Source organism: Lissotriton vulgaris, chromosome 1_1, assembly GCF_964263255.1.
Source record: "Lissotriton vulgaris chromosome 1_1, aLisVul1.2, whole genome shotgun sequence".
Classification (NCBI taxonomy): Eukaryota; Metazoa; Chordata; class Amphibia; order Caudata; family Salamandridae; genus Lissotriton; species Lissotriton vulgaris.
In genome coordinates this window covers 49,966,175-50,110,353 of record NC_141685.1, presented here as the reverse complement: position 1 = coordinate 50,110,353, position 144,179 = coordinate 49,966,175, and the positions used below count along the sequence as shown (strand labels likewise).

General features: G+C 48.0%; 1 pseudogene across 1 annotated transcript; it reads right to left on the bottom strand.

Annotated features, from left to right (window-relative positions):
* Positions 1-37,767: 37,767 nt before the first annotated feature.
* Positions 37,768-135,226, bottom strand: LOC147737195 (uncharacterized; annotated as a pseudogene). The gene is made up of 4 exons (XR_015295997.1): positions 134,677-135,226; positions 134,500-134,574; positions 124,788-124,927; positions 37,768-39,907 (listed from the first exon to the last, which is right to left on the bottom strand). The product of XR_015295997.1 is annotated as an uncharacterized LOC147737195 (transcript).
* Between the last annotated feature and the right edge of the window lie 8,953 nt (positions 135,227-144,179).

Genomic DNA, 144,179 nt, shown 5'->3' with positions numbered 1-144,179 from the left:
TCCTTTGCCAATAGTGACTGAGTGTCAAGCTGAGTAAGAATAGAATATATCCTCGGATTCCTTCACCAGCCTGTTGCTATGACCTTATCCTCCCCAGCAAGTGTGTGGAATTATTACTGTCATTTAGTCACACATCAATCAAAACCACACATCCCGGGGGAAGAGGGTTAGGGTTTGGAAAATGGATGGGAATGGGGGATTTTGGGAAAGTTTTGTTGAGAGAAGAAATAAAAGCACAGCATGGACAAACAATAATTGAAGATAAAGAAATCTTTGGGTACAAAGCTAACCATAAATCTTTTAAGTGACATAAAGGAAGTGCATGCACTACTGCATGCATGGTTACTGAAAAGTAAGTAGTACTTTCGACAACCGTGAATGACAGAATGCGACAGTACAGGGCTGCAGCGTTTTCACTTGCCTATCTCTGCACTCAGAGAAACACTTCTTACATTAATTTAGGTTTAAAAAATAGCAGAAGTAAAACCTATAGAATGGCTGTAGGAAAGAATTTAAAAGCAAAGATCCAAGAAATGCAGACTCACACTCATAGAAGTTCACAGCAATAACATTACTTTAAAGATAATTAGAAAAGAACGGATACTGTATCTGTATGTTGTTGTAGTTGTCCTGTAGAATTTGGTAAGTTGCATGCATCAAACCATTCCTCTTATTAGCGGGACTCCTCCATTCCAGCTAACGCTCCGTCTATCAATGTTGGTGACCAGAAGACACCCTGGCTGGGAGGAGTCAAGATGGCGGGCTGAAACCGCCGAGTGAGGACGCTACATGATTCTGCTCTGCTCCGCCGAGATTCTGCTTTGAGGGGTCGGCGTTTTTTTTGAGCAGGGAAATGTGAGCGGAGAGCGGAGCGGAGTTAAGCCACAATTATTTAGGGTCACCGAGATCCTGCCTCGAGCGGTATGTGAGACCGGAATGTAGAGAGCGGAGAGCGGAGCAATTACGGATTTTCAGAGGCACTGAGGGTCAGCTCTGAGCTCTGAGCGGCGTTTGGCGCTGTGTGTCAGAGAGCAGAGGAAATCACAGACACTCAGCGCCAGAGAAGCAGAGAAAATACGGAGCAGTACGGAAAAGCGGAGAGACGCATAATTGTAATGATTACGTGCATTCAGTCATCCGGCTGGAAAGTAAAGAAGATCAATGATAAGGGCACTTTCACAACTCAGTAATACCTCTTGCACCTTTCGCGTTTGGTTTTACGCGGTATCCCGTCCAGTCACTACGCCGGGAGGCAGAGGGAGAGGGAGAGGCGGGGCTGGCTCATCTCAGCAGACTACACACCGGTACCTGGATACAGCCTTCACAGGTGTGCAGCGGCAGCTACATAGAGCGGAGGCAGAGGAGCCGAGGGATTCGATGTCAGGACGGCAGCGGACTACACGGAGCAAGAAGACCGCCCCAGCTGGCAGACAACTAAACGCAAGTACTATGGCTGCAATAGCAGGCACTGCTGGGGCTGTTGCTGGGGGGGGGCTCAACAGCAGTAAAGAGACTCAATCTGCTCAGTCCACTCAGGAAAACAACGTTGTGGATAAAAACGGGGGGTCAAAAGCAAAAGAGAATAACGGCATACCGGCTAATGAGGCTGAGACTGAGACTGAGGTGAATGCACCAGGAGAAGGGAAAGGCACTCTTGTCAGGGATGATTGCATTGTACCTAATTCAGATTTAGTGCAGGTATCGGCGCTTAAAACTCAAAAATTGAACCACACTGAGAAGGAAGCTGAAAAGCTGAAAAAATTAGGAAACAACAGATCCAACTCAATAATGGTGGTTAATTCGGATGCGAAATCGGAGACTGGTAAAGAACTCTCCACCGCTAATCTCCCTTGCACAGATATATCAGAAGCTACTCTTGAGGCACAGGTAGAGAACAGCAGAACAGCTGAATCCACAGAAGTGGTAGAAGACCCTGAGAGCGTAAAAACTAAAACTCAATCCCAAGACAAGCCAAAAAGCAGGGTGGAGCAATCTATTTCCACTACTGAAAACAGTAATAAAGCCCCAGTTGAAATAATTGAATTAAGGGAGAAAGGAGATGGCGAGAGTACAGTGCTGAATAGCACGGCTATGCCTGAAGATGATGACTCGAACTTAGAATACGAGGAGCTGACAGAAGACGAAAGTGCCGAAGGAGCACTTAAGAATCCCGCAACTAAAAAAAACACCGTCAGGAAAATTAAAATGAAAGCTAGAACTAAACAAAAGAATGCTCTACTTAAAACAGTCAACAAAGAAGCTCTTGGAAACAAGAAAAGTCGCTTAATTGACGACAGCCCGCTGAGGAGGTGGATCGAGGCGAAGGGGGGAGTCAAGAGCATGGCTCTAAGATTGTCAGGCGCCAGCCCAGAAGAGGCCCTCAATACTCAGGGGGCTCGCAAAAACAATTCTATAGACATAACTAGCGAACATACTCAAGATGGTGCCTCGATTAACCAAGAATCCCCAGAACAATCTGCCCTAGCCACGTCAGTGCGTGTATTTGGGGCTCTCGCAACCTCAACCACTACAGGTGCAATCCCCCCGCCTACTCTAACTGATTATAATGCTTCATCACCCACCAAACTTAACAATGAGACACTTGAATCAGATGATCAAGACCCGGATCTTGCTACCATTAGCTCAGGTCACCTAAATGAGGTAAATGAGGAGAATCAGACTATAATCTCGAAACTGAAAAAAACACAGATACCGATTACAGAAACCCTTATCGAGAAAATAGCCAATAGTCATGGAGAAAAGATCATAGAGATGAGATCAGATGACTTTCATAGTAAGACCCAAAATATAACAACAGGCTCCGGGGCGCTAGCTGAAACATGCACTCAATTAAAGGCACCACATGAATCTCACGATCCTGTCAACACTAATCCGTCTAGTCTTTCTAGCTTTCTAAATACTCATGAGACTCCAGATCCAACAAGGGTGTTCATGGAATCAATAATGCAGACTCTCCTAGAACAAAGAGCGGAGATTCAACAACAGTATCTGCAACTTAGAGAAGACAATACTAAGATACAAGAAACAATGAGTACCATCTGTCAGGGCCTGGGAGGCGCGACTAAAGAGATTGAGGATATTAAACTACGCATTGCAGAAGTTGAAGGGGATGTTAATAAGACCTCAGCAACCACAAAACAAAATTCTTTAAGAGTCTCTAAATTAGAGGCCAAGGTGGAGGATTTGGAAAATCGCGCTCGAAGGCAAAATCTTCGCCTATTTGGGATTCCGCAAGGAATGGAGGGGTCCGATCCTAGGACATTTGTGGTGAAACTTTTCCAGAGATCCTTTTCTGATCTTGCGGACTGGGACTGGGACTCACAGTTGCAAAGAGTCCATAGACTGCCTCTGATACAAAAGAACACTAATAGTAAATTTCCTCGACCGTTTCTGATTTATTTTGGTAATTTTCTTTTGCGGCAAGCTGTTTCACTGAAAGCAAGACCGAACAATCCTGTGACTGTTGATAACTTAACATTTTTTGTGAAATCGGATCTTAGTAAGGGCACCATGGACAAACGCTGGGAGCTTAGGAAACTGATAGATCCTTTCAAAAATTTGGGGTGCATGGCCTATCTCCAAGAACCTGCTCGTCTCAAAGTTATACGAAATGGCAAGGTGGTTTTCTTCACAGATTTAGAAGATGCCGAACAAGCTCTGGAAAAACTCTCTAGGGAAAATGAAAGAGAAAAAGAAAAACAGAATGAAAATTAAAATGAAAATTAAATAGCTTATTGGCTATATTGCTGTAGACAAAAAGAATGAGTAAACAGGGAGTTATGTAACGGCTAGGTAATTAAGTAATTGTGGCATGAGCATGAGCAGACTATCATGTTAGCTTTCTCTCTCTGCTGCCTTCTCAGCGGCAGCACCAGATAGAGGGGTGCTCCCCCCTAAGGGACGGGTGGGTGCGAGGGCTTCGTTGGGGTCCTGGCAGGGGAGGGTCTGACCTTGTCGGTCAGGGGTGGGGGGGAAAAAATGGGTGTAAAAAATGGATCGCAGGATTCGACCATTGCTTTAAACTTAACAATGAAAATGGAATATATATGAAATGGGAAGAGGTAGTTGGGAGGAATTTGTACTGGATAACCAATAGGATAGTAACATGTCGAAATTAAGAATATTAAGTTGGAATGTGGATGGCCTGAATAGTAAGAATAAGAGAAACTTAGTAAAGGAGGAGATTAAGATGTACAATCCGAATATAGTTCTACTGTCAGAAACACATATTAAATATCAAGAACGTAAGCTGCTATCACAATTGAATTATAATGTGGTGGTATGCTCTACTTTAGATGAGACCATAAGAGGGGTAGCTATTTTAATATAACGAGGTGCTAGATACGTAACAACAAGAACTGCATCAGATGTCCGCGGGAGGTGGGCAATTGCACAGATACAATATGATAACTGCAAGATAGTATTATGTGTAATATACGGACCAAATATTGATGACCCTAGGGTTTACGAAGAACTAAGTTTATACTTACTGGATTGGGATGGAGAATTAGTAATAGCTGGGGATTTTAACTGTACTATCAACTATAAAATAGATTCCACCGGACAAAGTAAACTTAAACGAATGAATAAAGTTAGAACGGCTATTTTGGAATTAGCAAGATTGAATAACGTCAGAGACATATGGAGATCAAAATTTCCTCTTCAGGCAGGATACACATATTATTCTGTACCACATAGATCTTGCTCAAGAATTGACATGATTTGGGCCACAGAACAAATTTTAGATAACTGTTCGATAGATATCTGCCCTAAAATTACTTCCGACCACAACCCACTATTACTTGAGGTTATGTTTCCTGATCAAACTAAAGAACCACGAAAGTTTTCTTTCCCGAGACATTTGTTAACAGATACGAGATTCTTATCTTTACTTAAGCAACATATTCAGGAATTTATCTCAATTAATATTAATACCGCTAATATTAATATGGTATGGGACTCATGTAAATGCAGTATTAGAGGTTTTTCCCAACAGTACATATTTAGACAGAATGCTGAGATTCGCCATGAGAAGAAACAAATAATAGATGAGATACGAAATTTGGAAATCAGCTTGGCAGAAGCAACGAAATATGCAAAGGATAATATTGAGAGTATTAGGCTAAAGCTGGCGAAATCACAAGCAGGTTTATTAAAAACACTGAGAGAAAGATACACTTCACAACTACAAAAATTTAAATTCAGACAATATGAGGGCGGCGATCGTATTGGGAAATTATTGGCCTTTAAAAACGCGGATAGGAAAGCTAAAACAAAAATTAAAGAAATAGTAGGGGATGACTTAAATATATACGACAGAACGGATCAAATATTAAATCAGTTTGTTAAATTTTATCAACAATTGTACACCCCAGAGACATCACATGCGAAATCAGCTATAATACAATATTTAGATAAATACTTAACTACATCTCAAACACTCAGTATGGAAACTATTGAACAACTTAACTCTGTAATAACACTAGACGAAATAAAACGGGCCATAGATAGTTAACCATCAGGGAAAGCGGTCGGGGAAGATAGCCTTCCAGGAGAACTTTACAAACTTTGTGCACAAGAACTACTACCTTTATTAGAGAAAGTGATAAACTCAATCAGTGTATCCAAAAAAGCACCTCCTTCATGGAAAATAGCGAAAATAATATTTTTTTTGAAAAAAGGGAAACCGGAAAAAGAGTGTGGGTCTTACCGACCGATTTCTTTACTTAACACGGATGTTAAAATCTTTTCTAAGATACTGGCAAATCGGCTGGCCCCTAGCATGCCCTCCATGGTTAATCTACAACAACACGGTTTTGTCATGGGAAGGGATACTACCACACATGTTAACACCTCAATAGTTGCTTTTGATGTTGCTGAAGCTACACACACCCCACTCGGTATGATTTTGTTAGACGCAGAAAAAGCTTTTGACCGAGTGGGGTGGGACTATTTGTGGGAAGTATTAAGGAAATTGGGTCTTTCCGGGTCTTATCTGGATTGGGTTATGTCCCTTTATGACGAACCTTTGGCTTTGGTTAGTTATGGAGACAAAGAATCAGCAAACTTTAAAATACTAAGAGGCACGAGACAGGGCTGCCCCCTCTCCCCCTTACTTTTTGCCCTATCCTTAGAACCTTTTCTAAACGCACTAAATGACCAGGTAAACATTATCCCAGTAAGTCATGGAGGAACTGATTTGAAGCTAACGGCTTATGCCGACGACATAGCTATTTATACAAATGACTTTAACGGAGCTATGCCAGAAATTATTAACGAGGCACATATATTTGGTCTAGTTTCAGGTTATAAACTGAACGTGAGTAAAACCCAAATCATAGCTAACTATACTCCCGATATACATGTTTATGACACTTGCAAAGAAGCTACTTATCTAGGTATCAAGTTAATGGCCAAAGTAGGGAAAATACTGGAAACAAACTATGATACCTTCCTAAAAGAAACCTCCACAACCCTTAAAAAATGGCACAAAATCCCTCTTAGTCTGGTAGGTCGGTTAAACCTGATTAAAATGAAAATACTACCCAAGTTACTCTATTTGTTTAGAGCCATACCACTACAACCGAATCAATCTTTTTTTTAAAAACTGGACTCTGTTTGTAGCAGCTTTATTTGGGGATACAAAAAGGCACGCAGGGCTATAAAATTTTTGAAACTACCAATCTCAAAAGGGGGACTTGTTTTTCCAGATTTTAAATTATATTTCCTGGCAACCTTTTTTTTTAGAATTCGGAGCTTACTTAAGAAAGAGTCTTGCATTTTTTTTTATCACTATTTGTTAGGTACTGATTCAAATCAATTTCTGCTCCGCACACACGACCCAAATTACTACAAACGGGTGAGATTTAAGACAGCTAAGCATGTTATAAATATCTGGAAAAAGATTATGCACATTAGTCAGATCTCATTTTATAATACGGAACTCAGGCTATGGGACAACCCGGGTCTTCCAGTAATTTTTTCAGGAGGGACTGGGTATCGGTGGATTAATTGCGGTCTTAACACACTAGGCGACATATTTGGACATAATGGCATGTTAGATTTTGACACCATGAAAATTTTAAATGGGTTGACAAATGATATGCACTACCGATATCGCCAGCTGAGAGACTTTTTTAGTAACAAAATGAAATTAACATCAATTACTCAGTCTGAAATTATAGAGTGCATATATTCTGATAAAACTAAATCACTTATAAAACTGGGATATCAACTTTTAACCAAGGATAAAATTGAAAATACCACCAATTTAGCTACTAAATGGTCCCGCCGGCTAAATCAGGACATAAGTTCAGAACAGATCAGTAAAGCTTTAACTCATATAAATGATGTTGTGCACTCCTCCAACTTAAGACTACAATCATATAGGACTATCACAGAATTGTATTACACTCCAGAAAGAATATCCGCCTGGGCGCAAGGGAACCAAACATCAGAAAAAACAAAATGTGTGAAATGTAACACTTACGCTGCTGACATAGAACATATGCTTTACTCTTGCCCGGCGTATTCTAGCTACTGGACGGGTATTATAAAACATCTTCAAGACAGTCAGATTAAAATACCGGATCTATCACCCCAGCTGGTCTTACTTGATATCTATGAGACTCACTGTCCCAATCAAGATCTTATAACAATCTTATTAGCCTGTGCTAGATTAATTATAGCAAGAGCTTGGATATCTAAGAACACTCCAACTGTAGCTGAGTGGTTAACATTAGTTATAGAAATCAGAACCATGGAACTTACACTCGCTAAACATAGAGGACCAAAAACTTTAGCTAGAAAAGAAAAAATTTGGAAGCAATTTTTTTGAAGCATAACAACTGCGGAACAGAGTTGATATATGAAGATATTTGTGTGATTTAACTGATTCAGTATTAGCTGTTTTTGGGAAATAGCTCCTTCCTTCCTTTTTTTTTTCTTCTAACAGGGCCGTCCCGAAGCCTCATAACTTAATTCTTGCTTTATCTTATCTTTTTTTTCTCTTTTTTCTTTTTTCACCCTTTTTCTTATTATTGCTTTCTCTTGCCAACACCCTAACCCTTTATCATAAGCAATGTAAAATTTATGTTTTTTTTAAAGGGAGAAAAAAAAAAACAAAAAAAAAAAAAAAATCACTTGAGAATGTAAATGTACTTATGTATGATACTTTTGTTTTCTTACCGATTCCTGCGACAATAAAAATACTTAATAAAAATAAAAATAAAAAAAAAAAAAAACATTTCACGTATTTGACCTGCGAAGTACGTGTGTGTTTTAACTAGTGTAAATATTTTAATTGTGCTATTTTATTCTCGTACTTCCTGCACTTCGGCGCGAGATTAGCGTCGCACCGAAGCTGAAATAGACACTCTTCCTGGCACGGCGCAGCCGATTTCGGGGCTGACACCGTGATTCCACCTACCTTAGCCGCCATCTTGCTGGTAGGAATGGGTCGCGGTCCAGTTGTTGGACGCCTCCCGCCCTCCCAGGATACTTAAGGGGCGTAACACATCATTGGGTGACATTTACTTAATTTCTCCCCTGAGGCGGAAGCCGGGGGCGCTTAGCTCAACCTTTGTCAATTGTCAATTGCTACATTTCACGTATTTGACCTGCGAAGTACGTGTGTGTTTTAACTAGTGTAAATATTTTAATTGTGCTATTTTATTCTCATACTTCCCGCACTTCGGCGCAAGATTAGCGTCGCAGAAGCTGAAATAGACACTCTTCCTGGCACGGCGCAGCCGATTTCGGGGTTGACACCGTGATTCCACCCACCTTAGCCGCCATCTTGCTGGGAGGAAAGGGTCGCGCTCCAGTTGTTGGTCGCCTCCCGCCCTCCCAGGATACTTAAGGGGTGTAACACATCATTGGGTGACATTTACTTAATTTCTCCCCTGAGGTGGAAGCCGGGGGCGCTTAGCTCAACCTTTGTCAATTGTCAATTGCTACATTTCACGTATTTGACCTGCGAAGTACGTGTGTGTTTTATCTAGTGTAAATATTTTAATTGTGCTATTTTATTCTCGTACTTCCCGCACTTCGGCGCGAGATTAGCATCGCACCGAAGCTGAAATAGACACTCTTCCTGGCACGGGGCAGCCGATTTCGGGGCTGACACAGTGATTCCACCCACCTTAGCCGCCATCTTGCTGGGAGGTAAGGGTCGTGCTCCAGTTGTTGGACGCGTCCCGCCCTCCCAGGATACTTAAGGGGTGTAACACATCATTGGGTGACATTTACTTAATTTCTCCCCTGAGGCGGAAGCCGGGGGCGCTTAGCTCAACCTTTGTCAATTGTCAATTGCTACATTTCACGTATTTGACCTGCAAAGTAAGTGTGTCTTTTAACTAGTGTAAATATTTTAATTGTGCTATTTTATTCTCGTACTTCCCGCACTTCAGCGCGAGATTAGCGTCGCACCGAAGCTGAAATAGACACTCTTCCTGGCACGGCGCAGCCGATTTCGGGGTTGACCGTGATTCCACCCACCTTAGCCGCCATCTTGCTGGGAGGAAAGGGTCGCTCTCCAGCTGTTGGACGCCTCCCACCCTCCTTTAATCTCCTTGAGACATGTATAAAAACATTAGGCCTTTCCGTCCGCGCAGCGGGCGGGCGCGGCGGGCGCGCCGGCGGCGCGCCAAAGGCAAGCCCGTCTGCGCCCGTCCGCGCCGAGACCGGGCCTAGGGCCATGACCCCTGGCCGGGCCCCATCGGATCACAGGTTGGTCTACTCCCGCACATTTTTGATGGAGCTTCGTTCACTCCCCACTTCCCGCTGTATAATGCTTGATCCAACAAAAATGTTACAAAAACCTATTCTTACATGCCCTGACTGCAACAGTACGATATCTACAAATAATCCCAAGACCCAACCTATGCCACAAGCTCATTTTAAAGAAATCAATATTCTTATGGCCCTCATTAATGCGCGATCGGTGTGTAAACATAGGCAGGAAATAGCAGACCTTATAACCGACAATCATTTAGATGTCCTGTTTATTACTGAAACGTGGATGGATGAGGCGTCAGACCCTGATTTAGTAATTGCCGTACCTCAGGGATATAAAGCTTACCGACAGGATAGGGTACTAAAAAAAAGGAGGTGGGTTGGCCATCATAGCTCGAGAATGGTTTGTCGTTAGAACATCATCCATTCCAGCTACCGCATGCAAAGCCCTGCAGTTCGGTATTAAGCTTACTGCCTTCGTCAATTTCAAGGGCGTACTCTTATACCGACCTCCTGGTACAAGGACCGCGTTCTTAGCCAATCTAAGTACAATATTAGAGTCGATAGCCACGAAGAGTCTTTCACTGTTATGGGTGACATGAATTTTCATCTAGAACAAGATGACGATAAGGATACTTCTGCCCTTATCACAGACCTAGATACACTGGGTCTCAGACAAATGGTTACCTTCCCCACCCATCAGGCTGGACATACCTTAGACGGTATCTTCTCCAATGTGGAGGGCTTACATATATGAAACATCTTACCCATGCCCTGGACTGACCATTATGTTATATTTAGCAGACTGACAATTAATGAAACCTTGAAAAAAAGGTCATTATGCCTGTCCCAGGATCTTTCAAAGTATGGAAAAATATTAACCAGACTGAATTAACAAAGTTACTGGACAGCACATGTCCATCTCTGTCCACTGATCCTAATATCGCTACGCGACAATTTCATGACTGGCTAGACCATGCCACCAATCTCCTAGTACCAATCAAAACTCAATCTAGGAATTGAACCACACCATCCGCCCCATGGTACACAGAGGAACTAAGGAGGCAAAAACAACTGAGTAGGAACAGGGAAAGGCACTGGCGCAAAAACTATGATACAGAAAGTAAGGCCAAATATAAAGAATCATTGACCGTTTATAAAGCTATGATCACAGAGGCAAAAAAAACATTCTTTTCAGAACAAATTGAAAAAGCTAAAAACTCGAGTAGGCAACTATATGACATCACCAGAACTCTGTCAGGTAATGCCCCAGATCTTACCCCGCCCCCTTCACAATCATTTTGTGAGGCACTGGCTAATTTCTTTTTCTCCAAAGTAAATAATATTTGTCAGGCTTTTACCCCGAACCCGATAATAACAGCTCCTGTCTATCTGCCTTCGGATAAGGTTTTGACCAGCTTTAAGGCTCTTACCATCGATCAAATAAAGATCATTGTCTCCACCATCAAAACTGGATCGGCACTAGATCCCTGTCCATTCTCAGTCCTCCCACCGGTCATGAACACACTCATCCCGGTCATCACTTTAGTTTAAATTTTATACTGGCCTCTGGGATATTCCCGGATTCCTTAAAGAACACACTGGTGAAGCCCCTGTTGAAGAAAGCAAGTCTGGATAAGGCAGAATTAAAGAATTATAGGCCCATTGCAAGCCTCCCTTTTTTAGCTAAAGTGATCGAAAAAGCCATGAATCAACAACTAGCTGAGCATGTAGAGAAACACCTTCTACTGGACGATTCACAATTCGGTTTCTGAAGATATCATGGTACTGAAACCGCCTTAATTAAAGCGGCAGACGACATCAGGGCAATTCGCGACCAGGGAGGGACAGCAGTACTTATTTTGTTGGACTTATCGGCGGCCTTTGACACGGTCGACCATAAGATCTTGGTCGACCGTGTCGGAAAGATGGGCATTCACCATACTGCGAGAGCTCTGCTTGCATCCTTCCTGGCCGATAGAACACAGGCTGTCACCCTGGGGCCATACCAATCTGCCAAACTGTCATTACCGTGTGGGGTTCCTCAAGGCTCATCCCTAAGTCCGACACTATTTAATATCTATGTGTCGGACCTTGCTAATATCATCAAAGCATATGGGATGAGCCTAACCTCCTACGCTGATGACACACAATTGGTTCTGGCCATTAAAGGTGACGGACACGAAGTGGCAGAGCGCTTCCAACACGGAATGCTAGCAATCGGAGAGTGGATGGCGTCGAACTGCCTTAAACTCAACTTCGAAAATACGGAGGTGCTCATCTTTGGAACCCTGTTACCAGACTGGTCTGCAACCTGGTGGCCATCAGCCTTTGGAACCCTTCCTAGCCCAGCTCAAAGTTAGGAACCTGGGAGTGACTTTTGATGCGGATCTTAACTTCATGGCACATGCGAATAGAGTAGTGGCAACAGCCCATCACAAATTAAGATTGATCAGAAAAATCATCCCATTCTTGCCAGAGGTAGCTGCTAAAACATTGGTCAGCTCCTTAGTGTTATCATCCCTTGACTATTGTAATGGCCTATTTTTAAATGCCCAGGTTAGGGTAACCAATAAGCTTCAGACAATCCAGAACGCAGCAGCACGCCTGCTTTCTGGAACACCCATGTTTTCGGCCATATCAGACACTATCAAGACATATCACTGGCTGACGATCCGTAATCGGATCAAATTTAAATCACTTTGCATAGTATACAAGACACTTCATGACCGAGGACCACATTATTTTAAGGACCAGCTGATACCCTACAGACCTGCCAGACAGATTCGATCCGCCACTCTCAACCAACTTGTGGTTCCACGGTCAAAAACAGTTTCATGGGGTGATCGCCGCTTTTTAGTCGCGGCACCCAAATTATGGAACACCCTGCCGCAGCATATCAGGACAAGCCCCTCACTTCTGCAGTTTCACAAAAGACTGAAGACCTGGCTTTTTAATCAGTAATATCGACAATTAACCTTCAGGATCCTTTTATATCTGGAGAAAATTAGGTGAATAATCTAGCGCCGAGACGCCTACAGGTATTCGTTCGCTCTTAATAAGTTGCAAAAATAAATAAATAAATAAATAAATAAATAGTGAGCAAAAAGGCAAAAACGTTTTCAAGTCTGATTTTGTCCAAACCAGTATTATCCGGTATTAGACCTTCCCAGCAATGCCCCAAGACCCGACCAACTCACCCTCAAAGAAGTAGAACACCCCCACAAGTGCAGAGTCTTTCTTCATTGGGCGTAATCCAGCCCTCTGCTTTGAGGGAAATAGGAGTCTGGAGGAGGAGGATAGAGGAGCATGTTCTTGTGAACTTGTGAACCTGAGGAATGCAGACTGCGGCACCTTCAAATCAATAAGCAAACAAGTGAAGACAGTTCTGCTGATGGGCTTGTTTTTGTGATTAGGTGATTAAAGTTTTAATTATATTAACTGTGCAAAACAAAGAAAGACAGACACACAGGAATAAAAGTGAATAAGGACGAAAAAGAAAGTTATTGATTCATTGGCTCATTTTCAGGGCTCGGTGTCAGGGAATAAGGGTTCGTCCTCATACTCTGCGAATTCAGGCGGGAGTAGGTCACCTAACAGAGAAGAAATTCCCTCATCGAAGTTGCTGTCCTCCTCGTCTTCTTCCGGCGTGTATTCTCGTACTTTGTAATCTGGTGGTATGAGGTGCTGATTCATCTTTATCATTGTTAACCTCTCCACATTTTTGGGCGAGAGGCGGGTCCTTTTGCAAGTTACAATGCCACCAGCAGCACTGAAAACACGTTCAGAAGAGACGCTTGCGAGTGGGCAAGACAAGTAGTTTATAGCCAGGTTGGAGATCTCTGGCCACAATTCTTTTTTCCCATGCCAATACGCCAATGGGTCAGCATTAACATAGACCTCTGTTGAGTCATTCAGATAGTCCTGCACCATCGACTGAAGGTTGTCCACGGTTCCTCCACTTTGCTTACTTTTTGCTGGGACCTTTTGAGAAGCACACCCAAGCTAGGTTAGCCAATCCTCTTCTTCACCCAATGTTACTGTTGTGTCTGGTGCAGATGATCCAGTTGCCGGTGTCTTTAACGGCTGAGAGGCCACTTCTGCCACAGCCACAGGTGCAGAAGTGGATTCTTTTTACTGGGGATGGCCTGCTGATGCTGATGTACTGCCTTTTCCTTCAATTTTCTGCCGTTCTCTTTCAAACCTCATGGCTGACTCAGCTACCCAATGTTTGTACTTTTTAACATCTGCGTCACCAAAAGCAAAGAATGCTCTGCCTGCCAGTGCCTTTTTGTAGCGTGGATCCAGAATAGTAGCACAAATGTAATGCTGTTCTGAGTGGATTATTTGAAGACGTTCATCTCCAAGTAGGCGCTGTAATAATTTCTCCGCCAAAAAAAAAGCTTCTTGCTTTTCTTTATCTTTTTGAAACATAGAAGACACCGCTTTCAGTTGGTGCTCCAGCATGCGCAACAATGGGATAGCTTTTCCCACATTACAGTCCTCCCTGCTGACTGCACGCGTGAAGACCTCAAAAGGACGAATCATGTCTGTCAGGCTTTTAACTAGCTCCCATTGCGCCGCATCTAGCCTCAGGTCCTTCTGAGCTGTACCCAGTGTTAAGAAATACTGATCGAGTACCGTAAACTGCTCATACAGACGCTCAAGCATGTAGAAGGTTGAGTTCCAACGCGTTGGCACCTCCTGGATGAGTGCTTTCACTGGCATTCGACGTTCATGTAGCAGGCCCCTCAGATGCTTCCGGGCCTTAAAAGAATGGCTGAAATTGTTGCACATTCTTCGGCAGGTGGTCACCAACTCGCACACTGGACTTTCTTCACTCAAGAATTTTTTAACAACCAGGTTTATACAGTGCGCCAAACACGGCACTCTGAAATATTTACCCAGCTCCATGGCCTTAACTACATTGGCGCCATTATCCGTGGAAACAGCCATTGAAAGACCTTTGTGTTAAACTCCTTCAAAATGTTTTCTCCTGTATGACTTTTCTCCATGCCAAACATGGCTAGTGTTGCATGTTTCCGAGCAGCTTTAAAAACGTTGTCCGGGTCAACACCTGCGTTTAGCTTTGCTTTAACCCCTGAAAAAGAGACCCAGTGTGCAGTGATGCACATGTAATCAGTGCCTGCGCCACTGGTCCACATGTCTATTGTCAGATGTATAGTGTGAACAGCACTCTTCTGCAAAGCTGCCCCAATCACCTCCAGCACATCTTCATGTAGTGCTGGAACCGCAACTCTGGCAAAATAGAACCGGCTAGGAATCTTCCATTTAGGGCTGAGCGTTGCCACTAATTCTAGAAAATCAACCCCTTCCACAAAAGAAAAAGGGAGAAGGTCCAGAGCTAGCATTTTAGCCAGCTTAGTGTTATACAGACGCATCAGTGGGTGGTTGCGATCAAATGGCGCTTCTGAAAACAACATGGTTCTAAAGGTGGGCTGGACCATTTTACGGGATGATGAGGACTTCTTCGACCCAGTTACGCTCGATGATTAACTTTTTCGCATTGGTGTCTCACTCTCTCCCACACTCTTAGTGTGGCTCACAGGGGGTGTGCTGACAGGGGTACTGGGTGTAAGTGAAGTGTTTGACGCTTCTTCCTCCTCATCATCATCAGATGAAACATCAACGTATACAGTTTGTTGACTTCAAATTCGGGCTTCCTTGATCTCCTTTAGGTGCGCAAACCATTGGACAGTGTGCTGTCTCTCAAGATGACCTCTCTGGCCTCCGGTACCATAGTTGGTACCAAACTTACCACAACTAACTGCAAGCTTACAAATGCTACAAATGGCTATGTTTTCCTTTTTTGGGCAAACACTAAAGAAGTCCCAAACTGCGGACTTGAAATGTCTGTGGGGGCCGGAGGAGGCAATACTGGTGGTGGTCATGCTGCTAATGCCAGATGAAGTGGAGGATGTGTGTTGCCGAACTTTACTACGTTGTGCACTTGCACCACCACTAATTGAGGTCGAGGTGGATGGAGGTCCCTTCTGGCGAGAAAGAAATATGGAAGCGGTAGGTGGTGTACTAGTTAACTCCAATGATGGTGATATTCCCATTGCCTCCTCGTCAACAACATCATCACGCTCAGCAGCTTTCGGGCTAGGGTCAAAATGTCTGTTTATTGCATGCACGCTGAGGCTGGAGTGACGTGTATGATGACTGCGTCATCGTGGTGAGAGTCTTCATCAGCAGGAGTATACGCCACTTCTTGTTGAGCGTCATCATACTCCATAACTATGAGACTTTCGGGGACCTTCCTTTTACGCTTAGCTAACTCTGTCAGATCATAGTGTGCCTCACTCTCAGACGGCAGTGGTGGTTCCCAAGTTTGATCCATATCATCAGAAGGAGGTGGGCTTGAAGAAGATGTAGACACCATCCTTGATCTTTTCCTTGCTAGGGATGTGGAAGACAATGAATGATCAGGAGTGGCTTCCTCAAATGATACCTCGGCTTGAATGTCGATTTCCTGATTTGCCCCTACTTCGGGAGGAACAACTATTGTGGGCACTTGTGCCCCTCAATGCACCTCTGCTTGCGCATCTCCTTGCGCTGCCTCTCCTTCCACATGTACTTGGGCTTGTACTTGCACATGTGGTTGTTGTTGCGGCTGTGGTTGTTCAACACTCGTCAGATGAGTTACAACAACCTGTGTTGATTGAGGGACATTGCTGCTACTTTCTTGCGATGAGCCAACATCACTGGTCGATGGTGATTGAAGAAGTAGACTGGCTGCCTCTACAGCACTCAAGGGCTTGGACTTAAGTTGGCGTGGTGGTGGTGGCACTGAGCCCAATGGAGCGGGGGTGCTGCTCCCAGCTTGGTCCCCAGCAGATCCCGCTGCTGCAGACGTACTTTTTTTTTTATTCCCAAAAAATGTGGCGGGCGGCACACCAGTCTCCTTGGTAACTTGCTTCTTCTGCTCATTACAGGCAACTTTCTTGCTAGAGGAGCTACGGGGAACTTTTTTTGGGGCCATCTTCTTCAGAGGTCAGAACAGCAGGCCGCAGTTGCATGAGTTGCAGAGTTGTCTGTGGCCAGACGTGACGTCGCGTGACGTTATGCTGCACACACACACCGCTGCAGGACTTCTTCCTGGCACTGGTGGTTCTCTTGAGTCTTGTGCACCTAAAAGCAATGGAAGACAGAGGAACATCAGTTCAGTTATACACCCCAAAAAGTCGAAAAACACATAAAAATCAGCACAATCCCATGCCATCTATGCCCTCAATGATGTTTAAATTCAAGACACCCCACAGAAAGACTAGGCCCATGCACCACTCACTACCCCTGGGCATAATGGATGAAAGCTAGGCAAAATGGGTGCAGGCCTGAGAACACTGCCTGCATTCAAAATGGCCCCTTGTCTCCCAGCACATGGCCAGGGTCTGCCTGTACCAGCACTCGAAATGGCCCCCACCCACATGGCCAGTCCCCATGAACACCGCAAAAAATCGAAAACACACACAAAAATCAGCACAATCCCATGCCATCCATGCCCTACATGAAGTTTATATTAAAGAGACCCAGCAGAAAGACTCAGTCCATGCACTACTGGGTACCACTGGGCAAAAGGCCCCAAAAGCAGCCCAAAAAATCGAAAACCACAGACAAATCAGCACAATCCCATGCCATCCATGCCCTCAATGATGTTTAAATTCAAGACACCCCACAGAAAGACTAGGCCCATGCACCACTCACTGCCCCTTGGAATAATGGATGAAAGCTATGCAAAATGGGCGCAGGCCTGAGAACACTGCCTGCATTCAAAATGGCCCCTTGCCTCCCAGAACATGGCCAGGGCCTGCCCGTACCAGCACTCGAAATGGCCCCCACCCACATGGCCAGTCCCCATGAACACCCCAAAAAATCAAAAAACACACAAAAATCACCACAATCCAATGCCATCCATGCCCTCCATGATGTTTACATTAAAGAGACCCCCCAGAAAGCCTCAGTCCATGCACCACTGGGTACCCCTGGGCAAAAGGCCCCAACAGCGGCCCATAAAATCGAAAACCACATAAAAATCAGCACAATCCCATGCCATCCATGCCCTCAATGATGTTTAAATTCAAGAGACCCCACAGAAAGACTAGGCCCATGCACCACTCACTACCCCTGGGCATAATGGATGAAAGCTAGGCAAAATGGGTGCAGGCCTGAGAACACTGCCTGCATTCAAAATGGCCCCTTGCCTCCCAGCACATGGTCAGGGCCTGCCTGTATCAGCACTCAAAATGGCCCCCACCCACATGGCCAGTCCCCATGAACACCCCAAAAAACTCGAAAAACACACAAAAATCAGCACAATCCCATGCCATCCATGAGGTTTACATTACAGAGACCCGACAGAAAGACTCAGTCCATGCACCACTGGGTACCCCTGGGCAAAAGGCCCCAACAGCAGCCCAAAAAATCGAAAACCACAGACAAATCAGCACAATCCCATGCCATCCATGCCCTCAATGATGTTTAAATTCAAGACACCCCACAGAAAGACTAGGCCCATGCACCACTCACTGCCCCTTGGAATAATGGATGAAAGCTATGCAAAATGGGCGCAGGCCCGAGAACACTGCCTGCATTCAAAATGGCCCCTTGCCTCCCAGCACATGGCCTGGGCCTGCCTGTACCAGCACTCAAAATGGCCCCCACCCACATGGCCAGTCCCCATGAACACCCCAAAAAAATCGAAAAACACAAAAAAATCAGCACAATCCCATGCCATCCATGCCCTCCATGATGTTTACATTAAAGAGACCCCACAGAAAGACTCAGTCCATGCACCACTGGGTAGCCCTGGGCAAAAGGCCCCAACAGCAGCCCAAAAAATCAAAAACCACAGAAAAATCAGCACAATCCCATGCCATCCATGCCCTCAATGATGTTTAAATTCAAGACACCCCAAAGAAAGACTAGGCCCATGCACCACTCACTACCCCTGGGCATAATGGATGAAAGCTAGGCAAAATGGGTGCAGGCCTGAGAACACTGCCTGCATTCAAAATGGCCCCTTGCCTCCCAGCACATGGCCAGGGCCTGCCCGTACCAGCACTCGAAATGGCCCCCACCCACATGGCCAGTCCCCATGAACACCCCAAAAAATCAAAAAACACACAAAAATCACCACAATCCAATGCCATCCATGCCCTCCATGATGTTTACATTAAAGAGACCCCCCAGAAAGCCTCAGTCCATGCACCACTGGGTACCCCTGGGCAAAAGGCCCCAACAGCAGCCCATAAAATCGAAAACCACATAAAAATCAGCACAATCCCATGCCATCCATGCCCTCAATGATGTTTAAATTCAAGAGACCCCACAGAAAGACTAGGCCCATGCACCACTCACTACCCCTGGGCATAATGGATGAAAGCTAGGCAAAATGGGTGCAGGCCTGAGAACACTGCCTGCATTCAAAATGGCCCCTTGCCTCCCAGCACATGGTCAGGGCCTGCCTGTATCAGCACTCAAAATGGCCCCCACCCACATGGCCAGTCCCCATGAACACCCCAAAAAACTCGAAAAACACACAAAAATCAGCACAATCCCATGCCATCCATGAAGTTTACATTACAGAGACCCGACAGAAAGACTCAGTCCATGCACCACTGGGTACCCCTGGGCAAAAGGCCCCAACAGCAGCCCAAAAAATCGAAAACCACATAAAAATCAGCACAATCCCGTGCCATCCATGCCCTCCATGATGTTTAAATTCAAGACACCCCACAGAAAGACTAGGCCCATGCACCACTCACTACCCCTGGGCATAATGGATGACAGCTAGGCAAAATGAGTGCAGGCCTGAGAACACTGCCTGCATTCAAAATGGCCCCTTGCCTCCCAGCACATGGCCAGGGCCTGCCTGTACCAGCACTCAAAATGGCCCCCACCCACATGGCCAGTCCCCATGAACACCCCAAAAAATCGAAAAACACAAAAAAATCACCACAAACCAATGCCATCCATGCCCTCCATGATGTTTACATTAAAGAGACCCCACAGAAAGACTCAGTCCATGCACCACTGGGTACCCCTGGGCAAAAGGCCCTATCAGCAGCCCAAAAAATCGAAAACCACAGAAAAATCAGCACAATCCCATGCCATCCATGCCCTCCATGATGTTTAAATTCAAGACACCCCACAGAAAGACTAGGCCCATGCACCACTCACTATCCATGGGCATAATGGATGAAAGCTAGGCAAAATGGGTGCAGGCCTGAGAACACTGCCTGCATTCAAAATGGCCCCTTGCCTCCCAGCACATGGCCAGGGCCTGCCTGTACCAGCACTCAAAATGGCCCCCACCCACATGGCCAGTCCCCATTAACACCCCAAAAAATCGAAAAACACACAAAAATCACCACAATCCAATGCCATCCATGCCCTCCATGATGTTTACATTAAAGAGACCCCACCGAAAGACTCAGTCCATGCACCACTGGGTACCCCTGGGCAAAAGTCCCCAACAGCAGCCCAAAAAATCGAAAACCAACGAAAAATCAGCAAAATCCCATGCCATCTATGCCCTCCATGATGTTTAAATTCAAGACACCCCAGAGAAAGACTAGGCCCATGCGCCACTCACTACCCCTGTGCATAATGGATGAAAGCTAGGCAAAATGGGTGCAGGCCTGAGAACACTGCCTGCATTCAAAATGACCCCTTGTCTCCCAGCACATGGCCAGGGCCTGCCTGTACCAGCACTCAAAATGGCCCCCACCCACACGGCCAGTCCCCATGAACACCCCAAAAAATCGAAAAACACACAAAAATCAGCACAATCCCATGCCATCTATGATGTTTACATTACGGAGACCCCACAGAAAGACTCAGTCCATGAACCACTGGGTACCCCTGGGCAAAAGGCCCCAACAGCAGCCCAAAAAATCGAAAAACACATAAAAATCACCACAATTTAATGCCATCCATGCCCTCCATGATGTTTACATTAAAGAGACCCCACAGAAAGACTCAGTCCATGCACCACTGGGTACCCCTGGGCAAAAGGCCCCAACAGCAGCCCAAAAAATCGAAAACCACAGAAAAATCAGCACAATCCCATGCCATCCATGCCCTCCATGATGTTTAAATTAAAGACACCCCACAGAAAGACTAGGCCCATGCACCACTCACTACCCCTGGGAATAATGGATGACGGCTAGGCAAAATGGGTGCAGGCCTGAGAACACTGCCTGCATTCAAAATGGCCCCTTGCCTCCCAGCACATGGCCAGGGCCTGCCTGTACCAGCACTCAAAATGGCCCCCACCCACATGGCCAGTCCCCATGAACGCCCCAAAAAATCGAAAAACACAAAAATCACCACAATCCAATGCCATCCATGCCCTCCATGATGTTTACATTAAAGAGACCCCACAGAAAGACTCAGTCCATGCACCACTGGGTACCCCTGGGCAAAAAGCCCCAACAGCAGCCCAAAAAATCGAAAACCACAGAAAAATCAGCACAATCCCATGACATCCATGCCCTCCATGATGTTTAAATTCAAGACACCCCACAGAAAGACTAGGGCCATGCACCACTCACTATCCCTGGGCATAATGGATGAAAGCTAGGCAAAATGGGTGCAGGCCTGAGAACACTGCCTGCATTCAAAATGGCCCCTTGCCTCCCAGCACATGGCCAGGGCCTGCCTGTACCAGCACTCAAAATGGCCCCCACCCACATGGCCAGTCCCCATGAACACCCCAAAAAATCGAAAAACACACAAAAATCACCACAATCCAATGCCATCCATGCCCTCCACGATGTTTACATTAAAGAAACCCCACAGAAAGACTTAGTCCATGCACCACTGGGTACCCCTGGGCAAAAGGCCCCAACAGCAGCCCAAAAAATCAGAAACCACAGAAAAATCAGCACAATCCCATGCCATCCATGCCCTCCATGATGTTTACATTAAAGAGACCCCACAGAAAGACTCAGTCCATGCACCACTCACTATCCCTGGGCAAAAGGCCCCAACAACAGCCCAAAAATCGAAAATTCCAAAATTGTAGTTGCAGCAACTGTAATGCCCCAAACAAACTTACTTGTGAAATTTCTAATCCAAAAGTGATCCAAAGAAAGTCAAAAAGGCCTCAAATCCAAATATCCAGCAGCATCCACAAAGAGTAATCCTTCCAGGTCAAGATCCGAATGAAAGTGACCAGCACATGAAGAAAGCACTGGGAGGAGCCTGCTGGACAGGAACAGGAAATTGGAGACTGTGGGGCACTTCCTTCCTCCCACCCCACCCCGCCCCCCAAAATGGACTCCTTGCAAAAAAGAGTGCAGGCAAATGTCAAACTGAGGAGTTATTCTGATAAAAATCATCATTTTCAGAAGGTTTATGCTGCTTGCTGGGGGATTTCTTGTGCAGAATTGCAAATTTTGTAATTTCGCGAGTGCGAGATTGTTGCTGCCCGCCACATCTACGTGTTCGCAATTGCGAATTCCAGCGATATGTGATCACGGCCTCCTCGTGTTGACAAACTCTCGCTGTGCAAGGTGGCAAGCCGCGATGACGTAATCACGGTCGCCAAACTCCAGCGGGATCCCGCAGCAAGATCCAAAATGGCGCAGCACTCGCAAAATATCGAGAAAAACAACTCTTCAAACGCTGAATGACAGTAAGTGAACGCCGCGCACAGCAATATTGTATCACCAAGCAAAAAAATCCGCAGCGTGCAAATTTGCGGATTTTCGGCAAATTCGCGAGAGTTCGCGGATTGCGAATTTACCGAAAATCCGTGAAATCCGCGAGCGGAACGGATTTTACGCCCATTCTTATGTGTGTTTCCTCCCGCCGGAGGCAAGTCTGCGCCCCCCTCGCCCCCTCCTAGAAGTGTGTCACTCGGGAGCTTGCCTGCCCTTTCACCCGTTGAGAGCCTCGCTCTGCCCAGAGCCTCTCTCTGCCCCTCGGGTCAGGCCGCCTGCTCCTCTGCCACTGTTCATTACTGGAGGACTTGGAGTGCTCGTCTACCCCCTCTTGCCGGAATCCTGGTCTCCCCGAGCGCACATCGATAGCCTGGACGGCCGCCCGTGCGCTGTGATTGCACCCGGCCGCCCCGCTGTGCCCTCTGACCTCTGGAAGAGGCCGCGCCGCATAACCTAAGCCACCTCTACAGCCCGTATTGGAGGTCTCTGTGCCGCGCCCCACCATCTGGAAGCCACCCGCTGTCCACAGACCCCAAGGTACGTCTGACCTCAGAAGCGCTCTACGACGCGTCCGCCTGCCTGGCCCAGGAGCGGACGTCGCGCATTTCCCAGGACGAACTTCACACTACGGGCTTGGGGCCCTCAACGTTTTCTCTCCCCATTATTCACTATGCGCCCCCACTGTGCCCGGTACGCCGATCTGCCACCAGGACCTCTGGTAGAATTCGGCGCGTACTCGGGAAAGCTTCCCCCCCTCTTCGCATCAGCGTACGAGTCGCAACAGCCCAGTACAACTCGTACCCGCCTCTAACATCAGCAGCGCTGTATGCGGCGTACCGCGGGAAGAGTGAGAGTCAGCAGGACTTCGCTCCCCGGCCCGTACGATGCGCAGGGAGGTTCGTTAAGCATACAGCCAGTACGGTCCGTGCCCCTGTGCCTGGATAAGGTGCTCAAAGTGTGTAAAAGTAGATTAAGACAAACAAGGACTACAGAAAAGCAAATTTACAAATTGAGAAGAACACTTGCCATTGTTTCACATCTTGTGGCCAAAGCTAAAATGTTAACATAGGTTTGTAATATTTTGCCTGCATATATATATATATATATTTTTTTACATTGTATTCATATTTTCACATAACCAAAGACTGGTGTCCATTTGTGGGGGGATTAATGTTTTTACTGTGTGTACCTACAAATGCTTAACCATTAACGCCTGAAGATTAGCCTTGGCTGCTCACGCCACGCACCTAGAGGGTGAACAAGGGTAATTCTGAAGGGGTCACCCTGTGCCCTGATTTAGAGGAGAGGGTCCCTGCTTGTCACAAGTGAATACTTGCGCCAACCAGAGACCCCCAATTCTAACATTGCTGGCAGCAGTGAGGATTTGCGAATTTGCATTTGTAGTTAACATACAGTGAATTATTTATTACCACATAGTGAGAGCAGACCTATAACGCAGCCACAGATTTCTGTTTTTTTAATTTTGTTGAGAAATCTCCCATTTTTAAAGCCATGCCTGGCTCACTCCCTGCTGGAAGAGCACCCTCTGAGATCTCTGGAATTGAAGATGTAGAATGGGAACACAGAGGACTGGAGGGCTACACAGTAGAGCAATTGAGAGGCTACTGCCAAAAGTTCAGAGTTGCACACACAGGGTGCAAAAAGAAAGCCCAATACATCAAGGCGCTGAGAGCCTGGAAGGAGTCAAGAGAGCCACAGAATGCGGTGGAAGTCATACCACCAGATGGCATTGTGGATCCCAGCAAAGGCCTGTCACCAGAGGAGCTGGCAGACAGGGCAGCAGACAGGGCACATGCAATGGAGATGGCAAAGTTAACTGGACAAATGGAAATGGAGAAGCAAAAATTGGCAATGGAAGCGCAACAACGCCAAATGGATCATGACATGAGATTGAAGGGGTTGGAGCTGAAAGCGAAAAGTTTGGAAACAACTCCTCCGGGTGGCAGCACTACACCGGTGCAGGTAGAGTCCAGGGTGTACATACCAAAAGATGCAGTGAAGGAATAATTTAAGGGGGATGACATAGGCAGTGGTTTAGGGCAAATGGCTAGTGTTAATTTTGGGGAGGAAGTAGCAGTCCCAAGGGATGGAGATCCTGTCCAGATGGTCCCTGAGTCCCTGAGAACTACCTGCCCGCTAACACTAAGAAATATAGAGAGAAGGCGCAGGGGGGCGGGAAACCGGCCCCCGGAGTTCACACGGTCCAGGAGTAAGCAGACCTTGAGGGGAACAGATTGCTGAACTGGGAGACCTGCCTGAGCTGACCCATTGGCAGCGAGAAGGAGGTCCCTCCAGGGAGGAATTCTGCAGGGAGCAGAAAGAATGCTCTTCTCTCGTGGGTATGCGCAGCAGGCTGCAGACCAGGCCAAAGGTGTTCAGTCTGGAACACATTATGTGTACTGGGAGAATGACCTCCTGTATTCAGAGCCTAAGGCTGCTGAACCTGGGTCAGCCCGTGTGCTGGTGGTACCCCAGAAATTCAGAGCCTTCCTACTGGGGCTGGCTCATGATGTGCCTTTAGCAGGACATTTGGGGATGGACAAGACCTATGACAGGCTTGTCACCCACTTTTATTGGCCCCAAATTCACAGGAGCTCAGATGCTTACTGTAGGGCCTGTCAGACTTGCCAGGCAAGTGGTAAGAGCAGAGGGAAGCACAAGGCTCCTCTGCAACCCTTCCCTGTGGTCAGTACTCCATTCCAGCGCGTGGGTATTGACATTGTAGGGCCTCTGGACCCCAAGACAGCCATGGGCAACAGGTTCATCCTGGTCTTGGTGGACCATGCCACCCGGTACCCTGAAGCCATCCCTCTGAGGACAGTGACGGCCCCCGTGGTGAGACGGGCACTGATGGGAATTTTCTCACAAGTGGGATTCCCTCTAGAGGTGGTGAGTGATAGGGGCACCAATTTCCTATCCAAGTATATGAAATCCCTTTGGCAAGAGTGTGGTGTAACATACAAGTTTACCACCCCTTACCACCCCCAAGGAAATGGGTTGGTTGAGATATTCAATCGAACCCTAAAAGGCATGATCATGGGCCTGGAAGGTCCAATGAGGCGTAAGTGGGATGTCCTCTTGCCATGCCTTCTCTTTGCATACCGTGAGGTGCCACAGAAGTCCCTAGGGTTCAGCCCCTTTGAACTGCTATATGGCCACCAAGTGAGAGGACCTCTGAGTTGGTAAAGGAAGGCTGGGAGCAATCTCCCAGGAAACCTCCCCAGAATGTATACAGTTACATGCTGGCCTTCAGAAACCAGACCAGGCGATTCAGGCAACTTGCTGAGGCAAATCTGGAAGCCAGCCATGAAGAGATGAAGCGGTGGTACGACTAGAATGCCACTCTGGTAGAGCTTCAACCTGGACAAAAGGTGTGGGTCTTGGCCCCAGTGGAGCCTTGTGCACTTCAGGATAAGTGGAAAGGTCTATTTGAGGTTGTGGAGCGCAAGAGTCCTGTCACCTACTTGGTGGACATACAGTCTCCAGGAACCCTTTGAGGGTCCTACATGTTAACTGCCTTAAGCCCCACTTGGAGAGGTCCGAAGTCGGCATGCTCTTAGCAACTGATGATGGGATGGAGGAGGAGACTGAGCATCTTCCTGACCTCTTGGTAGCCTCTGAGAAAGATAAGTCAGTGGATGGAGTTCACCTCTCACCCACCCTGACGCCTGAGCAACAGGATGACTGCCACCAATTGCTGGGGCAGTTTCCAGATCTGTTCTCCCTGGTTCCTGGTGCCACAAGTTGGTGCGTCCATGATGTGGACACAGGAGACAGCTTACCTGTGAGGCACAAGGCCTACAGGGTAACTGACAGGGTCAGAGCCTGCATCAAGGAGGAGGTCTCCAAAATGCTTGCTCTAGGGGTGGTTGAGTCATCCAGCAGTCCTTGGGCCAGCCCAGTGGTCTTGGTCCCAAAGGCTGCCGCGCCGGGAGCTACACCTAAACTCCGGTTCTGTGTGGACTACAGAGGACTCAATTCAGTCATCAAGACTGACGCACACCCCATCCCCAGAGCTATGAGCTCATCGATCGGCTAGGGGCTGCCAGTTCCTCAGCACGTTTGATTTGACGTCTGGGTACCCAGCAGATCGCCTTGACTAATGGGGCAAAAGAGAGGTCAGCATTCTCCACACCAGATGGGCATTTCCAGTTCCGGGTTATGCCATTTGGAATGAAGAATGCCCCTGCCACCTGGTGTTGGCGGGACTGGCTGAGTTCAGTGCCGCCTACCTGGATGACATCGCAGTGTTCAGCAGCACATGGGAAGAACACCTGCGACACCTCTGGGAAGTGTTGATGGCACTGCGCAAGGCAGGCCTCACGATCAAGGCAAGCAAGTGCCAGATCGGGCAGGGCTCATAGGTATACTTGGGACACCAAGTGGGGAGTGGCCAGGAGGCCCCCTTACAGCCCAAGATTGAGACCATCCTGGCTTGGGAGCCTCCCAAGACCCACACTGCAGTGAGAGCCTTCCTGGGGCTCACTGGGTACTACAGGAGGTTTGTCAAGGGATATGGCACCATTGTTGCCCCTTGACGGAGCTGACTTCTAAGAAGCAGCCCAGGAAAGTGATCTGGACTGACACCTGTCAGAAGGCTTTTGACACCCTGAAAACTGCCATGTGCACGGCGCCCGTGCTCCTGGCCCCTGATTTCTCCAAGGAATTTCTAGTGCAAACAGACGCTTCAGAGCATGGTGTAGGGGCTGTTCTCTCACAAATGACTGAGGAGGGCTGGGACCAACCTGTAGCCTTCATCAGTAGGAGGTTACTTCCACGGGAACACAAGTGGAGTGCAATAGAGCGAGAAGCTTTTGCTGTGGTCTGGGCATTGAAGAAGCTAAGACCCTACTTGTTTGGGTCTCACTTCTGGGTTCAGACAGACTACAGGCCCCTCAGATGGTTGATGCAAATGAGGGGTGAGAACCCAAAACTGTTGAGGTGGCCCATCTCCCTACAGGGTATGAACTTCACGGTGGAACACCGACGTGGCATAGATCACGCTAATGCTGACGGTCTGTCCAGGTTTTTCCGCCTTAGTGATGAGGAACTCCCTGGGGAAGGGTAGTTCTCCCCACATTTCAGCTGGAGGGGACACGTGTTAGACCTGGCACCTTGGCGTGAGTCTCTCTTCCACTTTTTGCTGATGGGCCTCAGATGTTTTTGCTGGTGTTCGCTGCTCAGGGCACTGCGCCACGGCCAATCCGTGCTGCAGTGCAAATGCTCCCAATATAAAATGTATGTGTGATTGATTTCCATTATTGGCTCATTGGATTTACTGTCAGTCCCCAGTAAAGTGCACCAGGAGTGCCAGGGCTTGTAAATGCCAATACTGCTAGTGGGCCTGCAGCACTGGTTGCGCCACCTACAGAAGCAGCCTTTTAAAATGTGTCTAGGGTCTGCCATTGCAGACCCTGTGTGCAGTCTGGTACTGTCATGCTGGCTGGGCAAGTGCACACACTTGCCAGCCTCAAAACCTTCCCTTTGCTTCATATTAGTCACCCCTATGGTAGGCCTTAGGGCAGGGTGCATTGTAAGTGTAAGGTAGGACAGGCCCTGGTGTGTGTGGCATGTCCTAGTAGTGAATTACAGCCAATTTCGTTTTTCACTATTGTAAGGCTACCTGTCCTCTTAGGCCAAGATGGGCTGCTGGAATTATTACACACTATAATCCCAGAAGGATCAGTGAACATGGTAGAAAGTCAAGTTTAGTATGCCTGAACTCAGAATAATAAAATACTTCTTTTAGTAAAGTTTATTTTAATATCCTGTGTTTGCAAATGCTACTTTTAGAAAGCTGTGAAACAATGGAGGTACTGGATCCTACAACTGACCAGCCCGGATCTCAACAAGTGATACAACAGAACAAGTTGGCTGGTCAGGATAATTGACAAGAAAAGATCTGGACCCACGTAGCCAGTGTGTACTGCGTGGCCGATAGAATTATATTCCAAACTAATTTATTTTCATTTGTACTTAAATTTCGTTGATTTCAAAGACAATGGCATAAACGGAAAACTGTCAGCACAGTCAGTTCAAAAACATGCAATTGTGTGTACGATATATACAAAATGTACAAATATACAAACAGTTAAGGTAAAGAATCAGAAAATCAACATATCATCACACCAAGAAAATAATTTTGTACAAAGAATAACATTTCAAATCAATTGCCAAGTAAGAAGACCTTTGCACAAAGTGCATTATTTATGCATTTAAAGAGGACCAGTCCTTAGAACTAGAATCCAGTGGACAGGCGGAGCTAAGATGGAGTGAAGATGCCTGCCTGTCTCACAACACATGTGATCGAATGTTTTTAGGATTTTACAGCTAGGGCCCGCAGAGGTGGTGTAATTTACACCCTAGCTGCACCCTTCGTTCTTGCCACAGGTTGGGTGTCAACGCGTTTTGAACCGTGGGTGTTATAGGTTCTCCTCAGGACAGGGACTGGGTGGGGACTTATCTGCACAGCGAGCACAAGGGCTGCCGGAGTGTAGGTCTACCGTAGTTCAAAGTGAATATCTGTGCTGGACAAGATAATTGGCCGGAGGCACGTTGCCCGCGAAGCGGTGCGTACTCGGTTGTAAGGGCGGCTCACATATTTAGTTCTGGTAATGCAGGCTGTATTACAAAGTCGAGGCAGGGGGACGGCCGGTCAGTGAAGCAAATGCAAACGATCAAGCGGGAACAATTCAACCGCGAACCGTCGCGCTGAGGTTGGTTTCTTCTCCAATGGCGCTCCCGGGAATAATGAGTCAGCCGCGAAAACGCTGCGGTACTTAATAAAAATCAACGAAATTTAAGTACAAATGAAAATAAATTCTTTTGGAATATAATTCTATCGGCCACGCAGTACACACTGGCTACGTGGGTCCAGATCTTTTCTTGTCAATTATCCTAACCAGCCAACTTGTTCTGTTGTATCACTTTTAGAAAGCTAGCATTTGCTTGCCTAACCATTTCAGCCCGCCTCTGCTAGGATGTGTATCTGCTGTCTGGGTTGTGTGAGTGACAGGGCTGGGGGATGACAGGTGGTGAATGAAAGGATTACACCTTAGTGGGAAGTGGGAGTGCCCCTGGACTCTGAATAGGGCTGTGCTCTGCCACCACAATGCTGGCTCCACCTCCTGGGGAGCGACTGATGACTCAGACCGACACCTGGCCCAGGAAGAGGGAGGACTGTCAACAGAGTATTCCTGGCTGCCCCTGTCATCACAATGCTGTCTCCCCTCCTGCGGAGCGTCCGATGTATCACTGAAAGGAAAAGCCATAAACAGCACAACAGAGTGCTTCAAAACTGAAATAGGCTATGCAAATGCCCCCCTGGCCTGAAAGAACAAAAGAAACTGAGTATACCTATAGGAGCCCTGCTCCCAAGTAACTAGATTCTGTTTCCCACAACAAACCTCCGCCCAACTAGAAGGAAGAAGAAGAAGCTGGAAGGACTGGAGTGCTGTCTGCCTTGCTGAGGAAGGAGAGGAAGAGACCTAAAGAGGACTTTGCTGACTTGTGCTTGAAACATTCTCCAAGGGCTTGATTGAGCTTGCCCCCTGACCTGAACCCCAGGACTAGTGGGTTCTCTGTGCCTTGGCTCATCTGCGATTGAGCCATGTGTTTCCTCCCGCCGGAGGCAAGACTGCGCCCCCCTCGCCCCCTCCTAGAAGTGTGTCACTTGGGAGCTTGTCTGCCCTTTCACCCGTTGAGAGCCTCGCTCTGCCCAGAGCCGCTCTCTGTCCCTCGGGTCAGGCCGCCTGCTCCTCTGCCACTGTTCGTTACTGGAGTACTTGGAGTGCTCGTCTACCCCCTTCCGCCAGAATCCTGGTCTCCCCGAGCGCACATCGATAGCCTGGACGGCCGCCCGTGCGCTGTGATCGCACCCGGCCGCCCCGGTGTGCCCTCTGATCTCAGGAAGAGGCCACGCCGCATAACCAAGAGACTCGCCACCTCTACAGCCTGTATTGGAGGTCTCCGTGCCGCGCCCCGCCATCTGGAAGCCACCCGCTGTCCACAGACCCCAAGGTACGTCTGACCTCAGAAGCGTTCTATGACGCGTCCGGCTGCCTGGCCCAGGAGCAGACGTCGCGCATTTCCCAGGACGAACTGCACACTACGGGCTCACGGCCCGCAAAGTTTTCTTTCCCCGTTATTCACTGTGCGCCCCCACCGTGCCCGGTACGCCGATCTGCCGCCTGGACCACTGGTAGAATTCGGCGCGTACCCAGGAAAGCTTCCCCCCCCTCTTCCCATGAGCGTACCAGTCGCAACAGCCCAGTACGACTTCTACCCGCCTCTAACATCAGCAGCGCTGTACGCGGCATACCGTGGGAAGCGTGAGAGTCAGCAGGACTTCGCTCCCCGGCCCGTACGATGCGCAGGGAAGTTCGTTAAGCATACAGCCGGTACGGTCCGTGCCCCAGTGCCTGGATAAGGTGCCCACAGTGTGTAAAAGTAGTTTAAGACAAACAAGGACTACAGAGAAGTAATTTACAAATTGAGAAGAACACTTGCCATTGTTTCACATCTTGTGGCCAAAGCTAAAGCGTTAACAGAGGTCTTGTAATGTTTTGCCTGCATAGATATGTATATATTTTTACATAAAGTATTCATATTTTCACATAACCAATGACTGGTGTCTATTTGTGGGGCGATTAATGTATTTACTGTGTGTACTTCAAATGCTTAACCATTAACACCTGAAGATTAGCCTTGGCTGCTCAAGCCACGCACCTAGAGAGTGAGCAAGGGTAATTCTGAAGGGATCATCCTGCGCCCTGACTTAGAGGAGAGGGTCCCTGCTTGTCACAAGTGAATACTTGCGCCAATCAGAGACCCCCAATTCTAACACCGCTGGAGAGAGTTAAGAATAGGTTGGGTTTGTGAGAGAGTGCTTAGTGTTCACTCGCCATTCATCTGCAGGTCCTGCTGGAGAGAGTTAAGAATAGGTTGGGTTTGTGAGAGAGTGCTTAGTGTTCATTCACCAGCCGTCTACAGGTCCTGCTGGAGAGAGTGTAGAATAGGTTGGGTTTGTGAGAGAGTGCTTAGGGTTCACTCACAAGCAATTTGCAGGTCCTGCTGGAGAGAGCTAAGAATAGGTTGGGTTTGTGAGAGAGTGTTTAGTGTTCACTCGCTAGCCGTCTGCAGGTCCTGCTGGAGAGAGTTAAGTATAGGTTGGGTTTGTGAGAGAGTGCTTAGTGTTCACTCACCAGCCGACTGCAGGTCCTGCTCTAGAGAGTTAAGAATACGTTGGGTTTGTGAGAGAGTTCTTAGTGTTCACTCACCAGCCGTCTGCAGGTCCTGCTGGAGAGAGCTTAGAATAGGTTGGGTTTGTGTGAGAGTGCTCAGTGTTCACTCGCCAGCCATCTGCAGGTTCCGCTGGAGAGAGTTAGGTATAGGTTGGGTTTGTGGGAGAGTGCTTAGTGTTTACTCACCAGCCGACTGCAGGTCCTGCTGGAGAGAGTTAAGAATAGGTTGGGTTTGTGAGAGAGTGCTTAGTGTTCACTCATCAGTCATCTGCAGGTCCTGCTGGAGAGAGCTTAGAATAGGTTGGGTTTGTGAGAGAGTGCTTAGTGTTCACTCACCAGCCGTCTGCAGGTCCTGCTGGAGAGAGCTTAGAATAGGTTGGGTTTGTGAGAGAGTGCTCAGTGTTCACTCGCCAGCCATCTGCAGGTTCCGCTGGAGAGAGTTAAGAATAGGTTGGGTTTGTGGGAGAGTGCTTAGTGTTTACTCACCAGCCGACTGCAGGTCCTGCTGGAGAGAGTCAAGAATAGGTTGGGTTTGTGAGAGAGTGCTTAGTGTTCATTCACCAGCCATCTGCAGGTCCTGCTGGAGAGAGTTAAGAATAGGTTGGGTTTGTGAGAGAGTGCTTAGTGTTTACTCACCAGCCGACTGCAGGTCCTGCTGGAGAGAGTTAAGAATAGGTTGGGTTTGTGAGAGAGTGCTTAGTGTTCACTCACCAGTCATCTGCAGGTCCTGCTGGAGAGAGCTTAGAATAGGTTGGGTTTGTGAGAGAGTGCTTAGTGTTCACTCACCAGCCGTCTGCAGGTCCTGCTGGAGAGAGCTTAGAATAGGTTGGGTTTGTGAGAGAGTGCTCAGTGTTCACTCGCCAGCCATCTGCAGGTTCCGCTGGAGAGAGTTAAGAATAGGTTGGGTTTGTGGGAGAGTGCTTAGTGTTTACTCACCAGCCGACTGCAGGTCCTGCTGGAGAGAGTCAAGAATAGGTTGGGTTTGTGAGAGAGTGCTTAGTGTTCATTCACCAGCCATCTGCAGGTCCTGCTGGAAAGAGCTTAGAATAGGTTGGGTTTGTGAGAGAGTGCTTAGTGTTCACTCACCAGCCGTCTTCAGGTCCTGCTGGAGAGAGCTTAGAATAGGTTGGGTTTGTGAGAGAGTGCTTAGTGTTCACTCGACAGTCATCTGCAGGTCCTGCTGGAGAGAGTTAAGAATAGGTTGGGTTTGTGAGAGAGTGCTTAGTGTTCACTCACCAGCCGTCTGCAGGTCATTCTGGAGAGAGTTAAGAATAGGTTGGGTTTGTGAGAGAGTGCTTAGTGTTCACTCGCCAGCCGTCTGAAGGTCCTGCTGGAGAGAGTCTAGAATAGGTTAGGTTTGTGAGAGAGTACTTAGTGTTCACTCACCAGCAATTTGTAGGTCCTGCTGGAGAGAGTTAAGAATAGGTTGGGTTTGTGAGAGAGTGCTTAGTGTTCACTCACCAGCCGTCTGCAGGTCCTGCTTGTGAGATGTTAGAATAGGTTGGGTTGGTGAGAGCGTGCTTAGTGTTCACTCTCCAGCCATCTGCAGGTCCTGCTGGAGAGAGTCTAGAATAGGTTGGGTTTGTGAGAGAGTGCTTAGTATTCACTCTCCAGCCATCTGCAGGTCCTGCTGGAGAAAGTCTAGAATAGGTTGGGTTGTGAAAGAGTGCTTAGTGTTCACTCACCAGCCGTCTGCAGGTCCTGCTTGTGAGAGGTTAGAATAGGTTGGGTTGGTGAGAGCGTGCTTAGGGTTCACTCACCAGCCGTCTGCAGGTCCTGCTGGAGAGAGCTTAGAATAGGTTGGGTTTGTGAGAGAATGCTTAGTCAAAGGAAATTCCCTAGGTGTGCACTGAAGCAAATGCGTGTTATCTTACTGTGTGTGTTTTGCCCAATCATACACTTATTCCTTATAAGTACATTTAAGGGAAGAATTGTATAAAAATCAAACATCAGAAATGGATTTCCACACTAAAAATGAACGTTCACAGTCTTTTTAATATTTTTGTAAAAAGTGAAGACCTCTCTTCATAAAGAGATAAATTAAAAATTCAAAGAACACTCTTTGAACAAGTATAATAAAATTCAATAGACAATTAATAACACATTGTTACATACATAATCAAAAATCAATGTCACACTCATAAAAATTATACAGTAGAAGAAAAAACAATAATCAACACAAATTCGATACTTGAAAACAATAAGATCTTTTACACAACCCCCTAACACTGTGGCCTTAATATTCTCCAGCCACTATTCTTGTAGATCCAGTGGTCTTTCCTTGATATTGGTGGTACAGTAAACAGTATCAGTAATACATGAGTATCTGTTACTTCCTTAACCTCGTTTGGATTCTAGTAAATACAATACAATACAATTCTAGTAAATAATTGCGTCGACGCGTTTCGGTGTTATATTACTTGATGTTGTAACACCTTCATCAAAACCTGCCGCCTCTTTGGGGTCAACGGCTTCTAGATTTATATTTAAAAATCTCTGTGTGGGTACATAGAGAAAGAGAAAAACAGTATCACTATTCTGGGTGGATGATATCACATTTCTGGTATACCTCATCCTACAATTTGTCCCCTGGTATTTACTTCTACCTTATCAAAACTCCCTGGTTCTTAAGTGTTTTGTTAAGGCCTTACTTCCCCCCTCAGATATGTTTGCAGATTTCACACAAGCATTTGTCATTAGATCCCTGCATGCATTAGAAAACATTATCATTATACTGAATCAGGTATAATTTTACACAAAGCTCCCAATCAACTTTTTCTCCTTCTGAGGCTAAGTTGGCTATTTCTGATAGTGGCCTAACCCTCCGTTTTCTTTTTAGTGTGGAAACAGGTAAGAGCTTTCATTCATTCCCACATTCATTTTGTCATTTGTCCACCTTTCATCTAATGTTCCTTCCTATATTGATGTCCCTCTTACCCCGTGGGTGTTTACTCACCAGCCGACTGCAGGTCCTGCTGGAGAGAGTTAATAATAGGTTGGGTTTGTGAGAGAGTGCTTAGTATTCACTCACCAGCCGTCTGCAGGTCCTGCTGGAGAGAGCTTAGAATAGGTTGGGTTTGTGAGAGAGTGCTTAGTGTTCATTCACCAGCCGTCTGCAGGTCCTGATGGAGAGAGCTTAGAATAGGTTGGTTTTGTGAAAGAGTGCTTAGTGTTCACTCGCCAGCCGTCTGCAGGTCCTGCTGGAGAGAGTTTATAATAGGTTGGGTTTGTGAGAGAATGCTTAGTGTTCACTCGCCAGCCGTCTGCAGGTCCTGCTGGAGAGAGTCTAGAATAGGTTGGGTTTGTGAGAGAGTGCTTAGTGTTCACTCGCCAGCCGTCTGCAGGTCCTGCTGGAGAGAGCTTAGAATGGGTTGGGTTTGACAGGGAAAGAGTCAATGTATGGCTGACCTTTTCCATGGTGGGGCACTGTTAGCAGATAAATATACACACTCTTGCCAGTAGTACTAACAGTGTTGATCACCATCACCGTTCCCTTGTAAAGTTTACATGTTTCTATTACTTTCATGTTTTACATCACAAACCTTGATTTACAAACCTGTGTTGAATATTCCCAGCTGGCAGCGCAACAGGACATAGTAGGAGGGGCCTGATCCAGTCACTTATTGCGATCAGTGAGGATGATTAAGTGGTGATAAACAGATCCGACATTGAAATCCATCGGCTTTAAGTCTCTGTGCTCTCCCCTTTAAGATTCGGCTAACCAACAGTGTTACATCAGGCCCCTCACACCTCTCTGATGAGGAACACCCTAGACCAGTGGTCTTAAAACCTTTTAATACCACACCCCCCCCTTCCTCCCAGCAATCATAGGGCGCCCCTTAGAATTTTTCACAATTATTCTATTAATTTGTCAATGTTTAAATATGTCTAGACTTATTTAAGCAATGCAGTTAAGTTCTGTTTTAAAAATGCAATCAAATGCATGATTGCCCAACATACTGTTCTAGTCAGACAGGCCTTACTATAGCTTAATAGCCCGCTGCCGAGGGCCTGCGGCTCGGGCCTAAAACTCAGGTTCAGGATCTTTAACAACCGGTATACCCTGAGGCAGAAAGATTATAAGGCTATTAAAATATTCCATCCACTGAGGGTAGAATGTTCTAAATTAAAAAGGAAGAAACATGAAGACAAACATTGGAACATTGGAGGTCAGAACAGATATTGGTCTCAGGCTCACTGTGCCATGGTATTCAAGCCAGCCTGGCTGATAAGGAGTGATACCTCAAAACTGATCCTAGGATGCTTGTTTCTAGTCCAGGGAGGACCTGCCTTGGCAGCTAGGGCTGGATTGTTTCCATGAGAAGCAGGTTCAAGACTGATTTGCATATGGCTGGCTCTAAATTGGTTTGGCATGGTGTGCAAAAGTACAATCGATTGAACCCAGATTTCTTGACTGGGAGTCAATGTTTGATTTGTTCCTCGTTCCGTCCATCATTTGTGTGTCTTTTGCTTTCTCACCCTAAGTGTGACGGGTATACCCAGACTTGGGTCCTGGGCTAACTGTGCCACTGTTTTAAGCTTCTAACTATAATGGGGTGGCCCAGTGACCCTCAGAACCTGGGTTCCAAGATTATACAAAAAACAATGGCTCTGTTGGGTGAAAAGTCAATTTCTTTGTAAACCTAAATGGTAGGCAAAACTATCAATGTATTTCACAAAGTTTTTTAGAAATACATAATCACCCTGGAGCAGAATTACTTGTTGAGGGAGAAAAGGGGAAAGAAGGAAGAAACACACACCATTTTGGATTTAATCCAAAATATTCTTATTTTTAGAAAATCTGACATAGATATAGCATTGGTAAACATGGGAATGGGTTGTCCAAATCAAAATTAGCATAAACGTACAAATAACAGATACGTGCTTAGGTGAATAGGAGTGACAAGTGATGTTGACTGTGTGTGGATACACAAATACATAAAAACAAATAAAGATCAGTCCAAAATTCAACATCAATTTGTTTCAAGTACATATGTTTTCTCCTATTATCGTTGAAACTTGGTATGGACTGATTAGTAGCACAACGTTGACGTTTCGACCCTATAAGATGGTGCTGGCTTTATCGCAACCGTGTCAGGTCTTCATAAGGACTAAAAAGCAGGTGGACAACCTGTTGGTTTTGAATCTTTCAGCGCCTATTTCTATATAGGCAGGAGGGTGGGGATGTGTCAGCCGACACCATCCACGACCAAGGGTTCAATCGCAGTATCTTGTGCAGTAAATGCGTAAAATTTCCCCACCAGCCGGTGGAGAAAAATGGAAGATTTCGGTTAAGTACCGCTTGTGCGATCACTTCAGTATAAGATCAAGGAACGTCTCTCTCCTTCACGATCTGGCGATCAATGCGATAAAGCCAGCACCATCTTATAGGGTCGAAATGTCGACGTGTTCGAGTTGGAAAAAGGAAGTTTGGAAATGGAGTCTGGAGAAGTTTGGAGACAGAAGAAATTTGGAGCTTATTATTTATTGTTTTTTCGCAGTCACAAAAGAGGAAGATGGCTGCTGCTCATGGGGACTTATACATGTTCTAAGTTCTGGAATGTTTTAAAGTATTCTAAGTTCTAAGATATTGTTGCTGCTGTGTTTGGGCGGTAATAAAAGGGATATGCTACTAATTTTTCCATCTCTTCTGAAAACCTTAACACCTTTGGAACCCTTTCCTGAACTGGCACACAGATAAAATCTATCCTGTATCCAACTACAGTTTCCAAAACCCAAGGATCCTGCGCTATCTCTTGCCATCTGGAAACAAACTGGGCTAGTCTGAAACACTAAAAATGAAATGCGAGGTTTTGTAATGTGCTTGGATTTCTTTCTCACAGAATAAAAACCAAGAATGTTTCTTTACCTTTAGGCCACTATGTGCTAGTCTCCCAATGGGTTCCTGATATTTCCTGTTTTTCCTAGCTGTAGGGAAATAAACAATAGCACAGAATAGACACTTAAGTTGATGCCAGAATGTTCGCTGATTTTTTTTAGGTTTGAAGATTGATAAAAGCTTTTTGCACTTTCACTGCCATGATATGGCTTTTCTCCTGTGTGTCTTCGCTGATGTATAGAACTATGCACAAGAAAATGGGCCGTTAGTGCAAGATTGGTTGCACTGCACTTACACCTAAGAACTCACAATCCCTCGACCGACTAGCTATAGTGTCTCATTAGCTCCGCAGACCATCCAAAGATACCTAATGCTTAGACAAACCCAGAACACGGAACTCCCGACCTCTCAGAGTCGTCGTAGCAATGCACACCCTTTTGCTCACTTACCTGTGCTTGTCCACCCCAAACAATGCAGAGTCTATGTAAAGTTTAAAGTGTTTATTTTTCAACTAAAAAACTCTGTACGTAGTTCTATAATGCAGTCAATGAGCTAGCACCAGAAGAATAATACATAAGATAAAAACAATTATCAAAGTTACAATACCATAAAATAAGAAGGGAGAGATCATTCTGAATGACCAGTGGCTATTACGGCTATAGCGCCTAGACCACCCTCCCCTGGTAGGAATATGTATATTATATAAAAGAAGATCTCTGGGCCAATTCTGGGGAACCCCTCATCTTAGAACGTAGGAGTAAGGTTACATCATAGGTTCAGCAAGGCTCTAGTCTTCCGTCTATCTCGAGAAAGCTGCTGCGTGTTAGTAAAATGCAAGCATTTCTCAATCGTGCAAAGAAGTGCCTAATGTTATGTCTAGGTAGTGCGGATTGACCAGACGTGGAACGCACAGTGGCTTGTTTATCGACCTTGTACGCAATGAGCAAACTATAACAATATGAGCTCATGTGGGCACAAAGGGATTTTGCACAAGAAGATACAGAGTGTTGTGCGCAAAAATAAAAAGACACGTAGATAAAATGGTTGCTACCTCAGGCTAACTTTAGCAAATAATAGCGTGACACTAGGGGCCGCACTACAGTTTTTCCCCGGTGTGTGCTCGCTGATGCTGTTTTAGGTTTGTTAATTGACAAAAGCTATTCCCACATTCACTGCAATGGTATGGTTTTTCTCCAGTGTGTGTTCGCTGATGAATCCTTAATCTTAAAGATGTAATAAAACTACGTCCACATTCACTGCAATGATATGGTTTTTCCCCTGTGTGTGTTCTCTGATGGAGTTTTAGGTGTGATAATCGACTAAAGCTCTTTCCACATTCACTGCAATGGTATGGTTTTTCTCCCGTGTGTGTTCGCTGATGTCTATGTAGGACTGATGAGAGACAAAATCTCTTCCCACATTCATTGCACTGGAATGGTTTTTCCCCAGTGTGTGTTTTCTGATGCTCCTTTAGGTACCATAATCTACAAAAGCTCTTCAGACATTCACTGCAATGATATGGTTTTCCCCCTGTGTGTGTTTGTTGATGATATATTAATCCTGAAGAGGAACTAAAACTACTTCCACATTCACTGCAAGGATATGGTTTTTCGCCTGTGTGTGTTCTCTGATGCAGTTTTAGGGGTGATACATCTATAAAGCTCTTCCCACATTCATTGCACTTCAATGGTTTTTCCCCAGTGTGTGTTCGCTGATGACTCATGAGTTTTGATAATTCTATAAAACTACTTCCACATTCACTGCAATAATATGTTTTTTCCCCTGTGTGTGTTTGTTGATGATACATTAATCCTGAAGAGGAACTAAAACTACTTCCACATTCACTGCAAGGATATGGTTTTTCTCCAGTGTGTGTTCTCTGATGCTGTTTTAGGTGTGCTAATTGACTAAAGCTCTTCAGACATTCACTGCAATGATATGGTTTTTCTCCTGTGTGTGTTCTCTGATGTTGTTTTAGGCCTGATAATAGACTAAAGCTCTTCAGACATTCACTGCAAGGATATGTTTTTTCCCCTGTGTGTGTTCTCTGATGCCGTTTTAGGCCTGATAAATATATAAAGCTCTTCCCACATTCATTGCACTTGAATGGTTTTTCCCCAGTGTGTGTTCGCTGATGACTCATGAGTTTTGATAATTCCATAAAACTACTTCCACATTCACTGCAATGATATGGGTTTTTCCCCTATGTGTGTTCGCTGATGCTTGTTTAGGCCTGATAATTCACTCAAGCGCTTCAGACATTCATTGCATTTGTATGGCTTTTCTGTGTGTGTTCTCTGATGCAGTTTTAGGCTTGGTAAATATACTCTGTGTTTTATATAGCAGATCCCCCATTTCTTTTAACTTTCAGTTAACTGTGGTTTTCGCTGGTTGCTGTGGAATGGCCTGAAAGATCCATTCAATACACCTTTAGCACTGAATGGTGGCCTGATATCACTTTAGGAAGCAAAGTACTGCTGTAACCACCTCATGATCAGAGCTGATATTGGACATGTTTACACAAAAAGTGGTTAATCAGTGTTGCCTTAATTTTCTAGGGGGTAATTTCTTCATCTTGAGGCACGGAGGTGACAGCTGAGACTCGTAGAATCACCGAATTGCCCTTGACGGTACTTCAAAGATCTGTCCGTTTATGTTCAGGTTCGGCTGCCTCTGTCGGCACTTATGTTTTCCTGAATACTGTAACTCAATGTTTCTGACTTTGCTTTTGCAGATTTACAGTATTATCTTCATTATTCTTAAACATTTTGTGCAATCAAGGATTGTTTTCTGTCGGATGTAAAAAGATTTAAATTACTTAAATGGAAAATACCAGAATGTGCATCTACAATTTTTAATTGATTGTAAAAGCATCTCATTTATTACTATTGTTGAAACTTATGAAGACATATTTAAGACACATTTAACCATACAGAGATATTTGCATAACAGTTCCTTTGAATACGCCACATCTTATTTATTTCAGCAAAGGGGTCATAGAGAAACTTAGCTAAAAAAGGATGCTCGCATAGCACGCATATACTAGTTACAGCTTTAGGTAGATGCATATGGTCAAGGTTTTGTTAAAACAAGAACAGCTCTTAGAGTAAGAGAAGGATCAGGAAGACTCAAGACAGCAAGGTGTATATCAGAATATTGTGCCATGCATCAAATGCTATTATTCACTGAGGTGCCTGGTTTCATTCACTACTAACTACTAACTCTTTTTTTAGGAGGATTTCCCTCACTGTTGTCTCAAGGCTTGATTATAGGGGCCTTTTGTGCGCTGATTGTGTTTGGGGCCCTTGTGGCGTAAAGGGGCTCTATCTGAGCCTTGTAGAACCTGCATCATGTATCGACCCTCTCCCCATATAAAGTCCCTGCCCAATCTAAAATGTTAAAAACACAGTTGATGGACAGAATGTAGAACAATGTCATACATTCACCCCAGTACAAGGATCTGGGCCTAAATCCATTGTTTTTTTGCACTCCACACCACCCTGGGTTAGACACTGGCTATATGCAAATCAGCTCTGACCCTGTGCCTCATGGGAACAGTCCAGTCCGAACTACCAAGCCATGTCTTTCCCAGACCGGGATCAAGCATCCAAGGACCGGTTTCTGGCTATCAGCCTTCATCAGCTTGGATAGCTTGACTCCAGTGGTGTGGAGAGCCTGGGACTCACGTCTGAGTATACCCAGCACACTCGGGTGAAAATTGCAAAAAACACAGTTGATGGACAGAATGTAGAACAATGTCATACATTCACCCCAGTACAAGGATCTGGGCCTAAATCCATCGTTTTTTTGCACTCCACACCACCCTGGGTTAGACACTGGCTATATGCAAATCAGCTCTGACCCTGTGTCTCATCGGAACAGTCCAGTCCGAACTACCAAGCCATGTCTTTCCCAGACCGGAATCAAGCATCCAAGGGCCGGTTTCTGGCTATCAGCCTTCATGAGCCTGGATAGCTTGACTCCAGTGGTGTGGAGAGCCTGGGACTCACGTCTGAGTATACCCAGCACACTCGGGGTGACAATTGCAAAAAACACAGTTGATGGACAGAATGTAGAACAATGTCATACATTCACCCCAGTACAAGGATCTGGGCCTAAATCCATCGTTTTATTTCACTCCACACCACCCTGGGTTAGACACTGGCTATATGCAAATCAGCTCTGACCCTGTGCCTCTTGGGAACAGTCCAGTCCGAACTACCAAGCCACGTCTTTCCCAGACCGGAATCAAGCATCCAAGGACCGGTTTCTGGCTATCAGCCTTCATCAGCCTGGATTGCTTGACTCCAGTGGTGTGGAGAGCCTGGGACTCACGTCTGAGTATACCCAGCACACTCGGGGTGAGAATTGCAAAAAACACAGTTGATGGACAGAATGTAGAACAATGTCATACATTCACCCCAGTAAAAGGATCTGGGCCTAAATCCATAGTTTTTTTGCACTCCACACCACCCTGGGTTAGACACTGGCTATATGCAAATCAGCTCTGACCCTGTGCCTCATGGGAACAGTCCAGTCCGAACTACCAGGCCATGTCTTTCCCAGACCGGAATCAAGCATCCAAGGACCAGTTTCTGGCTATCAGCCTTCATCAGCCTGGATAGCTTGATTCCAGTGGTGTGGAGAGCCTGGGACTCACGTCTGAGTATACCCAGCGCACTCGGGGTGAAAATTGCAAAAAACACAGTTGATGGACAGAATGTAGAACAATGTCATACATTCACCCCAGTACAAGGATCTGGGCCTAAATCCATCGTTTTTTTGCACTCCACACCACCCTTGGTTAGACACTGGCTATATGCAAATCAGCTCTGACCCTGTGCCTCATGGGAACAGTCCAGTCCGAACTACCAAGCCATGTCTTTCCATCAAGCATCCAAGGACCGGTTTCTGGCTATCAGCCTTCATCAGCCTGGATAGCTTGACTCCAGTGGTGTGGAGAGCCTGTGGAGAGCCTGGGACTCATGAGGCACAGGGTCAGAGCTGATTTGCATATAGCCAGTGTCTAACCCAGGGTGGTGTGGAGTGCAAAAAAAGGATGGATTTAGGCCCAGATCCTTGTACTGGGGTGAATGTATGACATTGTTCTACATTCTGTCCATCAACTGTGTTTTTTGCAATCTAAAATGTTGGCACCTCTAAGACTCTAGGAATCTAGATATTGACAAAGAACTTAGCATGTCCTTCTTGTGGACATGAAAGAAGGACCATCATGTTCTGTAGCTTTAAAGTATTTCTAAGGTGGAGGCCATCTTAGAATGTTGTTGTTTACTAATTCTGCTTAGATTTCCAGACTGGCTGGGTCTATCGAATTTCCAAGTGCATCCTAGTCCACTGTTCATGCTATCCCCCCTATCCCTCTCTTATGGATTCTATCTTCCCCTTGTACAGTCTATTTCTGCGAACATAAATTACATTCTCTCGGTGCAGCCCAGGAAGCTCCATCTTCTACAACCGCTCGCAACCACTGATGGTATGTACGTAGTTGAAAATGCCTCTACCAGCCCTGGGAGTTCCCAGAACTAACAGAAAGACCGACCTTGTGTCTGGCCCCCGCAGATTCAACTAGGCACAAAGCCCCGACCCTACGGCTACCCAGACGGCAAGGTAATAAGCACAATAGAAATATACAGAGAAATTCAAAATGTTTAGCAAACTTCCTGGCTGGAGGCAATGTTTTTAGAGCAAAATGATTAAAAAATAGGCAGTTTCCTGCTTTATTAGTCTTTAGAATGAGATCAGAGGTTGTATCTCAGTTTTCCTGGAGTAGTTTGATCCGGAAATAGACTGTTTTCAGCAGGAGTGACAGTGTTCGAGTTCGCAGAGGGCAAATTTTCGATTGATGCAGTGTTCTGGTCAGTGTTCAAAGGAGCAGCTTCAGAAAAAGAGTCAGAGTTCGGTGGATCAGTTATCAGTTCTGCATCACTGAAAGGAACGTATTTTGGAACCGGTTCTGTTTCTGAGGCACCAATTCCTTTTCTAATCCAATTATCATAAGGGAGTGGTAGGGGTACACGCTTAGTATGTGTCGCGTGGACCCAGTTTTTTCTTCCAGCCACTCGTACAGCAGTCCTTGTTGCCAACAGTACCTGAAACGGTCCAACGAACTTGGGTTGAAGATTTCTGGTCCGTCCAAAGTTCTTTATGACAACAAAGTCTCCGGGTTTCAGCTGATGACCTGGACTTTCCGGAGGCTTTGGCAATGCATCGAAAACTTGTTGGTGAATGAGACTCAATTTAGCAGTCAAGTCAAAAAGGTAATCAATTAGCATTGGGTATTCCAGCTGCCTAAACTCCCTAGGTCTTGGTACCCCACAAATATTAGCAGGGCGACCGAACACAATCTCATAGGGACTAAGCCCTACTCGGGAATGCACAGTCGCTCTTGTGGATAACAGGGCCAAAGGTAATGCATCTGGCCAGGACAAGCCCGTGGAGGCTTGTATCTTAGCCAGTTTCAGCTTGAGGGTGCCATTGTAGCCTTCAACTAAACCTGCTGACTGGGGGTGATTCGCACTGTGGAACTTTTGCTTGATGCTCAAGCCTGCACACGCACTCTGCATAACTTTCCCTACGAATTCACTTCCATTATCTGACCATACAATCCGTGGCATACCATACCTGGGGAAGTATTCTTTTAGGAGAATTTTGGCAGTGGACAAGGCAGTATTATCTTTGAGTGGATATGCTTCGATCCACCTTGAAAAAGCACAGACTACCACTAAAATGTATTTAAGGTTGTTACATCGATCCATGTGAATGAAGTCTAACTGAATCACTTCGAAGGGGCAGGAAGGAGGAGCGAAGTGACCAGCAGGTGTGGGGGTTCCCTTGCCAGGATTATGCATCAGGCATATCATGCAGTTTCTCACCACTCTTTCTGCACACTTACTAATTCCATCATTCTTCCAGACTGGAGCCAACATCTTACAAATCCCTTTAGAACTGATGTGCGCTGCTCCATGCGCCATCGTTACCACAGCAAGCACATACGCATCAGGCAACATCCAACGCTGTTGTTCCGTCAAATCAAGCCAACATCCATTCGAGTCCAATTTACCCGTTTTCTCTTTCCATGCAAGTTTTTCCTCTTCAGTCGCTTCTTCCTGAATCGTTCTCACACTTTCCATTGTGTCCTCACACATTCCCGAATCAGTAACCCATCTTGCAGATGTTGAAACATACATCCCACTCATCGGATTCCTAGCTGTCTGTTTTGCTGTCTCATCAGCAAAGGCATTTCCTCGACCAACATCATCCGTGATTGCTCGATGAGCACTGCACTTTACAATCGCAACTTCCATTGGTAAGGTTAGAGATTCCAACAAGTCATTAACTAGCTGACCATGCTGGATCTTAGTCCCATGGGACGTAATAAAACCTCTTTCCTTCCACAATCGGCCAAAACTATGGGCTACGCCGAACGCGTACTGACTATCTGTGAACACATTCACTCTCTTTCCCTTAGCTAAAACACACGCTCTAGTCAATGCAATTAATTCTGCAGCTTGAGCAGAATTCTGACTCACTCTTGCAGTCTCCACAATCGTACTCAAAGTCGTTACTGCATAGGCAGCTGTTACATCACCATTCTCCAATTTAAAACAAGACCCGTCAACATACAACGTGCCATCTGGGTCTGATAACGGAGTGTCTTTTAGATCAATTCGTCCTTTTGTCTCTTCCTCAGTTCTAAAACAACAGTCATGTGGCTCAGAATCACTCGACTCCTGACTAGTCGGCAACAATGTTGCTGGATTCAATACATTGCATCTCTTAATCTGAATATGATTTGCTAACAGTGTCAGCTCATAGCCTGATAATCTAGCACTGGTAAGGTGCTGCGTCTTTGTTCGGTTCATGAGTGTATCCACGGCATGTGGAACCATGACCACTAGCATGTTGTTCATGACCAAACCAGCAGATTGTCGAATGGACGCTGCAGCTGCCGCTGTAGCTCTCAAGCAACTAGGCAACGCTCTGGCTACCGGATCTAATGTTGATGAAAAATACGCACAAGGGCGTTGTTTATCACCAAATTGTTGCGTCAAGACACTCAACGCGCAACCTTCTCTTTCGTGGACATAGAGTGTAAATGGTTTACTGTAGTCAGGTGTACCCAACACAGGAGCTGAACATAGTGCGTTTCGTAACTCAGAAAAGCTTTGCTGACATTCGTCAGACCATGGCACTGGATTCGGAACACCTTTCCCAGTCAAAGCCACCAACGGTTTTGCCAAGAGAGAAAAATTTGGGATCCATTGCCTGCAGTATGAAGTAATACCCAAGAACGCACGCACTTCTCTCTGTGTGCTAGGAACATTCATCAGACAAATGATGCTATAAGGAAATTGTAGCTGCTTTGCAAGTTTCCTTGTCATCGGCAGCCACTAGAAAATCATCGACATATTGCACTAAGGCAGAACCAGGAGGAAGTACAAAAGAATCCAACTGACTTTTTAATGCCTGACTGTAAATGGATGGGCTTTCACAATAGCCTTGTGGAGCACGTTTAAACCTGAAGCTTCGTCCTCCTAGAGAGAAGCCGAAAATATCTCTGCTTTCTTCGGCTATCGGAATGCTGAAAAAGGCATTCTTCAAGTCGATCACTTAGAACCACGTGGCTGTAGCAGGAATCAACGTTAACAATGCAGTAATGTCTGGAACCACAGGAAACTGTGGAATCACAATTTTGTTAACCTCTCTAAGGTCAATTACAAATCTATAGACTGGAGGTTTCTGAGGGATCAGTGCGCTTTAGAATAGGCAGTACAGGGCTATTACAGACATTTCCTCTAGTTTCCTCTATTACGTCTTTCTTGATCAAATCTTGTACTATCAATAGGAGCGCACGCTCACCTTCACTAGAGATTTTGTATTGTGGGATTCGTGGAAATTTGACATTTGCTTTCAAAGTTACTACATATGGTGGAATTTCCAAAAGACCTACATCGTTAGGACCAGTCGCCCAAAGAGTATCAGGGAGAGAACGCAGCTCCAGTGGGAGCGCATCCATTGACAAATGCATCGGGGATATGATTCTTCTACCTAATGTAAGCTGTACTCCTGAAGGAGAACAGTACAATGTCGCATATAGGCGTTTTAACAAGTCTAAACCAAGCAGATTTTCATTACAACCAGTCGTCAAAATCAAGGGTGCTTTCAATTGACGAGGCCCAACAGAAATAGACAAAGGACCAGAAACAGGGTTGTGAACAGGGGCGCCTGAAAAACCTACAGAAACATTTGTTAAGCCGGACAAAGGTGCGCCAGGGAGTTTTGCATGTATGATAGAACTTTTTGCTGCACCAGTATCCAACAGAAACGGTTCGACTACACCTGATGTGGCTACTGCGACATAAGGCCCACTCTGGTCTACTGGAACTGATACTACTCCATCTCTTTGCCCAAGGCTGTCCTAGTACTCGTTTTGCTGAAATTCCTCACCAACTTCACAGTAATCTTCAACATGATACTGTTGAGATCTAGCTGGCTGTGTAGACTGACCATTTCGTTGATCAAAATAATTAGAAGGGCGATCATTCGTTTGTGGAGGCATAGCACCTCGTCCTCGACCTCTAGAATTTTGCATAGAACCACCACGACCTCTCTGAGCTGCAGCAGCATTATTGTGTGCCAGTACCGGACACTCATTCTTATAATGACCTTCCTTTTTGCAATAAGCACACTGATTCCATTGGTACTGTGGTCTCTGTGAACCATAGTCGGTCCTCTGATATGGCCCTTGCTGTGTATTCGTTTGATTCGTGCGAGGCGGATATGCTTGTTGCAAAAGGACTTTGGTTTTTAAATCTTTCGTTTTCTTTTCTGATTTTTCCTTCTCTTCTTTATCCCTATTTTCATAGTACTGGGCAGTTGCAAGTATCTGTGCAGTCGTAGAGACAGCCCACGCACTTTCAGAATTCTTTAATTTATTACTGAGCTCTGGTAACAGATTGTGCACAAATTTATCAACAAATAATCTCTGGCCTCCTTCCGTGCTCATATCCTGACCACTGTGATCTATGAAAGTTTCCTCGAATCTAGTGAAAAAGTCGGAGACGCTTTCGTCTTTCTTCTGCCTGCATGCGGACAACTTGTCCCAGTTAACGCGCAATGCTGGCATCAGGGTTTTCATTAAATCGATTATTCTACCGGGCAAATTAGCAATTAAAGGTTCAGGTTTAGAACCCCCAATTGGTTGACCATCTGCCACAATAATAGCTGCCCAATAGCCACCTAGAGCAACTGGATGATTTTCTCTACGAATTTTAGCCCAGATTGGTTGCGGTACTACATTACCAAATAGCATATCAATGTCCGCTAGATTCATTACGCAAGCTTCAACCGTCTGAGCCAACTCTTTGTAATATCCGGCGGGATTTTTACGCGGATCTGGCAAGGCCTGTTTTACTGCTAACACTTCAGCTCGCTTCCACGGAATGTGTATCCACACTCTCTGGAATTGCGCTGGAGCGGCCGCAATACCACGCACTGCATCAGCTTGCACAGCGTCGCGCCATATTGGCGGAACCTCCCTCATAGGGTATTGGCGACCTTTATTTGCGCTACCTTTCTCTGAATCTCTTGGTGAACCGAGGGAAGGATCAACCCTAAAACCTAGAATCCGTTCCATTGCTTCTTTTATCTCCTGACCAACTATCATACCTGCAGCAAATTTTTGTTGAATATGAATTAATTTGTCTGGAACTTGTTCAGAATCATTCTCATCCCATTCCTCACGTAAAAGGGAACACATAACATCAAACACATAGCGTTGTGTCGGTTCATTCCATTGCATAAATGTATCTAATACATCTCGTACATTATACCTTCCAACTTTCGAAATCCACCTGAGAGCAGTGGAATCTAATATTCCTCGTTCCTCAACACTAGGAAGCTGACTACGTCTCTGAACAGATTCAGAGGCAGGACTCTTAATCAGAGTTTTGTAAAAGGGAGAGAGAATATTAGAGACAGATTCAGTAATTCTCCGACGAACAGAAAGCGGAGTCATATAGCTAGAGGAAGTTTGAAGTAGAGTGGTAGTTGGGACAGAAGAAACAGCACCAGTAGGTGTAGGAGGCAAAGTAGCTTGCGAAACAACAGGTATCAGCGGTACAGGCATAGGCAGAGGAGCTGGCAACCCTGGAAGAGGGGGTGCCGGAGGAATATTGTTAACCACAGGAAATGCAGGAGCTTGATTCAGGGGAGCAGGAGCAGGTATACCAGGCTATCCAGCAACCGGTAACACAACATTCGGCAGAGGTGGAGCTGTAGCACCCTGTGCATACGATGGAGGTGACCTCAACAAGTAAGACAACAGAGGATCGTTTTCGGAGTCCTCCACTATCTTAGCTGTACTTGATGGCAAAGCAGGATAGCACTTGTCTATCGCTAAATTACGCTCTCTATCGGCTACCTCTATCGCTTTCTCAGAATCATTGAGTTGCAGCTGCTTAGCAGACTGTTCTAAAGTCAATTCTTGTTCTTTCTGCTCTTTCTTCAACTTTTTAGTCTCTCTCTGTTTGGATTCTTTTCGCCAACAACGGAAAGAATCAAACATTGCCGGCCGGGCTTTCTTTTTAAACAACTTTCTTTCTAGATTATCGAGAATTTCAGGTTCGAAACTACCATGTAGTGGCCAACTAAGGACACCATCTTTCTCCGTGTAGCGGATCCATACCTCGTTATAAGAGATAGGGCCCACACCGAACTTGCAATAAAGATCATAAAGAGGAGTTCCAATCGGAGGAACCGAACACGAGTCCTCCAACCGGGAATTCCTGTTGCAACCAAAACATGAAAACATAGAATTTTTCCGACTTACCATTTTATAAACCGGAACACAGAACAAACACACTCAAAGGTGCGCACTCGAACTAAGAACTTAGGCCTACCAAAGTGAACAAATGTATCGATACCCAAACCAAACCAAAAGATTATCGTAACTAGAACAACCAGTGATAATCTTACAAAACCAAACCAAACCAAGGAACTAAAAGGATTATCCAAACCCTTACGAAGTAACCAAACAACTAGCAACCACTTAATACTTAACTGAGGCACTGAAGACGTCACCAAGGAGAAACCCGTCACGTCTCGCTGTACTAAGGTCTGCACCTCGGGTCCAAGGCAGGGCGACGGTCAAGGCAACGGACAACTGCAGCCGTCTGAACGGGAACCCTCGTGGAAGAGAACGTCAGGCCACTTTTGCGATATGCCGGGATCGATGAAGTGGGGCGCCTCCCTCCGGAATCTTCACACGAAGCTTCTCGAACTCTTCAGGCTTTTGGACCAGTACCGAATGACGTCGCCCCATGTTGGGCGCCAATTGGAGTTCTGGACTTTTAATTACGGTCCAGAGGTGTCAGGGAAAACACCCGAAGACCCCTGAGTTCTACCTGTCTCGGTGCACAAATGAACAGAAACACAGGCTTCTCGATGGTGGCGTCAAAGACCAAAGGTTTATTACTGCAGGGACACAGAAGTCACAGAAACTACACACGGGCAGATTCTAGGAGCCTGTTCGATTTGCACTAAGTTGGTTGCTCCTTAAATACAAAATATTTAGCTGGGGGCAACATTCTCCACATACTAGTGTGTTTCTCAAACTTTATGTCCTAAACAATAAATATTTGGCGTTACACAGGAATCGTCAACAATATCTGATGTTAAAACATTTACGAACGAGAGGTTCCCACTGTTCCATCATAATCCCATGTCATCTTTCCATTCAAGAGCCGGACCGCCTCATCGTAAATTTCGTTACCTCCCCCTAATAAAGGCCCAGAAGGAAAGGAGCAGAGCCAGGTGCAGAAGATAGAAAAACAGGATAAGAGATGTTTGTGGGTCGTAAATGGGCAAGGCTACCAGCTTCGGCCGCCTAATCATGATCAGGCCAACGAACACGAGAACCAGTATAGCAGGACTGGCCTCGGGCAGAGGAGGCAGCTTTTGCCGAGTCATGCGGCCACAGCGTTTCTGTCCTAAGGTGCACGTGTCACTAGCAAGGTGAATCGCCGGCTAAAGCCTACGTGTCCTTAAGTGAAAATGAGGTGATCAGAGGTCGCTGCGTGTCCATTGACTATGTGAGGGCAAGAATACAAGATGGATGCCATGATCTAAAATGGATGCCATCGGTGTATCAGAAATGTGGTTATAACAGGAGTGCTCTTGCTCGTAGCATAGCGAAAACACCAGGATATACTAAATGGATCATTTGTGGTTCATCGGTACCAAAATTATGAGTTTACGACAATGTTGAAAACACAGGTTCATATTGTCACGGAACCTCAACATGGTGCGCCGCATTGTAAATGCGGGGCACCATGGGTGGCGGAGCTGCAGCGCACAATAACTGGCGCATCCCTGGGGATGCGCCAGTTATTGTAAATCTGCCCATATACATTTAGCCAACGAGGGAGCACTTACTGATTAGACAGTAGAAAGTACTCCAGTAAGGAGTAAAGGTATTACACAAAAAGGTGGCTTCTTCGTGGACAAACACCCAGGGCGGGATTCATTCTGCCCCCTGTGAGACTCGTTTTTTGTGCCCTTATGCCCTCTGTTAGACTCGTTTTTCCCTTGTTTTTCTGCCCTTCTGCCCTACTCGTTTTTCCCTTGTTTTTCTGCCCTTCTGCCCTCTGTTAGACTCGTTTTTCCCTTGTTTTTCTGCCCTTCTGCCCCCTGTTAGACTCGTTTTTTGTGCCCTTCTGCTCTCTGTTAGACTTGTTTTTCCCTTGTTTTTCTGCCCTTCTGCCCTCTGTTAGACTCGTTTTTCCCTTGTTTTTCTGCCCTTCTGCCCCCTGTTAGTCTCGTTTTTTGTGCCTTTCTTCCCTCTGTTGGACTTGGTTTTTCCCTTGTTTTTCTGCCCTTCTGCCCTCTGTTAGACTCGTTTTTCCCTTGTTTTTCTGCCCTTCTGCCCTTTGTTAGACTGCTTTTTGTGCCTTTCTGCCCTCTGCACCACCACATTATCACTCAGCACCACCACAGCACCACCACAGCATCACTCAGCACCACCACAGCACCACTCAGTGCCACCAAAGCATCACTCAGCACCACCACAGCATCACTCAGCACCACCACATTATCACTCAGCACCACCACAGCACCACTCAGCACCACCACAGCGCCACTCAGCACCACCACAGCATCACTCAGCACTGCCACAGCATCACTCAGCACCACCACAGCATCACTCAGCACCACCACAGCACCATATAGCACCACCACAGCACCACTCAGCGTCACCACAGCATCACTCAGCGCCACCACATTATCACTCAGCACCACCACAGCACCACTCAGTACTACGACAGCATCACTCAGCACCACCACAGCATCACTCAGCACCACCACAGCACCAATCAGAACCACCACAGCACCACTCAGCGCCACCACAGCATCACTCAGCATCACCACAGCATCACTCAGCACCACCACATTATCACTCAGCACCACCACAGCACCACTCAGCACCATAACAGCATCACTCAGCACCACCACAGCACCACTCAGCACCACCCCAGCATCACTCAGCACCATCCCAGTATTACTCAGCACCACCACACCACCACTCAGCATCAGCACAGCACCACTCAGCACCACCACAGCACCACTCAGCGCCACCCCAGCATCAATCTGCGCAACCATTCAACAACAACTGGTTCAAATATGTTCTCTCAATGTTTCAAGCTTTATTACAAATGTCACAAAAGATGGTAATATTTCACTTCTGTTCTTGGATTTTCATCACAATAAAATACACTGAACATAATCCTCACAAAAGTTATTTACAAAAGTTTAAGCTATTGCCATTATAAATTAAAATCACTTTTATTTAAGTATTATTTATTTAAAAAAATTAAAAGCCATTGTAATTTGTAATATCAATACATCTAAGTCACGTAAATACAAAACATGTTGCATTACAAATGCTATAGGTGTCACATTTGCGAAAGTTATAACTATTGGCATTGTAAATGACAAAGCTATTCATTTAGCAATTTTCAAAACCAACACATAAATAAAAAAAAATTGTCATTTACAAGACCAATAGTTCAAACTTTCCTAATGCGAGACCTATTGCATTGCAAATGCTTGTTTTTATATCTGTCAGTGCTTCCTGTTGAGGTTTAATTTTCATGACAGGCGCCTCATTGCCTACTTGTAACTATTCTCTGACCCTGCTTCAAGGGTAAGAGCAGGGTCAGAGAATAGTTGCAAGTAGGCAACGAGGCGCCAGGAAGCACTTACAGGCTTACAGCAACAGGTGCCCAAGTTGAAGTTAATTTCTTTGTAACCCTTTTGTAAAAGGTTACAAAAAATTTGCTTCAACTTTTGCACCTGCTGCTGTAACCCTGTAAGTGCTTGGCTGAAAATTCATCCCACTCGTGGATTCGCGGATTTTACAGCGATTTCGCGAGATTTGCGGATTGCGAAATTGCGGAAAATCCGCAAATTTCGCGAGCGGAACAAATTTTCAGCCCATGCTTAATCAGAACGCTTCACAATACACAGTTATTTACCATTAGGTGGTTGAAGTAGTAAACATTCAATTCAAAAGATGTAGGCAATAATATATGGATCGCACAGGTGACTAGAGGTCAAGATAGAATTAAAGTCTTAGGATGTGAAATTGTTTATTAGAAGCATTTTTACTTCTTTTTTGAAGGTGGTAAAGGAAGAGATTCCACGTACCACTGGAGGTAGGGAGTTCCAAATCTTCGGTGCAATCCCTGGGAATGCTCTGCAGCCTGTTCTCTTTTTATGGTAGAATTGTGGTTTCAGTAGTAGTGGGCTCACACTTCGCAGTTGTCTGCATCCTCCCGATCGAACTAGCTTTAGAGCTAAGTAACTGGGAGTATTGCTGTCGGGATTGAGAGCAGCGCAAGAATACGCAAGCGCCACTAACCTTTCTCTGATGGCCAGCAGAGACGATAGACGATAGTCCTTCCGACTCCGTTCCACACAAACCCCTACAATGGAATTTACCCACTGTTTGAGCCTGTACGAATAGGGGCCGGGAGGTGGATTGGCATCGGGGAAAAAGGCACTTCTGGTATCGTCTGGTCGTTACACCATGAGGTTACTGGTACAGGGACACTGCAGGTAGAGGAGGAGACAGAGAGCAAGAGATTAGTTCTGCAGCGGAACTTATGTGACCCCAGAATTCTTCCCCGGTCTTCCCTACTCACCAGTTTATCCACCCCATGTATCCTTAAAGGAATTCCAAGCAAAGTACAGAAATGACAGTTAAACCAGAAGTACTGAGAAGTTAACTTCACTCCTCTGCCTACCAGGTCGTAAGCACAAACATAATTCTCTGGACTACAAATGATAAGCGTGGAAAGCACAACACTTATAAGAACCACAATCCTCCTTGTGGAACGGAGTAGACCAGTTATTAGATAACGTCAGTAGCCACTGACGTAGAACACAAACTTTCCCCGCAAAGTAAACAAGAAATGGCGGCAGCTTTGATACCGCTTTAAACAGAAAAAGTATACAAAAGAATAGGAGGCGAGCCCGCACTCCTCTGGGTACTTGCACGACTGAATAGGATTCGGAACAGAGAATCGCAAGGATATCTGACCACGCTGGCTGTTCATCGGCGTCGTGCAGATCAAGGTAATGACCACGCTGGCTTTTGATCGGCGTAGTGCAGAATAGGGTACAACTGACCACGCTGGCTTTTGATCGGCGTCGTCCTCAAGAATCCTACTCGCAGCGAGAAGGCTCATCCACTATGAGCGAATACAGAACACGATTGACAAGCCCCGTTGTGTTCCGAAGGTGGAGCTTATATAATGTCCTCCCGTTGAGCCAACCCCCAGCGCCGGATGGCCTTCTGGGACTTGTAGTGTTTCCGCAAAGGACTGGAAATACGGAATCTTTTACATTTGGCCTTGTCGATGGTAGCGATCGCTACAGAACCCCCTCTCGTGGACCGCTGTCCCGGCGGACGTCCCGGCTTTCCGGGGAACCGCTCATGGAATTGTACTACCAAATCGGGACAATGGAGATGGTCCAAGGGTTCCCAGGTCCTGTCTTCGGGGCCGAACCCTTTCCAATCCACCAGGTATTGGATCCGGCCTCGGACCAAGCGAGAGTCCAGAATAGAACGCACTTCATATTCTTCGTGGCCCTCGATTTCCACCGGAAGAGGACGATCAGGCAACCTCACGCTCGGAAGACACGGACGTAGGGGCGATACATGAAATACGGGCTGAATCATCCAAGACAATGACAACGAGAGTTTCATGGCTACAGCGTTTATCCTCTCACAAATGCCATAGGAACCAACATACTTAGGCTTCGACTTCGTAAGTCCCTTAAGATGCAGGTTGCGTGTAGAAAGCCACACCTTGTCCCCCACCTTATATTCAGGTTCAGGGGTACGTCTCTTATCTGCGAACATCTTCTGGGCTGCTTGGGCTTTTTGCCAGATTGTTCCGAGCCTCGATCAGAATAGCCCGAAGATGAGCATGATGTTCATGTATGGCAGGAACCAAAGATTCAGCCGGCCATTCAAAGGGAAGCATGTTTGGATGGAATCCATAGAGGCAAAAGAACGGGGAACATCCCAAGGTGGTATGTACTGCGTTATTGTAGGCGAACTCCGCCAACCACAAGAGGATGGTCCAATCTGTGGCGTTCTGTAACGAGAAACAACGCAGGTATTGCTCCAACGTCTGATTTAGACGTTCCGTTTTACCATCCGTTTGCGGATGATAGCTTGATGAGAGACGAGCATCGATCTGCAAAATGGTACATAGAGCCTTCCAGAAACGGGAGGTGAATTGAGTCCCCCTATCCGTAATCACCACTCTCGGCAATCCGTGTGGACGGACGATGTGTTGGAGGAAGACTTTGGCTAATCACTGGAGGAAGGCAGACCAGGTAAGGAAATGAAGTGTCCCATTTTCGTAAGATGGTCAACTACCACCAGCACGACCGTTTGTTTCTCACACGGGGGCATCTCTACGATAAAGTCCATGGACAGAGTGTGCCACGGCTTGGGTGGAATCGGTAATGGATGCAACAGTCCCGGTGGTTTGATGTGACTGGCTTTCCCCTGGGCACAGACCGCACAGTTCTTCACATATTCTTTGGTATCAGATCTGACACCAGGCCACCAGAAGGATCGTTCCACGTTAGCGATTGTCTTGTAGATGCCCATGTGTCCCCCTAGAACAGAATCATGCGCCCATTCCAGGGCTTTGCGTTGCAACGCAGAGGTGGGGACATATAAGGCCTGGAAATGATAGGCCAGCTTATCCTTTTCACATCGCTTGTCGGGCTCATCCTGTACCCAAGCAGTGATATCCTGGTCCGTTAGGGCGACTCTAACGTCATCCAGGAAATCTTCAGAGGTGATCAAGGCGATAGCTGTTTCTGGTGGTTCGATCCCCTTTAGAATGAAAGGGGGTCTGTCGAGGTTGCCGCTTCTTCCTCACCCAACCTGGAGAGCGCATCAGCTTTTCCGTTACGAGTTCCGGGTCTATATTTGATCACGAAATCAAAGTCTGAGAAGAAGAGGGTCCATCGCAATTGTCGAGGAGTCAAAGCCTTCGCCGTCTTTAAGAACAGTAAATTGCGATGGTCTGTGATGATTTCTACAGTATGCAACGCTCCGAGGAGGTAATGCCTCCATTCTTCGCATGCTCTTTTGATGGCTAAGAGCTCTTTGTCTGTTATCGTGTAGTTTATCTCACACGGGGTGAGCTTCTTAGAGTAGTACGCCACCGGGTGGAGTTGACCCGAGGTAGGATGGCGTTGGGACAGGACACCACCCAGAGCAAACTGAGAAGCGTCAGTTTCCAACACAAACGGCATCTTGGGGTCTGGATGACGAAGGATGGGAGCTTGTGTAAACTTCTCTTTTAGGAGTTGAAATGAGGTTTCGGCCGCCTCTCCCCATTTGAAAGGAACATTTTTTCTCAAGAGGGACGTGATGGGATGGATGATTTTGGAGAAATCCTGTATAAAACGCCGATAGTAATTGGCAAAACCGAGAAAGCTTTGCACAGATTTAACGTTCCGTGGCGTTTTCCATGTGATGATGGCCTTCACCTTACTCATGTCCATTCGAAATCCGTGAGCGTCAATAACATAACCCAAGAAGGCTACCTGCTGGACATGAAAAAGGCATTTCTCCAGTTTGGCATTCGTAGAGACCAAACTTAGTTCTGAAAGCAGTCTTCCATTCATCTCCTTTCATCACTCGTACCAGATGATAGGCCCCTCGGAGATCAAGTTTTGTGAAATAGCGCGCACCTTTCAACTGATCCATCAACACAGGAATTAGGGGAAGAGGATAGCGGTTCTTGATGGTCACCCTGTTAATGGCTCGGTAGTCGATACATGGTCTCAATTCCTCGCAATCCTTCTTCGGTATGAAGAACATGGGTGACGAGGCCGGGGAGGTGGAGTGTCTTATGAACCCAGACGCTATATTGTCCTCGATATAGGTTTTGAGATACAGTGTTTCTTTTTCTGTCAGGGCATACACCCTACTGCAAGGGATGTCTGCACCCGGAACGAGGTGAATCCGACAATCGTAGGTGCGATGAGGAGGTAATTGGGTAGCTTTTTGTTTGTCGAACAAGGCATGAAAGGACTTGTATTCATCTGGTAATGCGGTGGCACAACAAAAGGAATCAACTGTACAGTCGCTTGCTAAGAAGGTAGCGAGCGAGGGAACAAGGGGGAAGTCTTGGTGTATGCCTTCTCGACAATGTTCCTTGCAATACTCGGATGTCATACTCACGGTACGGGAAGCCCAGCTCACCAACGGATTATGCAGTGTCAACCAAGGCATACCTAGAATGAGTCGGAAACTGAGGGGCATCAATCAGGTCGAACTGGATGTACTCACAGTGATCCTCACCGAATCTCATCAATAGGGCCAGCGTATGGTAGGTGACCGGCCCTGAAGTTAGTACCGTGCCATCCACTGTTTTAACTGTTTCAGGTATCGATTTCTTTTCACAGGGGATACCCATGCGGAAGGCATAGGTCTGGTCTATATAATTTCCGGTTGCCCCTGAATCTAACAAGGCATCTACCCTTACAGGGTTCTGATTGGTAACCCATAGCGCAACATTCACATTCATATGGGCGACTGCAGGGTGTAGGGTATTGGCTACAAAAGGGGAGACCGTATCTTGAGGTCGTCTCGAATCAGAGGTCTCTATCTGATTCAAGACCGTCAGTTTTCCGCCGGCTCACTAGAACTAAGAGCAGCCTGCCCTCTGGGAAGGGGGTTTTTCCCGGAAACGTAATTCCTAGCTCTACAGTCGTTGATGAAGTGCCCCCCTTTGCCACAGTATAGGCAGAGTTTAAGCCTCCGTCTCCTGTCTCTTTCTTCCCGGGTGAGAGGCCCACGTATTCCCCCTATTTGCATGGGTTCCGGTCCTTCTGTTGTCTTTGCTTTTTCTTCAACCCCCTGCCGGGTTTTAAATAAGGGGTAAGAGTATAGATAATCCCCCCCTTTTCGCTCCAGTAACCGGTGATCTAGTTGGACGGTCAGGTCTATTAATTCCTCACAGGTAGTAGGTAATTGCACCACCTGAGCTAATACAGCCTTCAGTTCTCCCCTAAGTCCTTGGTAAAACAAGGAGATTCGTTTCTGAGCCGGCCAATCTGTTTCTACGATAAGGCGGTTAAAGGTGGTGATGTAGGACAACAGATCTTGGGACCCCTGTCTCAAGGTCATTAATTCGTGATCTAGTGACAACATGTGAGACTTCCTATCAAACAATTTCCGGAGTTCTATGCAAAAGGCAGAGAAATCATGTAAAACAGGGTCATCCTTTTCCAATAAAGGGATTGTCCAGCTGGACATCAGAAAAGCAGTTTTGGATGCTTCGTCCTGGAAGAACATAGGTTTGCATAGAAAATGCAGACGGCATTGATTCAGAAATGTTTCAAATTTCTGTGGATCCCCATGAAACCTTTCGGGGGGGGGCTAGGGGTATCCCATGATTTTGGATTATATGGACCGTCGGAGTGGTTTCGGTAGAAGTGGATGGGGCTGCCAGTGAACCCCTGGGTTGGAAGGAAGGAGGCGGCTGCAGGGTGGCCGGTCTAATCAATGGTTTCACCACAGGCTCTCTCATGGCAAGGTCTGACACGTCTTTGCGTAAATCAGAAATCTCTTTATACAAAGCCTGGTTCTCTATCCGGGAGTTCTGAACCTCTTGTTGAAGGCCTGTAAAGCTCTCCAACAGGGAGGTGAGAATAGCATTCGTATCCATCGTCTAGGCTGGGCGGTATTCTTGGGCTTGTCAATCTGTCGGGATTGAGAGCAGCGCAAGAATACGCAAGCACCACTAACCTTACTCTGATGGCCAGCAGAGACGATAGACGATAGTCCTTCCGACTCCGTTCCACACAAACCCCTACAATGGAATTTACCCACTGTTTGAGCCTGTACGAATAGGGGCCGGGAGGTGGATTGGCATCGGGGAAAAAGGCACTTCTGGTATCGTCTGGTCGTTACACCATGAGGTTACTGGTACAGGGACACTGCAGGTAGAGGAGGAGACAGAGAGCAAGAGATTAGTTCTGCAGCGGAACTTATGTGACCCCAGAATTCTTCCCCGGTCTTCCCTACTCACCAGTTTATCCACCCCATGTATCCTTAAAGGAATTCCAAGCAAAGTACAGAAATGACAGTTAAACCAGAAGTACTGAGAAGTTAACTTCACTCCTCTGCCTACCAGGTCGTAAGCACAAACATAATTCTCTGGACTACAAACGATAAGCGTGGAAAGCACAACACTTATAAGAACCACAATCCTCCTTGTGGAACGGAGTAGACCAGTTATCAGATAACGTCAGTAGCCACTGACGTAGAACACAAACTTTCCCCGCAAAGTAAACAAGAAATGGCGGCTGCTTTGATACCGCTTTAAACAGAAAAAGTATACAAAAGAATAGGAGGCGAGCCCGCACTCCTCTGGGTACTTGCACGACTGAATAGGATTCGGAACAGAGAATCGCAAGGATATCTGACCACGCTGGCTGTTCATCGGCGTCGTGCAGATCAAGGTAATGACCACGCTGGCTTTTGATCGCGTAGTGCAGAATAGGGTACAACTGACCACGCTGGCTTTTGATCGGCGTCGTCCTCAAGAATCCTACTCGCAGCGAGAAGGCTCATCCACTATGAGCGAATACAGAACACGATTGACAAGCCCCGTTGTGTTCCGAAGGTGGAGCTTATATAATGTCCTCCCATTGAGCCAACCCCCAGCGCCGGATGGCCTTCTGGGACTTGTAGTGTTTCCGCAAAGGACTGGAAATACGGAATCTTTTACATTTGGCCTTGTCGATGGTAGCGATCGCTACAATTGCTATGCAGGGCTTTATGGGTCATGCAAGCTATCTTTAGGTGTATTCTTGCCTCGTAGGGCAGCCAGTTCAGAACTTTCAATGTCAGAGAGATGTAGTTATTTCTTTTAGTTCCTGATACCAGTTTGGCCGCAGCGTTAAGCGATGCCCTCAGCGGGTCGGCCAGTATTTGGGGAGAACGCATAGAGTGGTGCTTCCATAGTCTAATCTTGGTAGCACTAGGGCTTGTATTGCCATTTTTAAGTCGGTCTGTGAGAGGAAGGGTTTAAGTTTCCTTAGTATACTCATCTGGTGATTAGCTCCCTTGGTGGCATTAGTGATTTGTGCCTGCATGTTCAGGTGTTTGTCCATGGTGACTCCCAGGGACTTCGCGGAGTCAATGATGTGCGGAGCACAATTAAAGTAAGTTAGACGTTTTAACCATAAGTCTATCTTGGGTGTGTGATTGGGTGGGGAGATGAGGAGGAATTCTGTTTTTTTGGTGTTAAGCAAGAGGTGGTTGCCAGTGAGCCAACATTGAGTATTCTGTGGAATAGCGTTGAGGGAGAGGAAGTCTTCTGGTGAGGAGATTTTCATATACAGTTGGGCGTCGTCCGCATATATGTGATATAGAATGTTCGCCGAGTTCAATGCGTTTGCCAGGGGCTCCATGAGTAGATTAAAAAGAATGGGTGAAAGTGCTGAGCCCCCGCTGTCAGCACGGATGCATCTGTGACACCCTTTCTGGACCAAACACTGACACTTGCTATCTCGGAACCCCCGAACATGACCAATAACATGGTGCCTATCGACTCATCGATCAGTTTATGAGTCCCACACCTCCACTCCTCAATCATGACTCCATCTCTATTCCCCCCTCCCCTGGTTCTCCCAACGCAGCTTCTCCCTAACACCATAAACCGGAGCAGTCTCACCTGGCCTCCTGGCCCACATCACAACCTCCTGTTCCCACATTACTAATGACGCCAAACTCACTGAGATCTCTCAAGAGCTTCAGCAACTTAAGGCTGAGGTTTAAAGCCTAATATCCCTCACCTCCGAGCTCGCTAATTGTTGGTGTCCCACCAGGCCGATGGGTAAGAATAGACACTCCCTTTAGCGATCCAATAGTCAAGTCAAGTCAAACCAGCTATATTCGGTGTAAAATATACAACCATAAAGCATACTAGACAGAAGGTACTATATACACATAAATATAAACAGTTTTCAAATATTTACATATTTAAAAAAACAGTATTTCATAACAGGCATCACATCTTTATTCAATATATAGTACTCTGATAATTATCACTGCAAAAATCGCATATGTACAAAACAAGTGTTTTTGTGCAAAATCCAAACATATAACAAAAGGGGAAGAAAAAAAATGATTCATAATCATACTTGAGATTAGGATGATAGATGATATCAACATTATGGAATAATGACACAACTAAAGGCAGTCATCAGGTTTTCAGATATTAATGCATCCAGATGTGACAAATCCTTTCTTTTCCTAATCGTCCTTTGTATAAATGTAATAACAGAAGAAACAGTTTTTACATTATCAAAAGTACATAATAAGTTAAAAGCGTGTTTATAATGGAAAAGCCTCTTGGTTAAAAAAGCGGTTTTATAACAATTCTCTGGATATCTTTATAAAAGGTACAAAACAGTAAGAAGTGCATAGTGGACTGGGGGGGTCTTTCCATCACACGGGCAGATGGTGAAATATAGGACCATTTTTCCTTACTTGAGAATGCTTTTATATAATGTAGTGTCCCAAATCTTAGCCTTGTTAAGTAGAATTAATGCAGAGTGTTTCTTACCAGAGTTAAATATGTTTGTAATCCCACCACAGAGGGGATCCAATAACAATCACGTTAGACGGATGTCACCCCGCACATCCAACCCCCACGCCTCCACTCGACACATCAGGATGAAAGATACTCAATCGGACAACAATATTTACTCCCTCCTCCTTCAGTCGAATCCACATAGAGATTCTAGGCCCAATCTCAGAGCAGGTAACAATTCCAACTTCAAGCAAATTCCCATCACTCAGGCTGCCTCCGCTGTCGCCATACCCCACCTTAAATGTACGCTACTCAATTGCAGATCGACATCTAAACACGCAGTGCATATTGCCGACCTTATCCTTACTTATGATCTTGACCTTATAGTCCTGACTGAAACTTGGCTAAATGACTCCTTCATACCAACGCTCGACATTCTAGTAACGTCCAGCTACGACATCATCAGATTAGGTCGACCAAACAGACCTTGTGGAGGTAACCCCTCTACTCACTGCAAAAATCTCTCTGTGAAGCAAGCACAAAACGTTGCTCTCATCTCGTGTGAATATCTAGGCATCGATATCCTGAGTAAAGGTAGGCCTCGATACAAACTGCATGCGTTTACCCACCCTCCAGGAGATAACCTCCCATCCATTGAACAAATTATGGAAATCATCACAACCAACTCCAGTGTATACTGCGCCCAAATCTTCCTTGGCGACTTCCACCTCTACTGGAATGACCTGATGACCAATCACTGAGTAGCCTAAAAACCTTCCTAGCTGATCTAAACTTGATCCAAATATGCAAAAGTCCTACCCAGAACCTGGAAGCGACCTTGGATCTAATTATCTCTAAAGCTAAATCCATTCAACTTGAATCTATCATTCCATGTGATTAGACAGACCACCACTGTATCACTTTGCTCATCACTGAATCACTGTCCTCAAAAAAGATTCACATAAAAAAACAGACACTGGAAAAGGAACTCTCGAAACATAAACCTGAATGAACTGACATCTATCAGTAATTATATCCTTCCCCCTCCCGAGGACATGTCAGATGCCTAGGACCTTACTGATCATTACACTAATTCAATGACAAACATTCTAGACTCTATGGCACCCCTCCAACTAAAAAGAGTGTCCACCGAAGACTCCGAGCCTTGGTACAATGGTAGTCTAAACGCGGAAAGATGCAATCTAAGATTCTACTCCTCGCTTGAACACCTCCAGCAATTGAGATCTCTAAGAATCATTTACAACAAACACATACATAGCTCAAAAGCAAACATCTTTAGGAAATAGCTAAACAATTCCAGAAATAGACCTAAAAACTGTTTGAACTCGTTAAATTGCAATCTAACAGGCAGCCCCAACCTGCTTTCTGGGTTTAATCTGCAGCCTAACTGCAAAGAACTTGCCGCCTTCTTCCTGGGAAAAACGAAAAAAATTGAAAGTGACTTAAGGACTTCGTTGGATCTCCGCCTGACACCTTCACACGTCTGCCCCCACCCACCCATGTGGCCTGAGCATCCTGCACACCCCCCCAAAAATATTGCCACATGGTGTTCATTCAAATCCTTTGATGAAATGACCATACTACAAATTCTGTCAACTTAGACAAGAGGGATTCTAGGCGCTGTGGATAGGGATCATGATCAGGGGTGTCCATAGATAGAGAGCTTACAAATTCATATTGGTAAAGAGCCAGGTCTTCAAGGCCTTACGGAATGAGGAATGAGTTTCCAGAATCCAAATTGAAAGAGGGAGTTCAACAAATTGGCCACAGCCAACAAAAAGGACCTCCCCCATCTAGATTTTCTGAATCTAGGCACAGTCACCAAATTCTTGCTGGAAGATCTTAACTGCTTACCAGGGACATATCTCCGAAACTGTTTTTTAATGCCTTATGACCCCATATTATAAAAGGTGCACCAAACACAGGGCTTTAAACTCAATTCTCCGACCCAAAGGAAGCCAAGGAAGGCTCTTGATGGTAGCCGCAACAGAGTCGAATTTAGGAAGGCCCATCACCAGCCTGGCAGCAGCATTCTGCACAAGATGGAGTCGGTGTAGGAGACCCTTATTGATCCCTACATAAAGGGCATTGCAGTAATCCAATCTGGACAACACAAGGGCCATCACTGCCTGTTTCCACGTGGAGGGGGAGAGAAATTGACATATCTTTCTGAGAGTTCTTATCATTCCAAAGCAGGTGGAGATTTCTATTTATTTGGGGGCCCAAGGAGAGGGAGGTATCAACCATGATGCCTAGATTTTTGGCACTGAGGCCAGGGCGAGGGCAAGATCCAAGCGTATCTGGCCTCCAGGCCCTGGACCAAATCTCCTGATTGTCTCCGAAAAGTAAAATCTTAGTTTTATCCCCATTGAGTCTAAGATAGTTCTCTACCATCCATGCAGCTACGGCCTGCATGCAGCTTTTAAAATTTTCTGCTGAAGCTTCAACACTCTCAGGGATGGTAATCATGATTTGAGTGTCATCAGCATAGGATAACACTTCTAGGCCAAAAGATCTTACAACCCTGGCAAGCGGGGCTACATAAAGGTTAAAAGGGTGGGACTCAATGAGGATCCCTAGGGAACTCCGCAGAACAGCAGTTTAGGAGCAGAAAGGAATTCACCCATTGTAACTCTTTGAGCCTGTTCCGTGAGGAAAGTTGTAAGCAAAATAAGGGCGGAACACTCAATCCCTATTTCCCGGAGCCTCCCAGCCAATCTAAGGGGAGAGATAGTATAGAAGGCTGCCGTTAGGTCCAGAAGGGTCAGTAAGGTGGTGTGACCTGCGTCGACCTGTTGTCGAATGTTGTTAAAAACAACTGTTAACAACGTCTCGGTACTGTGCTCACTTCTGAACCCATGTTGCGAGCCATCGAGCAACTGATGATCCTCCAGATAGGTGCTAAGATGGAGATTCAGGTGTTTCTCCAAGATTTTAGCTGGGACGGGCAACAGGAAATTTAACTGTAGTTCTTTAGTTCCGCTGGATCTAGAGAAAGCTTCTTTAAGAGCGGTTTAACCACGGCCATTTTCCAGGCAGTGGGATACTGGCCAGAAGTAATAATGGCTTTAAGAACTACGGTCAAAGTAGGAACAATAGCCTCCATTCCTAGATTCAGGATCTTCAGGGGACAGGGCTCCATAGGGAAGCCAGATCTAATTCCTCTTACCATCCACTCCGTGTCTTCTTAAAGTATGGGGGGAAAGGCGCTCAAGCGGCAATCCTTTGGAGGAGCTACCAGAGAATCCGAAGGACGATCGGCCTTTGACCCTCCGACATTGGATATCTCCAGGGAGGAATATATGTCCTTGATTTTGTCAGTATAAAAGCATGCCTTTTTATCACATAGCTCCTGGGAGACCTCGGTGTTGGCAGAGGCCGAGGGGGCTAGGAGGGAATTAATCACAGTGAAGAGTTCCCTGTGGGATTTGATGGATTCCGTCATCTTGGGATGGTAGATGACCTTTTCCTCATTAATAGCTAGCCTATATTCCTTCAATCTGAGTTTATGCAGGTCCCTTTCGGCTGGGATAAGCTCACGGCGCCATATTTTTTCCTGCTGTCGGCATACCTGCCTAAGGTTTCTCAACCTTTCAGAGAATCAGGGCGCCGAAGGGCGTTTTCTGGCCACATAATGCTCCTTAAGAAGGGCAAAAGAGTCCAGAGCCGCCAGGAGCCAGGTGGGGGAGACAGCAATAATTAGAAGACCCTCCTTATTTATACGGCTACGGTTTCTCTTCATCTCCACCCTGTTCTTAAAATTGGGATCTGTGTGGGATTCTGCAATTCGCATAAAAAATGGGATGGCGTTTGTTCAGACCAAGAGAGTGGGATGGGATCTTTCACCTCCATCCTCGGATCGTTAGAGAAGATCCCGTCCAGAATGTGTCCGCCGTATGAGAGGGGCTCCTCACCTCCTGAGGAAGGCCACAGGAGTCCATCGTTTCCAGGAAAACCTGCGTTTCAGAGCACAGAGTTTTCTCCAAATGGAAGTTAAAATCACCCAAAAGAGTGACATTGGATCTAGCCAAATAAGGCTCCATCCGATTGCTGAAGTCCTGATTAAACATTCCTCTGGGTCTGGGAGGCAGGTAAGGGTAGGGCTGCCACGTTTCCCCTTGAGTTTTTTAGCTACCATCCAATGGAATGACTGTCTTACAGTTAACATACTCATATAGCCCAATGCTCACAGTCCATCGACCTGCAGTGCACATCCTTCTATCCTTCTCTCCTTGAATCTCCAAGAGCTGTCCTCTCGGGTAAACAAGGGACTTACCAGGGTCTACAATAAAAAGGACAGCGTCCCTGGCACAAGGCGTAAACTTGGCACAGATGGACACAGACATGCGTGCCTTTGGCGCGCCTGCTGCGTGCGTTCACTGCGCTTCCAGCCCGGCATTCAGATTAAATAGCTGGGCCAGTCAGTAGCAACTAGAGCGCTGCCCATCGATCTGGGACAGGAAGTGGAGTAGAGCAGCAAGAGTTTTTTTTTTTTTTTTTTTTTTTTAATGGTTTTGTTAAGCGCGTAGTAACTCAGAGGAGCATCCCAGCGCTGACCTGCTTCTTCCAGGGTTTCTGCCGTCTGGTGTGTTTATGTTTTGGGGAAAAGGGAGGTCTTAAGGGATTTTCTGAACTGGAGATAGTTCGATTCTATCCTGAGTCTTCGTGGGAGAAGGTTCCAATGTTTAGCAGTGTGGACCGAAAACCGACGGCCGCCAGTCTTGGCTTTTTTGACTCTGGGGGCCGAGATGAAATTTTCTGTACTGGATCGAAGATCTCTTTTCGATTTGTAGGGGTTTAAGATTTCTTTGAGAAGAGGGGGGCCAATGTTGTTGAGGGTTTTGTGGGCCAAGCAGAGGGCCTTAAAGATGACCCTCTCTCTCACTGGGAGCCAGTGGAGGGATTTAAGAGCCGGTTTGGCGGAGGATCTTCCTGGTGTACCTGTGAGTAGGCGGGCGGCGGCATTTTGGACTTTTTGCAGTGTGTTCATGGTGGCTTCAGGGGCTCCCAGGTAGATGGCGTTGCAGTAATCTAATCTTGCCAGGATTAGACCCTGAATGAGAAGCCTTCTTGCGGTGTCGGGGAGCAGGGGGAAGATCTTCCTGCAGGCTCTGAGTAACCCGAAACATGTTCCTGCTGTCTTTTTAGCCTGGGTCCTAAAGCTCATGTCTTTCTCGATCCATACCCCGAGGCTCTTGACCTCTTCCTTGGGAGCGGGGGGGTCACCTAGGCAGCTAGGCCAGAGGTGAGATGGCAGAGATGGTTCCTTGTGGCCCATCAGGAGTATCTCGGTCTTGGAACCGTTTAGTTTCAGCGAGGATAGATTCATCCATCGGTGGATTTCGGACAAGCAGCTGTGGAGGTCAGAAGGGGCGTGGTGGGGGTGTGAGAGGGTTACGATCAACTGAGTGTCGTCGGCGTAGTTGATGATTGACACGCCAAACGGACTGACCCTCTTCTCCAGTGGGGCCATGTATACGTTGAACAACGTAGGGCTCAAGGATGAGCCCTGCGGTACTCCACACCGGAGGGGGATGGTAGGTGAGTGGCTGTCATTTTCCCGCACCTGGAAGGAACGTCCTGATAAGAATGATTCGAGCCACTTCAGGGCCGAACCTTTTATTCCTACTTCTCCCAGTCGGTGGATAAGGGTAGGGTGGTCCACAGTGTCGAAGGCCGCACTGAGGTCTAGGAGGATCACTGCCACTGATCCTCCCGTGTCCAGAATGCTTCTGGCCTTCTCCACTGCTGCCAGGAGAGCGATGTCCGTGCCCTGACCTGGACGGAACCCTGTCTGGGAGACCCCTAGAAGGTTGTTACTCTCGAGATAGAGTGAAAGTTGCTTGTTGACCAACTTCTCCGCGATTTTGCTGTTTCCAGGGAGGAGGGAGATGGGCCTGTAGTTGGCGAGGTCTTCCGGGTCTAAGGAGGGTTTTTTTAGCAGACCTTTAACTGCTGCCGCTTTCCAGCTAGGGGGGACTATGCCCTCAGAGAGAGAGGAGTTGATCAGGGCCGTGAGGGGAGGGAGGGAGTGAAACACTCACTTCCCTCCACACAATTGGCGAGCTGTGGTGGACCGGGGAAGAAGCCCGCACACGCCCCTCACCCCCCTGAGATGAAGAAAAAAAGCAGAAGAGTGCCTGGAAAGAATGCAGTAACCCCACACAAGTAAGCAATTATAATAGTTTTTAAAACATTCCTCCATTAGAACGCACACAATGATTCAATAAAATGTTAAAATCACAGTCACTTTCTAAACGCAGTAGACGCGCAACAGCGTTGCAACTATAATCCGGGTGAACCGCCATCACGTGGTGTAGAGGAGGAGACAAATGTGATAATAGGTAAGGAACTGCTGGGCAAAACTGACCTAAAAAGGAACTGGGCCTGCACTGCACCCCCAACATGTTCCAAGAGTGGAAGGTGGCTCCATCATATTATTATCAGAAGTTTGATAACAACTAGAATAGTGCACAGAGAGAGTCAAAAGTTGAAGTAAAGACACAAAAAAACAGAGATCAAGAAAGGGAAGAGAGAAAGAAGAAACAGGGGAAAAGGAAACATAGAGTTATAGGAATCCTTACCTGACAATTATTTTTTTTGTTCCCCCAAGGGTGGCAGCCACGCTGCACTGCCTGTCATCCCAGAATACCTTGAAAGGAATTAAAGAAATAATTTAGCATCAGACGACAATCACACTTCATCACATTTTACAAATACCGTCCTGGATTTACAAAACAACCGAGCCCAGGGAGAACCAGGGGCTGACTTCAGCCTCCTTTAATAGCTATTGCTGTGAATGTTCAACAATTAACCGCTGTGGTCCTGCATCCCACAGTGTAATGACCTTGTCAGCCATAGCAGGCAGTACAGCCCCTTAAAGGACCGCTCCCTTGGTAAAGGCCCTTGCCTTTGGAGCTACAACAAGCTTCAAAGCTATATTAAAGCTTTCAAATATTTACTGAAGGCATAAACATGGTTACTCAGTCAGAGGAATAATTATCATAATATTTGCAGGAGAATCACATAAAGGTAACCTCTAAAGTATATGAAAAGCCAGAATCAGAAATAACTCTCAATGTAAAGTCAATAGACAGACCACCACAACAAATGGGTGCTAAGAAATAAGAAAACGTTTTTCTATAATATCAAATAGCAAACTGACATAGAATCTGCTTAGTTAAAAATCAAGGAAACGTTCTTAAGTTTTTAGACAGAGAGAACACATTATTGACATGGTTCATGATGAGGTAAAAATGACAGCAATCAATGAATGTTCATGAAAACGGCACAACAAAATGTAATTTAATAAACCACACCTACAAAATGAATATTGAATTGTGACTCTTCACCTAAAAGCCACAAGTCATTTTACAAGGTAATTCCCTAACATAATAACTGGATCTTAGTCACAGTTTAAGTTTGTGGCCATTCATCATTGACCCAATTTGTACGGGAACATTTGCTGATAGCTTATTAGCTGTTTATTAGAAATGCCTACAACTTGGCCTCCTTTCCCAAGAAGGGTGGGTTGGGCGCTCCCGTCAGTCTGACTGTGGGACGGGAGGCACATTTATTGATTAAAAGAGATGCTGGATTCCCATTTACTTATTCTACAAAAGGGCCGCTCTGGGTGACCTATAGGACTGCACCAAGCATGCAATCCTTCTCCCGTCTCAGGCACCGTCATTGAGTCTGATTCAGTCCAGTAGAAACTCCTAGTGTAGGTGGAAGTTGTGGAAAATCCTTATTAATCACTGAAGGATTTTGTTGAAATACTAAATTTGTTGAGAATTTGGCGTTCTATTCTGCACTGGGCTGTGGGACCATCGGGACTGAAGGCATGTTCCAATATATCTGCCTTTGATTCTGCATGCTCGGCACAGAGGCCAGTTGGGCTGGGACCATTGACTGTGACATCCCATTCTGGCCATCTGATTCATGTTCCAGTTTCACAGCTTCCTGCAAACATCGCAAGGAGCGTGTCTTATTCTCCACATTATTAGTGTTTGAGGTATTTAAATTGCCACTGTCAATAAAACCTACACCCTGAGCAGGGCTGGACTGGCAGTAACGGGCTTCGGGTGTTTCCCCGGGGGGCTGGAAGAGTGGGGGCTGATTCTTCAGTGCTGGGAAACGTATTTGTTACTGGGGGCTGGTTTTGCTCTGGTGCTGCTATATCACCCCCAGCAACAAAAGAGGCAGGGGCTGGCCTGTCAAAATTGTCAGGCCTGGTTTGGGTTCCCGGTCCGGCCCTGACCCAGAGGAACAACATTTCCTCCTTGCACATACTGAACATCATTACTCTGCACACCAACGCCGTGCACATCCACATTCACACCAGCAACAAACCCAGAATCAAAACGAGAATACAATCCGTGAGAAGCACTGTCGTCACCCATTTGGAACATTTTTGTCTGAGCGCTCATTATTTTTTCTTTGATATTTTTCTGCTTAGTAACAAAATTCTCACTACCGAACTTTGCGTAAAACAAAATCTCTTCCGGAATGTTAGTATGCATCCCCTCACATTTTGCTGGATATGTGAACTAACCTCTGGATGCAACGCTAAAAGATGCGCCCTCTTTTACCCGGTCTTCGCCTTTACAATATTGTCTGTAACTCTGCATTAATCTCTTGTACTATATAATAAAATATTTTTAGGCGCTTCACTCTGTGGCTCTTCAATTGGCCAGTTTACAAGCAACTTACACTCATTCCACAAATCTCTTGGGACAACAATTAACAAACTGAAACTCAGCTCTCGACCACCCGCCTGGACGAACAGGCCTCATCTCCACTGCATCCCTCCTGGAGAGGCCCCACCTCCTTTGAACCACCCACACACAGGACAAGCCTCACCTCCTCTACACCCTCCTCAACAGGCCTCTCCCCTTCTGCACCCATGGACAGGCCTCACCTCCTCTACACCCCCCCTGGACAGGCCTCATTCACCTCCTCTAAGTACCCTGGACAGGCCTTGCTTCCTCTGCATCCCCTGAGACAGGTCTCGCCTCCTCTGCACCTAACTCCAAACAGGCCTCACCCCCTCTACATCCCATGGGCAGTCCTCTCATCCTCTGCACCTGCCTGACAGGCCTCACCTTCTTTGTGCCTCCCCCTGGACAGGCTTCACCTCTTCTAACCTCCCCCCGACAGGACAGGTCTCACCTCCTTTGCACCCCTTGGACATTCCTAACCACCTCTACACCCCAATAAACAGGCCTCACTTCCTCTGCACCCCCCTGGACAGGCCTCACCTATTCTGCACCCCCCAGTTCTGGATAGGCCACACCTCCTCTGCACTACCTTGGACAGGTTTCGCCTGCAGCACCACCCTTCCCTGACAGGCCTCACCTCCTCTACACGGCACCACACCACCCAATAGGCCTCTTCTGCAACCCCCCACCAGAAAAGCTTCACCCCTCTGCACCCATGGACAGGTCTCACCTCCTCTGCACCCCTGGACAGGCCTCTCCTCCTCTGCCCCCTGGACAGGCCTCACCTCCTCTGCACCCCTGGACAGGCCTCACCTCCTCTGAACCCCTGGACAGGCATCACCTCCTCTGCACCCCTGGACAGGCCTCACGTCCTCTGCACCCCTGGACAGGCCTCTCCTCCTCTGCCCCTCCTCTGCACAGGCCTCTCCTCTTCTGCACCCCTGGACAGGCCTCTCCTCCTCTGCACCCCTGGTCAGGCCTCTCCTACTCTGCCACTCCTCTGGAAAGGCCTCACCTCCTCTGCACCCCTGGACAGGCCTCTCCTCCTCTACACCCCTGGACAGGCCTCTCCTTTCCCCTGGACAGGCCTCTCCTCCTCTGCACCCCTGGACAGGCCTCTCCTCCTCTGCCCCTGGACAGACCTCACCTCCTCTGCACCCCCATGGACAGGCCTCTCCTCCTCTGCACCCCTGGACAGGCCTCTCCTCCTCTGCACCCCTGGACAGGCCTCTCCTCCTCTGCCCCTGGACAGACCTCTCCTCCTCTGACCCCTGGACAGGCCTCACCTCCTCTGCACCCATGGACAGGCCTCACCTCCTCTGCACCGCTGGACAGGCCTCACCTCCTCTGCAGCCCTGGACAGGCCTCACCTCCTCTGCACCGCTGGACAGGCCTCACCTCCTCTGCACCACTGGACAGGCATCACCTCCTCTGCACCGCTGGACAGGTCTCTCCTCCTCTGCACCCCTGGACAGGCCTCACCTCCTCTGCACCCCTGGACAGGCCTCACCTCCTCTGCACCCCTGGACAGGCCTCACCTCCTCTGCACCCCTGGACAGGCCGCTCCTCCTCTGCTCCCACACTCAGGCTCAGCAGGAGGAATGCCAGGGGGGGGGGGGGAATCTGATCCATGGATTCATAAATTGCAGCCAAGTGAGCAGAAACCTGTCCAGGCTCTCTCCTCCTCCTGGAGCTGGGGGGGGAGGGAGGGGCAGGTGCAGATTTGGGGTCTGAGGGGGGTCTGTAGATGGTGGTAACTGCCCACCAGACAGGGCTCCTTTCTCCTCTGCAGCAGGTTGAACACACCAGGAGAGGCCAGAAGTGATGTCACCACCGCATCTGGTGCTGTCTCTGCCGCCGCTGACCCGGAAGAGGAAACCCTTCTCCCTTTCATCCAATGTGCGGATCAGTGGGTTTCATCAGCAGGCGAGGAGCTCCCTCTGGTGGCCGCTGAGGGAACAGCCGCTTCCAGGCTCCAGGAGTGAATACATGTCACACAAACAAGCATTTATACCTGTAAAGACCTGGGACGTGAATGATTTTAAGGGTCAGACAGTTCAAGTACAGGGCCTCACACTTGGCTGCTGTAGAAAAGTATTTATAGCTTCACTTCAGATGAGCATCTTCCAAACACTGACGTAAAGGACTTGAGAGTGTTTACAGAAAGGTGACCACTGGAAGCGACAGTCTGTATTTTAAAGAACATATCTGAATTTCAATGAATATATCTGTATTTCAATGAATATATCGGTATTGTAATGAATATATGAGTATTTCGGTCAGTTTTGCAACTAAACTGGGCAGCTTATTTATTCTTTTAAATAACTTATTTGCAGTTTTTCAAATCAACCCCATTATATCCCCTCTCTGTTTCCCCCCCTCTTCATCTCCTCCCATCACATCCCAGACCCCCTCACTTCATCTCCCTGATCTATCCCAACTCATTTTGCCTTCTTCACCATTATTTCCACCCTCCCTCCTATCTCCTCTTCCGGACCATCCCTCTCCCTCTCTTACTCTCAACACCGTTTCTCCCTCACAGCCTCAAATGACTTCCCCCACTTGCATCTCCAGTATGAGCTCTGATCCACCACTCCCTCACCCCATTCTATCCCCTCTCTTTATCTCCCCCCCACCCACTCTAAATGACAATTTACACCCCATTATATCCCCTCTCTGTTTCCCCCCCTCCTCCCCCTCCCTCAATCAAACTGACTATTCTCAATCTCTACTTACCTCTCTCGCTCTCAACATTATAACCTGCTACGACTCCCTTATCTCACAATCCTCTAGTGTTCATGCCCCACCGCCCTTCTCTACCTCCGACTCTCCCTCCCCCCTCCTTAAGTCCTTCACCCCCTCGAATCCCCTGGCTACCCACACACCTCCCCTTGCTCCCCTATCAATACCTAATGCTCTAAGACCTATCTCACATGTCTCTCCTCTTACCCCCCTCTCCCACATCCCTCTCCCATACACCTCACCACTCACTCCTTCTATGACACCTCCTACATCCCCCACTCACCCCCTGGCCCCCCCGCTTCTAACTACAAGCTCTCTCCCACACTCCTCCCACCCCTCGACTGCCTTACCAACTCTCCCTCTGCCCCTTACCTCCTGGTTCCCCCACGCTCCATTAATTAACCCCCTCCCATGCACCTCCCCCCCTTAACTCTCTCCTCACCTCTCCCACTACCATGTACCCCCCGATCCTACCCCCCTCCTTACACACTCCCTCTCCTTCACTCCACCTTTTACCCTCCACAACCACCTCCTCTCACTTCCCTACTATCTCCGATTACCCTCAATCCAACAGGTCCACCTCTTCCTACTTCCCCGATGCCACCTTCTTCTAACTGTCAGCCTGAAGAGTACAAGTTTTCCACATTCTCCTTGTGTCCACTTCTGCCCCACAAAAATGATACCCCCCCATATTTTAATCCCACCCCCCTCCAGGTTTTCCCCCCCCCATACCCCTCATCGTCCCCCTCATCGTCCCCCTCCACCACCCATCCCCAACACTGTCATCCTCCCAATAAATACAGACCCACCTCTCATATCTAACCACACATTGGCATCCCCCAATATTGAACTGGTCCTCACATCCCTAGTCTTAGAACTCTCCTCCCTCAGAAACGAGATCTCCCTCCTTACCAAAACCATCTCCTCACACCATGACACTCTCTACAACCCTTCCACTTTCTGTCCTCTTAACACGTTTACCTACAGCAACATGCCTACCCACTCCAATATTGACACAACCAGTCCCATTCACACCCATCCTTCCCAAATTATCCCGCCCGACTTGGACAAAAGGCCCTCACCGCAGCATCCTGGTACACACCCACCATCCTTAGAAAGTAATTTACCTACTAACGCTCCCATCTCGCCCTCCCCACCCTTGCCCACCTCTCGCCTGATTCATCAATCTAATATCCCAGTCCTCTTAGGAACTAGCAGACTCCCCCCTCCTTCGACCTCCCGAGACCTCCCCAACAACTTAGACCTATCCCCCCCTGTCCACCCGACCCCACTCCCCTATGTTGCATGCTGATCAACTGCCGCTCCGCCTCATGCCATGCCACTGAGATTGCTGAAACCATTCTCAACGAAGACATTGACATCGCATTCTTAACTGAAACCTGGCTCACCGCCCACTCTACCCCCATCCTTGACTTACTTATTCCCCCTGGCTATTCTATCATTAGGAAAGATAGAATTGAACAAACAGGAGGTGGACTCGCCTTAATTTTTAAAACTAAACTCAACATCTCACTTGTCCCCCTTCAAGATCCTTCATCCTTTGAATACCTTTGCGCCGATCTCACGATACCTGACTCCCCCTCCATCCGGCTGCACTCGATCTACCACCCCCCGGGTAATAACATCCCCTTTACGGAAGAGATGACTGATCTTATTATCCAAGCGTCACTCTTACACCCTAACAATCTCTTCCTCGGTGACTACAACATCCATTGGAACAAAAAGGATGACCCTGCGGTCATCATATTCAATGACACCATGGATGTCACCAATGTGATCCAAATCTGCCATTCTCCTACCCATAACAAAGGTGCCACCCTTGACGCTATCATGACCAGCGGTAATCTGGCCTCCCTATCTAACATACTTCTGGTTGACTGGTCTGACCACTACCTAATCCTTTTTACCATGAATAGATCCGTTCCTCGCAGCACCCCCATCATCACTTTATGTAAAAAAAAAACACACGCAACCTTCACCTCATTCCCCCTGGACACTTGAAATCGACAATTAAGAACCACTTACTTCTTCCTCCACTCTCTGATAGCACCAACGATCTAACTAACCACTATAATAACTCTATTCGTGAAGCCCTCAACCAAATTGCTCCAATCAAATTCAAACAACAAAAAAATATCCCTCCTAAGTCTTGGTTCAATACCGATTTAAATAATCAAAGATGATCCCTTGAACATTCTGAAAGGGTCTGGAGGAAGCATCCGACCAGTGAAAATATGGCTCTACTCAGAGTCGCTAGAGCCCAATACAAAAAACATATCTTCAATGAAAAAGCCTCCTTTCTCCGGACTCAGCTTGATCAGGGAAGAAACAGCCCGAGAGAACTCTTTAACATTGTAAAAAAACAAACTTCCACTGGCCCTCCCAAAATTTTTGCCTCTACCGACAGATGTGAAGAAATCGCTAGCTTCTTTACTAACAAAATCAACTTGATCGAACTATCCTTCTCCTCCCTCCCGCTCTCATTCCAACCTCCCCCCACCCAACACACCCTCTCCACCTCCTCTAACTCACCTTTGTTCTCTATTTCAACTCCTCTCAATCCCTCTCAAGCCCTCCCGGCTCTCTCCCAACCTGACCCCGTTCTGGAACTCATCAGCCCGGCTAAAAACAATGCCTCGTGGAGTGACTTTAGTCCAGTATCTGAATCTACGATCGCTAATATCATTACCAAACTCAAACCTTCCTCCCACTCCAAAGATCCTCTTCCCGCACACCTGATTCAAGAACTTAATTCTATCATCGCACCTATATGGACCAAAATCATCAACTCCTCTCTTTCCACTGGCTGTGTTCCCGCCTCTCTTCAACTTGGTCAAATCACACCTGTTCTAAAAAATCCCACGACTGACCCTAATGACCTCAGCAACCTTCGCCCTATCTCTAACCTTCCATTCCTCTCTAAAGCCCTTGAGAAATGTGTCCTACTACAATTAGATAAACACATCATCACCTACAATCTACTTGATGTTTTCCAATCTGGCTTCAGAAAAGGATGTAGTACTGAAACTGCTATGCTAAACATTACTGACGACATCCATCGCTCACTAGATAGAGGGGAATCCTCAATACTAATCCTCCTTGACCTCTCTTCTGCTTTTGATACTGTACACCACCGCACCCTTCTCAACATTCTTAAAGCTCGATTTGGCCTTGAAGGTAATGTTTTAAATTGGTTCTCCTCATTCCTTCACAACAAATCAAGCTCAACCACTTCCTCTCTAAACCCCAACCCGTCTCACTCGGCGTCCCTCAAGGATCCATCCTCTCCCCAACCCTATTCAATCTGTTCATGGAACCACTCACTCTCATCCTCAAACAAGCCAATATCAGTTACCACCTCTATGCTGATGACACCCAATTATACTGCAAGATCAAATCCCACAAAGACATACTTCACCTCAATGACACCTTGACTAAAGTTCAAACCTGGTTCCATCAGACCCATCTCAAACTTAACCCGAAAAAAACTGAAATGATACTGTTCTCCCCCAAAAACAATTCCCTTCCCATCCAACTCTGGATCAATGACATCAAAGCTCTTAACTGTTCACTCTCCACTTCTAATTCCGTTAAATCCCTAGGCATCAGTATTGACCAGAACCTCGATCTCATACCCCACATTAAAAATGCAGCAAAAAGTGCCCTTTTCACCCTTCTACAACTCAAGAAAATTAAACCATTTATACCAGCAGCCGACTTCAAGCTTGTTGTGCAATCACTGGTCCTTTCTAGGATCGACTATGGTAACGCAACTCTGGCCGGCACACCTAAAATCCACCTTGCTCCGATCAAATCTGTCCTAAATCTAGCTGCAAGACTCATCTCCGACTGTAAAAAATGTGATCACATCTCCCCCACCCTCAAGATCCTCAATTGGCTCCCAATAGAAGGAAGATCCACCTATAGGATCGCGTGCATCACACACAAGGCTCTCCACCAAAACACACCTTCTTACCTTTCAAACAAACTACACAAAGCAGGATGCTCCAGGTCCCTGAGAAGCACAAACTCCCTTGTCCTTATCCCTCCTAGACTCAAATGTCAAATGACCCAATCCCGTGCTTTCTCTGGCAACGCTCCTACAATTTGGAACTCTCTCCCCAAAGATCTTCGCTGCAACCCCTCTTACTCTCTCTTTAAAAAAGAACTCAAAGTACTTCTTCTCAACAAATACTGGGGTAAATAACGCAAGCTCTACAGATTACACTTTCATTATGTATTTTACTTTATTATGTATATTTGACTCCATTTCGTATATTTTGCTTTTTGTTTCTCTATTTCTCACTCAAACATTCGTTGATTCTCACCTCCATGTAAAGCGCTCTAATACTCTTGGGTCCAGCAGCGCTATATAAAACCTTTGAAATAAAAATAAATAAACAACGTGCTAGATAGCAAAGTAAATAGAGGTAAATACCATAGAGTTTTAAACACCAGATCAGTGACAATGAGGCATAGGTCATGTGTCAAAACGACAATTGAAGGAACAGCTTATTTCTAATTTTCCTATGTCTGTGGCTTATTTTTCTTGAAAGAGCAAGGATTCGCATGTTACGCGACTTGCTGGACTCATGAACCTCGAATAATCATTAACGTCAATAACCAACACGTGTGTTGTATTAATATTGCACTTTTACACTACACGCGGGTGTCCCAGTGACGCTTGCTTATGTGTTTATTAATCCTAACTACGCTTGCACCTAAAACGATCGCTGCTTTGCAGGATTCTAGTCTGCGTATGCGTCGGTTATACCCACGTGATGTGACGCACTCGCAGTTCTGGAGGGAACTTTTGCACATGCGCAGTATTGCTAATATGGCCGCTTTGTTTCTAACATGCTTCTCGCTTGCCACCGCTGCATTTGCACAACTGTTTTGTTCTGCTTAACTCCTAATGCTATAGTTAATATAAAGTAAGGGATGTAATATAGTCAATCCTGGTATACAGTGTATTAAATTTTTCTGTGTTTCTAAATTGTTTTCGCTTACTTTTCATGTATCGAACATTGTGGGCCTGGGAGCGGTGCGCCTCTCCATCTTTGAAGCCCGTATGATAATAATCATGTGACGAAGGAAGTCGAGTCTAGCAGCAGTGGAACCCAGCCAGCTGCTGCCGAAGCTGAGATGCTCCTGGGAATCAACCTGTGCCCCAGCGAGAAGACTCGAATGCCTACCTATAATTGTAACATTGTAATAATTGTACTCTGTACGCTATTGTCTCTATATTCCTATGCCATGGGAACTGGAATATAAGGGGTGGGTTCAAGAAATTGAATATTAATTGTGGGAACACCAAATTCTAGGTGGTGACAATGACCTAACCACCTCTCTTGTCCAATCCGAAGTTGGGGATCCTTTCACTTGCAACATTGGTGGGTGGTCCACTGACCCGAAAACAGTATAACTGGCCTAGTTTTAGCTAGAGAAGTTGTCCGACTTGTCCGAATAGCTGACCTGTCACTGACCCTACAAACTCTATAGGTGATTGATACAGAGAGCTGCGGAGCACTCTGTCCGTAATTTCCACAAACTCAGTCTGGGGTGGAGAAAACTTTAAGTGCTGGCAAAGCACTTTTGCTGGGAGATTCGAGAACCCAATCGGGGTTATTGGCAGATTCCTTGCAGAGAGGGAGTAACACAGGCGTTGCATCCGAAGCTGGAGGTATTGGTTGTACCCTTTGATGAGCTCGGTCCTGATCCAAATCCTGGGGTTATCCTGTCCTGACTGTCCATGAGCTGTACCTGCTCGCCAACTGGCATTTTAAGTCCTTGAGGGTCCTTTTCCCGCCTTTCCTGACTGACCCGTGGCCAGGGTTGGTCCCCATTCCCGTTCAAGGTAAATATAATTTGTGTGGGTGTTTGTCTCTCAATCCTCTCTTTTCTTTTTCTTTAATAAAGCAAACTTGCCAATGTTATTCCCTATCTTCATATAAAGTTGACTTTCATGCAAAGCATTTACTAGCATGTTCCAGATTTCTCCCTACCTTTAGTCAAACCTCTAAACCTGTTTGCATATGTAGCATGTTCCATTCTTACCCTCCTTTAGAGAATAAATACTTGGTATAGAAAGTTTTCAAGAGTGACGTTTTCCTTTAGACCTATAGTATATTAGAAAACTACCTTGATTAGTATGTACCTTTTCTTTACCCGCTTTTAGTAACATTGAGAAGGGCTATAGACTATAATAGCATGTTCCTTATTTCCCAAACCTTAGAACTTTCGAATCTCAAATGCTACTTACTTTGATTCACAGCTACACCGTGCTTCTGATCTTAGTTATTGATAGTCTAATCTGTGTAAATCTCATTCTCATAGCATATGGAAATTAATTTTGATAACTAGATAAAGACTTGAAAACTTTCTGTGTTTGTGGTTATTGAAAAGGTATAAATCGTTATGCAAATGTACATGGTATTTTGTTTAGTATTATCTTCCTACCCCTGCTCGCTCCTGATCTGTCGTGATCATAGGTACCTGTGACCAGGATTGGTAAGTTAGGTACACGAAAATAAATAGAAAGGAAACTCAAATTGCTGAATAGCGGTGTGTAGGTTACCTGATTCATAAAAGTAGTAAGCACGTTATGGGCTCAAGTGCATATATTTGGTAAAAATAAAGAGTCAGGTGACCTGCGCGTGCTATCAGTAATTTTCTGGTTAGCAGAGGAATGGTTAGGACTAGTTAAGATAGGCAGATAAGATGTTTATGGATAAACCGTGAAACTATAAAATGTGCTGCTAAATATTTTTCCTTTTAAAAGATTGATCGATTGTGCGAAAAATTATTGCTTTTAAATGTTATGAAATATTGTTTTTTTTAGGTTGTAATGAAATGCTGCTATATTAATTAATGTGATTAACAAATCGTTAGTGAACTGTTATATGTTGTCTGGAATCCCTGGGGAATAGAATAGCGGGTGGTGAGCAGAATCCACTCGTCTGTGAGGTCACTGGCTGTGAGGAAGATTAGTGCATGGTTAGGCAGAACTGGAAGCGCTAATTAGGGTTTTCTGATGAATTATTGAATAAATGATAGTAACAAGATCGCTAATGAAACTTCAGTTGTGATATCACCTAGTAAGGGTCACACGAGGAAGGAGTAGTAGGTTCATCGAAGCTTGAGTGATAGCAAAGGAGTTCACTGGTGAAACTTTAGACTTAGTATATATCCCGGAAAGAAGTGGATGAGTCAAAGAAGTAGCAGGTTCTCTAATGCTTGTATGAAGGGTAGGCAGAAGGATCTATCCGTAGTATATGAAAAGTAGACAGAAGAGGTTTACTTGCAGTGAAACAAATCTTACCCTTAGACACTCGAGTACAGTGGCGAATGTTATACGTTGTAAACTAAAATAGAGTACTTGCACTTTAAGAAAAGAAGTCAAAGTTCCGTTACCTTGTGAAGGAGGGAGTCAGTCGCGGAGCTGCGCTGACGTCACTCCGTGCCGCGCTGGTATTGGTCGAAGCAGCGGGTGTGTCACGGAGCTGGTATTGTAAAGGAGGGGTGAGTGCCGGAGTGTGAGACCGCGTCTCGCGAAAAGCCCGCGCACTCATTGGTCGAGAACATTTGCAATCCCAGTATTGATTGGTTGTTGAAAATTGAAAGACGCGCTAGCATTGGAAGTACATTTATAAACAAAATTACGCACTCTGAGCTTGAAGACAGCTTGACGAGGTGTATGTGGTATCCTGAATTTTTACCTGACCCACAAAATTTAGGGTTTCATAAGGAGCAGATGCTAAGAGGTAGACCTTACAATATGTACGGAAGCAAGAGAAAATTGTCCTTTGCTGACAAAATCAAGAATTATTTCAAAAAAGACAAGCCCGTTAAAACTAGAGAAGGTGTAATTATTCCACCACCTAATACTCCCGCTTCATTTATGATGTTTGACAAAGGGTATCATACCTGTGTATGGTTGGAAAATTGGGTGAGGTACACCGAAGATGACGGAATCCTAGCGTTTCCCCTAGATGGTACCTTTAATAGTAGAATCTTGTTTAACTTGAGGACCCGAATGAATGACCTACACCCCAGACCCAGATTAACGCAATATGAGGCTTTAGAGGAATGGGAGATTGAGGCTCTAGAGCGCGACAGACCCAGAATGGATAAGGGAGTGAGTAAATGGTACCCGAAAATGCAGCGAGAGACCAAAGAGAAAAACATGAAACAGTGGAGACAGAATATGATGGTTGAAGGGCTATTTCCAGTATTCGCAGTAGGTGAACCCCGGGGAGGAAAAAGGACAGAGAAAACACGACACTTAATGGCTATGGGTGATTCGGAAGATGAATACCTGGAGGATTTCTTAATGAAAAATCCACCACCATATTATGAGGAATCTAGGTCCCTGAGCTCGTAAAACCCATTTTTCCGACATCCTAGAGAAAGAAGGGCCAGTGAAACAGATGCAGCCGGTAAAGAGGGATTTTGTAGACCTGATACAATGATCCCAAATTATAGACCATTCGGTGATGAGAGACCAGGTATGGCAATCCCAACTGCCCCGAGTCTATACCCTTCTTTGGTACCCCGAGTAATGCATGACACCACTATTGAAAGGGTTTTACTGGAACGAGAGAGAGAAGCTTTAGCCAAACAGAGAGATGAGCTCATTCAGAAAATAGCACAGATAAATCCCAGTCCTGAAGCGCTGACAATTCCAGTAACTATTGGTCCAGTTGTTCCTCTTTATGGGGATAGACAGGCTAGTCCAAAAACTCCAGTTCTTACACCAGTTGTAGCACCGCCCAGAAAAGAGCCTCTTATAGTTGATGATCAGGCAAGTGAATGCGAATCTGTGGTCTCCCTGATGGATCTGCCCATAAGGGAACCGGAAAGCATTGTACCACGGACCAGAACTCAGACCAGTGCAAGGGATGTCCTGATAGACACAGCTTCAGGTACTTGAAATGCCACGGTAGTAACTCCGGAAGAGATAGATAGATGGACCCGAGAATTGGAGAAGGAAACTCCTCAGCCGAAACCATTAGATATATACAAGCTAAGAATAGAGCTGGAAGAACTGATGGCTGGGAATGTGGGATTGGACAGGTTAAATACACTTGATGAAGAGGAGTTGCTGTTCATATGCAAAAGCCTTACCCGAAACACCAGAGTGTTCCATGAAAAATTAATGGACACAGCAGCAAATATGGGAATAGATGTTAGCAAATCCAAAGTATTACAAAAGCCTTATAGAACAGAATTTTCCGACAAGGATTTAGAAAATATGAATGTGTCAGGGAAAAAGATACAGATAAAAGAGTTGCTGAACCTTTTACAGAAATGGGGAGATCTAGACAAATGGAAAGCCAGGTGGGCAAAGAAAAAGGAAGACAGTAAGGCCAGACCAAGGACTTCTTAATATGTCCTAAAGGAAGTTGACAAAACAGAAACTTTGTATCCCATGAGAGAAGTGCCAGGTGGGAAATATGTACATGTCCCATGGTCCAGACAAGACATAGTGTCATTTACGAATGATTTTCCGAAATTAAGAGAGAAACCTGTAGAGTGGTATAGACAGGTCGAGAGATTCGTTAAGGTCCAAAAATGCCTCCTGAAGGACCTGGATGGGTTCTTCGATATTGTTGTTCCTGTAGATTTGCGGACAGAATGTAAAATTGCAGTTGATTGGCCTAGCGAAGAGTACGAAAGAGACTCAAAAACTGGAGCTCCCTCTACGGAGGTGATGAGAAAGTATGACAAAGTAATACAATATTTAAAGGGGAAAGTGCCAGCCAAAGAAACTGATTGGACCTGTATAGATAGAACTACCCAAAATCGTGATGAAACTGTTCACTCCTACTACGAGCGACTGCTACAGGTATTCAAAACCTACAGTGGAATCGATAACATTGAAATGAAGGATATGACCCATTTCATTTATCGATTCGTGTTGGGGTTGAGACCTGAAATCTCACAGTGGATTAGAGATAGTAAAATCTGTTGGCAGGGAAAACCCATAGATGAGGTCCTGAAGTACTCCAAATATTGCGAAGATGAGATGGAAAACAAAAGAAAGGCCCTAAAGGAAAAGGTCATGTGGGCACAAGTGAAACTGGCTGAACAGCAAGAAAAGCAGTTAGGTAAATTGAATAATACTACCCCGAACGCAAACTCTGGGGGAGGAGGGAAACCCCGAGTAATAATGAGTCGAGAGGAAGCCAAGAAGAAATTCCCCTGTCATGGGTGCGGTCAGATAGGGCACTGGAAAGACGAATGTCCAATGATACAGCATGGTAACGTACAAAACAATGATTTAAATCCACAGGTGCAGAAAGAGGGGCCACGAAAGACCCAACAACAGGTAAAACAGAATCAGTTGCCTCGGGCACCTAGACCTAATTTTAGGAACCAAACTCAGCAGAATGAGGAGGTCGAGGTATGGGAAGGAAGGGAGGATAGAAATACAGCAACCTCGCAATTCCTGTTGAATGATACATTCCTCTGTGATGAACCTTACTGACGGGGCCTGAGGGGGAGGACGAGGAGTGCGTACTTGGCGCCTCCTTACCGGTAGACCAGACAGGGCCATACATTGAAGGAAAGGTTGAAGGAAATGACGTCACCTTTCTGTTGGACACTGGTGCTACCCGTTCTACTGTAAGAACAGAAGACGTTCCAAACCTACCCCTCTCGGGAGAAGCCATCCAAGTAGTGGGTGTGTCTAATCAAATAATTAGTACCCCAGTAACTGAACCAATGGAGATTTCCATAGGGAATTTTAAAGAAATGCACAGATTTGTCGTCTGTGATTCCAGTCCTGTGAACTTATTGGGACGAGATTTGTTGTGCAAAATGAACTGTACCATCTTTTGCACACCAAAAGGCGTTGAAATTTAGACCCCAGATGAAGATGGACTTTACAAATTAATGTTGCTAAAGCCTGATTCAGAAATTAAGAAATTAACCATACAAGACTTACCTGAAGAGCTCCAACAGACAGTGATACCAGAGGTGTGGGATTTCACCGGAAAAGATGTAGGATTAATGGCAAATGTAGATCCGATTCAAATAGCCATAAAACCAAATGCAGTTTACCCAAATACCAAGCAGTATAAAATGAATGCAGAAGTGAAAGTTGGAGTTGCCATTGAAATAAAAAGATTGCTAGAAGCAAACATCAAACAGGAAGTAATGAGCAGTCCTTGTAACTCGCCCATAATTAGAATCAAAAAGCCTAGTGGGAAGTACAGGGTAGTGCAGGACCTGCGCAAGGTAAACACGATTGTTGTCCCTTGTTGTCCTATTGTGCCAAACCCTGCAGTGATTTTGTACCAAATTCCATGGAATGCTGGATGGTTTACTGTCATTGACTTGTGTCACGCATTCTTTTCCATCCCATTGCATCCAGACAGCAAATTTCTTTTCTCAATTGAATTTGACAGTCATGTCTACGTCTGGAATCGTGTCCCTCAGGGGTACACAGAGAGTCCTTCGATTTTTAATCAGATTTTGAAAAGATGCCTTGAATCACTAGTCTTGCCTAGAGAATCGGTCTTGGTCCAGTACATAGACTACCTCTTGGTGGCGTCTAAAAGTCGGAACGACTGTGTTACTGATACCATTGCATTGCTGAATCACTTAGGTAAAGGAGGACATAAAGTGTCACCAGACAAATTACAATTCTGTAAAAATTCAGTGAAATATCTGGGACACCAGATAGAAAAAGGTATCCGGAAAGTTACTTCAGAAAGAATTAGGATTATTCGAGACATGGAATTGCCACATACCCAGAAAGAAGTCAGAATGTTCCCAGGAGTACTAGGATACTGTAGACAATGGATTGTGGGATTTGCAGTCCTGGCGAAACCATTAATAAAAATGACCAAGAAAGGAGCTAAGGATCCAGTTGAATGGGATGATGAAAGCATGAAATCCTTTGTGAAATTGCGAAACTGTCTGTGTTCGGCTCCTGCATTAGGAATGCCTGACTATTCAAAAGACTTTGCCCTGTTTTGTGACACCCGAGACAATTGTGCACTCTCAGTCCTAACACAAGTTCATGGTCTGACTAGACGTCCGGTGGCATATTTCTCTGCTACCTTAGATCCGGTGGCTGCAGGATTGCCTGGATGTCTGAAGGCAGTGGCTGCAACTTGCACGAGTCTTGAACAAAGTGAATCCATCGTCATGGGACATCCGGTAACTGTGTATGTCCCACACACTGTTGTGATCTTACTGACCCGAACCAAGACCCAGTACATCACACCTAGTCGGCTGACTAAGTATGAAAGAATCCTGGTGGGTGCAGCAAATGTAACGATTGCCCGATGTAACATACTGAATCCAGCTACCTTATTACCTAATTCACAGGGTGCAGAAGTTGAGGGAGAGATCGAGCATAATTGCATTGATCTGACTGAATTGAGCACCAAACCACGCCCAGACATCAAGGAAACAGCTTTGCCAATAGAAGACCTTGAATATTTTGTAGATGGGTCATGTTTAAGACATGAGGACGGAGGTCTAAGTGCTGCCTATGCTGTGGTTATTCTAGAAAAAACAATAGAAGCATCCTGCCTATTTGGAGTAAAATCTGCACAAGTAGCCAAATTGGTTGCATTAGCAAGAGCCTGTAAAAATGGGAAAAACAAGAGAGTAACCATATACACTGATAGCCAGTATGGTTACGGGGTTGTGCATGACTTCGGCCAATTATGACTGCAAATAGAATTCATGACTTCCTCAGGTACCCCTATCAGAAATGGAAAAGTGGTACAGAACCAACTGGAAGCAATTCAGTTACCAAAAGAATTGGCAGTAGTCAAATGTGCTGCTCACAAATCTGGCAATGACGATGTGATAGCTGGCAACAGATATGCTGACCAAGTAGCCCAATATTGTGCAACAGGCTGCAGAACCAGAAGAAAAGGAGAGATGGGAGAAAGATGGTTGTCAACCAAGGAGTAGAGATGGTGTTGTTGTCCATATTGATGGTTTGCCTGTGTTACCCGACAGCATGATTGCTCCTATGGCTCGACTGATACATGGAGACTCACACATAGGGAGAGATGCGATGGTCCGTGTTTTCAAACAAACATGGTACAATTCGAAGTTCAGAAACATTGCAGAGGCACTTTGCCAGAGGTGCTTAACTTGTCAGCAGTTTAATCCTGGGAAGAGAACAGTAGTGTTACCAAGTACAATTGGAAAGGCAGAGGGTCCTTTTATCAGACTACAGGTTGACTTTATACAGTTACCTCGTTGCAAAGGAATGAAGTATGTCCTTGTCATAGTCTGCCTATTTTCAAGATGGGTGGAAGCCTACCCAGCCAAGAAAAATGATGCGATTACTGTAGCCAAGTTGTTACTAAGGGAACTGATACCTAGGTTCGGTTTCCCGGTCACAATTGAATCAGACAGAGGTGGGCATTTTGCCAATGACGTAATAACTCAGCTCTTTGAGGCATTTAAGATTACCCCAAAACTACACTGTGCATATCATCCAGAGGCTTCTGGAGTAGTTGAACAGGTGAATGGCACTTTAAAGTCAAGACTGGGAAAAATGTGTAACTCTACTGGATTGAATTGGATAGACGCTTTACCCCTTGACCTGATGGGACTAAGAAGCATCCCAGACCGAAAAACAGGCCTGAGCCCCCATGAGATACTAATGGGAAGAGTGATGCGGCAGGCATGGGTACCAGGACACAAACTGCTAAGTATTTCTGATGATTTGGTACTAGAATACTGCAAGCAGCTGGGTGACTAAGTGTGTTCTATCTCTCACCAGATTGGGAAGACGCCGTCGCCAGGCCAACAACTCCAGTCCATAATCTGAACCCAGGTGATTGGGTTGTTCTTAAGAAACACACCCGGTCGAGTTGCCTAGCACCGAAGTGAGAGAAACCGAGACAAGTGATCCTTGTCACCACAACTGCGGAGAAGTGTGCAGGTGTGCCAAAGTGGATCCATGCCAGTCATACCAAGAGGGTGACAGAAGAAGAAGCGAATAAGGCTGGGAATTGTGCAGCTGAGGGGTCTCCAGACGTGGGTCCTGAAATAGCTGATGACGAACAACCAAGCACCAGTCAAGACGAGTGGTTCCCAGCAGACGATCTGACTCTTGATCTAATAAGAGCCAGAAGATACACCTACTTAGATAGAGTGGGATAGTGAGGACGAGACAGGACTAGGAGGAGAAAATCAGATAATCGAAATCCATGCCAACTCCGATGAGGAGGAAGGTCAGATAGGGACAGAGCAGGTTATCGACACACCTCCAAAAACTCCAGAGACTGAAAAGGGACAGTTAGAAATTAAAGCTGAAGTTCATGCGGAAGAAAATCAAGGGTTCGAAGTGCATGAACAGGATCAGATAGAAATAGACGAATGTGTTCAGGAAACAGAATTTGAAACAAACAAAAGTCAAAAACAGCATACACCTGAACCAGGCCAGCTTAGAAACCAGGCGGAAGAAACTAAAGTAAGACCTGGGACTAGTCAGACAGGAAGGGAAGAAGAAAGCTTTGAAATAAATGTACCACAACTGAACGAAAACAAAAGAGCATGTGAAGAAAGCTAGAACACAGTGCCAGTTAAAAGACTTCCAAAAAGAAAAAGAGTGAACCCAGATTCATAAAGAGACTGAAATTAAGATTAAAAACAGTAGAGGAAAAACTAGAAGACAGAAAAATGGCCGCCAGTGAAAAAGAAAGGGCTGGAACCCAAACTAAAAGAAGAAGTAGTAGGATAAAAAGACAAAACGAAAATTATAAGGGTCCCGAGTGGACTTACCTAGTGCTAGAAGAATTTGAAGACCTCGAGATAAGTGACGAGAGTGATGAAGAACTGATTGCTGATCAGGGTTCCGAAGAAGAAGACCCAACCTGAAATTTAAACCTGCGTAAGCCACCTGTATGAAGTTACAAAGAGGGGTTGGAAAGCTTCTTTTGAGCCACAATGTCTGATTCAAATGTGAATGGAAGACCTACAGGAAACTGTTGTAAAACATGCTGCAAAGTATGTTTGTGTAGTGTAGCAATAGTACTGATATTATGGATAGGACTAACAATTACTATTCCGTTTATGATAAGTAAAGACACTAACCTGTACCCTACTAAACAAGTGACAAAAGACACAGAAGTTATGCAAGCAGAAGAAACACCACGAAGTGTAGAAAGACGTGAGAAGACTCTTAGCCTTAGACAGACTAAAATGGACTTAGATGCATCAGATGAGGGAAGACTACATTATCCCAGGATCAAAAACAGAACACATTTAAATGTATTCGCAAACCTTCTAGTACAATATGTAGAAGCCATGGAAATAGAGGACTGTTATGTGTGCATGAAGCTACCTACTTCTGTAGCTGAAGGTGCGACCTATCACCATTTACCTCTAACCTATGGAATTTCCTGTAGTATTTTAGCAAGCCTATTTTATAGAGGAACTTTACAGTATTACTATTCTAACTCTGACGTAATATTTTCTGAACTTCCTATTCGAGGAAATCTGAATATTGTACATACCAAAAGCGATGTGACACGTTATATGGGAGAATACTTTCTGACCATAGGTGAAATAGATTTAGGTGAAGCACACAGAGATAACTTGACCTGTTCATTAAATGAAGAAGAGAAGATGTTTTTAAATATGGCAGAGAAAAGGAGGGAGAGTTTTCAGAGAAAGGCCAATGATAAAAGAGTAGACAGAGAACTCTTAAATGGGCAGAAAACATGGAAAACACCTCAAATGGTGAAGCTAACGCTGCACTGTTACTGGACTTCGAAAGAAAAGGGAAACTCTGTCTTCATAGAGAAAAGACTAGTTATTATAATAATATATTCATCGGTTCCAGTGAATGCAAACACAATTGCAAGGTAATTGGAGGTTGGGGTTTCAAAAATGGGTCAGAACCTGTGTTTCCCGGAATTTATTATATATGTGGAAACAAGGCTTATTTCAAATTGCCGGATCACTGGTATGGAAGCTGCTATTTTGGCATTGTCTTTCCGAAAATATACCATGTGAATGACGCCGCTGGAAGCAATGAAAATACTAATGGTTTAGTGCGTAGTAGAAGAGAAAGTGTAGGAGAAATTATAGGTGATATATTTAGCGCATTGATACCTGGAGTGGGAGTGGTTCTGAATACACACCGAATTTGCAAATTGTCTACAGTGGTGGATCGGTTATCTACTGACACCCCTGCTGGTTTCCTACTGGTCAATACTGAAATGGTTGCGATCAGATCAATGGTTTTACAAAATCGACTTGCTCTTGATACCTTATTGGCAAAAGAGGGCGGTGTCTGCAGAATGTTGAAAGCGCAACATTGTTGCACTTACATTCCTGATAAGAGCGTTGAAATTAAGAAATATGTGAAAAACATTACTAATTTGGAAAAAGAACTCAAACCACTGGAGGTTCATAGTGCCTGGAAGAGACTAACTGATGGTCTCTCCTCTGTAGGTAGTTGGTTTTCTAACATAGGTAAAAGTCTTTTGAGTAAAATACTGATGCCAATAGCAGGAATAAGTTTAATTGTGCTAATCATAATAATTTGCTGTAAATGTCAAAAATGCCGAAAGAAGTATGCTGTGAATAAGAAAGGAGTGAAAAGGAATGTTGATGAGCTTGAATTAGAAGAGCTAAATAATCAGATCTATAAAAAAGCAAAGAATTATCATCAAGGATGCAGAAAAAAGGCTTAACAAAAAGTTTGTGGAAATAGAAATGGATGAGATATGAAAAGAGAAAGTTGGCATCTGGTTCCATTAATAGTGATGATAGTAAATATCATCAAAGAGGGGATTGATAGAGCAAGGATTCGCACGATACGCGACTTGCTGGACTCATGAACCTCGAATAATCATTAACGTCAATAACCAACATGTGTGTTGTATTAATATTTCACTTTTACACTACACGCGGGCGTCCCAGTGACGCTTGCTTATGTGTTTATTAATCCAAACTACGCTTGCACCTAAAACGATCGCTGCTTTGCAGGATTCTAGTCTGCGCATGCGTCAGTTATACCCACGTGATGTGACGCACTCGCAGTTCTGGAGGGAACTTTTGCACATGCGCAGTATTGCTAATATGGCCGCTTTGTTTCTAACATGCTTTTCGCTTGCCACCGCTGCATTTGCACAACTGTTTCGTTCTGCTTAACTCCTAATGCTGGAGTACCGGGTATTTTAGAACCCGGCGGTGCCAGGGAACACACCTGAAAACTCAGAGTCCTTCCTGTTTCAGACTACAGAAACACAGAGTCTTCTAGGTGAAGTCAAAGATCGTATTTATTGGCTGCCACCAGTAAGAGGTATCCTAGAAGTACAACATCATGTATGTTCTCAGGAGACTGCTCCTTTTACAAAATCAGGCTTCTCCTTATATACAAAATAATATGCTTTAGGCAAACATTCCTTATTTTACAGTGGATCATTCACATATTTTCACTACAAAGAAAAAGCCGAGTCATGATGACAAGTCCACATTTCAGTTCGTCCAGCCCGTAATTGATTACCCGGCAAGGCCCAGTATTTTCATCAGATATCGACGGACCCCCAATAAAAGCGGGCACCTCCTCCTCGTAAAGCAAGTCATAAAGCAAGAAACAGGGACAGGTGTGTGTAAGATTAGGCATGGTTTGTGTGCGATGAAAGGTTTATGATATGTTGTGTCTCGATGCTAATCTCGCTCGCCCACTGGGAAAGGAACTGGCCGGACAGGTTTGGCTTCGGGCAGTGGAGTCAGCTTGCCTAGGTCACAGAGGAGGCAGCAAAGGTGTACGTGCCCTTCGGACTAGATTTTGGCTTTAGTCATTTGGCTATGTGAGGGCAATCACAAAATGGCTGCCGTTCACAAAATGGAACCCGAGGGTTCAAGACCAAAACTCAGATTTCAGGGTGATTTCGTTACTCGAACATGACGGAAATGCTTGTGCATAGTATTTGAACCATTACCGTTCTGCCGATACCAAAATCGTCATGATACGAGAATGTTTATGACACGGGTCCAGAATTTTCAGTACCACAGACCCTCCTTTTGCCCTTACATAGGCAATAACCTAAACACACGCAAATTTGAGTCCAGGTCTATATTCATAAAGTCATTGAGGTTTTGCTGTAGCATCATCCTATTACTTAGCTCGTTTCTTGATACAGGTTTCCTTACACACGATGTAGCGCAGAGGCCACAGATTGCAGGAGCACACTGTACACACAGACAGAACAGGAAAAGAATGGCTAAGGTCACCCCAATGACTATCAGAATCTTCCATCCCCAGGCGGATACCAGTTCCCAGAACCACCCCATCAGTGACCAGTCTCCTTTATCCACGTGAATAGATTCGGAGATCTTATGCAGTTTGGAGATGGCCTGGTATACTGTCGGAGCGTTATCTGGGATGAAAATGCAGCAACTTGATTGGATCACTTTACATACCCCACCTCGGTCTGCGAGTATGACGTCTAAAGTGACCCTGTTCTGAAGACTCATAAGGCGGTCCGACTGGAGCTCAGCAATCAAGTTACTAAGGGCACCGGCAGTTTCAACAATAGTGGATTCAACCACCCTCGTCAATTGGCGAATGTTCCTGCTGTTCGCCAAAGGCCCCCAAAACGGCAGAAAACCTTTTACGAAGTCTCCAAATTCTTGTCCCGCAGTGTCGTCTTTACTCACAACGCCTCTAACTGTCCTTGTCTTATGGTAATCTGCAGCGGCCGTGTAGGTGGGAGGCAACAGGAACGAAATGAAACATGTGCCCGAGAAGTCAGGGGGCAACCATGTATACACTCTATCATGGCAGATGAAGTAGGTACCCTTAGCTGCTAGGAATGAAGGGGAAGTCTGAGACGAAAAGACATCCGTTTAAGTACAGACACTCTTCCCTAACTGAGCTCTGGAGTTCCTGCCATTTCCCTGCAGACATAGGTTGCCCTGATGAGGTACAATCCAAATTGGGGAGGATCTCTTTGCTCGCTTGTTTTCGCTCAAGGTGACTCCATACTCTGTTACGTTCCATCTACTGTAAGCCTGCAACTCATCACGGGGAATCGTTCTATACGAGTCGATATCTCTGCTCATATTGGTGATTCCCACCACTAATGCCTTGTTGCTCGAGCTACTTCTCGTGGGGGGTATGGTTCGATTGCAAATAGGAACATCGTCTGAAACGCCCACAAAGAACCATAGTTGCTGAATGGCAAGACAAAATATGGGATTCCTTTATCTGTCGTATGTGGCATAAGACCACACACCCAACAATTAGTTGTGTTCATTACTAATTGGTGTTGGTGTAAAAGCTGAACAAATGAATTATTGACAAACTCCAATCTTCTAGCAGACTCGTGTTCAGTAGTGGGTGCAAATGTCACTTGAAAAGTGAATAAAACATATCCTAATAAAAACGTCATTACACTAAGCAACATAAAAATGCATATTATCAAAAATCGTGTTCTTGTCATCAACGTACACATTATGGTTTCAAAGTTCATTAATTTGGCAGGTCTCTTCATTTCGAAAAACTCCATCCTCTATAATTGCTGCCCGCGGCGGTAGGGTGTTCCATGCTAAGGAGTGCTTCTGTCAGTCCAGGGCAACTCCCTTAGACCAACCAGAACCGTCGACCCAACGTCTTCGGCTGCACCCCAAAGACTTGGGCAACCGCGACCCTAGCAGCAGAACCCGGATGGCGGTTCGAAAAACAAAAACAAGCAAGTATCTCAGATGAGAGAGCTGCACTTTCAAAAACAGAAAAAAAGCATTTTATTTGTCCATAGTAATAGTTCTTGGTCTCAAATTGTAACGGTTTCTTCCAGGTGCTGTCTGGTCCTGGAATAAGAGTTCAGGCTCTGTAGTGTTCTATCGAATTGACGGAGGCACAGCTGCTTGCAAAACATTATCGCTTTCCTGTTCAGAAGTTGTTCCTTTTACACATGCATCGCTAAAAGGTAGGAAACGAGGCACAGTCTCAGTTTCAGAGTCAGCGATTCCCTCCTGGACTCTACGGTTGTACGGAAGAGGCAGTGGGACCCTCTTACAATGAATCCCGTGGACCCAGTGTTTTTTCCATTCCACTCGAACAGCTGATCTTGTTGAGATAAGCACTAGATGGGGACCGGTCCAGCAGGGCTCATCATTCTTTGTCCGCTGAAAGTTCTTTATTAACACGTAGGATCCAGGATCGATAGGATGTCCTGGAGCTTCAGTGGCTTGAGGTAGAGTGTCATGAACCTGTTGGTGTAAAACAAGCAATTTAGCAGTCAATTCGTACAGGTAATCAAGCAGCACAGGGTGTTCTAACTCGCTGAACTTGGTTGGCCTTGGCGCTCCCCAGATGTTGGCCGGACGGCCAAACACAATTTCATAGGGACTAAGTCCCACCCTTGAATGAACAGTCATTCTCGTTGATAGGAGTGCCAAGGGCAGAGCGTCTGGCCATTTAAGACCAGTGCTCGCTTGGATTTTGGCCAGTTTAAGCTTCAGGGTGCCATTATAGCACTCTACTAGTCCAGCTGATTGGGGGTGATTTGCAGCGTGGAACTTTTGCTGTATGCCTAGCCCTTCACATACTTTCTTCATCACTCGACCCACAAATTCACTCCCATTATCACTCCAGACCATTCTCGGCATTCCAAATCTGGGGAAGAATTCTTTGACAAGGGCTTTAGCTGTCGATAAGGCAGTATTGTCCTTCAGGGGATATGCTTCTATCCATCTTGAAAAGGCACAAACAACAACGAGTACGTATTTCAGATTGTTGCACCTCTCCATGTGGATGAAATCTAGCAGCAAAACCTCGAACGGATACGTTGGAGGCGCAAAATGACCAGCTGGAGTTGGCGTTCCCCTACCAGGAAAGTATTTCAGACACACCATACAGTTCTTGACTACATTCTCTGCATACTTAGGAATTCTAGTGTTCTGCCATACTGGAGCCAACAACTTGCAAATCCCTTTCGCACTGATGTGTGCCATTCCATGCGCCATTGTAACCACTGCAGGCACATACGCGTCAGGTAACAACCAACGCTGATGCTCTGACAATTCAACCCAACAACCATTTGCATCCAATCTACCCGTACTTTCTCTCCACACACTCAATTCTTTCTCTGTGGCTTCAGCTGAATGGATTTCACACTCTCAATCGTATCTTCACACATACCAACGTCACCAACCCATCTTGCAGGGCCTGCAACATACATTCGACTCATCACATTCCTTGCAGTTTCTTTCGCGACTTCATCCGCAAACGCATTTCCGCGACCAACATCATCCGTAATCTTTTTGTGTGCACTGCATTTCAAAATCGCAACTTGTAACGGCAAGGTCAGTGACTCTAGAAGTTCATTTACCAACTGACCATGCTGGATCTTAGCACCATGCGAAGTCAGGAACCCACGTTCACGCCACAAACGCCCAAAACTATGAGTCACACCAAAGGCATACATGCTGTCAGTATATATATTCACTTTCATACCTTTTGATAAAACACACGCTCTCGTGAGTGCAATTAACTCTGCTGCTTGCGCTGAGTTATGTGGGATGCGTGCAGTTTCGACAATCGTATGCAAGGTCGTAACAGCATATGCTGCAGTCGTGTCACCATTCGGAAGTTTGAAACACGAACCATCAACCCACAAAGTACCCTCACATTCAGTAAGAGGAGTGTCCCTAAGATCTATTCTCCCTTTCGTTTCTTCTTCTGTCCTAAAGAAACAGTCGTGCTGCATTTCAGCATTCTCTGTCTCAACTGAAATCGGCAACAACGTAGCAGGGTTTAATGCGTTGCATCTTTTAATGTGGACATGACTCGCTAACAAGGTTAACTCATAACCTGACAATCGAGCACTGGTTAAGTGCTGTGTCTTGGTTCTATTTAGCAAAGTGTCCACCGCATGTGGAACCATTACGATCAACATGTTATTCATCACTAACCCAGCAGATTGTCGGATAGAAACAGCTGCTGCGGCTGTGGCTCTTAAACAACTTGACAGCGCCTTAGCTACCGGATCCAAAGTCGACGAGAAATACGCGCATGGACATTGCTTGTCCCCAAAAGACTGTGTCAACACTGACAATGCACAACCTTCTTTCTCATGGACGTATAATGTAAAAGGCTTACTGTAGTCGGGGGTACCCAACACAGGAGCCGAACACAATGCATCACGCAATTCTGAAAAACTTTTCTGACACTCTTTAGACCACGGGATGGGATTCGGTGTATCTTTACAGGTTAATGCCAACAGAGGTTTGGCCAACAATGAGAAATTCGGTATCCATTGCCTACAATATGATGTAATGCCCAAGAACGCACGCACTTCTCTCTGTGTCCTAGGCACACTCAACTTTGCAATTGCCTGTATTCTTTCTGGGGTCAGTTTCCTTCCCTCCTTCGATAAGAGGTGACCTAGGTAGGTCACTTCTTGTCGACAATATTGCAACTTCGAGAGAGACACTTTGTGATGCAAATCAGACAAATGACGCAACAACGACAAGGTGGCTTCTTTACAACTCTTCTCAGTATCTGCGGCAACTAACAAATCATCGACGTACTGAATAAGGGTAGCGCCATCAGGTAGAACAATCTTATCAAGCTGTGTTTTCAAAGCCTGGCTATATATTGATGGACTTTCGCAGTAGCCTTGAGGAGTGCATTTGAAGCGGAAGCTTCGGCCTCCCAAACTGAAGCCAAAAATATCTCTGCTCTTCTCGGCAATTGGGATGCTGAAGAAAGCGTTCTTCAAGTCAATCACTGAAAACAAAGCCGCTGAGGCTGGAATCATTGTCAATAGAGTAGTTATATCAGGGACAACTGGAAACTGTGGCACAACGATCTTATTGACCTCTCTAAGATCAATCACAAACCTGTAAACAGGTGGCTGAGAAGGGTCAGTGCGTTTCCAAACAGGCAGAACAGGACTATTACAAACATTGCCTTTTGTCTCTTCAATTACATCTTTATCTATGAGGTCATAGATGATCGCTAACAATGCCTTTTCACCTTCACTAGATATTTTGTACTGGGGAATGCGTGGCATTCTAACATTGGCTTTCAATGTCACAACATATGGCGATATTTCCAAAAGGCCCACATCATTAGGACCAGTAGCACAAAGAATATCGGAAGAGAAGACAATTCTGTTGGAATTTTATCCTTCGATAAATACATTGGAGAAACCACTTTCTTACCCAGTGTAAGTTGTACTCCCGAAGGAGAACAGTAGAAAGTCGCATATAGTCTTTTCAATAGATCCAATCCCAACAAATTTTCGCCACAAGCTGTTGTAAGAATAAGGGGTGCTTCCACTTCACAAGGTCCAACAGAAAGAGACATAGGACTAGAAATCGGGTTCCTAAACGGGGCGCCAGAAAAACCTACTGAAACATTCATTTCGCCAGACAAAGGTGCGCCAGGGAGTTTTGAGTGCATAATAGAACTCTTTGTAGCACCAGTATCCAACAGAAAAGGCTCTGACACACCTGATGTAATCACCTCAACATAAGGTCCACTCTGATCTACTGGAACTGAAACAACTTCCTCTCTTTGTCCATGGCTGTCCTAGCAATTATTACCTTCTATATTTTCATCCTCTGCATAGTAGTCATCAGCATAGTACTGAGTCGTCCTACCAGACGCGTTGTTCTGCTGGTCAAAACTATTCATTGAATTCTGTGGCAGAAATGAACGTGCGTTTTGCGGGAAAGCACCGCGTCCCCTACCTCTAGGCGTTTGTTGGACACCGCGACCTCGCGCACCAGAGGCACCATTCGTACGCTGCAACAAAACCGGACAACTATTCTTAAAATGGCCCTCCTCTTTACAATACGCACACTGATTGGGTCCATACGGTAAACGCTGTTGAGAAGACTCATTTCTTTGCGAGTTTCTCAAATATTGCTGAGGCTGCTGATAATCGCGCTGATTATTACTACGGGGTGGATAAGCTTGTTGCAGCAGAACTTTAGTTTTTAACTCCTTAGTCTTTTTATCCTCTCTCTCTAGCTCATCTTTGCGCCTATTTTCATAGTACTGGGCCGTAGCTAAAATCTGGGCTGACGTTGAAACAGCCCAAGCACTCTCAGAGTCCTTTAATTTAGCACACAACTCGGGAAGTAAATTATGTACAAATTTGTCGACAAACAATCTCTGGCCACCTTCAGTAGCTATATCCTGACCGCTATGATCTACGAAAGTCTCTTCAAACCGCGTGAAAAAGTCGGACACTGCTTCGTCTTTCTTCTGCTTACATGCAGACAACTTGTCCCAATTGACACGCAACTCAGGCATTAGAGTCTTCATGTAAGTAATGATTCTACCAGGGAGTTCCGCAAATAAAGGCTCGGGTTTAGCACCACCAACTTGTCTGTTATCCACAGCAGCAATATTGACCCATGTATCACCTAACTCCTGATCGTGATCGGCGTGGCGAATCTTCCTCCATAAAGGCTGTGGAACCACGTTCCCAAACAACATATCTATATCGGCTAAGTTCATAATACATGAGCTTACAGTCTGTGATAATTCCTTATAATACCCTGCAGGATTTTTACGGGGGTCAGGTATCGTCTGTTTGAGTGCCAGAACCTCTGTTCATTTCCATGGAACGTGTACCCAAACACACTGAAAGTGAGCCGGTACAACTGGTGGATTATTACCCGGACCAGCGGCCACTTCTTCCTTCCATACCGGCGGAACCTCTCTCATGGGATACTGTCGCGCCTTTTTCCTAGCATCACGCCCAAATAGTGACCGAGAAGTTCCTTTCTCACTCCGATACGACAACAATGTCGCAACTGCCCTCTCAACATCGGGACCTACAATCATCCCCTCTGAAAACTTGAACCGCACACGGCACAATTTGGGCAGATCGTATTCCAGATCATTCTCCTTTAAATCCTCACAGAGAAAAGCACACATTTGCTCAAAAACATATCTCTGCTTCGATGCTTCCCATTGACGGAAGGCTTCCATGATAGACTGGACATCATATCTAATGGGATCGACAACCCATTTATGTGGTAGACAATTCAGTAATTCTCTCTCTTGATAGTCAGGCAGTTGACTCCGCAACTGTCTTCGTTCTGCGTTAGGGGTCGTATTAGGCGACCCAAAGAAAGGTGAGAAAAGACCAGTAACAGTGTTGGCCATTCTCTGTCGAACTGAAGGAGAAACTGACGGAAGGACAGGAGGAAAGACAGGGTGAGGCAAGGCAGAGGCGGAGGTAGTAACAGAAGGAGTATTAGGAGAAGTGGTCGGGACAATAGGCGAAGTCGTAGAGAGTACAGGTGGAGCAGGTGTGCTTGGTGGCCCTTGAGGAGGCTGCACCAGAAGATTAGGAGCCACCGCAAGGGGAGCTGGTGGCTGTGGCAGAGCTAGTGGCTGTACTGCTGGGTGTTGTATAACAAAAGGTTGCGGAGGTGCTGTAGCATTCCGTGCATAGGGGGGTGGTGAATTTAATACGTGTGACATTTAAGGATCCCTCTCAGATTCTCGTGAATCTGGGTGGAGGGGTGGCAAGACTGGATAACATTTATCGATCGCCATTTTACGTTGCCTGTGCAACTGCTCGTTTGCCTGTTCCTCCTCGTTATCTCTAAACTGCGTAGCGGCTTGTATTATTGAGATACCCCTTTCTCTCTTATTTTTCTTGGCTAATTTAATATCTTTCTGTTTGGCTTCCTTTCGCCATAAGCGGAAAGAGTCAAACATCGCCGGCCGGGCTTTCTTCTTAAAAAATTTTACCTCTAGATTATCTAAAATCTCTGTGTCAAAACTACCATATTGGGGCCATTTTAAAACACCAACGTTTCTGGTGTATCGGATCCATACTTCATTATATGTGATGGGGCCTACGCCGTGTTTCACATAGAGCTCATATGTTGGAGTTCCAATCAGAGGAACTGGACACGAGTCCTCCAATCAGGAATCCCTATTACAACCAAGACAAAACAAATTTCCAAGTCTGCTAAGACCAGGCATCTTTGCTCTCTAGTCTAGCTTCAAACTTCGAAGGATTATCGAATACGATAGTCTCGTGAATACACGAGTCCTTCGGTTTTGGCACTTGCAAGTTCCAAACAAAACCGATCCCGAAGGATACCCAAAAACTAAGAACCAAACTAAGGACTGGGAGACACTCCACTTATACTTAACTGAGGTATCGATGACGTCACCAGAAGACTCGTCTATCGTTTCGCTCTACCAATCATCAAGGGTCCAAAAAAGGGCGATAGTCAGGGCAGCAGTCCTTCGTAGCCGTCGGGACACGGGGAACCTCGCAGCAAAGACCTTCGGACCACGTCGACATGCAGGGGTCGATGAAGTGGTTGGCCGTCCTCCGGAATTTTCACATGAAGCTCCTCACGAACCTCTGGCTTGGACCGTTACCGCTGATACCGCCCCGCATTGGGCGCCAACTGGACTACCGGGTATTCTAGAACCCGGCGGTGCCAGGGAACACACCTGAAAACTCTGAGTCCTTCCTGTTTCAGACTACAGAAACACAGTCTTCTAGGTGAAGTCAAAGATTGTATTTATTGGCTGCAGCCAGTAACAGGTATCCTAGAAGTACAACAGCATGTATGTTCTCAGGAGACTGCTCCTTTTACAAATCAGGCTTCTCCTTATATACAAAATAATATGCTTTAGGCAAACATTCCTTATTTTACAGTAGATCATTCACATATTTTCACTACAAAGAAAAAGCAGAGTCATGATGACAAGTCCACATTTCAGTTCGTCCAGCCCGTAATTGATTACCCGGCAAGGCCCAGTATTTTCATCAGATATCGACGGACCCCCAATAAAATCGGGCACCTCCTCCTCGTAAAGCAAGTCATAAAGCAAGAATCAGGGACAGGTGTGTGTGAGATTAGGCATGGTTTGTGTGCGATGTAAGGTTTATGATATGTTGTGCCTCGATGCTAATCTCGCTCGGCCACTGGGAAAAGAACTGGCTGGACAGGTTTGGCTTCGGGCAGTGGAGTCAGCTTGCCCAGGTCACAGAGGAGGCAGCAAAGGTGTATGTGTCCTTCGGACTAGGTTTTGGCTTTAGTCATTTGGCTATGTGAGGGCAATCACAAAATGGCTGCCGTTCACAAAATGGAACCCGAGGGTTCAAGACGAAAACTCCGATTTCAGGGTGATTTCGTCACTCGAACATGACGGAAATGCTTGTGCATAGTATTCGAACCATTACCGGTCTGCCGACACCAAAATCGTCATGATACGCGAATGTTTATGACACGGGTCCAGAATTTTCAGTACCACAATGCTATAGTTAATATAAAGTAAGGGATGTAGTATAGTCAATCCTGGTATACAGTGTATTCAATTTTTTTGTGTTTCTAAATTGTTTTCGCTTACTTTTCATGTATCGAACAGTGTGGGACTGGGAGCGGTGCGCCTCTCCATCTTTGAAGCCCATATGATACTAATCATGTGACGAAGGAAGTCGAGTCTAGCAGCAGTGGAACCCAGCCAGCTGGCTGCCGAAGCTGAGATGCTCCTGGGAATCGACCTGTGCCCCAGCGAGAAGACTCGAATGCCTACCTATAATTGTAACATTGTAATAATTGTACTCTGTACGCTATTGTCTCTATATTCCTATGCCATGGGAACTGGAATGTAAGGGGTGGGTTCAAGAAATTGAATATTAATTGTGGGAACACCAAATTCTAGGTGGTGACAATGACCTAACCCCCTCTCTTGTCCAATCCGAAGTTGGGGATCCTTTCACTTGCAACATTGGTGGGTGGTCCACTGACCCGAAAACAGTATAACTGGCCTAGTTTTAGCTAGAGAAGTTGTCCGACTTGCTGACCTGTCACTGACCCTACGAACTCTATAGGTGATTGATACAGAGAGCTGCGGAGCACTCTGTCCGTAATTTCCACAAACTCAGTCTGAGGTGGAGAAAACTTTCAGTGCTGGCGAAGCACTTTTGCTGGGAGATTCGAGAACCCAATCGGGGTTATTGGCAGATTCCTTGCAGAGAGGGAGTAGCGCAGGCGTTGCATCCGAAGCTGCAGGTGTTGGTCGTACCCTTTGATGAGCCCGGTCCTGATCCAAATCCTTGGGTTATCCTGTCCTGACTGTCCATGAGCTGTACCTGCTCGCCTACTGGCATCTTAAGTCCTTGAGGGTCTTTTTCCCGCCTTTCCTGACTGACCCGTGGCCAGTGTTGGTCCCCATTCCCGTTCTAGGTAAATATAATTTGTGTGGGTGTTTGTCTCTCAATCCTCTCTTTTCTTTTTCTTTAATAAAGCAAACTTGCCAATGTTATTCCCTATCTTCATATAAAGTTGACTTTCATGCAAAGCGTTTACTAGCATGTTCCATATTTTTCCCTACCTTTAGTCAAACCTCTAAACCTGTTTGCATATGTAGCATGTTCCATTCTTACCCTCCTTTAGAGAATAAGTACTTGTTGGTATAGAAACTTTTCATGAGTGACGTTTTCCTTTAGACCTATAGTATATTAGAAAACTACCTTGATTAGTATGTACCTTTCCTTTACCCACTTTTAGTAACATTGAGAAGGGCTATAGACTATAATAGCATGTTCCTTATTTCCCAAACCTTAGAACTTTCGAATCTCAAATGCTACTTACTTTGATTCACAGCTACACTGTGCTTCTGATCTTAGTTATTGATAGTCTAATCTGTGTAAATCTCATTCTCATGGCATATGGAAATTAATTGTGATAACTAGATAAAGACTTGAAAACTTTCTGTGTTTGTGGTTATTGAAAAGGTATAAATCGTTATGCAAATGTACATGGTATGATGTAGTGTGGCTCACTGGTTAGAGGCGGCAGACCCGAGAGCAGAGGAAGGCCCGGGACCAGGGTTCGATTCCCGGCGCGGCAGGTTTCTGGACCAGGGTCAGCGGACTCGATAATTCTCTCGCCTCGGTGCCCACTCTGATCAGCGATCACACTCGGCAACTCTGGGCATTAGCTTGCCTCATCTTCACTAACGGCCCCACCAGACCGCCGGGGATGCCTGGTCTCACCCTGGTGATACCCATTAAGGTACCATCTCTCAGGGAAGCCAGGAAGGGTTTCGCAGCGGTCGAAGCGCCTTGGGACCCTACGGGTAAGTAGTGCGCTATATAAATGCCTATACATTTACATTTACATTTTGTCTAGTATTATCTTCCTAACCCTGCTAGCTCCTGATCTGTCGTGATCATAGGTACCTGTGACCAGGATTGGTAAGTTAGGTACACAAAAATAAATAGAAAGGAAACTCAAATTGCTGAATAGCGGCGTGTAGGTTACCTGATTCATAAAAGTAGTAAGCACCTTATGGGCCCAAGTGCGTATATTTGGTAAAAATAAAGAGTCGGGTGACCTGCGCGCGCTATCAATGTGTTAAAGCGACAATTGAAGGAACAGCTTATTTCTAATTTTCCTGTGTCTGTGGTTTATTCCTTATATTTGATACGGTTTTATATCCTCGAACAAGACTGAATTATAGGTTCTAATTAGGTTTAGAGTTTCTGGTTTAAGAGCAAAACGGTCTCTTAAAAACATTAAGATAGCGGCCTCTTCCAGGCTTTGTTGTTTTGTTTACAGTAACCACCTCCCTCTCTCAACAAAGATTCACTGACAAAAATAAAGCAATTTATCTTTGAAACAACTAATTCCTAAGATAGAGATATCAAGTATGAACCAGAAATTTCTCACACAGTTTGCATTGTATCATAAAAATGAGTGGGTGTTACTGGTCTGAAGAACAGGGGAGGGGCATTTCATTACTCGAAAATATTCTACTCCTTTACATAGGACCCTATATCATAGTCAACAGCGGTGCATCCATTGGGGCGTAGGCCTACTAAGCCTGGTGGACGCACCTGCGCTGCGTGACACACTGTGAGAGCACCGATAATAAAATAAAGCGCCGCTTCAATCCGCTTGCGGGAAACACCAGATGGAATAGGCAGTGCGCAGGGGGTGGGGCTGCCGGGTTGGCTGGCTGGTGGTCTGCAGCCTGCGCATGAGGAATTTCGGGCAGAAACTTGCCCATGCATGCACGTTAGCCTGAAGTTCCCATTAGAGGCTGAGAAGGACCGAAGGGGCCAGGTGGTGGTGCTGCTTTATCCGGGCCCGTCATTTTAAAGGTGCCAGGGCGAGTAGTCTGTGTGCCCCCCTAGCCAATCCTGGCACTTATGCAACGCCAGGATTGACTGGTCCACCGCGCAGAAGGACAGGCAATCCATTATTGGATGCCGCGCGTGGGTGGTGGCACACTGGCTAGACTCAGCACTTTATCAATCATGGCCAATCACTGTGACTTCAGCATGTGAAGCCATTCAGTGATTGGCCATTTGGGGACGTGCGCGCCGTGCCGTTGCTGTGACTGTGTACTACTCCTGTACTCTTAAGTTTCTAGTAGGGGGCGGGGCACCTCTCTGTCTTGTGCGCGCAGGCCAGGCAGCACCAGCAGCACGTCCTTCCGACGGCGACACTTAGACTCTGAGTTGAAATTTTCGAATACTATAAAAAAAAGTAGGTCGCGCTTGGGGGCAGGGCAGGCGTATTCATAATTTTATATATATAATGATGACAATCATGACTTGATGTGATGATGACTGAGGCCAGGGCCGGACAGCAGACTGAGTTGGAGTGAGGGGGGAAGCCGCGGAGCGGAGGGGCCCTTCTTTGAACACTGACTGTCTGTAGCGTGTGTAAGCCAGGGCCTGCCTGACTGAGTCCGAGTGAGGGGGGAGGCCGCGGAGCGGAGGGGCCCTTCTTTGAACACTGACTGTCTGTAGTGTGTGTAAGCCAGGGCCTGCCTGACTGAGTCCGAGTGAGGGGGGAGGCCGTGGAGCGGAGGGGCCCTTCTTTGAACACTGACTGTCTGTAGCATGTGTAAGCCAGGGCTTGCCTGACTGAGTGAGGGGGGAGGCCGCGGGGAGGAGGGGCCCTTCTTTGAACACTGAGTGTCTGTAGCGTGTGTAAGCCAGGGCCTCCCTGACTGAGTCCGAGTGAGGGGGGAGGCCACGGAGCGGGGGCCCTTCTTTGAACACTGAGTGTCTGTAGCGTGTGTAAGCCAGGGCCTGCCTGACTGAGTCCGAGTGAGGGGGGAGGCCGCGGAGCGGAGGGGCCCTTCTTTGAACACTGACCGTCTGTAGCGTGTGTAAGCCAGGGCCTGCCTGACTGAGTCCGAGTGAGGGGGGAGGCCGCGGAGCGGAGGGGCCCTTCTTTGAACACTGACTGTCTGTAGCGTGTGTAAGCCAGGGCCTGCCTGACTGAGTCCGAGTGAGGGGGGAGGCCGTGGAGCGGAGGGGCCCTTCTTTGAACACTGACTGTCTGTAGCATGTGTAAGGCAGGGCCTGCCTGACTGAGTGAGGGGGGAGGCCGCGGGGAGGAGGGGCCCTTCTTTGAACACTGAGTGTCTGTAGCGTGTGTAAGCCAGGGCCTCCCTGACTGAGTCCGAGTGAAGGGGGAGGCTGCGGAGCGGTGGGGCCCTTCTTTGAACACTGACCGTCTGTAGCGTGTGTAAGCCAGGGCCTGCCTGACTGAGTCCGAGTGAGGGGGGAGGCCGTGGAGCGGGGGAGCCCTTCTTTGAACACTGACCGTCTGTAGCGTGTGTAAGCCAGGGCCTCCCTGACTGAGTGAGGCGGCGGCCTTCTGCCTGCATCATCCGCGAGTGAGTGACTGAATGTCAAAGAGGCCTCTCCCGACCCTTCTCCTTCGACAATCAGACCGGGACCCTGCCGTGGTTGCAATAACAAGCGGACATTTTGTGGAAAAGAGATGTGCGGGCCCAGGACCTGTGCACGTGCCTGCCATGTAAAGAATGTATTTTATGAGAAACAGAGAAGCAAACCACAGGGAAACAAACCAGGGGCTGCTAAGTGAAATGAAAGAGGCGATACCGTGGTGTGTCATTTTTTGTATTATAGCACCTATGCCGCTGGAATGACACCGCAAAGCGCTGCTACTAGACGCAGGAGATGACGGCAGGCGTTGGTAATTGCATTGGGAATGGTTGAATGATTTTTATGAAGTGATTGTGAGGAAGAGAGCGCCTTGTATGTGAAAGGGGCGGATTGTCGAAAAGTTTCCTAAATGTGAGCAATCTAACATTTTAGAGACGACTCTCGCCGATGATGAATGAAGGCTTCAGGCTGTCATAGCACGTGGCTCTCAAGAGAACAGCCAATCCCTTCTTCCTGTCCAGCACAAACAACGTGCATGCGGCTGGGACAATCGTCAAACTCCCCCGAGCACACTTCCGCTCTGCAAACAAAAATGGACGGTTTCTGAGCAGTGCACAGCGGGCTGTTGTACTCGAGGAGCAGCAGGTGCAGGCGACTGCCTCTTTCGGTGTGTGTGTCGATCATGTGAGCTGGTTATAAAATAAGAGCTGTGAAGGGGCAATATAAAGGTGACATTTAAGGCAATGTACACTTGTTGTATTGTACTTATTGTATGTGTTTATACAACGCCTACTACTGCCCCTGACACGGCGTTATAGCGCTTTAGGGAAATGCTGCGCACTCAATGAGGCCTCCTATGTGAAAATAAATTCTGTTGACTCATCAACAAAACTGCACCTCGCCTGTTTTAACCTGCTCTTGCCAAGGACATCATTGCGACATAGTTCCATAAAAAGATAAACATGGTCAAGCTGTAGCGCACTATGGTGCCCTGCAGCCGTTCGTCGTGATTGATGCGGGGCCGGGCCTGGCATGACCACAGTGACAGACAGAGAGCACAGACAGAGAGCACGGCCAGGCCGGGCCTGGCATGATCAGAGTGACAGACAGAGAGCACAGACAGAGATCACGGCCGGGCCGGGCCTGGCATGGTCAGAGTGACAGACAGAGAGCACGGCCGGGCCAGGCCTGGCATGATTGCAGTGACAGACAGAGAGCACGGCCGGGCCAGGCCTGGCATGATTGCAGTGACAGACAGAGAGCACAGACAGAGAGCACGGCCGGGCCAGGCCTGGCATGATCAGAGTGACAGACAGAGAGCACAGACAGAGAGCACATACAGAGAGCACGGCCGGGCCGGGCCTGGCATGATCAGAGTGACAGACAGAGAGCACAGACAGAGAGCACGGCCGGGCCGGGCCTGGCATGGTCAGAGTGACAGACAGAGAGCACGGCCGGGCCAGGCCTGGCATGATTGCAGTGACAGACAGAGAGCACGGCCGGGCCAGGCCTGGCATGATCAGAGTGACATACAGAGAGCACAGACAGAGAGCACAGACAGAGAGCACGGCCGGGCCGGGCCTGGCATGATCAGAGTGACAGACAGAGAGCACAGACAGAGAGCACGGCCGGGCCGGGCCTGGCATGGTCAGAGTGACAGACAGAGAGCACGGCCGGGCCAGGCCTGGCATGATTGCAGTGACAGACAGAGAGCACAGACAGAGAGCACGGCCGGGCCAGGCCTGGCATGATCAGAGTGACAGACAGAGAGCATAGACAGAAAGCACATACAGAGAGCACGGCCGGGCCGGGCCTGGCATGGTCAGAGTGACAGACAGAGAGCACGGCCGGGCCGGGCATGGCATGATCGCGGTGACAGACAGAGAGCACGTCGGAAGCATTCATTGTGGTCGAGGGAGTGTCTCTGTCATTTGTTATGAGATGACAGTGGCTACTCAGTGGCACAATCGTGTACCCTGCATAGTGCATAGTAGCTTCATATTGGCCAACAAGGTGTGCAGCATGTTTTTATGAGAAGTTGTATTTTACGGTGAGGCATAGTCAGGGCTACCAGAATGATGTGATTCTGCGATGACAGTATTTTCCACGTAAAGTTACATTAATGCTCCCACTTCAGCCATCAAAAGCAATCTGAATAGGAGAGGGAAAAGCAATTCTTGAATGAAGTTAAAAATGGTTTAATGTTTATCCCTTGCGATTCACCAGCTAGCTTTACTAGAATCCCATGGGCATCATAGATTTTGCCTTTCTATGGACATGTAGTACTTTCATATCTGAAACACATTAGACTACTAGTTGAAATTTATTATTTCTATTAATGGAACGTGTATTAGAGAACAATTGATACTAACATAAGAATATTTACATTGTTATCGTCCTCATGAACAGTGGGCTGCACTACGTTTTTGTCCTTTCAAAACTACCAAAACACTCCTATTAAATGATGTCACTTAGCACCGGCACGAAGTCAGGCGTTCAGATGCAGACGGGATTTTTGATTACGTAGAATAATTACACAGATTGCCCCGATGGAATTTCGAACCGATAGTTCTGCATTACATACATTCAATGGTCCAAATTAGTTACACAAAATGACAATTATACTAAGGGAAATTTAATTAAATGAGCAGCGAAATAATTGCATGTAAGAAATGGGGTTACCAAATCTCCAAGGGGGGTAGCATGGAGCAGAGCGGGCAGGCTAAACTACGGAGGACATGTGAAGCACTCACGCAGTAACCACAAACGGCACACCAGGCACACTACAAAAGAGTCATGACACCACCTTTGGTTGGAAAAAGAATAAGTTTAGTGATATCTCCAACCTGCAAGGTAAAAAGGAATAAAATAGTGGTAATCACAACAAGGCGCCAACTGGCACCAGAGCCAAGTACATCAGGGGGGATTATTTACATGGGACGAAAGGGTTGAGTCCATAAGTCCATAGCTGAAATAAAGAAGAATGTGATTAAGCTATCAGTAGACCTGGGGCCAATCTGGCGGGGCCAACTCAGGCTCTCTTCCTTAGGGGGTGGCTGTAATTTCAAAATCCCACATTAGCGCACATACATCTCATGCGTTATACGCCAATCCCCACCCCTGTAAGGGAATAACAACAGGGTATCACAGCATACAATATACAGGAACACCTGGAATAAATCAGTAGAGCAGCTCATAAACCTGGGGCATGAACAGGGGCCTGGAATAACTCGTCAGGCCAGCATAGGGGCAGGACGCCTGCAATAAAAGGGCACACCACGGTTTACTCCATCCTCAACCTGTGGACATAAAACATCAGGCGGAGCTTGTGATGCTTGCACTCTTCCAGGAGCATCACTACATTAGCAACCGGCAACACCACATTAGGTCAGGGAGATGACCGTCTCATCAGGTAATTGGCACCTTGCGTTCCACAAAACCATAAGCATAAACCATCAGGGGGTATACAACAGCCAACCCTCCGCATGCAGATAAACATTAGGCATACACATTACGCTGTGACATTAGGCATTTAACCATAAGCATTTCAACACTGGCGCATTATTCCTGAGCAATACCCTGGGCTTCCCACACATTGCGCACCTCACCAGTGCGTATATTAGGCTCACTTAGGCAGGTAAATAACATCCGCAGGGGCCCACAACCTTAGTTGCATAACAGCCTGGAATCAGCGTAGGATCACCTAACAGGCGTGAAACATCAACATACATTGGCATCAGTAACGGTAGTAACTAGTCACAACCAATCAAACATTTCCTGTTACCTGGTCACTGTGCAGGAATAAACATTTCACTAGGGCCACCATAAATACCTCTTCAGGCGACTAACACTTCCCTAGGGGGGCAGTCGGCCTTAGCAGCATAACGCATGGGGATGCCCACAATTAACCTGAGATATGGCCCTAACTCAGGGGGCATCAATAATCCCTTGGGGGACCCTATGGGCTAGATCTCGGGCCCCCTACAACTGGCACAGTCTGCTGGGGCCCTCGGCTCCGCTCAGGCCCAACGTTGCAGGTGCCCACTGCCAGACGGGGCACCTGGAAAGCTAGTCTTGTCCTGGGGGCGGGCACCGACCCTGTGCCCCGACACACCCCCTAACTCCACTATAAGCAGCCCCACTCACTGGCTGCTTCTAGGCTGCTGGGTCCGGGCTCCAACTACACTGCTGGCCCCTTTGTCACGGGGCGATCAGGAGGCTCCACGCGGTCTTCTCCTGGAGCTTCTGCACCACAATCGGGCTCCCTTTTCCTCACGGGAGCCCAGCAGCCACTTGACACTTCCGTCCGCTTCTCCCCGCGAGGGCAGGGCTCCTCTTCCACTGGGAGCCCTGCAGGCGATGTGCCGATCTCGTGGGGGGGTTTCCCTAACCCGAACTTCAAAGCGGAGGGGGCAGGCACCGGCAATGTGCCTCGAGGCCCCCTCCCTCCCTCCGGGCTCTTCACTCGGGGCTCCCTCTTGCTGCCATCTCTGCAGGCGGCGGAGGGACAAAGGCGGGACACAAGAGGGGCTCTCCTGCTGTCTCCGAGGGCCCCGCCGAGAACAGCTCGCGCTCCCAGCCTCCTCCAGGTCCTGACCGGCGGGGTGGGCTCCCGTTCCGGTCACTCTCACCCGGGCTCCCTCTAGGCTACAGGGGCCCCGCAACGGCGCTCCTCACAATCCCGGGGCTCCCTCCTCATCAGGGGAGCCCCGTGGCACCTTCGGCCGGCTTCTTTCCCGCTTCCTCTGCGGCGGGCTTGCACAGACCGGCGGGGTGGCCTCCCGGACCGGTCGCTCTTCACGGGGACCCGGGACTTTGGTCCTCCGCTCCTTCTCTGGCTGCCGGGCCGGCAGCCAATTGCTGAGCGGCCTTCCGGGGGCCAGGCCGCGCAGCCAATCCGTGCGCGGCATGGCTGGGGGCGTGGCCAATGACGCCGTCAGGCGCCCCCGTCACATGACACGGGCCCGGACGGCTTCAGGGCCTAGCGCGGCCCTCTCCCCACTTCGGCGGCCCCCTCCTGACATCGGGGGCTGCCGCAACGATGCACACCCCAGCAGGGGATCTCCTCAAGGCGGCGCCGGGCCGCGGCTGTGATTTTCGGCGCTGCCACACAGCGCGAGGCCAGGACAAGGGGTAGGCTCCCTTTCTTGTTAAGTAGTCCTCTCACAGAAAGCGCGCCAAAACACGGCAGATAAGCGCTTTCAAAGGGTACCAGTTCCTCGGGGGCACAAGACAGCTCCTCATACAGCTCCTCACACAGTTGGCAAAGGGGCCACAGCTTCCTTGGGGGCACCAACCTCTTCAAAACAGCGCTTCCCCAGCACAGCGTCTGGCAGGCACACCTCACGGAGGTGGGCGAACAGTTCCGCAGCCAGCCCCAGGGGCACACTCCTCACCTCCTGGGCGGAGGGGTTCAAACCCACAGCATTCCTCCTCTTCTGGGCACCTCTTTCCCTCAGCGCTGGCGTAGTTCAAGGTCCCACAGCGTCAGGGACCTAGGGGGCTCTCCTTTGTTAGGGGCCCTGGGGACAGCAGAGGGGGGGGTTTAGGGGTGCAGGGCCCAGCTCACAGGCCCATGTGGCGGTGTCTCCTTGCAGCAGGTCCCCTCACGTCCCTGTCCCAGCTCTGTCTCTCCCTCTGGTGGCACTTCCCCCTACTTATACCCTCCTCCCTCACAGTGCCAGAACCTTCCGGAATGTTGGGGAAAACTGGTTCACACTGGCTCAAGGGGAGGGGTTGAGCACCCTGGGTGCCAGGCTTCCCTCCAAAGGCTAGGGGTGGCTGGGTAATAATAACTAGACCGCCAACCTGACGCAGTCAGGTGGCACTACCCAGGGCCATGGCATCCATTTTAAAAACACAGTACATTTCAGTCAGGTGCATTTTTAACATGGGGGAATATTTTCTGCACACCATTTAATAACATTTAATTTTACAACAGGGCAACTCTTACCACACATGGTCCATACATATTTAATACCATGGGGGAGACATTCAAATTAGGGGGGCAAAAAGCGAAAATATTTGGGGGAAAGGCCAAGTCCAACATTGCAACTCTCGTTAGTTGGTGGTAATATCAGTGAAATGAACAGGGATAATAGCAAGAACACCCCTGTAATCCATGTGTTTTAGAAAAATCATGACACAATTTCTATAAATAAACTATAAAACTTTCCGCTGTGCCCCTGATGACTGCTGCGAGATGGTGTGGCACTCTGCAGACCCATGAAGAGCATGGAACTCACCCTGTTTGTGATGGGGCCTGAGCTCTCTTCCAGAGCCACGTGTTTGAGTGGCGGGGTGGTCCTCACTCCCCTCCTGCAGAGAGACAGGACAAGGGACCAGGCCATAATTGACTGCCCCTAAAGAAGGGACAGTTACATTGGTGAAGCACCCCAGGGGCTAAAAAGGGAGAAAAGGGAGCAGGTCAGTGTCCCGCTGCACTGATCAAGTGGAATCAGCCTGAGGAGGGAGGGGCTGAGAGGAATCAGCCTGAGGAGGGAGGGGCTGAGAGGAATCAGCCTGAGGAGGGAGGGGCTGAGAGGAATCAGCCTGAGGAGGGATGAACATGTAAAACGGTGGCGCTTGGGGTCATTGCGCTTGACTGATCCGAGCTTACTAAGGGAGGCCTTGAGGACACCCGCTGCTCTGCCTCCCCCACCTACAGCGGCCCAGTGCACTAAGTACTGGTTCCTTTTGTTAGTCATATTTATCAAAAGGAGGGAGAGTGATTGATCACTTGATCAACGGACACTAATTACCACTCAGAGTGGTGGAAGGTCCAGTAACAGCTTGTGTCCGTATCTAGTACAAATGATGCAAGAGGGAGGTTGCTGTACTGTTCCTATGTTGAGGAGGGGAAAAGTTTAGCTGGCATGACCAAAGGTGTTTGAATGGCACCTTGGGGCATCCATTGTGTTGGATGTATTTGCCTCACACACCCCGAAGGATGTCATGCTTCATCATCGGCGTTTGCTCCTCGTCGGGGAGGCGGTGCAATCCCCGACGGGCTCACCTCAAGAGGGGCTCTTTGGCGGAGATCTTTTATCCAACAGCCTTATGGTGAAGTGGGGGTGTGTGGGCAGGGTGGTATGTGATGATGATGTAGTTGCTAAAATGTAGCTAGGGGTACCGGAATTCACTTTATTCTGGGGGTCCCCTGGCTGCAATTAAAACGTGTGGCTAGCTTGCTAGGTGTCAACAGATAAGGTTGAGTGACACTAGAGAAGACTATGGTTAGAGTCCACAAAATGTTTGCACATTTTTGTATGGGTTTTCCTGCAGCGAAAATTGCTGCGATGTTCGGTGATTCGGACGGGGCACACTCAGAAACTGTGTGAAAATAGGGCAGTAGTGGTGTGGATGGGTGATATTTTAAAAACAGTGATTAAAAGAGCAGCAGGTTAGGAGGGGTGTAATACCCATTTAGACTTAAATCATATATAGTGCGAGTAGTCTAGGCACCCTTAGAAAAGGTAAGTATTATATTGCATGTCTATGGCAAGAACCAGACAAAGAATCACAAGCACACGCTTAACAGAATGCTCTGTCTACATAGTATGTAATCCCTACTCACCTATAGGGCAGGGACTACCCGAGCCATCACTTCACCATAAGGCTGTTGGATAAAAGATCTCCGCCAAAGAGCCCCTCTTGAGGTGAGCCCGTCGGGGATTGCACCGCCTCCCCGACGAGGAGCAAACGCCGATGATGAAGCATGACATCCTTCGGGGTGTGTGAGGCAAATACATCCAACACAATGGATGCCCCAAGGTGCCATTCAAACACCTTTGGTCATGCCAGCTAAACTTTTCCCCTCCTCAACATAGGAACAGTACAGCAACCTCCCTCTTGCATCCTTTTGTTAGTCCTCATTCCATGGATCGCCAGCACATGCATAATCTGCTGACTTTAACAAAATAATATTTCTAGCTCAAATGGATCAAAAGGTTCTAAAAATGTCGTATAATTACAATTTATAGATTTTTTTTAAAGTTTGAGTTTTATTGAAGAAAAAAGGAAAAGAGTGGGGGAGGGGAGGAAAAAACAGAGCAGTGGGTAAAGCATTGAAATGCATCGTAGTACAGTACATCAACTGATTAAGGTAAAGAATACTGGCAATATTTCGAGAAGGCATATGAATTAAGCATCAATGAGCATGAAATACATGAAAACTGAAGTCAAAACAAGAAATAGAATATATAATGCAAAATACAAGCATAAGCATAGATGGAAGTGTAATTATACTTATAATTAACAATTAAAAGGCAGAAGGGGAGGATTCATGGTGGTTTGCGGACTTCAACTACGTCTGGAGTTAGGAATGGTCGTGATGGGGCAGAGGAAGATAGGTAGGTAACTAAAGGTAACCAAAGGAGATCACGTTTGATTGCCAAGGAAATAGGGGAAACGTAATTAGTGTCCAACCTATGATGGAAACAGACTGCGCTCCACCAAGCATTATAGGAAACTTTTGTGGCCTCTTTCCAGTTAGAAGTGATAGTGTGGAATGCGACTGCTATGAGGAGATCAAGGAGTTGGTAGTGGTGAGGAAATTGGGGTAGATGGGGGGAGAGGGAGCCTAAAAAGACATCAGCGGGAGAAAAAGGGATGAGAAAATGAAAAATCTTTTGTAATTGGATCCAGACTGAGCTCCAAAACCTGGATATAGGAGGGCAATCAAACAACATATGTTTCAGGTCTGCTGAGGGGCAAGGGCAGGACCAGCAAGTAGAAGGAGTATCAGAGGAAAAACGTGACAGAGTAAGTGGGGTAAAGGGGATCATGTTATAAATAAAGTATAAGGTTTGGGTATTCTGAGCGGCTCTAGAGGATTTATGTAGCTTAGACCAGATCTTGTCCCAGAGAGGAATTGACAGATCAAGGGCAAGGTTGGATTCCCAAGCAATCTCAGTCTTTGACTTCGTCCTGGTAGGCATGAACCGGAAAGAATTATACAAAGATGAGGCAGAAGGCTGTGAGTCCAGTAATGTGGATGTGGACGCGTATTCCGTAGGGATATTAGTAGAGGGAGGCAACGTTTGGAGGTAAACTGTGAGAGCAGGAAGCAATGAGTCATATTGGGTACAAGCGCTGGAGGGCAACGAGAAAGAGGATTGAAAATCTGAAAAGGAAAGAGGTAGATCCTGAGAGAGGAGCTGAGAAATCCAATACAGGCCTCAGGAATGCCAAGACCTCCAATAAAGAGTATGATTGCGAATTTTTAAAAGAGAATTGTACCAGATAGACTGTTCATGGAAGGAAAGGAGGGAGGGGTACGACGAGGATAAGAAGGGATGTAGAAGAGTGCGGCAGTGAGAAATAATAGGAGTACGAAGACGGATTGGCAAGGACGTGAAGGACAAGAGTTCCCGGAAGTTGAAGGGAGAGATAAATGAGGATTCCAAGGTAAGCCAAATGGGAGAGTGAAAAGGAAAATCCGAGGAGAGCCAGCGGATAGATTGTTTTAGGGTAAAAGCTCTTGAAGGACTGGGTTCTTTTGGACCCAGCGGTGCCAGGGCACAACACCTGAAACCTTCGTGGGTAACCTGCTCCGGCGTACAAGTCACAGAGACACGGGACACTTCCTTCGGCGTCAAAGAGTCAAGGTTTATTTACTGCAGGGAACACAGAAGTCACAGGAAGTACATCGAGTGTAGTTCGGGGAGACTGCTTCAAATTGGTTCTGTGGATCGCTCCTTTTATACAGTTTTTACCCATATGCTAACATTGAACACAAAGGTTTACAACTCAGTTCCCACATCTAGCTCCCAGAGGGGTCGCTTTGGTCGGTTTGAAACACATAAGGTCCGGAACATAACTGCGGAAACATTTGGCAGTTCCCAACTGTAAAAAACCCATCTTCCCACCATTAGCAAATTCCAATCAGCAATCAAGTAGATCGAAACAGGAACGAAGACAGGTGCAGAGGAAGACGGAGACAGTGGGGAGATCGGAAAGGGTGTAAAAGGGGAGGTGTCGGGAAACACGAGATACAGGCATCAAAGGGACGTGCCTAATGAGATGCACGGCTGAGACAATAAGTCCGTGCGGCAAGATGAGCCTCGAGCGGCGCCACCTGCCTTACAGTAGCAACCCCCTCGTCATAAAGACACTTTCAAAAGACATGTGTCTTCCGCAAATATCTTAGGAGTCCCAGGGTCGCGAAGCGGACAGCGTCCGTTCGCTGACTACTTGAGGGCAAGAGACAAAATGGATGCCGTATCTAAGATGGAACCCGTGGGTACAGATGAAAAAGCCCACGTAACAAACGAACGGTTTAAGTCAGCACAGCGAAACTGCGCACACTTACACAACTCGTCATTTGCGGTTCATAGATACCAGACTCGACCATATTCGTACGAGTCGGAAACACCACTTACAATTGTCACGGAACCTCAGACGCTCCTTTTGCCCTCATGTAGGCAAGCACTAGTCGGAATCATATTCGATATTCATCAGACCATCAAGATGTCGTTGTAGCATAGCTCTGTCCAACCGAGTCCCCTTGGTAACAGGTGGTTGTCTCATACACGTTGTAGCACAGAGGCCACATAAGGCAGGACCACACTGCACACAAAGGCAGCACGTGAACAGGAACACTACTACAACCCCGATGATCATCAGAATCTTCCAACCCCAAGTCGACATCAGGCCCCAAAACCAACCAAGTAGCGTCCAATCCCCTACATCCACCTGTATGGATTCGGAGATCTTATGCAACTTCGAGATGGCTTGATAGACAGTAGGAGCATTATCTGGAATGAAAATGCAACAGCTCGAATGGATCACTTTACATACCCCACCGCGATCTGCCAAAACGACATCCAAAACCATACGGTTTTGCAACGTCATAAGTCTCTCCGCCTGAAGTTCTGTGGTGATATTACCAAGGGCACTGGCAGTAACATTAGCTGTCGATTCTACCACTCGGGTCAAATGTCTCAGGTTCCTACTATTAACCATAGGTCCCCAAAACGGGAGGAAACCCTTGAAAAAGTCTCCTGCCTCTTGACCGGCAGTATCCTCTTCGCTAATTACGCCTCGTACAACTCTAGTCTTATGGTAATCGGCATCTACAGTGAACGTCGGAGGCAATAAATTTGCAACAAAACATGAGCCCATGAAGTCTACGGGCAACCATGTGTATGCACGATCATGACAGATGAAGTACGTACCCTTGGCAGCCAGAAACACAGGGGTCGGGGACATTGGCAGAAGGTAACTTTCAGTGCAAGCACTTACTCCAAGTGAGGCTTGCGAACCACGACCCACGAGACAAAGATTACCAGTGTGGGGTACGACCCATATTGGAGGCGAGCTTTTAAGCTGCTTTTCATTGATGAACATACTATATTCCCCTCTACTCAGGACCCTATAGGCTTGTACCTCTTCTTTAGGGATGAGAAAAGCATCATGGATCTCATCTTCCATATCCTCTATTGCCATCGACAGCACCCACTGATACGAGGTAGGACCAGAGTTGGGGGAACGTTGTTCTGGAGTGGGGTGGAAACCCAGTGCGCTTCGAAGCATTGTTTGGAATGCTCGAGCTGACCCTTGGGAACTATACGGTAACACCAGATATGGAATTCCCTTACCCGTAGTATGTGGCATCAACCCACACACCCAACAATTAGTAGTGTTAACCACTAACTGATGCTGGTGGAGGAGCTGGATAAAGGAATTGTTGCGGAATTCTACACGTCTAGCCTGTTCGTGTTCCGGTAAAATATGAAAGGAATGGGGAGAAGCAGTAGTAGTAGTAAAAGTAAGGTTAGGGTAAGGAGTAGGAGTAGGGGTAGCAAGTAAGAAGTGAGACATAGTGTAATACACCCCACCCGCCAAGAATGCAGAAGCAGTTAAAAACAATACAAACAATTGGAATACAACACATTTAGTACGACTGAGTTTCTGCAGTTTGACTCTGTACGCCTGAGCTCCTTCCAAATCGTTCAGCTTCGAAAATGCCATTTCCCTACGACCGTCCGCAACGTTTCTTGACGCACTTCGTTCAGTGCAGCAATAGTCAATCCCCAGGAGTTCCTAGGAACCGACGGCCTGTAACCTAGCGTCAAGACCTACTGTCCAGAAGGAAGTACGCGCGCGGCCCTACGGCCCTCAATACACAATATGTATTTATTTAGCACAATAATTCTCTGCTGTGGAAGGAAAAAGATACAAGGAAGAAGCTTGATATATGTACAAAACAAGTTTCAACGATACGAATGTTCAAAGTTGATCATGGGAAACGAGGATATTGCAGTTATCAATTTCAGCAAAGCAAGAAATTTTATTTGTCCTTAGTGTGAGAACGCAAAGAATATCGATGTTTCCCGGGACGTGTCTGCTCGTCAAACAAAGGATCTGTTGAAGAGACAGCGTCCTGCTGATCAGTTTGTTGATTTGGTCTTGAGTCTTTTGCTGACAATGTTCCAACAATGGCTTTCTGCTGCGCTGAGGGTTCTCCAACAAGCTGTGCGTCGCTAAAAGGTACAAACGCCGGCAATGTCTCTGCTTCTGTTGACGCAATGCCTTTCCTTACCCACGGGTCTGCCGGCGAAGGAATAGGGACTCGCTTACAATGGGTAGCATGTACCCAATTCTTCCGCCCCTCAAGACGAACGGCAGTCCTCGTGGCCAGGAGCACCTGGTAAGGTCCAACAAAACGGGGGTCCAGATTCTTCTTGCGTGAGAAGTTACGGGTAACTACCCAATCACCGGGCTGGAGCTGGTGGCCTGGACCCTCCGTCTGCGTCGGCAAGGCGTCGTAAACCTGTTGATGAATTAACCTCAGTTTAGCAGTCAAGTCATGTAAGTAGTCAATCAACATCGGATACTCAAGATCAACGAATATACCTGGCCTAGGAACCCCCCACACATTCGCAGGACGGCCGAACACTATTTCATAGGGACTAAGCCCTATTCGGGAGTGTACAGTCGCCCTAGTTGACAGTAATGCTAGAGGCAAAGCGTCAGGCCACGAAAGTCCAGTCGTAGCCTGAATCTTCGCAAGCTTTAGTTTAAGGGTACCATTGTAACCCTCAACCAATCCAGCTGACTGGGGATGATTGGCGCTATGGAATTTTTGATTAATTCCAAGGCCCTTACACACACTCTTCATCACACTTCCAACAAACTCACTTCCATTATCTGACCACACGACTCTAGGCATTCCATACCGAGGAAAATATTCCTTCAGTAGGATTTTCGCAGTAGACAAAGCAGTATTGTCTTTGAGGGGATAGGCCTCGATCCATCGGGAGAACGCGCAAACCACAACCAAAACATATTTCAGGTTATTGCATCGCTCCATATGGATGAAGTCCAATTGGATCACCTCAAAGGGATACGAAGGAGGAGCAAAACTGCCAGGGGGAGTTGGGGTTCCTTTGCCAGGATTGTACATTATACACACCATACAATTCTTCACCAGACGTTCAGCACACTTCGTAATACCATCATTCTTCCACACATCATCCAACAACTTGCAAATACCTTTCGCGCTAATATGTGCTAATCCATGTGCCATTGTCACAACGGCCAGCACATACGCATCAGGCAACATCCATCTTTTCTGATCCGACAAATCAATCCAGCAACCATTCGCATCCAACCTTCCCGTACTTTCTTTCCACTTCATCTTTTCCGTATCGGTGGCCTCATTCTGAATTGCTTTCACGCTCTCTATAGTGTTCTCACACATACTCGATTCTGTAGGCCACCTAACCGAACTTGTCACATACATTCGAGTGCTAAGGTTCCGGGCAGTCTCCTTAGCAATCTCATCTGCAAACGAATTACCACGACCAACATCATCCGTCACTTTACGATGCGCACTACACTTAACAATCGCAACTTGAGCAGGCAAAGTCAATGCATCCAAAAGATCATTCACAAGCTGGCCATGCTGTATTTTCGTGCCGTGTGACGTGAAGAAACCACGCTCTCGCCACAATCGTCCAAAGCTATGCGCTACACCGAAAGCGTACTGGCTATCGGTGTACACATTCACACGTTTACCTTTCGCTAATACACATGCTCTAGTAAGAGCAATCAGCTCTGCAGCTTGGGCAGAATTCTGACTCAATCTCGCAGTCTCAACAACAGTATTCAACGTCACAACAGCATAAGCAGTAGTCACATCACCATTCGGCAATTTAAAACATGACCCATCCACATACAGGGTGCCGTCAGGGTCTTCCAATGGGGTGTTTTTAAGGTCCACTCGACCTTTTGTTTCCTCTTCTGTACGCAAGTAACAGTCATGTTCTGCTACTTCATCTGACTCTGCACTAATTGGTAACAAGGTTGCCGGATTTAGGACATTACAACGTTTTATCTGAATGTGGCTTGCCAAGAGCGTCAATTCGTACCCAGACAACCTCGCACTCGTCAAGTGCTGAGTTTTCGTCCGATTCAAAAGAGTGTCGACTGCGTGCGGAACCATCACCGTAAGCATATTATCCATGACCAGTCCTGCTGATTGTCGGATGGAGACCGCAGCTGCCGCAGTTGCTCTCAAACAACTCGGCAATGCTCTAGCTACTGGGTCTAAGGTCGAGGAAAAATATGCACATGGACGTTGCTTACCACCAAAAGGTTGCGTTAAGACACTCAACGCACAACCTTCTCTCTCGTGAACATATAACGTGAACGGCTTGCTGTAATCAGGGGTACCTAACACAGGAGCCGAACACAATGAATCACGTAATTCAGAAAAACTTTTCTGACATTCATCCGTCCATGGTAAAGGAGTTGAAACATCCTTGCACGTAAGAGCCACCAATGGTTTCGCTAGCAATGAAAAATTAGGAATCCACTGCCTACAGTACGACGTGATACCTAGAAAGGCACGCACATCTCTTTGGGTGTTTGGCACAGCCATTCGCGCAATCGCTGCAATTCTCTCTGGGGTCAATCTCCTTCCCTCCTTTGACAATAAGTGACCTAGATAGGTTACTTCTTGACAACAATATTGGAGTTTAGAAGGTGACACCTTGTGATTTAACTCACAGAGATGTTGCAGCAACGACACCGTAGCAATTTTGCAAATGTCCTGAGTATCAGCAGCCACCAATAAGTCGTCGACATATTGGATTAAAGCCGCACCAACCGGCAACCGAAACGCATCCAGTTGACCCTTCAAAGCTTGACTGTAAATCGATGGACTTTCACAGTAGCCTTGAGGAGCGCGTTTAAACCGGAAGCTACGTCCACCAAGAGAGAAACCGAAAAGGTCCCTGCTCTCCTCGGCAATCGGGATGCTGAAAAAGGCATTTTTCAAATCAATCACCGAAAACCATGAAGCAGTAGCTGGAATCAGAGTCAGTAGCGCCGTGATGTCAGGCACAACAGGGAATTGAGGAACCACAATTTTATTTACCTCCCGTAAATCGATAACAAAACGATAAACAGGCGGTTTGGTAGGATCAGTACGTTTAAGAATGGGCAGTACAGGGCTATTGCACACGTTTCCCCGAGTCTCCTCAATAACATCTTTCTCGATCAAATCATAGATGATCGCTAACAAAGCTCGTTCACCATCAAGGGAGATACGGTATTGGGGAATACGTGGCAATCGCACATTCGATTTCAACTGAACAACATAAGGGGAGATATCAAGTAGGCCCACATCATTTGGACCCGTCGCCCACAAAGACGCAGGAAGAGAATCCAATTCCGGTGGGAGCTTGTCGAGAGACAAATACATAGGAGAGACAACCCTCTCTCCTAACGTAAGCTTTACACCCGCAGGAGAACAATACAAAGTCGCATACAAACGTTTAAGCAAATCCAAACCCAAAAGATTTTCGCCACAACCAGTGGTTAAAATCAACGGAGCTTCGAGCTCACAAGGCCCAATTTTAAGGGGCAAAAGGCGCGAAACTGGATTGCTAACTGGGGCGCCAGAAAATCCAACGGATACATTTGTTAAGCCAGACAAAGGTGCGCCAGGGAGTTTCGAATGCATGATAGAACTTTTCGCTGCACCAGTGTCCAACAGAAAAGGCTCAACGACGCCCAATGTAGCAACTGCGACGTAAGGCCCTCTCTGATCAACCGGAACTGATACCACTCCCTCTCCTTGTCTTTGGCTGTCCTAGTAATTACTGTCGTCAGTCCCCTGATCGACGTAATAATCGTCTACATTGTACTGCGCAGATCGTCCTTGCGATGATCCACGTTGATCGAAACAATTATTAGAATTTGACGAGTTGTCAGAACGGTCGTTCTGAGCACCACGACCTCTACCACGTGATGCATTCTGTGAACCACCACGGCCTCCTCTAGACGAATTACCACTAATACGTTCGTTCAAAGCGGGACAATTGAATTTAATGTGTCCCTCCTGTCTACAATAAGCACATTGATTGTACCCCAACGAAGATCTTTGAAAAGAGGAATCGTTACGTGACTGCGATCGATTCGATTGCGACTGTGATCTATTCTGCTGAGACGCATTCTGATTAGAACGCGGCGGATACGCTTGTTGTAACAACACTTTAGTTTTCAGCTCTTTTGTCTTTTTATCAGCTCGGTCATTTTCTTCTTTCTCTCTATTTTCATAATATTGTGCCGTAGCCAGTATCTGAGCTGAGGTAGAAACGGCCCATGCACTTTCTGAATTCTTCAATTTATTGCACAAATCGGGCAATAAGTTCGATACAAATTTATCCACAAACAACCTCTGTCCACCCTCAGTACCCATATCCTGTCCACTATGATCAACAAATGCTTCCTCAAACCTCGTAAAGAAGTCTGATACACTCTCATCTTTCTTCTGCTTACAGGCTGACAACTTGTCCCAATTCACCCTCATAGCTGGCATAAGCGTCTTCATTAACGTAATGATTCGCTGGGGAAGATCAGCAATCAACTGATCGGGCTTAGTAGCAGCCGCTTGTCCAGCGTCTGCCGCTGTAATGGCATTCCAATCACCACCTAATTCATTTGCGTGATCTTGGTGACGGATCTTAGCCCATACCGGCTGCGGTACGACGTTGCCAAACAACATGTCGATATCGGCAAGATTCATTACCGTAGCATCTACGAGCTGCGATAATTCCTTATAATACCCAGCAGGATTTTTACGAGGATCGGGCAAAGATTGTTTCACCTGAAGCACTTCCGATCGTTTCCATGGGAGATGTATCCAAACTCTCTGGAAATGCGCCGCCACTGGCTGGGCACCAGTATTATCAGCTGGTACCCAAACTGGCGGAACTTCACGCATAGGATATTGGCCAGACTCGGCTTGTTGGCGTTCAAGATCCTCAACAAACAGTGCGTGAGGAATAGGAGCGAGACGAAAAGACAGCAACTGCTCAATAGCACGTCGGACATTAGTATCGACTATCAGTCCAGTTGCGAACTGAAGCCGAAGATTAGACAGGGCGGTCAGCACCTCGTCAGGCGCTACGGCCGCTATCTGATCATGTAGGAGTTTACACATTTCGTCAAACACATATCTCTGAGTCGGTATGTTGAATTGACTAAATGTTTCAAGAACAACTCGGGGTGGATTTCTCTGCGGATTGTCCATCCAACCCATCGCCATATTGTATAGCGCAGCGCGTTCCCTATTACCAGGAAGCTGACTACGCCTCTGAGGTGGACCGTCAGAACCAGCGGACCCAAAAACAGGTCCGAGCGACTGAAAGAAGCTAGCCGCAATGGGAGAATTACGATTACGAGTAGAGGGACAAGAGTAAGACACAGGACTAACAAGGGAAGGAGTAGAAACGTTAGCAACAACAGGGGTTAACAACACAGGAGCAGTAGCGTGAGTGGGAGTATGTGGAAGCGGAGGAGCAGTAGGAATAGAGACAGGCACAGGAGCAGGAACAGTCGGAAGAGCGGGTGCAGGTTGAGGAACTGGTGGAGGAATAACAGGTGGAAGAACAGGTACGGCAGGGACCACAGGAGCTGCGGTACCCTGTACGTACGGAGGTGGCGACTTCATAAGATAGGACATTAAAGGATCCTCAACTGCCTCTTCCTTCTTATCCGACTCCGCAGGCAAAGCAGGATAGCATTTATCTATGGTCATACGTTGTAGCCTCTCAAACACTTCCTTATCCTTATCCTCCTTATCACGCTGAAACTGCTCAGCTTTCTTTACTATGGTAGCAACATTATCTCGCTCACTACGTTTATTTTGTCTGATTTCTTTCTGTCGGGCTTCTTTGCGCCACAACCGAAAGGCATCAAACATGGCCGGCCTAGATTTACGTTCGAACAACTTCATTTCCAAATTATCTAAGATCGACGCTTCGAAGCTACCGTGAGGTGGCCAACGAAGATCGCCGTCTTTCTTTGTATATTTTATCCAATAATCGTTAAAAGCAATCGGGCCTAGCCCATGTTTGCTATATAAATCATAAGTAGGAGTTCCAACCGGAGGTATCGGACACGAGTCCTCCAGCAGGGAATCCGCACCACAAGGTCTACAACAACTGAACAAAGTACTGCGACCAGGCATCTTGCACACTAGTCGAGTTTCACAAACTTCAAGGGTTACGGGATTTACCAAGTCCCAGCAAGAACAAAACCCTCGGTTTTTGGCGGCTGCAGTCGTCAAACAAATACAACAACAAAGTACGCTAGCAAAGTGTCACCGACAAAAACACTCACACAGCGTGTACAACAAAACAACACTAGTGTTTACAACAAAGACACTCGCTAAAGTGTCTACAACAAAGGATTCTGGGAGCGACCCACAAATACTTAACTCAAAGATCAATGGCGTCCTCAGGAAGGCCCGTCAATCGTCTCGCTATACCAAGGTCTACGCCAGGCGCCAAAACAGGTCTACAGTCAGGGCAGCAGTCCGTCGCAGCCGTCAGGAGGCGGGAATCTTCGCGGGAAAAGTCTTCGGGCCACTTATTTCGACAACAGGATCGATGAAGCGGGGTGCACCTTCCCTCGGAGATTTCACACGAAGTTCCTCACGATCGTCGGGCTTGGACCGGTACCACTGATGCAGCCCCACGTTGGGCGCCAACTGAAGGACTGGGTTCTTTTGGACCCAGCGGTGCCAGGTCACAACACCTGAAACCTTCGTGGGTAACCTGCTCCGGCGTACAAGTCACAGAGACACGGGACACTTCCTTCGGCGTCAAAGAGTCAAGGTTTATTTACTGCAGGGAACACAGAAGTCACAGGAAGTACATCGAGTGTAGTTCGGGGAGACTGCTTCAAATTGGTTCTGTGGATCGCTCCTTTTATACAGTTTTTACCCATATGCTAACATTGAACACAAAGGTTTACAACTCAGTTCCCACATCTAGCTCCCAGAGGGGTCGCTTTGGTCGGTTTGAAACACATAAGGTCCGGAACATAACTGCGGAAACATTTGGCAGTTCCCAACTGTAAAAAACCCATCTTCCCACCATTAGCAAATTCCAATCAGCAATCAAGTAGATCGAAACAGGAACGAAGACAGGTGCAGAGGAAGACGGAGACAGTGGGGAGATCGGAAAGGGTGTAAAAGGGGAGGTGTCGGGAAACACGAGATACAGGCATCAAAGGGACGTGCCTAATGAGATGCACGGCTGAGACAATAAGTCCGTGCGGCAAGATGAGCCTCGAGCGGCGCCACCTGCCTTACAGTAGCAACCCCCTCGTCATAAAGACACTTTCAAAAGACATGTGTCTTCCGCAAATATCTTAGGAGTCCCAGGGTCGCGAAGCGGACAGCGTCCGTTCGCTGACTACTTGAGGGCAAGAGACAAAATGGATGCCGTATCTAAGATGGAACCCGTGGGTACAGATGAAAAAGCCCACGTAACAAACGAACGGTTTAAGTCAGCACAGCGAAACTGCGCACACTTACACAACTCGTCATTTGCGGTTCATAGATACCAGACTCGACCATATTCGTACGAGTCGGAAACACCACTTACAATTGTCACGGAACCTCACTCTATGGTAGACTCTAAAGTCGGGAAAACGAACACCAGCCTGATTTTTATCCTTACGAAGAGTAGCAATCGCAATCCGAGAACGTTTGCCATTCCAAAGGATCTTGAGAAGCAATGAGTCAATTGTTTTGAAAAAAGAAGCTGAAATGAGTAATGGAAGCATGGAAATAGTATACAGAAGAAGGGGAGAGAGCATCATTTTAATAGAATTTAGGCGGCCCCACCAGGATAGAAAGAGATGGTTCCAGCGAGTAATTGCCGTTTCCAATTTTTTAGAGACATAAGTAAAATTCAGTTTGAGGGTGTCAGATAAGCGGGGAGCGAACCAGACACCTAGGTATTTGATTTTAGAAGGCTGCCAAGAGAAACCAGTATGAGCAAATAGGTGTTTCTTACAAAGAGAATTTAACTGGAGAATTTCACATTTATCGACATTTAGGCGATAGCCAGAAACATCAGAGAAAGAAGAGACTTGTTGTAAAAAGGGAGGTAGCGAAGAGAGAGGATCGGAGCAATAGAAGAGAATATCATCGGCATATACCGAAAGCTTAACCTGACGTGGACCAAAACCAAAGCCGGAAATGTTATCGTCTTGACGAATTTTCGTAAGGAAAGGTTCTAAGGCTAAGACAAATAGGAGTTGGGACAAGGGGCAACCCTGGCGAACACCTCGGTGCAAAGAGAAATAATCAGAGGTCATTCTGATAAAATCGAGGCTATCTACTCCTCCTTCCCCACTGCCAATATTGTAAGGCAAAAAGAGGAACCCACCACTCCCTCTCCTCAGCAGCCCACCCTACTTGAATTTGCAACTATATCAGAAACTGACTCTATTGCTGAACTTCTTAAATGCAAATCGGGCTCTCCGAAAGACCCTTGGCCAGCCAAGCAGTATAAAAATCTTGCCTCCGTTCTTAATCCCTGTTGGACAGGCCCCATGAAGGTCTCGCTCCCTCCCCGCATGACAGGGCCCGGACGCCGGCTCTCCAGGTGCTACCCACAGAAGCCACCCGAAATCCGTCCCCTACGGGACGCCTGCCCCCGGATATCCCTGTATCACTGGCCCGGGCCACCGTCAGCACTATTGCCCGACCCAGCCGCCATCTTGGACACTGCACCACAAGGCCGCGTGGCCCCAGCTCGACCCCAACCCTGGGCCTGGCCAGGCCCCGACATCCCGGCACCACCATCCACCCAGGAGGTGAACGGACCACTTGGCAGGTCATGGGAGGAAGAAGTGTTGATGGCTCTCCCCCGCCAGGTGCCGATCGCCCCCAGCCTTCCCGGGCGTTGGCTCCACCCCCCTGCTGGGTGTCTGGACTCCCTCATCCTGGACCTCCCGACCTCCAAGTGCGAGGGTCCGGACATCAAAGACCTATAACTGAGGCAGCTCCAGAGCAGGAAGACAGTTGTATCCTGGAGTCGAGAGACACCGTGAAGAACTCATCCTTGACGAACTGTTGGCGCTGCCGCAGCCCTGCCTTGTAAACTGTCGTCCTGCCTGCTGGCGCTGCCGCGGCCTTCTGCAACCATCATCCTCGTCGGGACCTGCTGGCGCTGCCGCGGCCCGACCTTCCCGAACGCCCAGCTCGAGGATTGTGAGCTACCATCATCTCATCTCAACTACCAGATTGGTAACAAGACTGTCCCGCTACCCCCTTTCCCTTCCAGAGACTAGAATTGAGAGGACCCTCGTGTCCTAATCTCATTGTACCGTACTACCTTACTTCAAGAACGGCATAAAGAGCGTTAACCTTATCCTTGTGTGGTGTCCATCTGTGGGGGGGGAAGTTACTTGTCTGTACGATCGCTGGAGACGGCCCTCACCGGAGGCCTCTCCCCTTGTCCTCGGCCGACCCTCCAGGTCCCTGTCTAACATTGGTGGCCAGCGGCGCGATCCGAATCAACGCGTAACGTACAGAAAGTAACTCACCCCACGACTCAACCACAATGACAACAAAAGAGAGCGGACCTGCAGAGAAATTCCAGATGGAAAAGCTAGAAGATTACAGCCATCGAGAGCTAAAGCAATTTTGCATGGAACTGGGCATTGCTACCACCGGGCTGAGCACAAAAGAGGACTTCAAACACGCCCTAGAATCTTGGGCAGAAACGGGGGCGGCTGCACCCCGGAACCGAAACAGCGAGCCACCCGAAACAACCACCACTCCGACGGAAGAAAGGAGGACGGGTCTCTCCCCGGAAGAGATCCAAGAACGAGAGAAAAGCCGACTCCATGAATTGGAGTTGGTGCGGCTCCGGTTGGACGGAGAGCTGAAACTAGCCGAACAAAAGATAAACTTAGAACACTTACGGCTCCCAGAAGAGCGGGAAGAAAAGCAAAGGCAGAGAGAACTAGAAGAAAAAAGACTGGCATACGAACACGAGCGCAAGCTAGCAGAGATAGAAATGCGGAAACAGAATAAAGATCTAGGGGTGCCCTAGCGCCCGCACACCCCGGGCACCACCGAACCAAAGGTCCACATCCCCAAGGATGTGGTCCGTGAATACTTTCGGAACGACGACATACAGCAGTGGTTCAAAGCCTACGAGATCGCCATGACCTCCCACCGGATCGATCGAAGTGACTGGGGAGCCGGTCTATGGGGGAGGTTCGTCAACGAAGGACGCAATGCCCTGCTACAGCTCCCGGACCATCAAATGACGTCCTATGACCACATGAAGGCCGCCCTCCTCACTCGATATGGGCTGACGCCCGAAATGTACCGCCAGAGGTTCCGCGACTGCACCCGGATCCCGGGTACGACTTGGGTAGAATATGTGAACTATTTCAGCCGAGCCTTCGAGGGATGGATCAGGGGTAGCCATGTAACAACCTACGAGCAGCTCTTCAACTTCATTGTGTGGGAGCACCTCTCCAACAACTGCTTCGTCGAGCTCAGGCAGCACCTCCTCGACAGTAAATTGACTGAACCACGGCAGCTCGCCGCTGAGGCTGACCGGTGGGAAAGCACCCGAGTGGCCCGGAGTGGGCCCAACGAGCAGAACAGAACCAACCAAGGTCAGCATCGTCCCCGAGGAGGAGGAGGAGGCCAGGGCCGGGGCAGAGACGCCGTCCCGGCCGCTCCCGCGAACAACACCCCGCCCCCGGCCGGCCGGGGCAACCCCCCGATGCGCCCGGGGTTCCGAACCAATGTTACTTGCCACCGATGCCAGCGAGTCGGCCACTATGCCAGTGACCCGAACTGCCCCAAGAACCAGACTCCTGGGCCCCGCCAGGTGGCTGCCGCCGCCTTAGGAGAAGAGCAAATATCCGAAGAGCATGAAGAGTACGAACAGGAGCAGCCCGAGTGGGAACCTGCCGCCATGGTCCTGGCTTGCCTAGGGGGAAGAGACATGATCCCGCGGGCTCCCCTACCCGCCAACACCAGGAAATACAGCCAGTGGGTGAACATAAATGGGCGCAAGGCCGAAGCCCTGCGTGACACGGGGGCCAGTGTGACGGCCGTCCGCTGTCACCTTGTGGCCCCAGAACAAATCCTGCCAAACGTTCTTTGCCCCGTCCGATCGGCCGACAATTCTGAGAGCCTGTGTCGGATGGCCTGCGTCCCCTTCGAATGGGGAGGAGTGTCCGGTATGCTAAAAGTGACTGTCCGGGATGATGCCCCCGTGGACTGCCTCCTGGGAAATGATCTCGAGAGTTCCCCTTGGGCGGCCGTTGAAAGAAGAGAGCACCTGGGGATGTTGGGCCTCCCGGACTGGGCGTGCATAACAACCCGGTCCATGGCCGCCCGCACCATCCCCAAACCCGAAGAACCCGAATGGCCAGCACCTCCTCCACCGCTCGCTCCAGAGGTAGACACCGTCCATACCGACCCCCCGGAACAAACCCAAGAAGGGCCCGCTCAGCCCCAAGACCTTCCAGACCTGGCTCAGTGGCGTTAAGAAGGGGGACCCACCCAGGAGCAATTCCGGCAAGAGCAGAAGACCTGTCCCTCCCTCGAGGGACTGCGACAGCAAGCACTCGCCCAGAGCGCGGGAGACCCCGCCGGGGCCCACTGGATCTATTGGGACATTGACCTATTGTACAGCGAACAAAGAATCACGGAGTTGGGGGCCAGTCGAGTGCTGGTGGTGCCCCTCCGCTTCAGAGACTTCCTGTTGAACTTAGCCCATGATGTCCCCCTGGCTGGACACTTGGGGCAAGACAAAACCTACCACCGCCTGGTAACCCACTTTTACTGGCCAAAAATGAGAAATGACGTCTCCAACCACTGCCGGTCCTGCCCCACCTGCCAGGCCAGCGGGAAGAGCGGCCGCAAACTCAAGGCACCCCTGCAACCATTCCCTGTTGTTACCACCCCGTTCGAAAGGGTGGGCATAGACATTGTGGGGCCCCTAGACCCCCGAACAGCACAAGGGCATTGATTCATCCTGGTCCTGGTGGACCACGCCACCCGCTATCCCGAAGCCGTTCCCCTTCGAACTGTAACAGCGCTAGTGGTAGGCGGAGCCTTAATGGGGATCTTCTCTCGAGTGGGCTTCCCCCGGGAGGTCGTCAGCGACAGGGGCACAAACTTTATTTCGAAGTATATGAAATCACTCTGGCAGCAGTGCGGAGTCACCTACCGATCCACAACCCCCTATCACCCGCAAGGAAACAGACTAGTCGAGCGGTTTAACCGCACTCTCAAGGGGATGATCATGGGGCTGGAAGAACCCCTACGACGCCAGTGGGACGTGCTGCTCCCGTGCCTCCTCTTCGCCTACCGAGAGGTCCCCCAGAAGTCCCTCGGCTTCAGCCCCTTCGAACTCCTGTACGGACCCCCCGTTCGAGGGCCCCTCAGCCTAGTTAAAGAAGAATGGGAAATGGCCCCCCTGAAGACCCCTCCAGACGTCTACAAGTACCTCCTGACCCTCCGCAATCAGACCAGGCGATTCAGAGAGATCGCCAAAGCCAATCTTGAGGCCAGTCAGGAGGACATGAAGAAATGGTACGATCAACATGCCTCCTCCCTCGAGTTCGAGCGTGGTCAGCAGGTATGGGTGATGTCCCCCATCGAGCCTTGTGCCTTGCAGGACAAGTGGACGGGGCCCTTCAAAGTGGTCGAGCGCAAGAGCCCCGTCACCTATCTCATTGACATGGAGTCCTCCCGGAACCCCCTCCGGGTCCTGCACGCCAACAGACTCAAACCACACTTCGTGCGCTCGGAGCTCAGCCTGCTGATGGCTACAGACAGTGGAGCGGAAGAAGACTCCGAGCCCCTCCCGGACCTACTGAGAACCCGGGAAAAAGATGGTTCAGTGGACGGGGTCCGACTTTCCGATGCCCTGACCCCGGAACAGCGCCAAGACTGTCGGACCCTCCTGTTGCAATTTGCAAATCTCTTTTCCCTCACTCCCGGAGTCACCCCCTGGTGCCTGCACGACGTGGACACTGGGGACAGCCCCCCTATCAGACACCGGGCGTACCGAGTACCAGATCGGTGCGCGCCTGCATCCAAGAGGAAGTCTCCAAGATGCTCGCACTCGGAGTCATCGAACCCTCGGACAGCCCCTGGGCCAGCCCAGTCGTTCTGGTCCCCAAGGCTGCTGCCCCGGGCACCACCCCCGATGTCCGATTCTGCGTCGACTATCGGGGTTTGAACGCTGTCACCCGAACCGACGCTCACCCCATCCCCCGAGCAGATGAACTGGTCGACCGCATGGGGGCTGCCCGCCACCTAAGCATCTTCGACCTGACAGCAGGCTACTGGCAGATCGGCCTCACCCCCAGGGCCCAAGAACGATCCGCTTTCTCCACCCCGGATGGACACTACCATTTCACAGTGATGCCATTCGGCATGAAGAATGCTCCAGCCACTTTTCAACGACTTGTGAACCAGGTATTGGCGGGCCTCGTAGAGTTCAGCGCCGCCTACCTGGACGATATCGCGGTATACAGCCGCCACTGGTCAGACCACCTCCGCCACCTCCGAGAGGTCCTGCAGGCCCTCCAACAGGCCGGCCTCACAATCAAGGCCAGCAAGTGCCAAATGGGCCAGGGGTCCGTGACCTACCTCGGACACCAAGTGGGGAGCGGTCTGGTGGCCCCCCTCCAGCTCAAGATCGCTGCCATCCAGTCCTGGCAGCCACCCGTCACCCAAACCGAGTTCCGAGCCTTCTTGGGGCTCACCGGATACTACCGGCGGTTTGTGAAGGACTATGGCAGCATTGTGGGACCCCTCACGGAACTCACATCCAAGAACCACCCAAAAACAGTCAACTGGACTCCCGACTGTCAAGCGGCCTTCGAGAAGCTGAAGGCCGCCATGTGCATCGCCCCTGTGCTCCAGGCCCCCGACTACAGCCGCGAGTTCATCGTCCAGACGGATGCCTCAGACCATGGCATTGGGGCCGTCCTCTCCCAACTGAACCCCGAGGGAGTCGACCAACCAGTGGCCTTCATCAGCAGATGCCTGCTGGCCCGAGAACAGCGCTGGAGCACCATCGAGCGGGAGGCCTTTGCCGTCGTATGGGCCCTTAAGAAGCTCTGGCCCTACCTCTTCGGTACCCACTTTCGGGTGCAAACAGACCATCGCCCCCTGCAATGGTTAATGCAGATGCGGGGGGAGAATCCCAAACTATTGCGATGGTCCATCTCCCTGCAGGGGATGGACTTCACTGTGGAGCATCGCCCTGGCCAAGACCACGCCAACGCGGGTGGCCTGTCCCGCTTTTTCTGCCTCGACGAGGAGAGTCCCCAAGAGGATGGGTGACTCTCCCCGCCTTCAGTTGGGGGGGACGCATGTTGGACAGGCCCCATGAAGGGCTCGCTCCCTCCCCGCATGACAGGGCCCGGACGCCGGCTCTCCAGGTGCTACCCACAGAAGCCACCCGAAATCCGTCCCCTACGGGACGCCTGCCCCCGGATATCCCTGTATCACTGGCCCGGGCCACCGTCAGCACTATTGCCCGACCCAGCCGCCATCTTGGACACTGCACCACGAGGCCGCGTGGCCCCAGCTCGACCCCAACCCTGGGCCTGGCCAGGCCCCGACATCCCGGCACCACCATCCACCCAGGAGGTGAACGGACCACTTGGCAGGTCATGGTAGGAAGAAGTGTCGATGGCTCTCCCCCGCCAGGTGCCGATCGCCCCCAGCCTCCCCGGGCGTTGGCTCCACCCCCCTGCTGGGTGTCTGGACTCCCTCATCCCGGACCTCCCGACCTCCAAGTGCGAGGGTCCGGACATCAAAGGGCGCCAGACCTATAACTGAGGCAGCTCCAGAGCAGGAAGACAGTTGTATCCTGGAGTCGAGAGACACCGTGAAGAACTCATACTTGACGGACTGTTGGCGCTGCCGCAGCCCTGCCTTGTGAACTGTCGTCCTGCCTGCTGGCGCTGTGGCGGCCTTCTGCAACCATCATCCTCGTCGGTACCTGCTGGCGCTGCCGCGGCCCGTTGCTACCTACGACCACCTCGGGACCTGCTGGCGCTGCCGTGGCCCGCTGCTACCTACGACCACCTCGGGACCTGCTGGCGCTGCCGCGGCCCGACCTTCCCGAACGCCGAGCTCGAGGATTGTGAGCTACCATCATCTCATCTCAACTACCAGATTGGTAACAAGACTGTCCCGCTACCCCCTTTCCCTTCCAGAGACTAGAATTCAGAGGACCCTCGTGTCCTAATCTCATTGTACCATACTACCTTACTTCAAGAACGGCATAAAGAGCGTTAACCTTATCCTTGTGTGGTGTCCATCTGTGGGGGGGGAAGTTACTTGTCTGTACGATCGCTGGAGACGGCCCTCACCGGAGGCCTCTCCCCTTGTCCTCGGCCGACCCTCCAGGTCCGTGTCTAACAATCCCCATCTCAACTTCATTTGGAACGTCTCAATCAGAACAGGCTGTTTCCCGGCCAAATGGAAACATGCCTCATTAGTTCCCATCCTCAAAAAGCCCAACCTGGACCCAGAAGACCCCAGCAACTACAGGCCGATTTCTCTCCTGCCCGCCCCAGCCAAGATCCTGGAAAAATTGGTTCACTCACAGCTATCGAATTACATCGAAACTAACGGGTTACTCCACGACTCCCAGCATGGCTTCAGGTCAGGCCACAGCACCGAGTCGGCCCTTATCGAAAAGGCCGACTCGGTGAGATGGACGCTTGATCAAGGATCGAGGGCGGTGTTAGTGCTGCTGGATCTTTCAGCAGCATTCAACACCGTCTCTCATAATATCCTGATGAGAAGACTGCAGGATCTAGGGCTGGGCGGTGCTGTCCTGAAATGGCTCTCATCCTACCTTTCTGGCCACACACAGCAGGTCTTCATGCCTCCATACACTTCTGTTGCTAGATCACTCAAATGGGGAGTCCCACAGGGCTCCTCTCTGAGCCCGCTCCTCTTTAATGTATATTTCACCCCCCTGGCCAAACTAATCGCCCAGACGGGGATCAAATCGACTTCTTACGCTGACGACATCCAGCTTCTCTTCACTTTTGATTCCCCTTCCGCTTCCGTCTTTGACCCATTGAAATCCTGTCTCAGAGACATCTCGAGCTGGATGGATGCCAACTCCCTCCGTCTCAATGCTGGAAAAACAGAGATCCTGTTTTTCAATTCACCATCTCCTCTGGATCCTAGCATCTGGTGGCCAGAAGACTTGAGTCTAGCCCCCACCCCCAAAGACTCGGTAAGAAACCTGGGAGTACGCTGGGACTCCCAACTTAGCTTTAACTCCCAGGTACAAACCGTAGCTGCCTCCTGCTTCGCAAAGATCAAGACCATAAAACGTCTTATCAATTACCTGCCGGCGGACTGCCGTAAGACTGTGATCCAGGCACTGATAACATCCCATCTCGATTACGCCAATGCCATCTACCTTGGTATCACAGCAGGCCTCTGCCAAAAACTTCAAACAGTCCAGAATGCCGCTGCTCGTCTAGTTGAGAGAATCCCTGTCAGACACCACATCTCTCCCCATCTCCGTAAACTGCATTGGCTGCCCATAGCCAAAAGATGTGTGTTTAAGGCCTTGACACTGGCCTTCCGAGCATCCAAAGGCAGTGGATCGGCACATCTGAAAAACATTCTGCGACCCTATACCAAATCAAGAACTCTACGCTCCAATACTCTCCATTTTCTGGCAACTCCCAGATTTAAACGCACCCGCGCAGGTGGAAAAACCTTTGAGGTCTGTACCACCCAGCACTGGAACAAGCTTCCCCTTGCCCTACGCACTTGCCCAACAGAACCAGCCTTTCGTAAATCTCTGAAAACTCTTCTATTCTCCTCTTGATTCCTGTCATCGGACCCTCTAGCCTCAATTTTCAGAGTTGTCAGCGCCGGGACGCCTCTTTGGGGCCGCTGTGCGCTCTACAAAATACTCAAATAAATAAATAAATAAATAAATAAATTCCATTAAGAAAGATAGAAGCTTGGGGATTAGAGTACAATAAGGAAACAATAGAAATAAAACTAGAAGGCAGTCCCATCCAACGGAGAGCTTGGAACATGAAATCCCAACCAATCCTGTCGAAGGCTTTCTCAGCATCTAAAGAGATAGCTGCGAAGGGGTGTTCTAATTGGGAGGCTCGACTAATTATGTTAAGGAATACCCGAGAATTGTCAGAGGAGAGACGCCCTTAACAAAACCCGACTGCTCGGGACCGATTAAATCAGGTAGAAGAGGGTCCAACCGTAAAGCGAGAATCTTAGCTAAAATCTTATAGTCCGTGTTGACTAGAGAGATCGGGCAAAAATTCTTACAAAGAGTATGATCTTTATCCTCTTTAGGAATTAAACAGATTAGGGCCTGTTGAAAAGAACCACTTGAAGACCCTGCTGAAAGAAAAGATTTAAACAAAAGAAGAAGTTTAGGAAGGAGAAGAGAAGAGAAATGGGTATAAAATTCAATGGTGAAACCATCGGGGCCGGGAGCTTTACCATGTCTTAATTTGGACACAGCGCGTGATAATTCATCCAGGGAGATGTCAGCATCAAGGGAGGTCAAATCAACATGAGATGTAGGAGGGGAGGGAAGAGATTGGAAGTAAGAGAGGAGATCCGCTGTGGAGGGAACCTTCTCAGGGGTGTAAAGATTGTCATAGAACTTTTGAAATTCAGCAAGAATTTCTGCATCCTTAAACCGAGTTTCGCCATTAGAGGTCTTAATAGATTCGATCTTGGTACGTTGTTTTCTAATCTTCAAGTAATTAGCGAGTAACTTCCCCATTTTATTCTTGCCTCCATAATAGCGAGAGTTACATTTTAAAAGAAGGTTGGAAGCCGCTTCGGTTGTGAATTTATTAAAGGAGATTTTGGCGTCAATGAGCTGCTTAAGGGAAGAATCTGAGTTGGAAGAGTGATAAGCAAGCTCCAGGCGTTTGATATCGGCAAGGATTTTGGCGGACTTGGTCTCTCTTAGTTTCTTCCGTCTTGCCACAAAAGCTATAATGAAACCTCTAGAGACCGCCTTAAATGAGTCCGAAATCATAACGAAAGGGGAGTCAGGGGTATGGTTAAGAAGGAAAAATTCAGAGGCAAAGGTGGAGAACTCGGAGCAAAAGGCGGGATCTTGGAGTAAAGCATTATAGAATCTCCATCTGCCTCAGTGAGGGGAAAAAGGGAGGAGATCCAGGTCCACAAAGACAGGGGCATGATCAGAGATCAAAATGGAGCCTATTTCAGAACGAATGGCATGTTGAGAAAGGGATCTACTAAGGAAAACATGGTCAATGCGGGATTGAGATTGGTGTGGAGGGCAGAAGAAACTATATTCCCTCAGGTCAGGATTACATAACCTCCATATATCAACCATGGCATTGTTTTGGGTAGCTTTGACAAATTGAGAATACATCTTGGATGGAACAAATTTGACCTTGGATGGCGATCTAGGAAGGGGTCCATAATTTGGTTGCAATCCCCACCGAGAAGAATGTAATTCCCAGGGAGAGAGGCCAGTTTATCAGAAATCGAGGGCCAGAAAGACTTGTCAACTCCCGTGGGTGCATAAACATTAAAGAGAGTCAGCGGAATGTTATCAATAAGCAAATCAACAATAACCCAACGGCCGTTAATGTCACATTCATGGGAAATGGAAGAAACATTCAACTTCTTGTGCAACAAAATTAAAACACCATTTTTGTTTGCAACAGAGGGGGAACAGAAAACATGTCCCACCCAACAACGTTTAAGCTTACCCGCCTCTGCCTCCGAGAGATGAGACTCCTGAAGGAGGGTGACATCAGTATTAAGTCTAGCCAGGTGCGATAGCACCCTTTGCCTTTTAATGGGATTATTCAATCCCTTAATGTTCCATGAAGTAACTCGGAACGGAACGGGAAGAGCAAACACAATTTATAGATTTGAGCTGCCACTGCCAGCATATACACCACCCCCACTGCTTATTGCACTTATTATTGCTCCCACTGCTTATTGCACTTATTATTGCTCCCACTGCATATTGCACTTATTATTGCTCCCACTGCATATTGTGACTTGGGGATGTTAAGCTAGTGCTAATGAGGTGAAACCAATGAGCAAACAAAAAACTAAATTAAACAGATACTATCACAAACTATGCTGCATCACACAGCATAATTTACCTTTTCTTCCAGCATAATTTAGTCAGCCCGCCACATACTCTGGCCCTCTATGGTCACAAAGGTCCAGTGGCTCAGATTCCAGGCAGGTTTGCGACTGTTTCATGCCATTTAGTAGTTGACACAATGAACACTGCTGCGGACACTTGTATTTTGCATTGTGTCAAACTGCTAGTGCCCCTAAGTTGTCTCATACCTGATGTGGGACATTGGGCCTGGTTTTGTAGTACAGAGCTCTTAGAATGCTGGTGCCTGTTAATTCTGACTTTACTTAAAAATGTACGGGGGCGTGGCCAAGATGGCGGTGTGAGCGGACGTGCCTCTCTGAGCTCCCGCCGCCGGCCGCTGAATATAGCACCTTTATAGCCTTTGTCCGGCCGAAAGTGACCCCAGGGGGCCCCTGGCGACAGCGCCTCGCCAGCGACGACCTCCAGGCCCGGTTCTGCGATCGATGGCGGCCTGACCCTTGCGGCGTTCGGCCGCGGAGGCAGCAGCGGTTGGGGCCTGGCGCGCCCCGAGAGTCCGGAGCACATCTGAGAGCGAGGCCGAGGGGGGCGGAGCCACAGTGCCGCCTAGGATCGCCTGCAGCAGGGACCAGCGGAGGCGGCGGATCCGGCCCGCACGGGGACGTGCGAGGCCTCCCACGGTCCCGCGTGGGGGCTTCTGCGGACCTGCCGCCCCCGTGGGAGATCGGCGTGTGCGCTGCCTGACTGCCGCCGGCTCCCGCCGACGGACCCGCGGGAGCCCCTGAGGCCCGCGGCGCAGCCCCTGAAGCCCGTGGAGCAGCTCGGCGGAGAGGAGGTAAGGGGGGGGTGAGACAGTGATACCGGCCCCCCCCCCCTCGCACGACACCTGTGGCCCGGCGCGCCTGACCGAGGCGACATCGGCGCGAGTGGCGCCACTCCTAACGGCAGCCCGCCATCTCTGGGCGACCAGGCACGGGGGCGGCGGTGGAAAGCAGCCTGGGGGGCCCACGCGAGCCCCTGAGACCCGCAACCCAGCCCCTGGGCCCCGCAGCATAGCCCTGGGACCAGCAGCACAGCACAGCGGTGTGGAGGCGCAGAGGGGGGTGAGACAGTGACACCAGGCCCCCCCTCCCTCGCACAACCGCCATTTTGGGCGACCTGACGCTGGGGCCGCGGTGGAGTGCGACGTAGTCCTGGCCCGAGCCCTGCGGCCCCCGACACCGTGAGAGGCACTAGGGACCGGCCGCCTCCCAACCCACCCTCTCGCGCTGCGGCCCGGCGCGCCAGCACTCGCACCTGCCCGGGCACCACCCGGGGGCTGCATCGAGGAGACGAGCCGAGAGGGGAGCCTTCCGGCGGCACTCAGCGCCTGCCTGCCTCAAGAGCCTGACGACTAGCCCGGCGCTACCCTCCCAACCACGCAGTAGACCTGGGCGGCGAACCTAGCCCCTACCCGGACACTGGCCAGAGGACGGCCCTGGACACCACGGCGAGAGGGGGGTCCCGTTCTTCGGCGTAGCCCCTGCCTGCGTAGTAGGCCCCTGGCGGATCCCTCATACTTGGGCCCCCCCTGCGAGGGCCACACCGCGACGCTGACGCCCAGCTGGACGCACAGCCATCGCTCGGGGAGCGCCACCTCTCCGCCGCCCGCGTGCCGGACGCCGGGGGACACAGCAGCGTCTGCGGCCCGAGCAAGCAGTGCCAGTAGCGGATTGTTGCTGGGCAGGGGACACCGTGGGAGCCATGTCCAATGCTAGGACACGGAAGGACCGCTCCATTGCCGAGCTCTTCACCCCTGGCGCAGTGGGGAAAAAGACTGATGTCGCAACTCCCAGCCAGCGCGCAGGCTCCGAGAAGAAGAGCCAGGCCTCGCCAGCCCAGGGACAGACGGACCCGGAGGACCCAGTCACGCGCTCCTTTCTGGAATCGCTCTTCAGGGGGCTGCGCGACGATATCCAGGAGCTGAAGAAAGAGCTCCAGGACGAGATAAGGGAGGTGCGCCGGGACACCGACGCCATTGGCGAGAGGGTGGCGGAGCTAGAGACGAAGAGCGACGCAAGGGACCTGGAAATTGAAGCGCTGCGACAGGAACTAGCGCGAATACACGACCAGCAAGTAGACCTCCAGACGCACGCCGAGGATTTGGAGAACCGCTCCAGGCGGCATAACATCAGGATCAGGGGGGTGAAGCACTCCCCGGACACGGAGGATCTCTTTCGCTTCACTCAGGGCCTGTTCAATCATATCCTAAGCCGGCCGGCAGACTCTCCCCTGGGCCTGGACAGAGTGCATAGGACAGGCCCCCCTAGAGCGGCTACGGCCCACCCGGCCGACATCCTTGTGTGCATGCAGGACTATCGGACCAAAGAGGAGATCCTCAACAAGGCGCGCCAGATGGCGCCGGTGACCTATGGTGCGCACTCCCCCGCTCTTTATCAAGACCTCGCGGCGCTGACCCTAGAGAAGAGGCGCATCTTCCGACCCGTCACAGCAGAACTGCGGAAACGCCACATCTCCTACAGCTGGGGACACCCCTTTCGGCTCGTTTTCAGGATGGGCAATAATCTACACCAGGTCCGCTCCCTCAAGGAGGCGTGCAACCTCCTCAACATTGAGGAGCCGACCGAAGCGGAGAATCCGGTAGTCGGGGGCACCCCCAGTGAAGAGGCACCGGGAGGGTGGCGGCAGCAGCGGAGGCGCCATAGGCCGCGGCGTCCCGCCACTAAAGAGATCGCAGACGGCCAACGAGCAGCAGTGGAGACCGTCGCACAAAGCCTGGTGAATCAAGAAAACGACTGACCCGGGCCAGGGGCCCACGAACCTGAGAGGTTGCGGCTCGGCCGAGACGGCCCGCGCCGGCGGCGGGGGTGAAGCCTCGCTAGCCCGCGTTCTTCCTTCGCCGGCCCTTTGATGGCCGACCCGGACGGTGGCATGCGCTGTCCGCCGTCACCGTTGCCATCGCCTACACTCCAAGTGCTTTCCTTACCACAGGTCCAGCGGACATCCACCTGGATCTGGGACTATGATGGTTCAGACTTCTTTATGGTTGAGTTGACATGGGCGGAGGGGGGGGGGGGGATATGGAATGGCATCGATGCTTGCACCCTTCTCAAGGTTCGGACACTGCGTCCAAGATGATTGTGGGGAGGGGGGAGTTGCACCAGTTGGGGTTGGGGGGGAGTTTTGGGGAGAGAGGGGGGAGGGGCGGGGGGGTTCTCCTTGTCCAGGGGGTTCGGTAGCCGAGAGGTGCCCCGACGCGGCCCCCAGCGCGGCGTTTCCCGCGACCCGCGGGCCCACAGTCACTGCCACCGGGCGGGCTTGGCATTACCCGTACGATCCCAGATATGACACGACACCTCATAGTGCTTACGCTTAATGTGCGGGGTCTCAACAGTCCGAACAAGCGCAGGGCGATACTATCTTATCTCGAGCGCTCCAAGGCGGATATCTGCCTTCTCCAGGAAACACACCTTGTGCGCAGCGATCAGCATAGACTCAAATCCCGCGCGTTTCCGTGGCAGTTCTTTTCCTCCTCCCCGAAGAAGTCCGCAGGGGTGGCGATCCTAGTGGCTAAGTCCTTTGAGGGGAAAGTCCTCCAGAAAGAGGCCGAAGTTAGAGGGCGGCTCCTACTCTATAGCTTCCAAATCGCGGGCCACACCTTGCTTGTGGGCTCTGTTTATGGCCCAAACGAGGGTCAGGAAAAGTTCCTGCATTCAGCTCTAGAGACCGTTACGGCCACCACACACACTCACTTGTTGCTGGGGGGGGACCTCAACATAGTCTTTCATAACACAGCGGATCGCTCAGGTCAGAGGTCCGGTCAAGTAGGGGCGCTCACGGCGGCGGGTCACGCACACCTGACGGACCTGGGCCTCATCGACCTTTGGAGGCACACACACCCCCAGACTACTGCCTACACGTATTACTCGGCTGCGCATAAGACGTATGCGAGGCTGGACTATTTTCTGGGCTCCTCGCAGTTGGCGTTACAGGTGGAGAGCGTGGAGATACTGCCAGCCGCGCTCTCGGACCACTCCCCGGTGGTGGCGACGGTTCGGGTGGGAGCCATGCCGGCTCCACGACGGCACTGGAGGCTGCGGGACGGTCTCTTGCAGCTGCCTGACACCCAGGCCCGACTCACGACAGCGATTAACAGTTTTCTGGAGCACAACGCCAATGATGACACCACCAAAGCTACCCAGTGGGCAGCCCTCAAAGCGGTCCTGCGCGGGGAAATCATTTCCATCGCCACGGCCAACAACAAGGAGAGGGAACTGAAACGAGCCGAGCTCTCCCAACGCGTGGCGGAATTGGAACAGATGCACCAACGCACGGGGGCAGCCAGAGCATGGCGTCAACTGTGCGCCGAGCGGAAAATGCTAGCGGCCTTGGACCAAGACGTGGCGGAATACGCCGCTATGCGCCTCAAACACGTCTACTATACCGGTGGCGACCGCTGCGGGAGACTGCTGGCGAGTAGGCTTCGGGCGCAAACCCAGAGGCAACAAGTGCGCTCTCTCCAGTTGCCCAATGGCGACTTGGTCACAGAGAACGCGGCGATTGCGACGGCCTTCGGCAATTACTATGCGGCACTCTACGACGCAGATCACCTAGACCCTGACGCCGGCCCGGCCTATCTGCGGGGTGCGGAGCTTCCCACCCTTACCCAGGCCCAAGCGGACTTTCTGGAGCGGCCCATTGGCCTGGAGGAAGTCATCTCGGCCATTGCCCGCCTCAAGGTCGGGAAATCCCCGGGACCCGACGGCTATACTGCGGCATTTTACAAGACCTTCTGCCAGCAGCTTGCCCCCCTCTTGCGCGACCTGTTTAACACATTTGACACGCCCGGCGCCATACATCCGGACTTGCTGGAGGCGTCTATCTCAGTCATTCCCAAACCGGGCCGTGATCCGGCAGTTTGCGGCTCCTACAGACCCATATCGCTACTGAACGTTGACCTGAAGCTCTACACTGGCATACTAGCGAGCCGCATCGCCCCATATATGCAACAGCTGATAGACCCCGACCAAGCGGGTTTCATCCCCCAACGGCAGACCAGCGACAACACCAAGCGGGTGCTGCACCTCATTGAAGCCGGATCGCGCACTAAACCTGGTTGCATGTTGCTCACCATCGATGCGGAGAAGGCCTTCGACAGAGTACACTGGCCATACCTTGACCAGGCCCTCCGTCACTTCGGCTTTGGAGAGAAACTCCGCCACCGCATCTTCAACTGCTACCGCCGGCCCAACGCCGCAGTGAGAGTGAACGGGCATACCTCCCCGAGGTTCGACATTGGCAGAGGCACGCGCCAAGGCTGCCCGCTGTCGCCGCTCCTATTCGCATTGTACATGGAGCCGATGGCCCAGAGGGTGCGGCAACATGCTCTCATTTCGGGCATCAAATTTGGGGCCGACACACATAAGATCAGCCTATACGCCGACGACGTCTTACTGTCCCTCACTGACCCAATGCGATCCCTGCGTGCTCTCTTTGTAGAGCTCCACACCTTCGCCTTGGCCTCGGGCTTCAAAATCAACGAAGCCAAATCTGAGGCCTTGAACATCTCACTGAGCCCGGTGTGGTGGCCGAGATTAAATCGGAATTCCAAATCCAATGGTCGGACGCAACTGTCCCGTACCTGGGCGTTCGCCTGGCTCCTACTGTCCGAGGCACCGCGCGGGCCAATTACGAGGCCCTCACCCGCAAGCTCCGGGAGCAGCTACGGCGTTGGAAGCCACTTACGCTGTCATGGTTGGGCAGGATTGCCGCAGTCAAAATGACACTGCTGCCGCAGATCCTATACCTGTTCCAGACGCTCCCCCTGAACCCCCCGGCGGGTTGGCTTCAACAAACCCAATCGGAACTGTCACGGTTCATCTGGAACGGCCGGCAACCCAGGTTCAAGCATACTCTCGCCACCCTACCCCCCGCGAACGGTGGGGTCGGCGTGCCCGACCTTACCCTGTACTTCCAGGCGGCACAGCTGCGCACCTTTGTGGAATGGTTCCAGCTGGAGTCCGGTAAGCACTGGCTCTTCCTGGACCAGGCTGTGGCCGGCCGCACCCTTCAGGGCGTGCCCTTCCTTCCGCGCCGACACCGCCCCCCTAACTTGTACGCCTCTGAAATCACCAGCACCGCCCTGCGAGTGTGGGATAGAGTGGCCGTGGCCAAGGGGCTGACCACCTTCCCCTCGCCCATGACTCCCATCTTCGAGAATCCGGACTTCACGCCGGGCTTGGACACCGGCACGTTCACGACGTGGCGGACGACACCCTGTCGTGCGGCGGGACACATGTTCGATATCAAGGGCATCCTGCCATTCCAGCAGATCAAGGCGGATTACGGCGTGGCCGAATCGGAACGCTTGCAATACCTACAGGTGCGCCACTGGGTGCTCCACCCCTCGATCCAGCCCGGAGCCCAACGGCACCTCACGCCTTACGAACGATGGCTACTGACACGCACCTCGGATAGGAAGTTGATATCGGACCTCTATCAGCAGCTGCTCCTCACGCAGGCACACACATACAATGCGGGCCAGGTCCGGTGGGAGAGGGATCTGGGGAGGCAGCTCACTAGGAAGGAATGGGAGGGGGTATACCATAGAGCCAGACACTCGGCGCACCACACTGGTCTTACCGAGACATTGACTAAGGTAGCAACATACTGGTACCACACCCCTGAGAGACTACACCACTGGGATGCCCGAATCAGTGACAGATGCTGGAGGGGATGTGGGGAACTGGGGACACTGGAACACCTGCTGTGGAGCTGTAAGGCGCTGCGCCCCTATTGGGACCCTATCCTGGATCTTATAGATGCACATCTGGACACACAACTGCCGCGCTTCCCAGCGTACATTCTACTAGGCCTCCCAAACGCACTCATGTACCCTCTGAAATCCTGGCGCGGGCGCCTGATCGCGCTTGCGCTTGGGGCCGCGGTCCAAAACATCGTGGCGCACTGGAGGGCGACACAGGCTCCGCACCAACTAGGGTGGCTTCACCGACTGTGGGCGATCCTGGGCATGGAGAAACTATCGCTGGCAGCATCAGGGAGGGGGGCGGACTTTGCGGAACTCTGGCGGCCATTCCTCGCCTTGCTTACCGGGGAGTTTCGGGAGGTGAGCTGCCCACGCTACCTGCGTCTGCTACGCTTGGCAGACACACCTCTCCCGGACCCCAAAACACACACTCGTAAGCGCACAGGCCCCGCGCGCGTGGCGCCCACTAACTGTTGAGGGTGGTTCACAACCTAGAGCGGAATTCCGGACATGGACAAGGAGAAGGGAGGGCTGGGGTGGGGTGGGAGGCGGGGTTGTTTGAAGTTCTTTGTTTATCGTGGTTTTCTTAAAATGCACTAGCACTGATCAGCTTGCACCGTTGTAGCACCTCTTAAGACGCGGCCGGCCCATTGGGTTGTAGGCGGCTTGCTGTGTTAATATGATGACGTACCCGCTAGCCCCATGTGGGGTATCCGCGGGGTCGCTGGCCTTGGCCTCCCTAGAGTGGTGCCGGCCCCTACTGATGTCGCTGAGGTGCATTTTCTGCCTATGCTCAATAAAATATTTAATACATAAAAATGTACAACTTCAAGCACCAGAATCAAAGGGACATGAGCCAGTATCAAGCTATGAACATTTTGCACATGACTTGCACAACAGGAAAGTTCTGTACGCTAGTCTGTTTTTTGAATATTTTTAAAAAGTATGCCCTGAAAATGTCTAGCTGGAAAAATGTCCACATAATTTCTTAATTTACCTGATCGAATCCTACAGTCTGTAGAAATAACTCAGACTTCTGTGCATAGCCCTTAACCCTAAAATGAAACACTTGCTGATAACATTGTGCTGGTGTCTTGTACTACTTTATCTACA